This window comes from Eublepharis macularius, chromosome 1, assembly GCF_028583425.1.
Source record: "Eublepharis macularius isolate TG4126 chromosome 1, MPM_Emac_v1.0, whole genome shotgun sequence".
NCBI lineage: Eukaryota > Metazoa > Chordata > Lepidosauria > Squamata > Eublepharidae > Eublepharis > Eublepharis macularius.
The window spans coordinates 240,640,258-240,782,769 of record NC_072790.1 but is presented as its reverse complement, the minus strand read 5'-3'; the positions used below and the strand labels follow the sequence as shown (position 1 = coordinate 240,782,769).

Genomic DNA, 142,512 nt, shown 5'->3' with positions numbered 1-142,512 from the left:
CTCACTTCCCACGCTTATAACTCAGAAGCCAGACTTTCTTCCAGAGCAGAGGCAGGAGTCCCACACAAACCCATTGCTTTCTTTTGACAATACTAAACAGCGCGCCCCGCCCCCCCACAGAACAGTTTTTATTTATTTATTTACATTATTTATAATCTGCCTTTCTCACTCAAAGCTACTCAAGTTTCTCATTTATGGCGGTATGTCACCACACTTGCTTGCTTGTTCCACTGGCTTAGGGTAGGGTTGAAATTAATGAAAATTCTCCCTTTCATAAATTGCTGTTCCATTTGTGTCACTTGTTTGTACACTGAGAGCCAAGCTACAAGAGACGACTTACACGAGGAGGGGCACATGAAGGGAGTAGTAATGTTAGCTGGGTAGTTGAGTTTTAAACGAGATCAGAAGGCTTTGCCAATTTCCCTTCTCTACAGAGCCAGGGAGATCACTGCTCACTCAGGTTTATTTCCTCTTTGCCTCTTAGAAGGGGAGGTGAAACTGATAGAGCCTTGGGAGGCAAAGAGGAAATTAGCAAACTCTCTAAGCAGGGATCTTTGCTGGCTCTGTAGAGAGGGGAAATTAACGAAGCCCTCCGCTCCCTTTTAAAACTCACTCACTCCCTTCACGTGCTCCTCCTCATGTAATTTGCCTCTTTCCTCATGACTCTGAGAAACAATACCTTGTGTAATCCTTACTTTTCTCCAAACTAAGCTAGAAACCTCTTTTTGATTATCGGCTTAGGAATCCGCAACTAACAATAGGTGTATGCAATTGCACAATGTTATTGTTACATAGAGATATTCATGATTGATTACAGATATTCTTGTTTGGCATTCATGTTAAATGGCGAATGCACAGGACACATGCAGCTGCTGCCTGATACTGAATCAGACCCTTGGTCCATCAAGGTCAATATTGTCTACTGGCAGCCGCTCTCCAGGTCTCAGGCAGAGGCCTTTCGCATCACCTATTGCCTGGTCCCTATAACTGGAGATTGAACCTAGGACCTTCTGCATGTGCTCTACCACTGAACTACAGCCTGGATATGAGTTTATATGAAATATAAAAACAGTTACATGATAGAGAAATATACGTAAGGACGTTAGTTGGTATGGGAGGGAAGGCAACAATGGTATAACCCTGTCTTTCTTTCTTTCTTTCTTTCTTTCTTTCTTTCTTTCTTTCTTTCTTTCTTTCTTTCTTTCTTTCTTTCTTTCTTTCTTTCTTTCTTTCTTTCTTTCTCAAGGCAGATTACATTGTGCAAGATTAGTACAACCACATCACAGAGAACATATAATTCTGCCCTCTCAGACAGACAATATCATTCAGCTCAATACCCAAATATTTAGACCAAGCTATGGAAGCAAATGCATTCACCCAGATTTCTGCAGGTAATTTCTTTTGTTGTTATAGTTACATGGTAAATGTGTTGTTGTTTACAGGTTGTTCTAATGCATTCAGAAGGTTTTCCTCAAGGGCATGTCTCTGTGCTGCAGAAAGAGCATTTTCCCAGTATTCAATGAGCAGCTTTCGTGTCGTTATAATATTTTCTGCGGCTGGAATTATCGGGAAAGGCTCCTCTCCTCTCACTCAGACTTTCACAACTTTAAACACACGCACTCAAACACATGCAAACACCAGCTTGTTCAATGCCTTATTAAACAGAGAGAGGCTCATTTTCAAAGAGGATCTTGGACTACATGTACACCAACTTTCAGCTTTGTGTCTGTCATAGAGTTTCTCTACACAAGACATCTGACACGTTGGGAGATGCAATGTTAGCCAGGGAGGGTAGTTTAAAAAGACAGAGTCGGCGGCACAGCAAAACCTTTGCTATACACTGGAGCTGTGGGACGAGGTTGTGAAATGCCAGAAGGGAAACTTCAGCCCATTACAACCTCTCCAGGTCCAAGCCGAGCTCTGGAAGGCAGGTGCAGCCAATTTCCATTCCTCTGGTTGTGATCCCACACAGTTTTAGACTGGAGAGGTGAAACTGACAGAGCCTTTGGGGAGGCGAAGATGAAATTAACAAACCCCCTTAGGAGCAATCTCTGCCAGCTCTGTCTTTTTAAACTACGCTTCCCGGCTAACAATGCGTCTCCCTACACTTTACAAACACATGCCGAGGCGTCTCATGTAGAGAGACTCATAGAAATACCATGATATTTTGATATTGCCTTGGATCTGGAATCATAAATATGTTCCTGGCTGCCCCTCCCTTTCGTGAACTTCTTTCTATTTGCTGTGTGGGGATATTAATGCTGACCTCCTTAACAGGTCTGGGGTGAGGATTACAAGCATTTTGAACACCCAAAGCACTATATAAGTGATATGACTATACTTATTAGCAGGGATGTTTTTCAGCAGGAACGCAGTGGAACCGAGTTCCGGAACCTCTTGAAAATGGTCACATGGCTGTTGGCCCTGCCCCCTGATCTCTAGACAGAGGGGAGTTTAGATTGCCCTGGCGCGGAGGGCAATCTCAACTCCCCTCTGTCTGGAGATCAGGGGGCGGGGCCACCAGCCATGTGACCATTTTCTCCAAGGGCAACCCACCGAGTTCCACCACCACTTTTCCCAGAAAAAAAGCCCTGCTTATTAATTTCTTTTTTGTCTTAAAAATAAAGGAAGTCCGTTTCTTAGGCTCTTGAAAGCATCCTCTAGACTGGAATACCCCAATAGGCCCCCATCCAGCTCACGTTACTCATTACTATTATGACATCGATGGGACTTGGAATAGTCACATGAGATGAATGCAAACCCTGTTGCTTTCGATGGGACTTACTCATGAGTAATGTGAGCTAGATCAGGCCGAAAGAATTCAGATGGTTGCCATTGTGTTGACTTCACCACGCCTGTTGGGGGCACTCCCAGAGTTTCTCTTTCCTGCCCAGGTTGCATTCCTTCATGGGACCAAACACAAAGCAGCCCCCCTATTACCTCTTGTTGCCAACCAAGAAGTTCTTTGGATAATGTTGTCCACGTGGGACTCGGTTTCAAGGGGGAGCAACTTCAAATGCACCTCCCCAAAACACACATGTTGACAAGGGACCTAAAGGAGGTATTTTTATTTTATGTATTTAGTAAACCTATGCCACATTTTTATATTAAAAATTACACCAAAGTGGTCGTTCTCTTATGTAGTGAATGGAAGTCAAAGGGGTTTTGCACAGAGATAATTGGCAATGCAATCCAGTGTCCCCAAACCTCCATAAAAGGAGGGGCTTGTCGAAGTTCTTAGGAAGTGGATGTCAGGTTTTGGGTAATCGGTTCTCAGGAAGAGGGTCTTGATTCTTCAGGATCTGGGGAAGTTCCAAAGGACCCATCCCCCTGACCTTATAAAATTAATGTTACCCCTCCCCTTTAACTATATACTATAAATAAGTGTTCTCAGGAGCTCACCTTTAAGGTCACTCGGTCTTGCCCAACGTCATAGACTCATAGAGTTGGAAGGGACCTCTAGGGTCATCTAGTCCAACCTCCTGCACAATGCAGCAAATTCACAACTACCTCTCCCCACATCCTCAGTGCCCCCCACTCCATGCTCAGAAGATGGCAAAACCCCTCGAGGATCCCTGGCCAAACTGGCCTGGGGGAAATTGCTTCCTGACCCCAAAGTGGCCATCGGCATTACCCTGGGCGTTTAAGAAAGGGGCACGAGAACTAAGCCCTGATGTAACCCTTCCTGCCCTCCCTCTCATCCATCTACTTCAGCCCCCATCCCACATGGCTTTGATCTACCCAGGTCTCATGATCCTCGGGACAGCTTTTTTTCCGGGTGATCAAAGAGAACCTCCTCCCCCTTTTCTCATCAGCAGAACAACCGGTGGGATCCAACTGTCAGTTTGCTAACTTTCAACTACTGTTACATTGGAGGAATGCCCTCTATCTAAAAATTCGCCGCAGTGTTTCGGTTAGTGTGACTGCTCTCTGTCCATGGACAGGAGCTCTGCTGAAGAATGACAGCTGGGAGAAGGGAGGGAGTGGCGGACATAGTTGGCGATAGGAGCTGTCAAGCTCCCAATACAGAATGCTCAAGCTACTAGTTACGCTAATGGCTGACTACCTGACCCCTGGTAGTAAGTCACACCTAGGGCCGTAAAACCAGGAAGACGAAAGAGTTAAATCTCTTCCTTTAGGACAAAAAGGCCATCCCAAGGGAGGAGAGAAAGGGAAGTTTAGACTCAATGAAGAAGTCTCTCTCTTTTCCCCTCTCTCTTCCATTTTGGGTAACTCTTCAAATGTGCGTAATCCATGACGGACAAAGCTTGTTCCTATAGACTCCATCTTCCCCATGAGGCAGGGTAAGATAGAGATGAGTCCCAATCTGGAGATCTTAGATAATGAATCTCGAAACTACGGAATGTGAGTTTCCCCTGGCTTGGGGTGCTGTGTGTGTCTGTCCGTGGCCCGGGCCTCCCTCCCAAAGGCTGTCCCACAGCCTCAGAATTGGGAGTGTGGTGTGGGGTCCCGTCACCCTCAGAGCATCTCCACAACCTCCCCACGGGCTGTGCCCATCCCTCTGTCTGGTGTAAGCGCAGCGTCCTTGTCTTTTCCTCCCCAGCTGAGCTTCTGAGCCCTCTTTTGTTCCCCTGGGCCCACCGTTCTGCCCTGTCGCTACTGGGTGGGCTAGCCAGTGGTTAGAACACCACTTGGGACCAGCCCTTCTCCCAGAATGCCCTGCTCCATCCCGTGTCTGTAATGCCAGTGATGGCTGACCCTGCTAAATCTTAGCTCAACACTCTTAACTACGACTGGTTCGGCTGTGAATCAGCACTCTACTAGTTCAAATCCCACTACTGCCATGAGCTCAGTAGGTGGCCTTGGGGAAGCCACTCAGCCCCAGCTCCCCAGCTGTATTGTGAGGATAATAATAATACTAACATGTCCCAGGGCCGGTGCCAGAGTTTCTGGTGCCTGAGGCCAGGGACAGCTTCAGGGCTGTTGCTGCCCCCATGCGCACGCACCCAGACTGCATGATGATGTCACTGCGTGATGATGTCCATGATGACATTACTGCATGATGATGTCAGCTGCATACCTGGCCCACAGCTGTGTGCAGGCAGTGGCAGCATGGAGCAACTGAGCAGGAGGCTGGGAGGGTGCCCACTCAGACTGCCCCGTGATGCCGCCGCCAGCACACGCTCCTGGCCAGGCGCAACAGCTGCGGGCCAGGCATGGCAGGTGGCCAGGGTGGTGCGTGGGCAGCTTTCCAGCCCTCCCACTCAGCCGCCAGTGCTGCTACCATCAGCTCCGTGGTGTGCACCCCCACCCCTGGTGCCTCCTCCGGCACCTCAGCGCTAGAGGCAGCTGCCGGACCTGCCTCCATGGACACGCCAGCCCTGACTTGTTCCCCGCTCTGGGTGGGACACTAATCTGTCTAGAAGAGTGGTATATAAGCATTGTTGTTGTTGTTGTTGTTGTTGTTGTTGTTGTTGTTGTTGTTGCTGTTGTTGTTGTTGTTGTTGTTGAACAGCCAGCTTGCTTGAGCAAGAAGGGGGATAATCAACAGACTGAGAAAACCGTAGGGCAGCACCAGCAGACACACACACGTGGTCCTGTTAAAGCGAAGGGTGACCAGTTGCAAGGTAACAACTGAACCGCAGGCCCATTATTTCTGTTCCAGATATGCAAGACAGTGACACAAACTCGGAGCAAAGATTTTTATTTGCAACTGTTGGGCAACGAGATTTTAATTTCAGCATCATCTGCGGCCCACTTCCTTGTCCCCCCGTGACCTGGGGACTCAGCATCCTGTTTGCACCCATCTGTCTTGCCTGCACACACACACACACACACACAAACCCACACACCCTGCTCACTTCTTTTTCCCCGCTTTCTCCCTCTTGATGTCCTTGGCCAGCTCCCCAACGAGCCTCCAAAACTCGTTGAATTTCAGCTCCTCGTCGTTGTTGACATCCAAGCTCCTCATCTTCTCTTCAAGGTCCACATCCTTCAGAAAGAGCAAAGGAAAAGTCAGTTGCCACTGGGAACCTTCTTTGGCCAATGGGCTCCTTTCTCGTACAGAAGGAATATGCCTAAGAATCCCAGAGGCTGGTGGGAATACAGAGGAAGAGTTCACGCCCTGGAGGTGGCTGGCTGGAGGTTGGGCTCCATGTACCTTTGGTATGATCCAACAGGGCTATCCTCACAGATACATAGGACCAGGGCTTTTTTTCAGCTGGAACGTGGTGGAACGGAGTTCCAGAACCTCTTGAAAATAGTCGCATGGCTGGTGGCCCTGCCCCCTGATCTCCAGACAGAGGGGAGTTTAGATTGCCCTACACGCTGCCGAGCGGCAGTGCGGATGGCAATCTCAACTCCCCTCTGTCTGAAGATCAGGGGGCGGGGCCACCAGCCATGTGACCATTTTCTCCAAGGGCAACCCACTGAGTTCCACCACCTGTTTTCCCAGAAAAAAAGCCCTGCATAGGACACATACTTATACATTTTGCAGTGCCCACTAACTAGTACACAAAAAAACGATAGAATCTTAGAATCAGGCAACATTCCTATGGGACACTGGATCACCCAGACTGTCATTCGGGAACCCAGTATTGGTATATCCGAGAATCCTGAATCTGATTGGGATTTCCGGATATACCTTAAAAATACCACTACAGTAATTTTGGGGGTATATTTTCGGACTGGATATACTGAATCATCACCTCTATTTAAGAACTCACTAGCACCCTGATAATGTTCCACTTTGATAGTTAAAGAGAGCTTCCACGTTCAAAGAAAGTATATCTCCAAATACCAGATACTGCACCAGGTAAGGTCATTCTCTTCCTACTCTGTGAACTTTCCTAACTGGTGTGGTGTAATAATAAGACCGGAGAGATCCGGGTTGAAATCTACACTCAGCTACAAAGCTCTCTTGCTGACTAAACTACCTCACGGGGTGGTAGTGGTTAGCCCCCACCTGACGGAACGGCCTGCCTGAGGAGGGAAGAAAGGCTCCCACACTTTTATCATTTTGCAGAATGTGTCAAACAGAATTATTCAGCTCTCCCCTGTTGTCACCCACTCGGGAGGATGTCATAGGCATGCAATGTCATTTCCAGTCGCCACATCAGCAGTCTAAGAATTACCCCAGTCTCTATGGTCTTTAGCATAGATCGGGGGGGGGGGGGGACTCCTAGAGCATCATGCAACACAGTGAGGTCAGTTCTGGGTCTTCACCTGGAAGTGATATTACCCCCTTGCATTACACTTTCCCTCCCTATGCCTCACCCTCCAAAGCTCCTGGGATTTCCAGAGGCAAATCTCGCAACCCACACAGGAAGACGTATTCATGAAGGGAACGGGGAGGTATCAAAAGCGAATTTGACAGGAAAGGCACGTTTTATATAGGTAATGAGGCTGTAATTTTAATTCCCTATGAAAATTTTAGGCCCACATTCCTTAGCATTATACCTGTGGCCACCTGTGGTTCCCCAGCACATTTCCTAGCACCCACCAAGTCATTTTTTTAGAAAGGGAGTGGAGCCAGATGGGGCTTTGTGAGTTTTTGATCTTTATGGTATAAAATCGACAGTGGCTTGAGATAAAGTATTTTACCTATGCAAAAAGGGATATTCCGAAGACACAGCTGGACTTGATTCTGACTCAACAATACAAGATTGGGCTGCATGGCTAAAGTGTTTAATGCATCTAACTGGAATTTCTATTAACGTCATCAGATCTGAATGTATTTTAATAATTTAGGTTGAAGTTGATAACATCACTACCTCGGATTTGGTCTCTTTTCAAAATGGTTCTATCCAAATCAGACCAAAGCCTCCCTCTTTTGCTGTACACATGTGCAAGGATCCAGAGGAGTTACCATGTTAGTCTGTAGTTACAAAATAGTAAAGAGTCCAGGAGCGCCTTTAAGACTAACCAACTTTATTGTAGCGTAAGCTTTCGAGAACCACAGATGCATCTGACAAAGAGAGCTGTAGTTCTCGAAAGCTTATGCTACAAATAAGTTGGTTCATCTTAAAGGGGCTCCTGGACTCTTTACTACATGTGCAAGGAGCTCTCACCAGCTCTTCAACTCCAAATGTTGTTGTTACAAGTAATATTGCAAGTAAAAAAAAATTCTGGGCTCATGAGAGAAGGGCTCGTGTAAAAGGGGATAAGCCAGAAGGGGAAGCAGTTTTTATTCTTTTTCCTTTTGCAAAAATGTGTTCAAGCCTGAAAAATGAAGATGGATACTGCCTGATCAGGGTTTCTTAGCTAGCTCAGTGTGTATTGAGTGTGTTTGCAGGAAAATATTTTTAAAACAGTATGTTCATTTTCAAAGGCATCCTGTCAAGCAGACATTCTGCCAGAAATGTTGAAGACTGAGAGTTTCTTTATGCAAGACATCTTACACGAGGACGCTCAAGTGTAGGGAGAGGCAATGTTGGCCGGGAAGCATAGTTTAAATAGACAAAGCCAGTGGAGATCGCTCCTCAGAAGGTTTGTTAATTTCATCTTCACCTCTCCAGAGGCTCTGTCAATTTTACCTTTCCCAAAGATGAAATTAACAAACCCTCTGAGAAGCAATCTCTGCCAGCTATGTCTTTTTAAACTACTCTGGTGTAGAGAGATGAAAATGACAGAGCCTTTAGGGAAGAGAACCAAAGGGGACAAGGAGTCCACAGAGACCTAAAAGAAATATATACTTTTTATAATTTTTATACTCTATATAATTTTTAGAAAGTGCAAGTACAAAAGTGTGTAAACAAATTCAATAATACTATGCTATGCATAATATCCCCAAACCCCAAACAATCAATAATTCCAAATTGGACAATACCATAAATGTACAATTCTAACCAAACCAATGCTTGTCAATCAATAAATGTTAGAATTGTACATTTATGGCATTGTCCAATTTGGAATTATTGATTGATTGGGGTTTGGGGATATGATATGAATAGCATAGTATTATTGAATTTGTTTACACACTTTTGCACTTTCATTTTCTAAAAATTATAAAGATTATAAAAATTATTTAAAATTATATATTTCTTTTAGGTCTCTGCGGACTCCTTCTCCCCTTTGGTTCTCTTGTTTGCATGAGACCTACCCTAGGTAGTCTTTATGGCAATTGCATCATAGAGCCTTCAGGGAGGCAAAGTTGAAATTAACAAACCCTCTGAGGAGCAATCTCCACCAGCTCTGTCTTTTTAAACTACGCATCCTGGCTAACATTGCATCTCCCTACACTTGAGCGTCCCCCTGTAAGATGTCTTATGTAGAGAGACTCTTACTATCAGAGTTATGCATAAACTTACTCTCAGGCATTTTGTGGCTGGCTTCACGTCTCCTGGCAGGCATTTTGAAGTTGTGCCCACCATCCTGTGTCAGAATTCCAAAGGTGCCTGCTGTCTGAAAACGGTTGTGCCCACGCGTGCGTATGTGCCATCAAGTTGCAACCAACTTATGGTAACCCCAGCAACAGATTTTCAAGACAAATAAGAAGCTGAGGTGCTTTGCCAACACCTTCCTCTGTACTTAATGCAGGTAATTTCGGGTGTGTAGCTGTGTTGGTCTGAAGTAGAAGAGCAAGATTTGGGTCCAGTCGCACCTTAAAGACCAACTAGATTTCCACGATATTAGCTTTCGAGAGTCAGGACTTCCTTTGTCAGATAAGAGAGCTTTGACTCTCGAAAGCTCGCTCTTCTCTGAACTGTCTTCATTGGTGGTCACACATCTAAGTACTGACCCTGCTTAGTTTCCAAGATCTGACAAGATCAAGCTATACCAAGCTGCCTTCCCATCCAAAAAGGGTAGAGGACCCCTGTTTATGGCAGTTTTCCTCCTCCCCCTATACTGTCTTCACTTCAGCATTCTCTAATTATGAGACCTAGGTTATTATTCCATTGTTCTCTCATTGTGAAATCCAGTTTATATGATGCATTATACTGGTTTCCATTTCATTTTCCAATTGGCATTATCCAGTTTTATTTCATTGTTAATTGTATGCATTGTAATCTCTTCATTGCCTTGTCTTTTATAACTCTGTAATCTGCTGTGAGTTTCATCAAGAAAGCTGGACAACAAAGGATGCCAATAAATAAATAAATGCTGAGGGTTTGGGAAATCATGAACGGGTTGGCAAGAAAGGGGATTTGTCTCCTTCTCTCTAAGAATCAGCATCGCCCGATAAAAATAGAGCGGCACTTGTTCACAATAGAAAAAAGCGAGTCCTTCTTTGCACAAATCCATAACACGCTGATGCAATTCTGTACCTCAAGAGATAGTTGCGGCCGGTGTTTATATTGCATAATCCTTTGTACCACTAAGGCCTCATTCTCATGAACAGCAGAAAAAGGGGATGCTCAAGCAACTGAAGCTCCCCTAAACAAAAGTTCTTTCTCCTTAGAAAACGAGCATATTAGGGTAAAAGGGTTCTAGCCTAACTTTTTCTTCCTGATGTACTAGCTTTCTAGCTGCAGGGCTTTGTTGTCATGGAGGAGCACTAAATCACTGTAGTCTGAAGTAGCCGAGACACCAGTTGCTGTTTATTAGGCTTGGTTTACATGGGATATTTATGGGCAGGAACAACGGACGTGTGCAGCCCTTTAATAACCCAGTGTCCTATTTAAAATCAAATGCTGTGCTTGTTAGCACATGAGCACAACACCTACCCAAGTTACAGACCTCTGAGGCAGTAACACCATGCACTGAACACTTGAGACGGCAGGTACACACAACCTCACACAAGAACGCGCTTTCCCCCCAGCATTATGTTGTTTAGATCAGCATGGTGTGCTCAAGCAGCAGAAGGAGGGAGCAGAAGCCTAAGCTGGTGAAACGTTTATCCCATGTTAAACAAATGACCCTGCAAGCAGAAAGCTAGCACATCAGGATTAAGCCCAGTCCATGCTCTGCTATGCTGGTTTTCTACTTGCAAGGCACTTTTTAAACACAAAACGTTGTTACCCACCCTGAGCCTGCTTGCGGGGAGGGCGGGATATAAATATGAAATAATAAATAAATAATAATAAAAAGTAGTATCCTCCAAGTACCATCCGATTTGGTCAATTTCAATCTCATTCTGTTGCATGTGTAGAGAAGAACGTATTCGATTAGATGATTAATGGTATATAAGTTTAATAAAATAGATTTTTTAAAGAGACGTGGACATAACTATTTTCTTTTAAAAAGACACAGACTTAGACTGCTTCTAAAAGAAGAATGTTCCTGGCTGCCACCACCCTGCTGCTTAACCCACTGCCCCTACCCACCTTCATGAGGTTCGGGAGCTGCGTGGTGGCAAGTTCCTTGAATTCGTTGATCGTCAGTGTGCCCTTTTTGCCCTCGCGGCTGGCGCACATGAAGAAGGTACAGACAATTTTCTCAATGGCCACCTCCAGCTCGGTTGGTTCAACGCTGGCCATGATCCTCAAGATGTCTTCTACCTGCTGGGACTGTCGGTCAATGGATGGGGAGGAGATGTCAGGTGACACCTGCCGTGTAGGAGAGGCAGGAGATGGGGTGAAAGGTTTGCACTGTGAAAATAAGAGAGAGGGAGAGAGAGATGGAAATCAATGGGAGAGAAAGGAAAGAAGGAAGGAAAAGTTGAAAAGGAAAAGGGAGGGAATGAGATGGGAAGGAAGGAAGGAAAGAAGGAAAGAAGGAAAGAAGAATAATGAAAACCAAAGGAGTCCAAGTGCTGTAGACTCGGTGCTGTAGACTCAGAAAGGGCCCACACCCGAGAAAGCCTCAATGGATAAGTTATTTTTATCAGTATTATTGTATGGTTATTTTGCCAACAGTAGGTAAAGGTAGTCCCCTGTGCAAGCACCGAGTCATTGCTGACCCATGGGGGTACATCGCATCACAACATTTTCTTGGCAGACTTTCGTTACAGGGTGGTTTGCCATTGCCTTCCGCAGTCATCTACACTTTACCCCCAGGAAACGGGGGTACTCATTTTACCAACCTCAGAAGGATGGAAGGCTGAGTCAACCTTGAGTCTGCTATCTGAACCTGACTTCCACCAGGATCGAACTCAGGTCGTGAACAGAGCTTGGGCTGCAGTACTGCAGCTTACCACTCTGCGCCACAGGGGCCAACAGTAATGCTTAGTATTTCAGAGAAGGTGTGATGTGGCGGTTAGAGAACATGGCTAGAATCTGGGAGACCCAGGTTCAAATTCTGCAAAGGGTAACCTTAGGCAAGTCACATACTCTCAGCCTAATCTACCTCACAGGGTTGTTGTGAGGAGGAAACGAAGGAGGGAAGAACGATGGGCAGGGTATAAATGAAGTAAATGTTTTGCTAACATCTAGCAGTTAGCCACCGGGCCCCATGGTTTGTTGCTATTGCTGGATCGTGCGATATGTGTTCCGCCACTGCTATCTTTTAGAAATCGCTGCTTTTATTCATGTTTTAAGTTGGTTTTAAATTCAATTATTATGCTGTTTTATATTTGTCGTACTCCACTCCGAGCCTACTTGCAGAGAGAGTGGACTAGAAAGATAATAAATAAATAATAAATAAAATGCACTAAGCTTTAAACAGAACATATCAGCAATCCTTAAAAGACCCCTGTAAGGCGGACCAGCTTGAGCAACACCCATCCTTGTTTTGTCCCCAAGGAGACGGAGGCAATCGTAGCTTACCCCACACCGCCGGACTTGTTCATAGGACAAGGGAAGTTATAAATGGGGACTTTCTACTCACAGCCACTACTTCCAGACGCTACACTACACTACATCTTGGAAAGGGGTTAGTTAAACTTTGCCCGTGGCACACAAGCCAGCCACGCTCAGCCTTCTCTACAAAGACTGCAGTGGCCACCAGATCTGCAGCGCGAGCAAGGGCTACATCACAAGCTCTGGGTAGCAAAGAGTTTCCAGCGCAAGGCGTTGGCCATGAGCACCGTGGAAATTTTGTGGCACAAGAGGAGGCAGTGCTTGAGCTAACAGAAACAGTGTTGCGTAGCGGTTAGACCTAGTGCTATGGAGTCCTGAATTCAAATCTCATTTCAGTCGGAAAGCTCACTGTGTAACTTTGGTCTGGGTGCTCTATTTCACTCTAACCTGCCTTACCAAGCGGGTAAGGGAGAGACTGCGTATGCTTCTCTTTGAGGAAAGAGGGAATAAAAATTGTGAAATAAAAATACCTCCCCTGCATCAATTCTCTTGCAGCAAATGAAGATTGTCTTATATTGTCGAAGGCTTTCACGGCCGGAGAACGATGGTTGTCGTGGGTTTTCCGGGCTGTATCGCCGTGGTCTTGGCATTGTAGTTCCTGACGTTTCGCCAGCAGCTGTGGCTGGCATCTTCAGAGGTGTAGCACCAAAAGACAGAGATGTCTCAGTGTCACAGTGTGGAGAAGATGTTGGGCTGAGACTCATGACTCAGCCCAAACCCACCTTCCTGAGTAGATACAAATGACCTGCCAACATCTTCTCCACACTGTGACACTGAGACATCTCTGTCTTTTGGTGCTACACCTCTGAAGATGCCAGCCACAGCTGCTGGCGAAACGTCAGGAACTACAATGCCAAGACCACAGCGATACAGCCCGGAAAATCCACGACAACCATCGAAGATTCTCTTGATTTGTTTTTCTTTCAAAGCTCTCCATGAGTCACAAATACCTAAAATAGTTTGTGGGGCAAACAAGGCGGCTGCAACTTCTTATGGACAAGTAGATCCAGAGGAGTTCGCCGTGTTAGTCTGTAGTAGCAAAATAGAAAAGAGTCCAGTAGCACCTTTAAGACTAACCAACTTTACTGTAGCATAAGCTTTCGAGAACCACAGCTCTCTTCGTCAGATGCATCTGACGAAGAGAGCTGTGATTCTCGAAAGCTTATGCTTCAGTAAAGTTGGTTAGTCTTAAAGGTGCTACTGGACTCTTTTCTATTTTGAACAAGTCTCTCTTATAGAGTGGATTTTCAAGGTTGCTCTAAGTGTCATGCCATAATTTTGGGTAGGCTGAGCTTGGTACAGCAGGCAGGAGGAGTGCCCCCCCCCAGTGATCCAGAAGGAAACACCAGCTCTCTCCCACCCCATTGGCCTTTCTCCTCAAAAATCGGAGAATAATCAAACTGGCAGCCGTAACAATTATTAAAATGTTCATAAATATAAAGATAGATGCAGATCTGGGCAGCAATTTTATGCACTGCAAGGGGACTTACTTCTGAGGAAACTTGCATAGGAACAGGCTGCCTAGTTGTGTGGCTAGATCCTATGCATGCCTCCTTGGAAGTAACTCCCACGGAGTTCAAGGGAGCTTACTCCTTGGCAGGGCTCATTTCGAGAGGGAACGCGCAGGAACACAGTTCCGGCAGTTCCCCAAAGAGTTCCCCAAACAGGCCCCGCCCACCTGACTCGGCCATTTTGGGTCCGTTTCGTCCTGGATTGGGGCCAAAACGGCCCAAATCAGGCTTCTGATGGGTGGTGGATCACTCTCCTATTCAACAGTGACCCAGTCCTGACCATTTTGGGCCCCTTTTCAGCCATTTTCAGCCCCTTTTGCCATTTTGGGCCCAATTTTGGCCCTGAATGGCCAGGATTGAGTCCAAAGCAAGCCAGGATAGGTGATGTCAGGGGGTGTGGCATATGCAAATCAGTTATGCTAATGACACATTTCTGGTGATGTCAAGGGGCGTGGCATATGCGAATGAGTTATGCTAATGAGTTATGCTAACAAGTTCCTCCAGCTCTTTTTCTACGAAATGACCCCTGCTCCTTGGTAAGCATGCATAGGCTTGCATTTACAACCAGTGGAGCTGAGAATCAATGGTCCATTTAAGAGCCCTGCCGGATCAGACCAGCCAGGTGCCATTTGAGAAGCTCCCCAGCAAGTCATAAAGTACCTCATTCTTCCTGCTGTCCCCCCATGTGGAATTCACAGGTAGACTGTCCCTGATCTTGGAGGTTTTATCATAGATAGTAGCCACAATTAAATTTCTCCATGAATGTGTCCAAGTCCTTTTTTTTTTTTAAGCCAAGGCTGTCAACTACACCTCGTGACCATTTTGATTCTGGAATGTTAGGAATATGTCTAGAGGTATAGCAGTGACATTTAAAGGTAACTTTCCCTTCTAAGGCTGAGGAAGGCAATGGCAAACCACCCCGTAACAAAAAGTCTGCCAAGAAAACGTGATGCAACGTCCCCCTGTGGGTCAAAAATGACTCGGTGCTTGCACAGGGGACTACCTTTACCTTTTCACCTTCCCTTCTAAGGACAACCTATTGATGCATTTATTCGCTTGCAAGCTTTCTCACTTGTTCGTCAGCATCTCAATAGGGCATTTCTATTCTATGGGAGTTTTCAGAGACATGCGCAACTTTTATAAGCGTAGGAAAAGATTCTTTTGTCAGTTAATTGCCAGATGAATCACCACCCACAAAATCCTCTCTTTATCTCTCTTGTCTTAAAAGAGTCTTAAGAGTTCGTCCGCAAACACACAACAGCAGATAAGCCCCGAGTCACACCCTACTGCAAAGCCCAGCCTGCCCCTTTCAGAAGAGAATCCCCCACTTACCCCAAAGCTGATCTCTTGCAAGGAAAATGCAAGCAGAGGAAAGGGGCAAAGGTTTTTATACACTTCAGGGGAGCCAGAATTCGGAGGGAAGGGCAGGTCAGAAGGATCAGTGCTCCATTAGCATTAGAGCCTGCCCGAACGGTGTTTGGTTTCACTTTCCAGGCAGAGAGAGAGACTGCCCATATCCCATCCGCTGCTCCCCCCCCCTTCATAGCTCATGATGTGCACCGCTGCTTCCTTGGTTGTTGACAACAGAATGTTCCACATCTAGGCCCAGTCCGGCTGCTCACAAACAAACTTTTCTTTGCAAAGGAATCCATCCAAGCGAGGCCCCCCCACAAAAGGGGGGCCTTGTGTGCCGCAGGCTGGAAAAAACACACAAGAGGCGATTTTGTACTTTCTCCACCCAAAGCAGATGATTTTGTGCCAGTCCGATGGAAGCTGTCCAGGAAAATGGATTTCATCGGGTGACATGCACAGTTCTGGTTTCTATCAAAACATGACTGGTTGCTCATTGGGAATATATATTTTGCTAGGCCGGATCAACAGGATATGGCCAGGCAAAGACCACATGTCGAGACAACACGGCATTTAGAAAAGGCCGAGTTTTCTGAACTTAAGAAACACTCAGACAGGCTGATGAATTAAAATTGGAGGCACACGAAAACCTTAGATCCTAGAGAATTCACTTTTTAGTATATGTGTCCCCCTGTGTGCCCCATTAGCGGAATCCAGTTCCTGGGAAGGACACAAACTCACAGCTGTGACAGGCAACCTCCTAGGACAGCAAGAAACCTGTGCAAGCAGTCGCTCGTTTTCATCCTGGCTTTACTCCAAGAAGCATTCATTAGTTAGTTGGTTAGTTTTTTTCCACCAGTTGTGGAAAAAGAACTCCAGGACAGAGTGGTTGGTCGGTCGGTCGGTCAGTTAGTTAGTTAGTTCTTTGCCCTTCTCCCCAATAGAGACCCAAAATGGAATACATCATTCTCCTCTCCTCTTTTTTATCTTCACAACAACCCAGTGAGGTAGGTTAGGTGGTGAGAGTGTGACTGGATGAAGGTCACCAAGTGAGCACGGCAGAGCAAAGCTGAGGGTCCCAGATCCTGGTCTGATATTCTAACCACTACGAGCAGAACCACAAGTGACAAAAGGCACAGATTGGACACTTGTCTGCTTCCCTCAAGTTTTGATGGGAAATGTAGGCAGCTTGGCGGAATGTTGGACAAGTGACAGTTGAAAAGTCCATTGGACAGCAGTCAGACAGCCAAGCTGCAAGACCATGATGCCTACATTTCCCATCAAAACTTGAGGGAAGCTGACAAGTGTCCAATCTGTGCCTTTTGTCACTTGTGGTTCTGCTCTACATCACACTGGCTATGAAAGCATAGATGGTTTTTACCTGTTCTGTCCTTATAACAACCTGGAGAGGCAGGTTATGCTGTGAGACAGTGAACAGCCCAGCCACTGGGTTGCTTAGTGGTGTGTATCTAGGGTTGCCAATTCTTGATTGGGAAATTCCTGAAGACTTGGGTGTGGATTCTGGGGAGGCTGGGGTTTGGAGAGGGGAGAGAGATCAGTGCCATATAATGCAACACAGCTCACCCTCCAAAGCAGCTCTTTTCTCCAGGGGAACTCATCTCTATCATCTGGAGATCAGTTGTCATTCTGGGAGACCTCCAGACCCCACCTGGAGATTAGCAACCCTATAACTCCATACCGGTTGTGGAAAACTGTCTAGCTCCTTAACAGTTGCTTTGACTGGCAGTAACAGGCAGGAACGCAACAGGCACCCTTCTCTATCCTCATCAGGCTGTGCAAGGTATTTCATAGCATCGGCTACCTCTAAGATTCTGGAGATGCCACAGGTTGAGCCAGGCACTGCCTACATGCCAAGTCTGACCTTTATCACTGAGCCACATCTTCTTGTCTGGTGGAATGATCCAGTGATACCTGGAACCAGGGCTTTTTTCTGGAAAAAGAGGTGGTGGAACTCAGTGGGTTGCCAGCACAGGGGGGCAACTCCTGGTGGGAGGTGGTGCCCTGGTACCACGTGTGCATGTGCAAAGTGCGCGCACGCTTCCAGGACCGCCGCGCAATGTTGTCACTTTGGGTCAGCTGGAACAAGGGGGAGATTTTTAAAGTTTAAATTGCCCTCAGAGAAAATGGTCACAAGGCCGGTGGCCCCGCCCCTGATCTCCAGACAGAGGGGAGTTTAGATTGCCCTCCGTGCCGTGGCGCAGAGGGCAATCTAAACTCCCCTCTGTCTGGATATCAGGGGGCGGGGCCACCGGCCATGTGACCATTTTCAAGCGGTGCCAGAACCCCGTTCCACCACATTCCAGCTGAAAAAAACCCTGCCTGGAACCCATCCATAACATTAAACCATGTTGGGGTCCCTCCCGAAGCCCCGCCCAGCCCAGGCTCCACCCCCAAAATCTCCAGGAATTTCCCTGCCGAGAACTAGCAGCCCTACACTATTATGACCATTCTCTTGTTGCAGAAGAAGGAGGGGCCAAGGCCAAAATAATAATTTCTGGCCTAAGGGCATCCAGCAAGTTGACAGCAGATGCAGGACTCGAACTGGAGACAAGAGAGGCTGCTAAACTTGGAAGATGGGATCTCAAAAAGCAAACTTCCCCTACTCAGAAGGCTTGCGCCTTTTTTGGAGTCAGACACAGACATGCACACACGCACACTCACACAAACCAAATTGCAGCCCAGGTCGAAATGGACTGCAAGATGTCCAACTCATCAATTGCAGGTTTTTATGGCCTTCCATTGCGGTTCCTTCCTCCCCAGCTGTAACCATTGTTCCCCACTCCCAGATGTGGCCTCCTTCTTCTTGCCAACCTCCAGAAGAGTACAGGGACCACAATCCAACAATGAAGTTGTGCGGTGTGAAATTTAGTTCTGTACTTCTGAACATAAAACTTCATTGTTGGATTGTGGTCCCTGTGGTTTTTTTGGTTTTCATTGCTTCTGAGACCACCCCCCTCTTTGCAGTTCCTTCCTCCCCAGCTGTAACCATTGTTCCCCACTCCCAGATGTGGCCTCCTTCTTCTTGCCAACCTCCAGAAGAGTACAGGGACCACAATCCAACAATGAAGTTGTGCGGTGTGAAATTTAGTTCTGTACTTCTGAACATAAAACTTCATTGTTGGATTGTGGTCCCTGTGATTTTTTTTGGTTTTCATTGCTTCTGAGACCACCCCCCTCTTTGGATTCAACCTGCAGAAGAGGCCTGGTGGTCTCCTGGAATTACAGCTGATTGCCAGATGATAGACATAAGTCCTCCTGGAGGAAAAGGTTTCAGGTAGGCAGCCATGTTGGGCTGCAGTGGAAGAGCAGGATTTGGGAAGAATAACAAGATTGCCAGGGAGCTTTGACACTCAAAAGCTCATACCCTGATAATCTAGTTGGTCTTTAAGGTGCTACTGGACTCCAATCTTGCTCTGGCAGCTTTGGAAGGTGGACTCTACACCATGATACCCCACTGAGCTCCCTCTCCTCCACAAACCCCACCCTCTCCAGTCTCCACTGCCAAAATCTCCAGGAATTTCCCAACCGAGAGACAGCAACTCTACTGCAGCTGTGCCAAGGAGACCAGAGCACAACGTTCCCACTCTCTTTTTATTTGCTTCGGTAAGATTTAAAGGAGCCAGAGTGGGGTTGCCAACTCCAGGTTGGGAAATTCATGGAGATTTGGGGAATGGAGTCTGAGGGGGTGCAGAGTTTGGGGAGGGGAGAGTCCCCCTTCTAAAGCAGCCCTTTCCTGCCAATCAACGTCCAGATGCTGGCCATACCCCAAGGCTGAGCTTATAAAAACAAGATTCAATCAATTCATGGAAGAGAGATCCATTCATGGCTACTAGCTCAATGGTGTCTACAGGGAACCTCCATGTTTAGAAGAAGTGTATCTTACTGGGGTTCAAGTATGTATCGGGGATTTTTTTTAAAATCGAAAATAATGATGTTACAACATTATAGCATCATTATGCAAGATTTTTTTTAAAATCCCCAATACACAACAGCCATACTTCGAATAGCTGTTTTTGTTTGGGATTTACAACCCATCCCACCCACCCCCAGTCCAAACTAGAGAGCCCTACCTGGGATGACCCAGAGCTGGTAAGCAGAGGCCAGCTCCAGGGAGGCAAACCTACACAATGCAATAACAATGAAATTACAATGTTATAACATCATTAAGTTTCCTTTTTAAAAAAAGACACATCTTGGGAAAGGAGAGGGAAGAGGGGAAATAGGAGAGGGGAAGGGGGAGCCCCATAGTGCAGAGTGGTAAGATGCAGTACTGCAGTCCAAGCTCTGCTCATGACCTGAGTTTCATGCTGGTGGAACCCAGGTTCAGGTAGCCGGCTCAAGGTTGACTCAGCCTTCCATCCTTCCAAGGTTGGTAAAATGAGTACCCCGGTTTCCTGGGGATAAAGTGTAGACGACTGGGGAAGGCAATGGCCGTAACAAAAAGTCTGCCAAGAAGACATTGTGGCCAAATCCACACTTCCTTTTTGTTTCCGCGCCTTTTTCGCAAGCGGTGCGCTGTTCATGCAGATACTCACACGCTTTCCTTTTTTTTTTAAATGAATTTTTTTTATTTTCTAATTACTAACATCCAAACTACAAACAGAAAAAGGAAAAAGGAAACAAGGGGAGAGGGAAAAAACAACATAAGAACACAGACTACAACTACAAGTATTGAATTCCCTTCATAATACAATTATTTAAAGTTAAACTTTTTAATATGCTATTAGATTGGTAGATCTTATAAGATACAAACTACAGTCAGGATCAGGTCTTCTCCCCCCCCCCTCCGCGTCTTGGTCTCAGTTCTCTTTGAACAGCTACAATAGCTGCGCTCACTCCCTCCTCCCCTCTCCCCCCTTCAGATTCTGGATCTTCTTCTTGCTCGAACTCTTGATGATTAAGCACAAAATCCTTCAGCTGTACTTCCGATATTATCTTGTAGGCTTGGTCTTTATATCTAAACCAGATGCCTTCCGGAAATAACCATTTGTATTTTATATCACGCTTTCTCAGAAGAGCTGCAAACCTTTTGTATTTGAATCTTCTTTTCCGAGCTAAAAATGGAACGTCCTTCAATATCTTAACCTTGTTGCGAAGAAAGTCCAAGTCCACGTTAGTCGAATTGTATAAAATGGTGTCCCAAGTCTTCTTAGATGAAAAATCAATAATAATCTCGCGAGGCAGCTGACGCTTCATTGCATATTTTGAAGATGTCCGACGAACTTCCAGGATATCGCTTTTTAACTCTTCTTTAGTTGCCTTTGCGAATGACGCCAAAAGTTCCGACACCAAATCCTTTAAATTTTCACTTTCCTCCTCCTTCACATTCTGTAAACGCAATACCGTCTGAGCACGATCCACTTGTAGTCCTATCAATTGATTCTCCAAAAGCTTTACTTCTTTGTTTGTAGCTCTCATGAGTGTTGCATTTTCACAAGCAGATTTCTCTGCCTCGAGCGCTACATCTTTAATGGTTTTCACTTCGTTTTCAACTGAGCCAACCCTTTGTCCGATTTCATTTAGCTTATCAACAAAGGGCTTCATAGCTTCAACGACCGACCGTTTAACCACCTCTTCAAGAGTCTCTCCCTTCCCCTGCAACACAGCCGAAACCGATTTGCCCACAGCAGGGCTCTGCTTTTTCATCGCCATCTTGGGGGGGGGGGTCCGCCAACTAAGTTCCAAAACTCAATGAAGGGGAAGATATCTGAACCTTCTTAAGCTTCAACTCTCACCAATCCTTCGCATACGCTTAGAGTAACAGAAGGGATCCGCTTACTTACAGGTTTTCACCTTAAATCTGCTTGTTGCCGTTCTCCATGGCCCGGCAGCATGCGATGTGCTGCGCAAGTCTGCCGGCCTCCATAGGAGCAGATGGGCTATTTACCCCCTGGATCGACTTCAGAGGGGTCTTCCCACAGCACTCCGGACCCTGACCCCCTACCTGGGAGTCCTGGGGGTTAACCCTCGCAGGTCAACCACCCGGTCAGGCTGCTCGGCTGCTTCCTCCTGGACCTGCGGAGAGGAGCATCTGACACGGCCGGGAAAATGAAACCAAATCCCCAGATACTCACACGCTTTCCCATTCCACGTGTTCCCCGCCATCACCGCACCACAATTGTGCCTTCCTTCCAAACCATGTGATAGTGGCGGAAATCTGTTTTCTCCCCGCCTTTTTTTTTTTTGCACAGTGCAGAAAGGTCGGTATACCAGTAAACCAACTGTAGTGAGCAGCGGTTTGCGTGGGAAAAGAAACGGTCACTGGAGCATGCGCATGTCACACGGGGACCGTTTCCCTACTGTGTCCTGCCATTTTTAAGAGTGCAAGGAGCCAAGCCAAGCAATCCTGTATTTCCCACAATGATCGTCTCCAGTAAACAGCAGGTGCGGAAAACAAATATATTCCTGAAAGCTTAGGACGCAGGTGGGAGATTCTACCATGTGCGAAAAACAGAATGCATCATCTTGTGGTGTCACATGGCTGTGCTGCGAACCATGCCAACCACAATCTGAGCCATCATCACAAATATCACACTCTGAGCATCCATGTTGTTAACTACTAAAAGCAGAAAACCACTCTGAGCAGCAGAATTTCCCCTGGGGATGGGCGGTATATAAATTGAAATATAAATAAATAAATATAAATAAAATAAAGTCTAAGGCAGTACCAATCTGGCAAGTAGTATTTCCGTATTGTAATGCAATCATTTGTCCTGTTTGTTTTCCTTTATGCAAGGGACTTCGGAAATATTTCCTATTGCCTATCCAAAATGGGATGACGTTTATGGCTAAATTGCACCTTTCTGGTTTCTAAAAAAATTACTCTCAGAACGCCGGAGATCTGATGTCCCTCCATACAGACACAAGTCAGCTACTGATTTATGTATATTTTAAAAAGTGAAGCAAGACAAGGCAGCGCATTGTGACAAAATTGGAAATACTGTCTTCGATTGTTTTGTTGACCAGTCTTGTATTCCTTCCGCTCCTTTACTTATTCATTTTCTCCCAATGAACTCTTTTTGTTAATCGAGATTAATCTTTAATGACGGCTAGCAGACTGAGTGATTTATACTGGTGTAACGTGGCTGGCTGATGGCGGCAGCGTCAATGATATATGCAGATGAAAGCTCAATTAAAAATGGATTAAACTGCTTTAGTGGCTTTGCAGTGCAAAAAGGAAGCATACATTAGCCAAAAACCTCATGCACATTACATATGCCTCTCTTGCTAAAGGATGCTGTTTTGGTGGTGGAAAGTACCACTTGCTAGGTTTTTCACGGAAAGAGACTGAGGCCGGGTTTTCTTCCGAATTCCACACTCTTAACTCCCCCTTCAGATTTCAATGAGGTGTTTTCAAGGTTTCTCTGCGAATTTTCTGCTTGGACTTATTCCTCTGTGTTTCTCTTGATGTGGTTTTGAGCCAGCTTTTTCAATCGTGCAGAATTTTCCTTTGGAAAATGGAAAATTTTCCATTTGGAAAATGGAGCCAGTTTGGTGTAGCGGTTAAGAGAGCAGGACTCTAACCTGGAGAGCCGGGTTTGATTCCCCACTCCTCTGCTTGAAGCCAGCTGGGTGACCTTGGGTCAGTCACAGCTTCTAGCTCTCTCAGCCCCACTCACCTCACAGGGTGTTTTGTTGTGGGGATAATAATGACATACTTTGTAAACTGCTCTGAGTGGGTGTTGTCATCCTGAAGGCCGGTATATAAATTGAATGTTGTTGTTGTTTTTGTTGTTGTTGTTATTTCCCCCCACTCTGTCCTCTGTTCAACCCTCTCAGCCCCTGCTTACTACTGGTCTCTCTGTTCTCCTCTCAGAGCCTCCCTCCCCCTTAAAGGTAAAGGTAGTCCCTCGTGCAAACACTGAGTCATTACTGACCGATGGGGGGGACGTTGCATCACAGGCTGAATCCACACTCACTCACCATCCGCTTATCTTGCGCGGTCCTGGCATTCGGGTTCATTCCGCTACCATGCTGTGCATCGTCACATTCACCCTTCCAGTGCGTCTTCATGGTGCAATCATTTCTCCACACGCCCCTGAGTAAAGCATTACAGTGGGCAGTTCCATCCTCCGCCGTCAGAATTGACGGCGCACGTCACTTCCCCCTTCCCCCTTTACTAGATAAATGGGAAAAGGAGAGATAACTGTTCCTCTTTTGTGAGCTCAATTGCATGGCATTTCAAATCCCTTTCTGAGCATGTGGCGTCAACTATTTAAGATATTTTTTTTAAATGTTGACAATGCAATAATATTGTTTTTATAGGAGCACTGTGTAATGAAATTGTCAATACTACCTGGTGAAGGAACTCTTTGAAATGGGTGTTCCCCCTCAAACTCTTGCCCAAGTCAGCATATATGCTTGACAGGTTGTAGGAATTTTTGCCATGTTAAATATTTTCACTTTGTCACAGATGGGTAGCGAGCTTTTCTTTCCCTTCTCTGTGAACAGCAAGAGCGCAGTCACTTTTGCAAAAGAAGCAACTCCTTGCAAATGGCCATAATCGATACAATTTGCAGAATTCTGCTCCGCAGCAGGATTTGAGTTGCCGTGCCAAAGAATGCTAATCTTTGTTTTCTAGTTGCACAGATGACAATTCTCAATCGAGATGAGCAGTCTGGCCTGCGTGGGGTGCCCTTGGGCAGTTTGCTGTCTCTCTGCTGAATCTCCATTACAGGGTTATTGCTAGAATAAATGCAACAATTATCAAAAAGCACAGAAAAGTCCTTTAGAAATTACAAGCGGTCTTCTCTAATAACATCTTTTATGAGTCTGTTTCTCCTCCTCCTCTAGAACACCTTTATGTGTTTAGGAAACTTGCAAAGATGGGCACGAACCGGGAAAATACCGAACCATGTGGTTCGTGGTCTGTCGCATTTCGTGAACCATGAACCACGAACTTTTACAAACTTCCCTTCCATCTGGCATCTGGAGGAAAAATGGGATAAAACAACGTAATTAATCCACCACCAATTTTGTAGATGCTTCTGTGCCATGCCAGACCATTTGGGATGTGTCTCTAAAAATCCATTTCCCTGCTTGGTAAGGTGGAAGTATTAGCAAAAGGATCTGGATTGCGTTCTTTATAGGTGAGGGGGAAAACAGAAGGAGACCGAAAGATAGCTGGCTGTTATTTGACAATAACAGGTTATGTCATCTTTCTTGTGCTCAAAGGGAGATAATACTGGTACGCAAGCCAGCCAGCCTGACAAGAATTACCAGAAAGATTGTTTGGCATACCAATGGACACCCCTGATCCTGCAAAGAAGTAAACGGGTTTTAAAACTGAAACGTTCACAAGGGCCGACAATAAAGTGTCGTATTTGTGCCATTTGTATGCGCAAACTAGGCGTGCTGCTTTATTATGGGGAATAGATGTGGTGTTGAAGCAAATACTTTTAAAATCCTACAACAAAGGCTACAAGAGTGATTAACTTCTTCAAAATTGGGCTCCCGCCCAATGAGAGAATTGTTAGTGGATTACCCACCAGCCTTTTAACTAACTTAACCAAGTTTTTAAATACATTTCCGTAGCACCAAAACCTTTTTTTAGATCTCTTGCCAGAGATTGTAGAAAAGAACAAGAATCCAGCAGCACCTATAAGACTAACAAAATTTGTGGTAAAGTATGAACTTTCATGAGTGTGAAGAAAATCCGAAGAACAGCTGAAGAAATGAGCTGAGTCTCACAAAAACTCATACCCTACCAGAAAATTTTGTTAGTCTTATACGTGCTACTGGACTCTTGCTCTTTTCTACTTCTTCAGGCAGACTAACACAGCTACCCATCTTGATCTATTGCCTGAGATAGTAAAGGAAGTCTGAAAAACATTGTGTCGAGACAGCCAGTATGGTCTAGTGGTTAGAGAGTCAGACTAGGCTCAAATTCTCACTCAAAAATTAACCTTACTGGGTCCTCTCAGCCTACCTCACAAGGACGTTGCAGGGATAAACAGAGAATGATGAATGCTACCCTGAACACCTCGGAGGAAGGATAGCATTAAATATATGTAACTTACAATTGAACAACAAAATCTGCTCTCACCTTCCCTCACCTTGCCACATTTTTCCATCCCCGTTTCTCCCTAGATTTTGGAATTCTGAATTACCTGTTATTATAATGAAAATTGAACCAATTCATTATATATTTTCTGCCGTACTTTATTTTAGTTTCTGAACTTCACAAACAGCCTTGTGCATGCCCAGTTTGCCACATCTTCTGGTCTTCTGCGCTGATAAAACCATTAAAATGCAATCTTGATACCATTATCCGAGCATCCACCCTAAAGAAACCTTCTTTTAAAGTATCTTTTAGTGACGGTTGCGTGTTGGACTGAGTCAAACTAGTTTGTGCTGCTCATGTTTTAAATATTTATATTGTATTTATTGTGGTTTTAATCGTGGAATGTAATTTTGAAGTTTATGCTGCCGGTGCGAGGAGGGTGGAATAGAAATTGAAGATAGATAAATAAATTAAATAAATTATACGTGCAACTGAAACACAATTCTTTTTGTGCGGCAGTTTGCCGATACACAGTAAAATACCACATAAAAAGAATCTCGAAGCTATCCTGCATCTGATCACATCGAGATTTTTTTTACAATGTTTTATCTGCACGCGCATACGCAGAGGTTATGGGGGGGGGGGTGCAGACAAACTAAAAGAGTCCATACAAACATCACATGACCCAGTTACGGAATTCATTGTAGAAACATTTTGGATTAAACCAGAACTCAGGAGAAGTATAATGCAAGGGACTGTGGAAAAAGAAAAGAGAAAATCCATATGTCCATTTTGACCCTGGCTTTCTTCCAAAGCTCTCAGGGCTCTATACATAGATCTCCCCTTAATCCTCTCTATCATTTTTCCATGGAAAGGTCATGTTTAGTGTTTTACCTTTTAATTCCTTTTAACTATAACGTATCAGCCTTAACAGAGCTTTGTCGCCTTTGGGGGATGCCTTTTTAAAATAGTGAGAGATGCCAATGTTGTAATTCAGAGTTTAGTATCTTTTTCAGGATCTCTAGAAATCTCTCAGGTGTCATGGTAGATGCATCTTATCTCCAGCACACAACCCTATCAATGCTTGTGCATGGCCATTACGATGACATACCATGCACAGCCAGTCATTTTACACCCTGCAGGCGCTGTGGAAGGTTTTGAACAGTTGATAAGAGATAGCAGGACAATGGTGTTTTTCTAGTATACTTCAACCTAAAGTACAGATTATGATAACTCCATTGCAGTCGCCATGGTAGACCATTATACCAAAACAGAAGTCCAGCGGCACCTGAAAGGCTAAAAATACCAGTGTGAGCTTTTGTGAGACAGAGCTCACTTCTTCAGTGAAATATGTGGCGTATGATTTCCTCCTCATAGCATCTGAAGAAGTGAGCTCCGTCTCACAAAAGCTCAGACTAGTATAAATGTTGTTAGTCTTTCAGGGGCTGCCGGATTTCTGTTTCGATAAAGTACAAACACCTTCTTGCCTTTTAAAATCAAGCCCCAAAATATAAAATACATAAACATATATTAAAAATATAAAAACATTGAAATCACACATGTAACAGGAAAATGGAGGTGAGTGTGCTTGCCTTGCCCCCGCCAGGCTAACTGGCTCGCGAGCATGGATTCAGCGTGAAAACAGCGCATGCGCGATAACTCTAGTCCATGGTTGAAAAACCGCACCCCCTAATCATGGGGACAGAGCCTGTGCGCATGCACTATCTGTATGCATGAACTCCCTGCTCACGAGCTGGCAATTGTGTTTAGGAGGACGGCAGGGCCAGTGTGCTTGCATCTGCTCCCCCTCAACATATGACAAATGTAGTTGGTAGGGTTGCCAGATGGGGACTGGTCTAATACCGGATCCTGAGGAGAGACAGAACTTACTTTTTTTTTGTACAACGTACACACGTGCAGCATGTGTGCACTCCCGGAGCAGCATGATAACATCACTGCAGGAAGTGACATCATCATACCACCGCCTCCCCACTTCCAGATGCCACTCCTAGGTGGCACCTCCCAGTGGCAGGAGGCTGGCTGGGTGCTAGGGTTACCAGGTACCCCTCACCTCGCATCGGGAGGGTGGGGTCCCTGGCACTTACCTTGTGCGCTGCATGAGGTCCTGTTTCATGCATGTGCCCCGGAGTTGGCATGATGACGTCACTTCCAGAAGTGACATCACCATGCCACCTGTGCAAGCGCTTCCGCACTCTGCACAGGGCTGATTTGACCCATTTAGGGCTCAAATTGGCCCCAAATGAAGTGTGGGAACGCTCCCACGGGCAGCGCAATGAAATCACTTCCAGATGCAATGTCGCCATGCTGGTTGGGAGCCTCCACATCCATGGTTGCTAGGATGGTGTCATCTGGTAGGTTGTCAATGGATTGTATCGGCCAGCAGAGTCACCAGCACAGGTACCAGGCCCTGCAACAGACCCAGATGCCAGCTCTGCCCCTATATCTACCCAGGGAATACAATTACAGGACCCAATGGCATCAACTACACTGTCTCTGGCTCTTACAGCTGCTCATCCTCCAATCTGATATATGCCCTCATGTGCCAACAATGTCCTTCTGCTCTGTACATTGGACAAACCAGCCAACCTCTACGCAAAAGAATAAATGGACACAAATCTGACATTAGAAATGGAAACGTCTAGAAACCAGTGGGAGAACACTTCAATCTACCAGGACATTCCATCAAAGACTTAAAGGTCGCTGTGGTTCAACAGAAACCTTTCAAAAACAAAATCCAATGGGAGGCTGCTGAATTGGAATTCATATGCAAATTTGACTCTGTCAAGCTGGGACTGAATAGGGACTATGAATGGTTATCACATTATCACAGGTAACAGATTTCCTTTACAGAGTTGGGGTCTGGGGGAGCCCAGTGGCACCTGGTGTGGGCTTTCGGGGACCACAGTTCTCTTTGTCAGATGCATCTGACGGGAAGAGCTGTGGTTATCGAAGGCTTATACTGCATTGGAATTGGATGGTCTAGCTGTTTTGCTGCTACAAACTAACACGACAAACTCCTTTGAAGCCTCACACAAGCCAACTGACCCCCACACCAAAAGGAGATGTTTACATTTACTAGCAAAGGAATGTTTTGGTTGCACCCTCCCTCTCCCCCCCTAACTGCATCTTCTCTCTCCTCCCCTCCTCCCCCCTCCTCTTCTATATTTGACCAGTCTCTGTACCATGCATCTGACAAAGAGAACTTGATTCTCGAAAGCTTATGCTACAATAAAATTGGTTAGTCTTAAAGGTGCTACTGGGCTCTTTTTTATTTTGCTCCTGAGTGGTGAGCCTACCAGTGGTGAGCAACCTCCGGGAGCTTGCCCCCTCCCGCCATTCACTGGGTGATCAGCAAACAAGGGGGCAAATCCCCAGAAGTTTGCCCACCACCAGTAGGCACGTGGGAACCCTACTGGGTGCCCAGACTGGCCGGCCTCTCCTGGGTGGCGCGATGCAGCCATAGGAGGGGAGAGGAGAAGGGGAAAGGGAAGGGACCAGGTCTCTGATTTTTGGTGGACATTTTCCCAGACAGTCCCACAAAATACCAGACTGTCCGGGTTAAAACCGGATTCCTGGCAACCTTAGCAGGGGTATAATGTTGTCCGTAGAGGGCTAATGTGTTGTAGAAGGCAGCCTATGGGTCTTGTGAAGTGATCTTTCAAACGAATATATGGCTGCTGCGCATCTGAATTTTCATCTCAGAAGTGTGTGCTGGTCTAAGACAGTATTAATGAAGATGGATTAATTGGTTGATTGATCATCTCAGAAACACTTGAGCATCGGCACACCAGCAATCCAAATGAATCCTCAATGAGTAATCAACTGATATCTCAGTTGATTAATTTATTAATTAAATCAATTGAACGTGCCGCTGCAATAAAAAATGATGCCAGAGTTCGAATCATCCTCACAATCACGCCGAATTACCTCAGAGCCCTATCCTATGACCTCAGGTGCATTAGTGAGTGAGTGGTACTCTGAACGTGCTCAGGAACACACTTTTGTTCATTATTCTCGAATCCACAGAGCCACATGGCTCTGTTCTTGGCAATTCGCTGGGATCACTTTCCAACATTTCATGTTTTACAGCTTCTTTACTTTGTCATGACTTCTTCACAACACACCAGCCTAGGGGCTAGAGGAATGTTGGTTTATGAAAATATATTTATTTCCTTCTTTCACACTTCAGCCTTTCACCCTAGTTTGGGGTCTCACGTCATTCTCCTCGCCTCAATTTTATCCTCACAACAGCAACTCTCTGAGGTAAATTAGGCCTAGTGCATATGACTGGCCCAAGGTCTCCCAATAGGGTTGCCAGCCTCCAGGTAGTGGAGGTAGTTACAACTGGTCTCCAGGCCACAGAGATCCGTTCACCTGGAGAAAATGGCTACTTTGGTGGGTAGACTATGGAATTATGCCATGCCAAGGGCCTTTCCCTCCCCCAAACCCCACTTTCTCCAGGTTTCTCCAGGTTTCACCCCCCAGAGCTCCAGAAATTTCCCAACTTGGAGCTGGCAACCCTATCTCCCAACAAGCTACCATGGCAACAGCGGGATTAGAACTTGGGCCTCCCAAGTCCTCATCCAACACTCTAACCACCACACTGGTAATACTGTTTATTTATTAAATGCATTTATTAAAATGCATTCATTCCTTCAGGAGCAGCTTCTAACAACAACCACAAGGCGTTTTGCAAGCCAAGTCTGTGAGTCCTGGCAACTTCCTTTGGAGATAAGCACCAACCTGTCCAAGTCACCTGGTATTCTGGGAATACACAAGGCACAATACAGGCCCAGCCTGTTTGCGTGCCCACACACAAATGCCTTTCATTCACTGATATGCTAATTCCTTCTTCGACACAAAGCACTGGGCCAGTTTTACTCCATGCCAAAGGCAGATGAGCTTCCGGAAAGCACGGACCGTCATATTTTCTTTTCTCCGACTGTTGGCTGCTGAAACTAAGTCACATGAGAACCTTGGAATGGACTTAGAATGTGAGCATCTATGAATAAGCGAACAGCTTCCCAATGAGTAACTTCCAATTGGTTGGAATGCTCCCCTCTCCCATTGCTCGAAATACAGCAAAGGGGGAGTCAGTGAGCTGTCTAGATAAGCAGGAAGTGACATCATAAACAAAACAATGTCTTTATGTCACATCTCAATCTGAACCCCGGGGTGTTTCACCAATACACATCCCAAAGAGAATATCCTCATTTTTCAACAGGATTCAGTAGAAAAGGGGGGGGGCATCTTTTATTCCTCAGTGGAATAGCCTTCCTCTGGAGGTGGTGGGCTCTCCTTCCTTGGAGGTATTTAAGAAGAGGATAGATGGCCGCCTGACAGCAATAATGATTCTATGACTCTGTAACGAAATGGTTTCCAGGGGTGAAATGAGTGCCAGTTGCTGTTATTCTGTCTTTAAAGAAAGGGGAGGAAATGTTCCCCGTGAGGTCTGATGGGCTGTGGGGCCAGGGAGAGGCCTGCAGGAGTCTTGGTGTGGGACGCACTTCTTCCTGGACTACAACTCCCAGCTGCCCCGGGCCAAGAAAGTGCGGGAAAAATAAGGGGTGGAGCCTGAATTGAGGGACTCAGCTGATCCTGAGGGGGGGAAAGGCAGTTAGTCACCTTCTTGGTTGAAGGAGGAGAGGCTCCTGCTGCTGGGTGAAACCCGGGTGCCTAGGCTCTAAATGTGGAGGGCCTGGGAGGCAGCAGAAAGGAAGTAAAGGGTGAACTTTCCTTCAGACCACCAGCCCCTTAAGGTAGAGTAGGGAACAGTGTGGTAGGGAAAGCAGACAGTGGTTCTCTTCAGTTTGATTTTCTGCCCTATGAGTTCTGAACAGGGGGGTCTGCCCCTGTGTGTGGTGCCTTTACCTGCTTTGTATATAGTGCTCTATACATAGTTATTAAATTATAGTTTTTTGGAATATAAAGAACCTTATGGTGCTCTGACTACGTAAGCTCCCCCACTTGGCACGCTACAGGAAGGGAGGGAGCCCAGGAGAACTGATCAGGCCAGACCTTGGTGGGTTGCCAATTCTCCAGGGCCCACCCAAAGATTGGGGGATTCACTTCCCAGTAGGGAACTTCAGCCAGAGGGGTCTCACTGCCCCTCAGTCAGGCGGTGTACAAATCAGTGAGTGGTGGCAGCGACAAAGAGGGTGAGCCACGCCCACCAAGGATGGTGGGAGGCAGATAGCGGGGCTAGCAGGCCATTGACGGCGGCTCAGTTGCCTGGACAGAGCCAGCGCCCGTTCCGCCACAACTCCATACAAATGTACGCAGATCAAGAGAGGGAGGGCATGAAGGGATTAGCTGGGGCTAGGCTCAAATGGCTCTTCCTTATATGCCCAGGGTAATGCCAACTACTACCACTTTGGGGTCAGGAAGGACTTTTTCTCCAGGCTAGATTGGCAGGGAATCCTGGAGGTTTTTTTGCTTTCTTCTGAGCATAGAGAAGGGATCACTTAGGGAGGTAAAGAGGGGAGGCAGCTGTGAACTTCCTGCATTGTTCAGGGGGCTGGACTATATGACCATTGGGGTACCTTCCAGTTCTATGTTTCTATGTAAGATACCACTGGACATAAACCGTACCTCTCCAGGAATCGCTGGAAACTCAATGGTAACACCAACAATTCCTAGAGAGGCATGACATCACTTCCAGGTTTTTCCTGTAATACCATCACCCTACAGTGCCCCCCATTCCTGTATACATCCCAACTCCTGCTGGTTGCCAGCCACTGGGTGGTCCGGGATTAGTTCTTCATGTTGTGATATCTCAGAGTGCTTGCTTTCCCTATTCCCTAGCAACTCGAACTATACCTGCCATCCCTTATTATGTCATAACCAGTTCAAAGTCCTAATGAAAATTAAACCACCAATCCCTCAAAGAATGCAGAACTGATGGGAAAAGGCTTCCTTCCATGCCGATTCAAAAGAAACCCAAAAAAATGTTACTGGACCCCTGTTAGGTAACCAGTTATTCCTAGACTATTCTATAAGAAGAGCAATTTGCAGCAAAAGTCAGCAATGGCAAGTGTGGGGGGGGGGTCAACTTACATCTAATGAGGGATAAAAAAAATTAAATCAAATGAGGTAGTCTAGGGTTGCCAGTCTCCAGGTGGGGCTTGGAGAGCTCCAGGAATTACAATGGATCTCCAGATTACACAGATCAGTTCCTTGGAGAAAATGGCAGCTTTGAAGGATGGACTCTATGGCATCACATCGCCGCCCCAAACTCCTCCCTCCATTGGCTCCACCCCAAATCTCGAGGAAGTTCCCAACCCAGAATCGGCAAGCCTAATTAATGGTCCAGTTTGCAGCCACATGCAGTCTCGTGCCTGGTTGAGAATAAGAACCATCCCAAGGCTGTTCTCAACTTGATGAACAAGGAACGAGATTATCAGACTTTTTTTGGCCTCTGATAATGATTACCTGCCAGTTAGAGGTTTTCCTGGCGGCAGCTATAAAATGAGTGGTTGACAAACCTATTTATGTAATACTTATTAATCCTAATCAGCAATTATGATGCACTTTTCAAGTGTGAAAAGAGAAATGCCTTATCTAGTTGTAATCTAGGCAAGACAATATCCCTGTTATATCCCAATATCCTAAGCGGGCCACGCGGAACCAGTAAGGAGCCACACAAGTGAAACAAATCCAAGGGTTTGCTGTATGGCCCAATGATCAAAATGCCAGGGATTTAACCAAAATATGCCAATCAAATGAAAGACAGATTTAAAAGGAATGTTCAAGTCTTAGGACATGAAGGGGAAATTGTGGTCTTTTGATAGTTGTTAAGGGGGAGATAGAACTTAAAGTTAAAAGGGGGTATATTTTACTGTAATTTATTGGATTAGTATAGAGTTATAGTATTATAGTATTATAAAGTTAAGAGTAAGATAGTGTATTCATATGGGAAGTAATAAGGTTGAATAATAAGGTTGAATAGGTAATAGGGAATATATATAATATTTTTGTGATGTATTAGAAGTAATAGATTTATAATATAGATAATAGGTATTTAAGGATTAGTATATTATATAGTTAGTTAGTTAGTTAGTTAGTTAGTATATGTACCTATTATATACTTATATATTTTGTATACTCTTAAGTTAGATAAGTATTATATTGATATAGTTAATACAATTAAATAGACTAGATTAGTATGTATTATATATATATATATATATATATATATATATATATATATTATACATATTATTATAGATTTTAAGAATTTATAGTATATATTCTTTAGGTTAAGTTGGGTATGGAAAACTGTTGGGAGTCAATAGATAAGGGAGGGGGAAGGATGGGGAAAATGTAATGGGGTGGAAAATGATAATGATTATCATGTTTATGTTTGTTAACCCATCCAATAAAAAATTTTGGGGGAAAAAAAGGAATGTTCAAGTCTTGCATTAAAACTGGAAGCATTCAAAGCAATATGCAGACCCTGGAGTGAGAAACTGAATGCAGCACAAAGTTGTTAGAAAAAAACCAACAAAACTCAATTGTAAAATAAGAGCAGCAAAATACAATAATGCTAAATGGTGTGTGTTATGTGCTGTCAAGTTGTCTCCGACCTATGGTGACCCTATGAATGAAAGACCTCCAAAACATCCTATCTTTAACAGACTTGCTCAGATCGGGCAAACTGGAGGGCGTGGCTTCTTTTACTGAGCCCAGCCATCTCGTTTTAGGTCTTCCACTTTTCCTACTGCCTTCTACTTTTCCTAGCATTATTTACTTTTCCAGAGAATCTTGTCTTCTCATGATGTGACCAAAGTACGACAGCCTTAGTCTTGTCGTTTTAGCTTCTAAGGAGAATTCAGGCTTGGTTTGATCTAGTACCCACTTATTTGTCTTTTTAGCTATCCATGGTATCCGCAAAACTCTCCTCCAGCACCACATTTCAAATGAATCAATTTTCTTCCTTTCAGCTTTCTTTACTGTCCAACTTTCACATCCATACATGGCAATGGGGAATACCATAGTTTCAATTATCTTGATCTTGGTTCCCAGAGAGACATCTTTAAGGATCTTCTCTAGCTCCCTCAAAGCTGCTCTTCCGAGTCTCAGTCTTCTGATTTCTTCCTTGCAGTCTCCCTGTTGGTTGATGATTGAGCCAAAGGAATAAAAAATCTTGAACATTTCAGTTTCCTTATTGTCAACTTTAAAATTGTGTAATTGGTAGTCATTACTTTTGTTTTCTTGATGTTCAGTTGCAATTAGACATGGGCATGAACAGCATTACGAACAGAAAAAACCCACAAACAGCCTAATCTGTTCTCAAACAAGCTGTTTGTGAGGCCCCATCCTAAACGAACATTGCAAGCCTCGTTTGTTACCTTGCCCTTCATCAAGCCAGACAGTCTGGCACCTGCTGCAATCAATCCCCTTGGCAACCGGAGGCAGCGAGGGACTGAACTCTGTCTGAACTCCTTCTGGCTTTCCTTCTGGCTTTAACCCTTTGAAGTACTTCCAGCAGAGAGTCCCGTTTTTGCCACTGTGAAGAGAAAATGACAGCCAATGGGGAGACCTGTGGATCATGCCTTTCCTGGGGTGCAATCTCTCTGAAACTTGGGGGGTCTTCAGAGGACAGTGAGGACTTTGTCCCCTGCAAATTTGGTGGGTATTGGACATTGGGAAGGTCAGTTTGTGGGGTGTTTAAAGGGCCCTGCCCCTTGCACATGGCAGGAAACGGCCCTATAAACTATCAGCTGGCAGGCGGTGGGGGGAATCCCCCCTGCCGCCTGCCAGCTGATAGTTTAAAGGGATCTTTAAAGGGCCACTTAAGTGGGTTTGAATGGAGAGGGGCTAAGTGGGGTGGGGTGGGGTGGGTTCTGGCCCCCACGAACAACGAACAATGAACATGTCCGGGAACAGTTCATGTTCGTCCATGTTCATTGTTCATTGTTCGTGGATGGCACCGAACGACGAACAGGGTGTTCGGGGGGGGGGGGTCCGTTCATGCCCATGTCTAGTTGTAATCCTGCTTTGGTGCTTTCTCTTTTAACCTTCATCAGTAGTTGTTTCAAGTCTTCGCTATTTTCTGCTAGTAATGTGGTGTCTTCTGCATGCAACCAAATTTACTACTTCTATTCCTAAAACACCAACAAGCTTCCATGGCATAGTAGGGAATTGAACCAAGATCTTCCAGGCACTAATGCAGTACTCTAACTGCTACACTATGCAAGCTGGGCAATAACATGTTGGTTTTAATGGTTTTTAAGATGAGATTTTAATATGTCTGCTTGAATTTGGTAGCCACTTTGTTGGCTTCTTGGAAGAGCGACGATTTCAACCTGGGTTTCCCAGGTCCCAGCCCAAAGCACTAACCAGGACATTATGCGGGCAAGAAGGAACATTTGCTCATCCCTGACAAAGAGGCTGAAAGAGAGTGGCTTGCCTAGGGCCACCTATTCATGGCCGAGAGAAGAGCTGAACCAGGAACTTTGTGACTTGTCATGCAGCTGCTTCTTTGAACAGCTTCCCTCAAGCAATGCAGCCTTCCTCAAACAGTGAGGCATTCTGGTTAGGGATCCAGTTCCCCCAGTGGGGGCGGAGGATCCCCGGCTTTCACTCTCCACCTACTACCACCACTCACCTGGCCAGCACGGGAACAGGCCTCCTGGGCATGCTCCAGGGGCCACAAAGTGACATCACACCCGGGCTTCGCTGCAGGCCAATTTTGGCTCTAAAAGGAGTGGGAGAAGGGTCATCGGAAGGCCAGAAAGGTAAGTAGAAAGACAGTGTTGTAGGAAGGGGTCTCAGATGCTTCGCTAATGAGTTAAGGACCACAGACTTCACCACTATGTTGCCTTACGTACTATCTGTTGCTTTAAATATGTGCTTCATGTTGTCTAATGTCAGTCCTAAAATTGATTATATTCCGTTTCTTCAACTCTGTATTGGATCCTTGCTAATGCTATGTCTTTGTAAATTTGTATTTATTTATCCTATGGCATTGTTTAAGGAAATGTCCTTGAGACTGTATGGAAATGTCCTTGCTACTGATTGTACTAATCTCACACTATGTAATCTGCCTCAAGTCTCAGTGAGAAAGGTGGACTATAAATGACATACATAAATAAATAAATAAATAAATAAATAAATAAATAAATAAATAAATAAATGAATAAATAAATAAATAAATAAATAAATACCAGGTCCCCTGCCTCCCACTAGGAGGCTAGGGAGACCTCGTAACCCTAAAGGGAGCCAGTTTGGTGCAGTGGTTAAGAGCGCGGGACTCTAATCTGGCGAATCGAGCTTGATTCCTGGTGACCTTGGGTCAGTCACAATTTCTAGGAGCTCTCTCAGCCCCACTCACCTCACAGGGTGTTTTATTGTGGGGATAATAATAACATACTTTGTAAACTGCTCTGAGTGGGCATTAAGTTGTTCTGAAGGGTGGTATATAAATTGAATGTTATTATTATGTTATTATAATGCTGGTGAATTAGCAGGTTGGGGCCAGGTAGGGGAGGTCTTCGTTATTCTGGAGCCTTGGCCAAAAGTCCAGCATGGGTCAAAACAGGGGTGGCTGTCGCCCCAGTGAGGTGGGTGGGAGCAACCATTGACACTGGAAACCCCAGACACAGCAAGTGCAGATAGTAACAACAGCCCGGTGTTGTTCATCTTTCCCCTGCTACTAAGGGGGCAGGGCTATGGGAAAGTGCCTCCCTTCAAGAACAGGGCCCAGGGCAGCTGCCCCTATTGCCTATTAGCTAAGGCCGCCCTTGGAGTCACAAAAGAAAAGGTGGCCAATTGCAACCCAGTTTTGTTTTTTATGTCCCATGCCTATAACTCCGCAGTCTGATTTAAATAGACTAGCGGGCAAGGAAAACTAAGGTTGTCACCTGCAGGGTGGCATAAAGTTGCCAGTTCCCTGCTTGGGGGATCCCCCACCCCCAGCTGCTGCCAGCCACTGCCCATCACCACTGCTCACCTGGCCAAAAGGTGAGGAGAACTGGCCGACCCGGTGCACTCTATCCAGCCCTTGGCATGATATGGCACTTTTATGTCTCACCAGAAAGGATATTATTTTGAGCCAGTTTGGTGTAGTGGTTAAGAGTGCAGGACTCTAATCTGGAGAGCCAGGTTTGATTCCCCACTCCTCCACTTGAAGCCAGCTGGGTGACCTTGGGCTAGTCACAGCTCTCTCAGAGCTCTCTCAGCCCCACCCACCTCGCAGGTTGATTGTTGTGGAGATAATAATAACATACTTTGTAAACCACTCTGAGTGGGCATTAAGTTGTCCTGAAGGGCGGTATATAAATTGAATGTTGTTGTTGTTGTTGTTGTTGTCGTCGTCGTCCTCCTCCTCCTCCTCCAAAACAGCCACTTTCACCTGGGGAACTGATCGCTGTCATATCAAGAATAATTGTAATTCCAAGAGATCTCCAGGCCCCACCTGGAGGTTGGTAACCCTAAGGAGAACATACCCACATGACCTTGCACATGCCCAGCATCTGGTTTAAACTGAGCAGCTACCCGTACAAAGCAGCGGCCCGTGCAACTGCAGCAGGCCAGCACAGCCGCCCCCCAAGCTACAGATCTCTGGCATTTGAAAATTGCATGTTTGGCAAGCGTCGTCGCCCTATTTAACTGGGCACATGAACCATTGTATGGGTCGGCTCTTCCTGCAGGCTCACATCACAATTAAATCAGGCTCAATGCCCACACAGGCACACCAACTACACAAGAGAATCCCAGAGGAGCTTTTCAGTGGCCAGTTTGTTGCAGCGGTTAATGAGCTGAGCAATGAAGAGGGGACACCTGGGCTGATTCCACATGGAGAATTTCCCTGTTTCAGCCACTGCCGTTTCAGAACGAGCAGCCAATGAGAACAGCTACCTGCACCACCTCAAAGAGGCTCAAGGCAGCTGCAGGCCTCCTCCTTAGAGGGCTGAATAAGCTCACTGTTGATAGCCGTTCTTGCCTCATTTGCAAAAATTCAGCTAATAGAAGGTATTTGAAAGGGTTGCAATTTTGGCTGTTCCTATGTAGCTCTACAGACATGCCTCACAATTATTTTTAAAAGTTGACGGAGAATAGGATGTCTTCCCAACTCCTGATTTATGATGCAGGAGGAATACTTTTTTAAGGGAACCATGCTGGCAGCACTACATCACTTTTGGTAAATATCCAGAAGTATGCAACGCTCTAGGATTTGGGCCAAACTCTACGATTTTACCATAGAGTTTTGCCCAAATCCTAGAACATCACCTTGATGTCACACCGCCAACATGACATCACTTCTGATATCTGTTGGGAATTTGCCAACAGTGCCATTTCTTCCATTCCTTTGTGAGTCCGTTGCCATATGAACGATCACACTTGAACAGTATGGGGGAAAACGCTCATGTAGAAGCAGCCCTGGATTCAAATCCCCCTCTGCCTTGAAGTTCACTATATGACCTTGGGCAAGTTATTTACAACTGTGTTGAGCCAAAAAAAAGAAATCCAAAAAGCCCAAAACACCATCCATGTAATACCTTTCTGAAGACCAACTCAATGACAGTGCACAAGGTTTCAAGTTCCTCAGAACTCATCGAGCCAGATGATACAAAATTTTTAAAAGGGAGGGAGCAGATATTTCAGGTCATTGTGCTCTTAGGACCCTCTCCTGTCAGGATATGGTGGAACTTCTGATAGGCAAAGAAAACTGGGTTTCAAGTTGCTGGCCCTTTGGGTCGATTCATTCTTTCTCCACCTAACTCTCCTCACAGGATCGCTGTTAGAAGAAATTTAGGCGAAAAACCACATACGCCAACCTGAACTCCTTGGGGCAAAGGTGTAGGGGGAAATGTTTTTAATTTGGGAGTTGAAGTTCCAATCTTGGCTGGACCTTACAGAGTCCTGGTTCTGGTGGTCCACCAAAGGAGGCCTCTTAGAAGGAAAACGTGACCATGCAGGCAGGTTCCATTGATTTTCACAGGCCTCAAAAAGATAAGAAACTTTCGGCAGGAACTCATTAATAAATCTTAAGAGTCGGGGGCCGGCTCATTCAGAAGGATATGCTTTAGGCATTTAAAAGATGGAGCTACGGGGGAGTAGTTATTCCAGAACAATGAGCATGGAGGACAAGTACATGATCTATTGCATCATGCGCAATTAGGATTGCCGGATCAGCTGCTATAGCAGATTTCCTGCCAGCAGCCCTTCAGACCCTGTCATTGCTTGGTAAGCAGGCGGAGAGGAAATGAGTAAAAATGGCTGTTGCATCCCCAGCACGTCATCATTCCCACTGTCAACCTGGAAGTATGGTCACGATGCTCTAGAATTCAATGGAAACTCTATGGTTTTACCATAGAGTCTCTGCTGAATCCTAGAGGGGCGTTACCTCACTTCCAGATGGGAACTCACTTCTGGGTTCACCGTCAAAATGCCATCACGGCATTGGTGTGACAGCACCCGCCCACCCCACATTGTCACCCTCTCAGTCTCCCACTGGCTGGCAAACTACATTCTGTAAACCCATTCCAGAGTGGCTGCAGGCAGTTAGTGACTTTATCAGTGAAGTGAGTTTGGAACCACCCAGGAAATTCCAACGAGGGTTGCTGTTTATTAACTGCTGTTACGTAATGCTGTGAATGGTGGGAAGGTGGCATGGCATAACCTGATCTCATCAGAGCTCAGAAGCTAAGCAGAGGCAGCACTTTGATGGGGAACCGCCAAGGAAGACTCTGCAGAGGAAGGCAAAGGCAAACCATCTCCAACTTGATGTGACATACATATGTAATGGTAAATAGCAAAGATGCATCTGATGAAGAGAGCTGTGGTTCTCGAAAGCTTATGCTACAATAAAGTTGGTTAGTCTTAAAGGTGCTATTGGACTCTTTACTGTTTTGCAACTACAGACTAATACGGCTAACTCCTTTGGATATGTGATGGTGTGAGCCAAGCCAGCCTCCATGGTCTTGAATGCTGTGCCAATAGAGTTCTGCCCCTCAGAATATCCTCTAGGTGGTCTTCAGAAAGAGAGAAGGTAAATCTTCCAAGGCCAAACTCTAGGAGCAGTTTAAGCAGGATAGAAGTAACATGAATGCGCTGGCCAATCTTTTGGGTGGTGCACATTTCTCCAGTTGCCATTCCACAGTTGGCTGGGTATCGAGTAGGAAATGATTCAACTGCACTTCCCATTTGGAAATTTCTTTGACAATTGAATGCGACTAATAGAGTCCAACTCTTTCCTCCAGCATCTTTTGATAGTTTCTCATCATGATTCCAATGGCATCTATGACCACACGGGTATAATTTTCTTTCAGCACCATTCCCTGATTCTACAGATACAACACTGCAATCTGTTGGACGACTAGAGCATAACACTTTTGATATTTTTTATGAATGAGAACTACCAGTTGATTGATCGTCAGTCTATAGGAGTTCCTGAATGAATAGGTATTGAAACAGCATCCCATCAGATAGAAACCACGGCCATTTCCATACTACTCACCTTCATCCGGAACACTGTGGAACATCGCGAAAAAAACCCAGAAGATAGCATCTTCTCACACGAGTTGTGCGCGACATCACGCAAAACTCGCATGAGAAGACACTTATCTTCCATGTTTTTTTCGCGACGTTCCGCAGCGTTCCAGATGAAAATGAGTAGTGTGGAAACGGCCCATGTGTCTGTTACGATCAGTTTGGTGGATATATTCCAGAAAGTGCATGGTGTTCCATACCTACCATGAATTTTCTTTCACCATTTATTTTCTGTTATTGTTGCACGTGATTCTGCATTCTGCTTCCTATGACGCTATGAATAGGTATGATAAGGCATTTAGATAACCCATTAAATTTGCATATCTTTTCAGATAATGCATCCATGTGTCCTTGAAGCCATAACCATAGAAGAGATAGAGGGAGCTCATGACCTTTTGCTGCCACAAGCAAACCACCCATCTCTGGTCCAAGCTGAGCCCCTGCGGTGCCAACAGTGCCAAAGGACCCAGGAAGAGACAATAAATATAGGCAAAATGTAATATTTCCTCTTGTGCCACCATGGATAATGGCCTGGCTCTGGGAAATGGCAACAGGAACAAACCCCACTGTCCCCTCCCTCCCACACTGCCACTGTGTCAGCACTGTGACCAAATTGTGACACCCCAAGTGGCTGTGTGTGTCTCTGGGCAGCAAGGGCCAAACGAGACGTTACGATGTCCACAGGTCTAACCCAAAACCACTTTAAAATGCTGCCGGAGCTAGGGCTTTTTTTCAGTGGGAATGTGGTGGAATGGAGTTCCGTCACCTCTTGAAAATACTTGGCAATAGCGCGTGAAAATAATGTTGTTTCAAAGAATCCCATGTGTTTCTTCCTCATTCCCCTCTTGAGAGTTCCACCACCTCTTTCCCAGAAAAAAAGTCCTGGCCAGAGCCCTAGCCAGAAACAGCCGGGGGAGTGGCGTTTGAAAAGTGGGGGGACAAGATTGCATGGTCCCACTGCACTCACGGCATTTTTAAATGGCCAAGTTCAGATCTAAAATGTCATCGGCATCCACGGGTTGGACCCTTAGATGCCTTAACGTCTAGTTTGGCCTTGAGCCAGGCCTGTGGTGACGTGTTCCCTCTTGTGTGACAGAGAAGAAGGCGTGCCGCTTCAGAGATGGTTTTGGTAAATCCTTGTGTTAAAAGAATTTTTTTTAAAAAAAAGTCTTAGGAGTACCTTTTTAACTGATCAGCCCATTTGTTATAGAATAATGTCATTCATTAAATGCTGCAGGTTTAATATGTGAATAGATCTGCAATTTGCTCAATTCCTGGTCAATAACCAAGCATTTAAAACGAACACACTGCATTTTTCCTCCTCTTTGTTTCAGGATGTAACTATTTTTTGGTTCTGTCCTTCCTCCAAAGAGCTTGGGGTGGCATAGCTCTCTTCTCCTCCATGTTATGCTCACAACAACTCTGTGAAGTAGGTCAGACTGAGAACAAGTGAATGGCCCAAAGGCACCCATCAAGCTTCAGGCCAGAGTAGCAGTTTGAACCTGGATCTCCCAGATCCTACTGTGATCCTCTAACCACTACACAAGTCCCAAGCATTCCCCCCACCCACCCACGCCGCTTCTTGTTTTATTTTGTTTCCAGGCTCTTCCATTCCTCTTGGCTGTTCCTTTTCATGCAGCAGTGAAAACATGTTAAAAGTTTGTCCATTGGCACTTGAGTAAACATTGGTGAACACCCATTTCTACCTTAAAGATGGCCATGGGGTTACCAACTCTGGCTTGGAAAATCCCTGGAGATTTGGGGGCAGAGCCTGGGAAAGGCGTAGTTTAGGAAAGGAACAGAGGCCAGCAGGGATGCGAAGTCACAGACTCCACCCTCCAAAGCTGCCATGTCCTACAGAAAACTGATCTCTGTAAGTCTGGAGTTCTCTGTAATTGTAGTTGTCATTCCGGGAGAATTCAAGGCCCTACCTGAAGGTTGGGAACCCTAGACGGCCACCTTTCAGTAATGCGGTAAAGAAAGCATGATGAAACAGTACAACATTGTTTGCACCAAGGTATGTTCTGACCTGATCGGAGGGAGAGGCGTTGCATCAGCCTCAAGCAATATCCTTCAATATCCAACTGGCATCCAGACTCGGACACGTGCGCAACGTCTCGGGAATTTAGGCCAAAGAGAAAGAAGGCTTGTAAGATGAGGTTGCGATTTTATTTGGTGACGCCAGAGAGAGAGAGAGAGACAGATGCTGAAAATAAGGCCGGGCCAGTTGTTGGCACAGGATAGGCATGCTGGGCTCTTTGCCAACACAGCTTGGCAGCCACTGAAGACGAGCCTCGGGCGATGCCAGCTACAGGCATTGCTGAACTTGCCTTTCTGTCTCAGTGAGCTTTTCGCAAGAGATGAATTCTGAGATCTCTGGTCTCTCTCGCAGTCCGATGCGCTTTTTGCTTATGCTCCCCTTTCCCAGGGTGGAACTAAAGATATTTTGCTTCTCTGTCCAAAAGGCAGACTCTCCGGGAGTCCTCAGAGAGCTGCTGAGCCACAAGCAGAGCTGCGCATGATTTCAGAGCTTCAAGGATCTTGGGGCACACCTCTTGCATCATCCATTGCCCTTAAAAAATATTAGGCCTCGAGCAACGGGGTTGCTTGTCTACTCAGTTGGGCTGGCCCAGCTAATTGTGGCCACTGACCCATTCTTTCCATGCTTGGATCAGGCAACAGAGCCATGGTTCATTCACTTTTCTCCCAGAATCCTTCCTTTCAGGGTTCCCAGCATTCTTTGCAACAAGAATATCCTTCGTTTAAAAACCTCACTATACCTAGGGTTGCCAGCTCCAAGTTGGGAAATTCCTGGAGATGGAGGGGGTGGAGTCTAGAGAGGTTGGGTTTGGAGGAGGAGAGGGACCTCAACAGGGTATAATTTCGGGTAGCCAGGTCCAGGTTTTGAAATTCCTGGAGATTTTGCTGGTGGAGCCTGGAGAGGGTGGGCTTTGGGAAAGGGAGAGGCCTCAGTGGGATATAATGCCATAGAGTTGAACCTTCAGAGCAGCCATTTTCTCCAAGGGGACTGCTCTCTGTTGCCTGGAGAGCAGTTGTAATTCTGGGACATCTCCAGCTACCATCTGGAGGCTGGAAAAACCACGGGCGGCCCTGGAACAATTGTTGCGAAGAAACCACACAATACCAGGACACCACTATAACGAATGTACATATATTCCTGTCCACATGTAAAAGTGCAAAGTGCAAAGTGCGATGTGTTCAAATATATACAATACAAAAATACACAGTATAATCATATACAGCACATATAATGCCATAGAGTTGAACCTTCAGAGCAGCCATTTTCTCCAAGGGGACTGCTCTCCAAGGGGACTGTGTATATAACTCAATTTGGGGCCGAATCAAATTGGCAACTTGGGCTGCAAGTTGTTTCATGACTCAGTACCCTCCAGCTGGCTCTAGTTAGTACATTGATTGATTCGGCCCCAAATTGAATTATATACACAGTTGCTGTTTATTCAATCATGAGTCCGTTAACACCACCTTCTTCTCAAGCCCTCAGAGAATGAGTTTGGTTCTTGCAATTTTCTGTAAGTAAAAAGTCATTGTAGTGTGTATATATTGCTAATTGTGATTTATTTTGGCTGTGTAATTCATTTTATTTTACACTTACAGTGTATCCAGTCTGAATTTTTGTATGCCCAAGATGAAGTGAGTTCTCTCACGAAACGGGTTAATGACAATTGCCTGCACATCCCCGTCGGCGTTGTTGGACTTCCAACATGGGCTTCCATATAAAAAAATTTTTGCATGTTGCACTTTAAATGAAAGCAAGGAACTATACGGACTGTAAAGACTTGTTTGAATAACATATGTGCTGTATATGATTATACTGTGTATTTTTGTATTGTATATATTTGAACACATCGCACTTTGCACTTTGCACTTTTACATGTGGACAGGAATATATGTACATTCGTTATAGTGGTGTCCTGGTATTGTGTGGTTTCTTTGCACCATCTGGAGGCTGGCAACCCTGGTATAATTCCATAGAGTCCACCCTCCAAAGCTGATATTTTCTCCAAGAGAAATTATCTCTGTGGCCATGGGATCAGTTGGAATTCCAGGAGATCTCCAGCCACCACCTGGAGTTTGGCAACTCTAACTATATCTGACGTCTATGTCAGTCATGAATGGGGCAAAGCTAGGCTACCCTCAGGCAAAGTGAGGGTCTTTACCTACTCAGGGCCACCCCCCACGAAGGTAAACAAAAAAATGTAATTTGTAAATTAACATAAAAGACAGAATAAATTACTGCAAAAGATGGATGTACTCCAGGAGGCGCACCACATTGAGAGAAGCTGAGAATGAGTTAAAGGGAGGGAGAGAATTTAGGAAGGGGAGATTTCCAGATTGTTTCTCCCACACACACACACACACACACACACACACACAATTCTGCACAAACTCCCAGTTTGTTGTATTGTCGAAGGCTTTCACGGCCAGAGAACGATGGTTGTTGTGGATTTTCCAGGCTGTATCGCCGTGGTCTTGGCATTGTAGTTCCTGATGTTTCACTAGCAGCTGTGACTGGCATCTTCAGAGGTGTAGCACCGAAAGACAGAGATCTCTCAGTGTCACAGTGTGGAGAAGATGTTGGCAGGTAATTTATATCTACTCAGGAAGGTGGGTTTGGGCTGAGTCATGAGTCTCAGCCCAACATCTTCTCCTCCACACTGTGACACTGAGAGATCTCTGTCTTTTGGTGCTACACCTCTGAAGATGCCAGTCACAGCTGCTGGCGAAACGTCAGGAACTACAATGCCAAGACCACGGCTATACAGCCCGGAAAATCCACAACAACCATCCCAGTTTGTTACTTGTGTAGTAAGTCACCAACAAGAATGGGAAATTCCTGGAGATTTGGGAGTGTTGCATAGGGAAGGTACAGCTTGGGAAGTAGAATAGGGTTGCCAATCATGGGCTAGCAACCAGTTGCAGAGGGAGGGGGAGAGATGGGGCACAACGTCACTTCCAGAGAATACCCAAAAGTGACATCACTGCACTCATGTGATGCTTTAGGATTTACTCCAAAGTTTACAATGAAATCATAGAGTTTCAGGCGAATCCTACGTCATGTCGGCCCGGTGATGTCACTTCCAGGTGTTTGCTGGAAGTGACAACGCTGATTTTCCTGGCCATTTTCCCAGTGACAGACAGAGTCCATAGAAGGGAGGGAGTTTAGCAGGGTTGTGTGTGAAGCCTTAGAGTTCACCCTACGAAGGTGCCATTTCCTCCAGGGGAACTGATTTCTACAGTCTGGAGATCAGTTGTTATTTCAGGAGAACTCCAGGCACCACCAGGTGGGAGTGAAGGTTTCTATATTTTCAGGTGACTCCCCGATTATGCAGAAAAGTGACCCAATAAATTAACCAAAATGAGAAGAAAAAATGTCACGGGGTTTTAAACTACACTTCCTGACTACCATTGTGTCTCCCTATACATGAGTGTCCCCGTGTAAGATGTCTTGTGTAGAGAGACTCCAAGAGGCACAGGATGCCGAGAGCAGTTAAGAGTCAGTTAAAGGGGGAAAGTGATGAGGGGAAAATATTCTGCTCAAGCCACTGAAACCATATTTCTCCAGGTTCTCCGCATCGAATCCTGAAGGAGGACATTGGGGTGTGGAGGGATTTTCTCCCTCCTCCCCACCCCACAATTCTTCACACACCTCCAGCTTGTAGAATTTTAGCATCCGGCATTTCACAGAGACGGACTTGTAACACTCCTATTGTCGCACCAAGGATGCCTGCCTGAGTGCTTCCCACACCCACTTACACATCGAGTAAGGTTCTGCTCCACCTACCGCATGCAGCATTCCTTTGCTTTGTCAAAGCCTCTCTTCGGTGGATTTCAAAGCAAAAGGGTGTTTCTTCTTTTGGCTACAGGTGTGCTAGAAAAATGCCATTGTCCTACAACATATTGTCAACAGTTGATGCATACCTGAGCAGCTGCAGTGCAGTGCAGGAAATGGGAGGCTGCACGCCGCATGGCACCTGAGTGCTCCTGCACATGCATTGACATTCATGCGCTCCAGATATGTGATATATCCAGGGCTTTTTTCCAGCTGGAACGCGGTGGAACGGAGTTCCGGAACCTCTTGAAAATGGTCACATGGCTGGTGGCCCCGCCCCCTGATCTCCAGACAGAGGGGAGGGCAATCTAAGCTCCCCTCTGTCTGGAGATCAGGGGGCGGGGCCACCAGCCATGTGACCATTTTCTCCAAGGGCAACCCACTGAGTTCCACCACCTCTTTTCCCAGAAAAAAAAAGCCCTGGATACATCTACCCACTCACTCAAAGATTCGACTTTCAGAAACACTGCAGAGGGAGGCGAGTCCTGATGGCTGGCAATGTTACCACCTCACACTTAGAAAATTGTAAGGTATCCTCAGAAGGCAAAAATTGGGATGATGATTAAGCAAGGATGAGATGCAAGAAATTAGGCTGTCCTTCAGGGACAGGGACAGACTGACCATCCCAGCCCTACAGAGAACTAGGGAACAGAAAGTCTCACAGTGTCCTGTATTTTGAAAAAAATAAAATTAGGTAGGGCGGATCTGTTTACCGTATTCAAGGCAGAGCTCGTCCTCCCTAAGCCTCAGGACTTAAAAGTTTCAGAGGGAGTCTGCAGTGAGGTGCTGAGATGGAATTCACGTGCAGACTTCTTACTGTCACCAGGGACGTAGGGGATGGTAACCTCCATTAAAAGGTAATTGTTCTTCCTGACACTGTTTCTATACACTATTGAGATGTCTCAAGTATTGGGAGTGGTCTCCACCCAGTTTGAGTTGATCATTTACTCTATTGTTATTATTACTGTTGTTGTTATTATTAACAACAACATTCGACTTATATACTGCCCTTCAGGACAACTTAATACCCACTCAGAGCGGTTCGTAAACCCCACAACAATCACCCTGTGAGGAGGGTGCGGCTGAGAGAGCTCTGAGAGAGCTGTGACTGACCCAAGGTCACCCAGCTGGCTTCAAGTGGAGGAGTGGGGAATCAAACCCCATTCTCCAGATCAGAGCCCGTGCTCTTATTCACTACACCAAACTGGCTTGTTATTTACTTTATTTATACCCCACCCTTCTGCCCAGTGAGAACTCCTTCATAGCCTTCATAGTTCTCATCGTTTCCATTTTATCCCCACAACAACTCTGTGAGGTAGCCTAGGCTGAGAGCGTGTGACTGGCCCAAAGTCACCCAGTAAGCTTCCTTGGTAGAATGGGGATTCAGACCTGGGTCTCCCGGATCTAAGGTTGCCAACCTCCAGATGGGGACTGAAGATCTCCTAGACTACAGAGATCAGTTCCCTTGGAGAAAATGGCTGCTTTGGAGCATGGGATGTATGTGGGGTTGCCGGGTCCCCCCCCGCCCAGCTACTAGCAGGTGGCAAGGGAGAGACTGGTCAAGGGTAGGGAGGCTCATCGGTGATGTTGTGATGCTGCTAGCAATGCCTTGACATCACTTCCAGAAGTGATGTCATCATGTTACCACGGCTACCGGAACCACTCTGCTATTTGGCCGAAGCTGACAAGTGGCAGGAAGCACAATCTGGGGGCAGGACAATCCTAGGCATTATACTCCACTAAAGACCCTGCCCTCCCTACCTGGCAACCCTACTTATATCCTAGTCCAGCACTCTTACTCCACACTGGGCCTCACACTAGCTGTTGACTGGCTTCTTCTTTTCTGCACTCTAAAGTCACACCTTTTATCTTGGGAAACTGGGCCTCCTGACCGCTCTTTACAACTATGTCTTTCCCCTGCCTTTCTACTCTTTGTATTGTTGAGTACACACCTCTCTGCCAACTGAGTATAACAATTCGTGCATCAGAGGAAGTGGGCTATGGCTCGCAAAAGTTAGTTATAGCATAGTAAACATATTTGCTTTAACATGACCCAAGACTCTTCATTTTGGCTGGTGCAGATTGCCTTGGCTACAAAAGCAGGCCTCTGTCTAGGATGGCCAACCTCCAGGTGGTGGCTAGAGACCTCCCGGAATGACAACTGAACTCCAGGCCACAGGGATCCTGGGGAAAATGGCAGCTTTGTAATGGGTCCCTCTCTTCCCCAAACTTCACCCTATTCAGGCTCCACCCCCAAATCTCCAGAAATTTCACAACCTGGAGCTGGCTTGTCTATCAGTCATCTCCTCTATCAGTCATCCCCAGAGCAACCCTGCGAAGTAGGTCACCATTATTCCCATTATACGAGCAGCGGTAAGCCGTGTGGAAACGGCCTGTGTAAGGCGTTACTTGTAGCTTGGCTCTGAGTAGAAAGGTCACCTCCAAGGAGAAAAATGTCAAACAAGCAAATGCTCGGCTTCTGCATACAGATGGTGTTTATTTTTGTTATTTTAAGAACAACCGTGAATAAGTACATTTTTTCATGCCACGTCAATCATCTGCTTTGAGATCCTATTTTGCACTCTTTATATGAATGCAGAAGAGAGACATTTGTTATGCAAATGAGCATCCTGTTTCCTGACCTATACAGTATTTGTCTTTTATTCATATTACATAGTGGCTATAGCAAAAGCCACTTTAAACCTCGTGGGCAAATGTGTCCGAGAATCTCTGCGTTCCTGCTAGGGTTGCAGGCGCTACCTGGAGACAAGATGTCCGGTCCCTTTAATGAATACTTGACAGAATGTTTACCAGATGATATATCGTTTTCCTCTGTGCCAGGAAGACCTTCACCTGCCCATTTGCACACATCAAGTCACTCTTAAACGGACAGGACTTTGGCATTCCCTCTTTCCAAAGAACACTGGGAACTGTGGTCCTGTGAGACGGGTGTTTATCTAATGAAGAAAGTGTTTCCCCAAAGTTGCAGTTTCCGAGAGCCAAGCTACAAGTGACGCCTGACACAGGTTGGACACTTGTCAGCTTCCCTCGAGTTTTGCTGGGAAATGTAGGCATCCTGGTCTTGCAGCTGTAACGGAGAGACAAGCTGTAAAACCAGGATGCCTACATTTCCCATCAAAACTTGAGGGAAGCTGACAAGTGTCCAACCTGTGTCAGGCATCACTTGTAGCTTGGTGCTCTGTTCTGTATTGGTTAACGAACAGAACAGTTTTCTTGCTGGAACAGACCAATGTACGTTCTAGGATTGCTAGCTCTGGCCTGGGAAATTCCTGGAGATTGGAGCAAGGGAGCTGCGGACAAGAGAGTCTGGAGAAGGATTTCACCTAGTACCTATGAGAAACCATAGGGTTTGCCCTCTCTGAAGCATCCATTTTCTCCAGGAGAACTGATCTCTGTAATCTGCAGATCAGTTGTAATTCCACAAGAACTCCAGGCCCTACCTGGAGATTGGCAAGCCGTAGCGCATTTTTTTTGCACCTAATACCTTCTGTAATCTCACAAGCCAGGTACTGCCAGGGCTATGTTTTTAGCCCCCAAGTTTAAAATGGGTTGATGTTTGTTCACCATGAGAATGGAACCCAAACAAAGACATATAGGCAGGCATGACTGAACATTACTTACCGTCCATTTGAAGTCGTTTATGAATCAGTCAGATTCTCTTTCTTCAGTTTCAGCTTCACAATAGACTTTTTATAGACTGTGGACATTCATTTCTCCAACTTGCCAGTTGTTTGGGAGTCTCCAATGTGAAACAAGAACAAGGAATATACACCCTTATAAGATTTTCAAGGCAACTATTGAGAGAGACTCTTAAAGGGACACGGTTAACTATATGTAATCCTTGTTGTATTCATTGTGAGTTTATTGTTAAATGTAAAATTATCTTCATAGTTTTGCACTGAGCACTTTAATATAGAGGAAAATTTTGTATTATATTGTTTCACTGCATGATTCATTTTTCTTTCCCAAGTGTTGTCTTGTATTTGGTCATTTGTTTCAAAGGCTTGTAAAGATTGTGGTATCCGTCCATCAATCAACAGTTGGGGAAATTTCCCAGTCAGCAATTTACTACTCTTCAAAGTCAGCAGACCTATATTTGGCTTTGAGTTCCAGATCTAAGTACAATCTTTAAGCCTCCTCCCACTATTTGATGAATGGCATTTATTTAATAGGCTGACAATGGTCAAATCCACATTACTCATTCTAAGTCGCATGTTTCCCGCATTCCCCACGCAATCCCGAGTGCCGGTCACATTACCTCATTAAACAGACACATTTCATTCGCATTTCTCCTGAATATGTGATCACAGGTTTTCAACGGGAGTTTCACGGTGGCCGTGAACGGGCCAATGCGCAATTTACACGGTTTTTTTAAAAACCACCCCCCTTCCTGTCTCTCTGGCCGTTCCGAGAGTTCCTATTGGCTGATTCAACTTGCAAGTGCTCCGTAGTCTGCAAAAGACTGTTTTTGACTTCATAGCATTGGATTTATTGATTATGCTGTTTCTGAATCAAATCTGGTAGTTTGAAAAATCATTTTGGGGTGAATCCATCCTCAGAACGGACTCGCAAAACTTCCTTTTTAACTGTTTTTTATTTTTTTTATTTTATATTACTGTAATATCGAAATTACGAAATATCGAAATAATGACACTCCAAGGGAGTGAAACTTCAGTAAAATTCAGGCACTGAACTGTCCTGCATAGGAAATGCCCACGAAAGCTTCCCACATGCTTCCAAATTTCCAAAAAAGAAACGGGAGAGAGCCATCAGTGCTGTCAGTGGGGGAAAGAGAGGCATCATTATCTTCAATGATGTTTCTTTATAAGGCAAGATCGAAATAACGGAAAAGTGCGCTCAAAAAAATAAAAAAAAAATGGGCGGGAAAAAAGGTCCCGCCCAAAAAAGCGGTTTTCGAGCGGCCGTGTGACCGGAGGGACGCGCGAGAAAGACGGATTGGAAGCAGGAATGTGAACGAAGAGGGAAAAATCGCGGATTGGAGGCAAACGGAAGAGCCAGTTTGGTGTAGTGGTTAGGAGCACGGGACTCTAATCTGGAGAGCCGGGTTTGATTCCCCACTCCTCCACAAAGCCAGCTGGGTGACCTTGGGCGAGTCACAGTTCTCTTGAGCTCTCTTAGCCCCACCCACCTCACAGGGTGATTGTTGTGGGGTAATAATAACACTTTGTAAACTGCTCTGAGTGGGCATTAAGTTGTCCTGAAGGGCGGTATATAAATCGAATGTTATTATTATTATTATTAAGATATCCGATAAACATGCGGGTAATGGGTCTATGTGGATTTGACCAATGTGTTTATTTATTTATATGCTGGGTTACCAACTTTTAAGTGGGGTCTGGGGTTATCTCAAAATCACCACAGATCTCCAGGCAACAGAGATCAGTTCCCCAGGAGAAGGGGGCAGCTTCAGAGGGTGGGCTCTGTGGCATCACATTCCCAAGAGATCCCCTCCCCTCCCCAAACACTTCTCTCTCCAGGCTCCACCACCCAAATCTCCAGGAATCTCCTAAACCAGAGGAGGCAACCCGTGTTTAAATACGTTTCCTCCCAAAATAGCTCAGAATGGTTTACGATTAAATACAGTTCGACACAAATAACAAAAAGGCAATTAAAATAAAATGGGACATCACAGAATTAGAGCAAAAACTAACGGCCAGATTATTAGGTTAAATTAGTTTGGTTTCTTAACCGCTTTTCTACCAAACTGATGCTCTTTTCCTTTTTGGAAAAGAGAAAGTTTAGCAGAAAAGCTAATTATATCAGCTCTTCAGGAAGGAGTCGGGGGCCTATTTATGTAAAAGCTCTACTTCTAACTTCCTTTGCTTGTTGTTTCGTTTGTATTTTCAGTTTCCGAGTTCGCTTTTTTCATATAATGAATAGTGTTTTCTGCCATTTCTGCTTCTCCCTTCCAGGTCACCTTCAGTCCCTTAGCTCTGTCCCAGCTCCGCCCCTTGACTCTACTGGCTCCACCCCTTGCCAGATTTGTGCCTTCTAAAAGCCGTCAACCCTATTTCCAATGCCTGCCCCAGGGCACCTTATAACAATAACGTGAAAAACAGGTCCATACAAAACTACCAATTTACATAGCAGAGATTACACAGAAATTGCCCTAGAGCTAAAATAAATTTCTCCCTCTTTCAGTTCAGCAGAAATCTGAAAACCAGAAAGCATCGATGCTTACAAAAGTCCTTTAAACGCCCTTCTACAAGGCTTGAACACCAAGTAGATTGAAAATGCTTTAAATAAACAACGTTGAGGCTTCAGACAGAGAATTCCAGAGAAGGGGAACATCAGCGAAGAAAGTTTGATTTCTAAGTTGATGCTGAACAAGGTGGCCTGGCAGACAGAAAACACGTGTTGGGACACTCAAACGCATGTATGGTTGTCAACCTCCAGGTGCGGCCTGGAGACGTCCTGGAATTACAAGTGATTTCTAGATGATAGGCATCAATTCCCCAAAGAAAATGGCCACTCTGGAGAGTGGACACTGTGAGGCCTTTCCCCGCCCCAAACCCCGCCTTACCCAGGCTCAACCTTCACATCATCAGAAATTCCTGAACCTGGAGTTGGCAACCCTAGCTACAAGGGATACGAACATAAAACCTATTTTGCTAGGTCAGGCCCGTGATCCGTCTGTTCCGGCATCTCGCTTCCCACAGCAACCAACTTAATGCCCCAGAAGCCCTCCTCAGCACTGATATCCAATGAGTTACTGCCTCTGAACATAATAATAATAATATTTGATTTATATACCGCCCTTCAGGACAACGTATCGCCCACTCAGAGTGGTTTACAAAGTATGTTATTATTATCCCCACAACAATCACCCTGTGAGGTAGGTGGGGCTGAAAGAGCTCTGAAAGAACTGTGACTGACCCAAGGGAATCAAACCTGGTTCTCCAGATTAGAGTCCCGCACTCTTAACCACTACCCCAAACATGAGCATGGCAGTTCCACTCAGTCATTGTGGCTAATAGCAATTGGTGGGCCTGCCCTCAGTGAATTTATCCAGTCCTCAGACTTGCGGGAAATGTCCAAGAGCAGCGCACCCTGGCTCCTGCGGGGCTCCCAGGGCGGCGGGCACTTTGGTCATGCCCCGTTGCCTGGGCTCCACTGCGGCCTACAGGCGCATTGCTCGTCCTGCGCCGGCCTCCCCCTCCAGCTGGGCTTCGTCGTCCGGCGGGTGGGCAGGTGGGCAGCAGAGGGCCGGGCAGCCTCGCCCAGCCATCAACCGCCAGCAGCGCCCTCTGGAGGCCAGAACCAACCACTCACTTTTTATCCTGGTGCTCACGCAGGTGCACCAGTATAAATGTGAGTCGTCAGAAAGACGCTAAGGGAATTATATAGTAGGATGTTTATTTTAAACTAGCGAGCTTCAATTTCACCTGCAGTAAGAGGCATATTCAGGCAGCAGTGGGGTAGGAGCCGAATAGGGGATATTAGAAAATCTACTTTCCAAAAAACCAGTTAACATCGTTAAACCTCAAGAGAGGAAAAAGCTCTTCTTTGTACCAAGGAACAAGCCAGTTTGTTTGAACAATCCAAGCCAGTTTGCTGTAGTGGTTAAGAGCGCGGGACTCTGATATGAAGAACCGGGTTTGATTCCCCACTCCTCCACTTGAAGCCAGCTGGGTGACCTTGGGCTAGTCACAGTTCTCTGGAGCTCTCTCAGCCCCACCCACCTCACAGGGTGATTGTTGTGGGGATAATAATAATACACTTTGTAAGCCGCTCTGAGTGGGTGTTAAGTAATCCTGAAGGGTGGTATATAAATCGAATGTTGTTGTTGTTGTGAATTCTCCAGTCAGTATTGGTATTAAAACAGAGCATACTATGGAGGGCCCGTGGCAGTTCCGTGGCAACCCACCAAAACTATATTAGGATGGATGGCAACATCCAAAACTCATGATTTTAAAGGCTGATTTAGCCAGACCTAGATCTGTCTTCAGAGTTAGGGCCTGGGAAAATCCACGGCATTGCAGCATTCAAAATAGATTTGGAAATCAAGTCATCTAATACATCAAAGGGGAAGAATTGATTCCATTTTATTTTTCACGCACTGTGCAAGCAGCCCTGCCTGCCAGGCTAATGAAATGCTTCACACGTGGAACACTAGTTGGGCCAAGAAAGGTCAGGCTTTGCTCTCCGGAAAGAGCCAGTCAGCATCTGTTTTTGCTTGGCAAGGAATTGCTAGAACCAAAATAGAGAAGGGAAGAGGGGAAAGGAGAAGCAAAACCCCCCAAAATGAAAACGAAATGATACTTCAAGCGGACTGTTTTAGCTGCTTAGTCCCCGAAAGATCAACAGTAAAATCCTAAGCAGAGTTACTCTAGTCTATACCCATTGATTTCAATGAGCTTAGAGTGGAGTAACTCTCCTTAGGATTTCACTGCAAGACTCCTTTGCTCCCCCAGAAGACCAGCTTTCGAAACACACTGAGCATATGAGAATTCATTTTCACTTCCAAGCACCAGGCTCGGTTGGTTTCTCCTCTTGCCTTTTGTCAGGATCTCAATTGTTTTGTGGTTTACTTGTGTGCGTCTTTTCCTTTTCCATCTACCGATCCCCAAAAGGGCCTTTTTGTTCAGAGAAGGATTCTAAAAAGAGAGGGTGGGGTGGGGACAACTGGCAGCAATTGGGTGACACAGCTCTCAAACACCACGCTTTGGCCCTGGCAGCAAGAGTGACAGGTCTATCTGGATCCCTGGCTGCTCAAAAGCAAAACATTGGCTTGCAGAGACAAAGAGATCTTTGCATGAATCAGGTGCGTTCCCTTCTCCAGGCAACTCTGTGCTCAGAGCCAAGCTACAAGCGATGCCTGACACAGGTTGGACACTTGTCAGCTTCCCTCAAGTTTTGATGGGAAATGTAGGCAGCTTGGTTTTACAGCTTGGCTCTCCATTACAGCTGCAAGACCAGGATGCCTACATTTCCCATCAAAACTTGAGGGAAGCTGACAAGTGTCCAACCTGTGTCAGGTGTCACTTGTAGCTTGGCTCTCAGTCTTCATTCTTGGGGTTGTGTAAGTCCTAGCCTGTCAGTAGCAGTTTAGATGCCTGGCCGTTCCTTGGGTGGGGGGGACAAGTGCATTTGGCAGAGCAACCCCAAGATGGAGAGGGATAAGTCTAGACCTCTCCTCACTGTCAGAAGGTGTTCCCTCAACGGGATTTTTTTAACCTGCATGAACTATGCCTCCCAGTTACCAGCTGTGTTCAGGGAATTTCTACCCCAGTTTCCCACACAACCCCACTCATGAGGAATTGAGAAACTGGAGGAAACCATAGAGATTGTTTGACGGTTCTGGCCAGCTCCCCAGCAGGATATTTTCACCCCCTGTCTAGACAAACAGCACGTGAGAGAGAAGATGAAATGCAGCTGGGACAGAAGTCATTCCTTTGGTCGCCTGCTCTCCCCATGAAGTGGGGTTCTAAGATTCCTCTTGGGTAGGATGCCACCACATCTTGCTTCTCTATGACTTCCCCTGCTCCTGGTTGCTGCCCAAAAGTACGACTGAGGGGGTCTGGTTTCATAGCATTAGCAAGCAGCCAAGGCCTTGGTTCCTGTCAAGGCAACACATTTTTACTAAAACAACTGTGTGAGTGTTTGTGTGTGTGTTATGTGCCATCAAGTCGCTCTGACAACTCTGTGTGTGTGTTATGTGCCATCAAGTCGCCTCTGACCTATGGTGACCCTATGAAGGAAAGATGCAGAGGAGTTAGCCGTGTTAGTCTGTGGTAGCAAAATCAAAAAGAGTCCAGTAGCACCTTTAAGACTAACCAATTTTATTGTAGCATAAGCTTTCGAGAATCAAGTTCTCTTCGTCAGATGCATGGTACAGAGATCAGGCATCTGACGAAGAGAACTTGATTCTCGAAAGCTTATGCTACAATAAAATTGGTTAGTCTTAAAGGTGCTACTGGACTCTTTTTGATTATGAAGGAAAGATTTCCAAAACGTCCTATCATTAACCAGGGCCGGATCTAGGGTTGCCGGCACCCGGTGCAACCCTTGCTCTGGCCTCTACGCATGCGCGCAGCACGCACGTGCTCCCAGTGCTGCATGATGATGTCACTTCTGTGATGTCAGCACGCAGGGGCGGGAGGTGTGCTGCCCACATGGCAAGCCCACCGCCCAAGCGCCCGGTGTGCCGCGGAGCTGGCAGCAGCGGCGGCGGCAGCACATGCGTGTGTGCGCTGGGGCGGCCGGCTTGCTGTGCAGGCAGCTGAGCGCAGGGCTAAGAGGCCTTCTGCATGGTTTGCCTGCCCTGCTGCCCCATGCCGGCCGCCCCAGCGCGCAGTGCGCCATGGAGCTGGCGGCAGCGGCAGTGCAGGTGTGTACTGGGGCGGCTGGCTTGCCGCGCGGGTGGCTGAGCACAGGGCTGGGAGGTCCTGCACGCGTGGCAAGCCAGCTGCCCCATCAGCAGGGCAGGCGAGGGCCTCCCAACCCTGTGCTCGGCCTCCCCTGTGGGAAACCGCAGCGCGCTCCCGGCAGCTGGCAGCCACACCCGGCACCCCCTCTTTGGCAGCGCCAGGGGCAGGCTACCCCCCCTGCCTCCCCTTGATCTGGCCCTGTCATTAACAGACTTGCTCGGATCCTGCAAACTGGAGGACATGGCTTCTTTTATTGAGTCCAGCCATCTCGTTTTAGGTCTTCCTCTTTTCCTACTGCCTTCCACTTTTCCTAGCATTATTGACTTTCCCAGAGAATCTTGTCTTCTCATGATGTGACCAAAGTACGATAGCCTTAGTTCTGTCATTTTAGCTTCTAGGGAGAATTCAGGCTTGATTTGATCTAATACCCACTTATTTGTCTTTTTGGCCGTCCATGGTGTATCCGAGTTACTACAGCGCATAAGTCAAAAGGACAGTTCCAGGATCGAACCTGGGAATCTTTGTACCAGGTGGGTCCCCTGAGCACATAAAGTTGCCTTACTCCAAATCAGACCCGTCTGTCATGATCAATATTGCCCACCCAGACTGGCAGGAGCTCTCCAGGGTCTTTCACATCACCCGCTGCCTGGTCCTTTTAACTGGAGAAGCTGGGGATTGAACCTGGAGCCTTCCGCATGCCAAGCTGTTGCTCTACCACCGAGTTATTGCCCCTCCATTCCACTCAGCATTCTCTGGCAGTGTCTTTTAGGGGTCTGCCATGGGGAATGGTCTTTCCTGCTATCTGGCAATGTTGAGGATTGAACCTGGAGCCTTCTGCACGCAGGGCAGCTGCTCTGCCACACCGCCGTAACATCCCCTCCCGTCCTTTTCTCGTTTTTATTGCTTGAATTCTTCTTTAACTGTTACCCAGGATTCCCAGAACTGCACTGTCTTTCTTGTTTCTTGTCTGTGTCGATCTTGTTTGTAATGCTTATTTGCTAAGCTTGTGCCTTGTAGATCAGAGAACGGAGCCACACCCAGCTCAGCACAGGAGAAGGTAGAGGCACCTTTAAGCTCTTGCAGCCGTGAGGTGGCACATGTGCAGTTGTTGGAATGGTGTCTGGCCAGGGGAAACTCCCAAACCAACTTGCTTGGGAAAGTAATGAGATGTTATTGCAGCCAAATTCTCGATAAAGAGTGGCCAGGGCAGGAGGTCAATGATGGTATCAATTGTATCTGCTAGAGTTAAAACAAGCATTGTATCTACCTGTATTGCTCTACAGAAAAATTCTGCAGACACTCTAACACCTTTTATTTAATTTAATTTATTCAATTTATACTCCGCCCTCCCCACACCAGCGGGCTCAGGGCGGATCACAGCAAGGCTTAAAACACATTGCACAATTCAACCATTATTACCATTAAAAGCATAAAATACTACATACCACCATTTAAAATACTACATCTATATAAATATAAAAACAAGAAACATAGCAGCACATAATTTAGACGCTCACCTTTTCACCATCTCTACAGCATTTTTACCAGAAAAATATGTGGGAGATGGAAGGTGACATTGGATGGGAGGGCATACAGTTTATTTTTTTTGTCCCCGACTAGGGGGGGCAGCAACAACCATATAAGGCACAAAACAAAACAAAAAGCAAGCCTGGCTCCCTCGTAAGAGAAGTGGAGGGTTACCTGTCAAAAAGAAAGACGACGGATAGTCCACACACTGAGTCTCCAGGCATTACTCCTTCTTAGCCAAGGCCTCTGAGGTCTCCCACAACGGGCCCGTTGGCAAAGTGTCACAATGATCGACCCACATACCCTTGCCCCATCTTGTTTTGGGCCTGGATCCCTCCCAAAGCCATTGCTGGGATCTTCAAGATACTCAGGGTCACTGGCAAGGCCTGCCATAGAGAATCACAGAATGATCGCCACCTGAACCCCCATATTTGGACATGGTTCCTGGAATTGACTACTAAGAGAAGATACATGCAGATGCCATGCGAATTCTTAGAATCATAGGACTGGAAGGGACCTCCAGGGTCATCTAGTCCAACCCCCTGCACAATGCAGGAAATTCACAACTACCTTCCCCCCAACACACACCCTCAGGGACCCCTGCTCCATGCACAGAAGATGGCAAAACACCATCAGGAATCAGGATCCCTAGCCAGAATGGCCTGGGGAAAATTGCTTCCTGACCCCAAAGCAGCGATCGGTCTTACCCTGGCCGTGTAAGAAGGGGGCCGCAAAAACTAAGCCCTGATGTAACCCTTCCTGCCCTCCCTCTCTTGATCTGCCTGGGTTCACAGAAGCAGCATGGCTGTCAGATGGCCATCTAGCCTCTGTTTAAAAACCTCCAAAGAAGGACCATCTTGGCACATCTTGTGCCATCGAGTCACAACTGATTTATGGTGACCCCGGCAAAGGGATTTCAAGGCAAGTGGCAAGCAGAGGAGGTTTTCGATTGCCTTCCTCTGCACAGGCTTCCTTGGTGGTCTCCAATCCAAGGGCCGACCCTGCTTAGCTTCCGGGATCTGATGAGATCGGGTTATCCCATGCTGCCTGCTCTCCCCCCATTCCAACCCCCCCCCAAATACTTTCAAAAATCCCAGACCACACCTCCCCATCACTTACTTATCACATATTATGTTGTCTATTAAAGCTGCCTCTCGGCTCCTGTTGAAATGAACGTTCGCAAATCACATCTCAGTCTCAGTTGACAAAGTAATTAAACACAGAGGTGCAAAGACTGAAGAAAAACCTAACAGTTTCCCCACGGGTGAGAGACCCCTCCTGATACAGTCCAGCCACTCCATTTATACCTTTCCAATTGAAGGGAAAAATTTGTTTTATTAATAGCCCATATAACAGATAAGTCTCTCCACCTGCAAACCTTTCTTTCTCTTCTCCTGTCCAGGCTTGGCATACACTGCAAACTTGATTTTTTGGCAGACCCTTGCTGAAGGGATTTGTTTACTGAAAATTAACAATTAGCTGAACATCGGGCAGTGCAATCCTAAGGGGGGGGCGGGGAAAGTGAATAGGAACTGAACTAAGGCTTGTGACGGTGGAACTGGCTCCTACATGGGCGTAAATGCCCTTCCGTCGGCATCGGCACAAGGCATACCACCGCTGCCCAGCCGGCACCACCGTGAGCGAGAAGTGGCCAGGCAGAGGCGGAGAAGTGGCATAGGGCCCTGCGCCGGTGCAGGAGAGGGCGGGGCCAGAGTTAGTTTGCTCCCTAAGCCCATCCAGAAGCAGGAATGCCCACAGTGGCACAAAAGAGCTACGCCATGAAAAAACAAGGCATAGCCCATAGGCGCCCATTGAACAGCAAAAACTCGGCAGCGGCCAGCCCCACCCCCATGGCCTGAAGGAGCATAGGATGGAAACTATCATGGGGGCCAATCCGCGTGCGCTTCCAGCATGGATGAGCCCCCCTCCTTGCACCCAATCACCTGCAGACGCACTCTACAAAACATCCAGCCGTGCTGCCCACACCCTCAGGTAAGTGAGCACACGACTGAAAGCTCTGTCTGTTTGCGTCCTGCCGCGGGCACTTTGAACACGAGGCGGGAGAGAGGGTGCCCACGGTGGCAGACACGGAGTGTACTTTGGGGACTTTGCGAGAAAAGTGGGAGAACTTTGCACTCGCTGAAGGGAAGAGGAGCAAAGTCCAGACTGTCTGGCTAACTAACAATAGCCACTCATGTTTCCTTGCAGGTTATTTGACTCTGAAGTTCCATCTCAGTAAGGAGCGAGGTAGCACTTACTTGCAAGAAGGAGATGGGGCGGTGGCTAAGCCGGCTGGCTGATTTGTGCTGGCCACCCCATCACCTGAACTCGCCTGACTGCTAGCCGTGGCGGGGGAGAGGATGGTGGCAGCAGCCCCTGCTTGCCCCAGAGGCAGTTGCCCAGAAAACTACTCTTGACCAGGTGTTTGTAACTACCTGCTTGTTTTCTCCCTTAAAGGTAAAAGCACCCCGAGGCAGAGCGCATCCTCGCCAGAGGGCCTCGCATCAGCCAGTTGCTACCGCTGCTGCTCTCTACTATGTGCATCTTCTCAGATGTTGGAGTGCAGGCACATCATGACCCATCTGGGAGATGACCGACCAAGCATGTCTGCTTCCTCCCCCCGCCCCCCGCCCTCCCTGGTAATCCTCTGCGAGTGACATTCGGATCCAGCCCAGGAAGCAATATCTCACAGCAGTCCACATCTCAGCCTCACCCCTGGGAGCACAGAAGGAGAGCTGTGCGAAATGCCTTGGCTCCCTTTCCAGCCTAGAAACAATGGCACTTTTTCCAGTTTAATAAAACGAGTTGAAAAACAACAAACTTCTGTGTTTGCATGCCTCACTGACATTGTCATTAGCCCCTCCCTCAAAATCCTGTCACACATTTCCACTCACGCATCCCCACAAATGTATCAAGCAGACTCCGTTCAGCCTCCCCGCCCCCTTCCTCCCCCCAATGTAATGTCAGGCAGAGGGGTGGGAATTGAACTGTGGCCCATGAATGTCTGCGAGGAGGGGGGAGGCACTGAGGACTTTCATTCTCTGATAGGCTGAGTGGCTGGCATCTGATAAGCCAGGAAGATGGGGTGCAGGTAGAAAGCTGCTGCCAGGGGGTGGGGGTTGTGTTTGCGGAAGAAGGGATGGGCTTGGCATGGGGAGGGTCTCTCAGTTCACTCTGGGGGGGCATCTCCCCAGTACAGGGACATGGCTGTCAAGGTCCGGCCCCCGCTCTCGCTTTGTAGAGATGCAGTGATGTGTTCACGTCGCACGGCAGCAAGTCTGAGCGCGCTTCTCATTCCTCTCATTTCCAAACGGCCTCCCAGCCTCCCACATGGTTCCCAATGGGCATTCCTGTCACTCATTGCTGGCCCTGCAGCCCTAATTAGTCTCCAGGTGATGGAGAAGCAGGTGGGGGGGCACCTGCTTCTCCAGAACCTGAAGACTAATTAGGGTTGCCAGTCTCCAGGTGGTAGCTGGAGATCTCCCAAAATTACAACTGCTCTCCAGGTAACAGAGATCAGCTCCCTGCTGTCTGGCCCTACTTTTCAAGGGGGGTGAAGCTTTTTCTTTCGGTGGTGGCAGCGACAGCGGGTATGTGCAGGCGCACTGAGCTGCAACCACCGGCCAGGCCGTCATCGGAAATGGGGGCTGGACGGGCGAGGGGGGGTGTTCAATATGGACCTTCACTGTCACCTCTGCCCCCCTCCCTGGGAGGGATGCCTGCCCCCTGATGGGGGCCTATTGGTGGTGGTGGGGATCGCGGCCTCCCCATTGGCTGCGCCACAGCTTTTGCCTCACCTGGAGGGAAAGCTGCTTTTGGGCCTGCTTTGAGCCCGATCGGGGCCAAAAACGGCTGGGATCAGGTCAGTGCCAGGCAAAGGAGGCTTCCCCAGCCAGGCATCAACCCAATCCCAGCAGTTTTGGCCCTGATCCCGGCCAAAACAGGCCCCAAATGGCCAAAAATTGCTGTTTGGACCCAGATCGGGGCTGAAACAGCCTGGACCAGGTTGTTGCCAAGCAGGGGAGGGTTCCCCTCCCAGCACCAACCCAATCTTGGCTGTTTCACCCCCAATCTGGGCATTTCAGCCCCAATCCAGGCCGAAACAGGCCCAAAATAATTTTGGGCCTGTTTGGGCCTGAATTGGGGCCGAAACGGCTGGGACTGGGTTGGTGCCTGGTGGGGGAACCTTCACCTGCCCAGCACCGACCTGATCCTGGCTGTTTCAGCACCAACCCCGGTGGAAACGGGCCCAAAGCGTCCAAAATTGGCTATTTTGGGCTCTTTTGGGTCCAGCTTGGGGCTGAAATGGCCTGGATCGGGTCAGTGCCAGGTGGAGGCCTGCCCAGAACCAACCTGATCCGGGCTGTTTTGGCCGCAATCCCAGCCAAAAAGAGCTCGAAATGGCCAAAAGTGGCCATTTTGGGCCCGGATTTGGACCAAAATGGCAGGGACCGGGTCAGTGCCGGGCAGGGGAGGGTTCCCCCACCCAACACCAACCTGATCTGGCCATTTCAGCCCCAATCCAGGCCGAAACAGGCCCAGAATGGCCCAAAATCAGGTGGGTGTGGCCACCAGACAAGTGACCTCTTTGGAGAACTGCTGGAACTGTCTTCCGACGCGTTCCCCCTCGAAATGAACCCTGCTTACAGGAGATGTATAATATTTAATGGATGTGTTTATTGTTATAGGAATTGTTGATTGTTTCCTGTGGACTCTGTATTGTACCACACAGTGGATATTAGGATTGTTCCTTTGTTTTGATGACTATTATACACTAGTTGAGTACTTTCAGCATGTTTGCACTTTATAAAAATCCTAAAAATTGATTTATGTTTAGTACTTTTTGTAAATTTTTCCACCCCCGGGTGATTGCTCTCTTTGGTTAGCAGATGCAGAGGAGTTAGCCGTGTTAGTCTGTGGTAGCAAAATCAAAAAGAGTCCAGTAGCACCTTTAAGACTAAGCAATTTTATTGTAGCATAAGCTTTCGAGAATCAAGTTCTCCTCGTCAGATGCATGGTACAGAGACTGGTCAAATATAGAAGAGGAGGGGGGAGGAGGGGAGGAGAGAGAAGATGCAATTAGGGGGGGAGATGGAGTGTGCAACCAAAACATTCCTTTGCTAGTAAATGTAACCATCTCCTTTTGTAATCAAAGGAGATCGATAATCGAAGGCTTATACTGCATTGGAATTGGATGGTCTAGCTGTTTTGCTGCTACAAACTAACACAGCAAACTCCTTTGAAGCCAACTTATCCCGACACCAAAAGAAGATGTTTACATTTACTAGCAAAGGAATGTTTTGGTTGCACCCTCCCTCTCCCCCCCAACTGCATCTTCTCTCTCCTCCCCTCCTCCCCCCTCCTCTTCTATATTTGACCAGTCTCTGTACCATGCATCTGACGAAGAGAACTTGATTCTCGAAAGCTTATGCTACAATAAAATTGGTTAGTCTTAAAGGTGCTACTGGACTCTTTTTGATTTGGTTAGCAGCTATGCTGTAACCGGTGGAGCCCTCTTGTATCCTGGTTTACCACTTGAAGGTTGACAACGCAAGCTGTAGGAAAGAGTTGGGGGTTCTTGGGAAAGGTAATGAGGGGTGGAGAAATCTGGACCCATCTGGTCAGAGCAAGCCTCTGAAATGGGAGGAACGGGAGTAACAAACATGGAGACGTGTTAAGATTTCTTTCAGCTCGGCAGCGGAAATTGCTGACACAGGCATGAAGCATGTTCAGTTTCAAGTTTTTCTTTTATAGTATAGAGGAAGCACCTAAAGTCTACAAAGCCATTTGAGAACAGATACTGAAAGGAACTCTTATGGGAACCTGGGCTGCTGTTTTTACTGATTTGTGCTGACTGCTGCTATTAAGTGCTGATTAGGATAGTATCGAAATATACCTGTTGCTAAAAACAGGCATGCGCTGATTTGGCTGCAGAGCGACACCAATCATATTAGAGACTGGACAGGAGTAGGGTATAAAAGGAAAGCGCAAAGAAGTAGGACTCAACTCAGTTGGGGGGACCCCAGGCGGAGAGGGCAAGCCATCTGAGATCGAGACAACAGGAGGCAAACTTGGTGAGAGTCCAGGTTTCTTTGAAATTCTTTATATCCTCTGCGTGCTTAGTAAAATGTTTCCAAAGCAGCTGCTTTAAAAACAATTACAATAAATTAAAATAACTGTTTTAAAGAGATCGTTTCAAGTGGGATTGTTGTGTTGCTCTGCAGCAGAAGAACGAGATTCGAGTCCAGTAGCACCTGAGAGCCAAGCTACAAGTGACACCTGACACAGGTTGGACACTTGTCAGCTTCCCTCAAGTTTTGATGGGGAATGTAGGTGTTCTGGTCTTGTAGCTTGGCTCTCCATTTAATTGAAGTTTACAGAGCAGCAGTCTATGGGAGGAGGAACATGCGGTCGGGAGGGGAGAACAGGCATTGAGCTCGCACCAGGAGCCCCCCTTCCCATCCGCTGGGTGTGTGTCGGGGGGATTCTGTAAACTTCAATTAAATGGAGAGCCAAGCTGCAAGACCAGGATGCCTACATTTCCCATCAAAACTTGAGGGAAGCTGACAAGTGTCCAACCTGCGTCAGGCATCACTTGTAGCTTGGCTCTCAAAGACCAAGATTTCCAGGGGGTGAGCTTTCGAGAGTCAAAGCTGACAGAGGGAACTTTGACTCTCAAAATCTTATAACCCGGGAATCTTGTTGGTCCTTACATGGACTCAGATATTATTTATTTTTAAAGCAGCATAAAAAATCACGAAGGGCAGCAGACATAATGACCAGCAATAACCAGTGTTGTGTGGCGGGCGACAGGTTGGACTGCCATTGCAGAGATTTGGGTTCAAAATTAGGGTTGCCAGCTCTGCGTTGGGAAATACCTGGAGATTTGGGGGTGGCAGAGCTAAGGTTGCCAGGGCCAGGTTGGGAAATTCCTGGAGATTTGGGGGGGCAGAGCCTGAAGAAGGTGGGGTTTGTGGAGGGGAGGGGCCTCAGTGGGGTATAATTCCATAGAATTCACCCTTCAAAGCAGCCATTTTCTCCAGGGTAACTAATCTCTGTTGCCTGGAGATCAGTTGTAATTCCGGGAGATCTCCAGCTATCACCTGGAGGCTGGCAAGCCTAGGCAGAGCCTGGGAAAAGCAGGGTTTAGAGAGGGGCTGGAGCTCAGCCGTTTATAATGCCACAGAATCCCCCCTCCAAAGCAGCCATTTTCTCCATTTGCTCTCTGTCATCTGGATATCAATTGTAAGGAGAACTCCAGGCCCTACCTGGAGGCTGGAAACTCTATTTCTAATCCTTGCTGCACAAAGCTCATAGCCCACTCACTCTCTCTCAGCCACACAGTGTTGCAAGGAGGGAGAACCGTGCCTGCCAATTTGAGATTTTTACAATACAATCCTAAACAGATTTACTCCAGTCTAACCCCATTGAAATCAATGGGCTTAAACTGGAGTAACTCTGTTTAGGACAATCAAAAAGAGTCCAGTAGCACCTTTAAGACTAACCAATTTTATTGTAGCACTGGACTCTTTTTGATTTTGCTACCACAGACTAACACGGCTAACTCCTCTGCATCTGTTTAGGACTGCATTGTTAGAGTAGCCGTAAACATCAGTGCAGAGTAGATTAGGTAACACACCAGTGCAGTAAAAGAAGAGATCAGAAGGCATTAAAAACATAAACCGCAATAAAGCCATTAAAAGAGTAACAAAGAATGGATTAAAAAACTGATAAAAAGTAACATCTCATGAAATCCTTGATTGATGGAGTGGGTGGTGGTGAATGATCTTTTTGTATTTGGTTTGTGTAGTACAGATGGAAAACACACATTAATCAGATTTAATAATGGTTGTAATCTCCATTTCAATACTGACAAATCTTGATAAAGGTTATGCTTTTTGTGCTCTGTATTTTAATAACCCTTGTAGCGCATAGTTTTTTTTAGCTCTCTTGACCTTACTACTCCCTCCCCTCCTTTTTTCTCTTCTGTACTCCTCTTTGTTTTGATAAAATAAAATAAAACTTATACAAAAAGAGCTCTGGAAAGCTCACACCCTGAAAACCTAGTTGGCCTTTAAGGTGCTACTGGACCTGAATTTTGCTCTACAAAAAGGGCAATATGAGCTGGTGTTCAGACATGAAAAGACACAGCAAATTGTTTTTCACAATTCCTCTTGGAAGGCGTTCAGTCGAGTCTCTTTTGCCTCGGCACAAGATCGTATTTTCAAAATAGGCCGAACGGAGATTAGAATAAATTTTCATTTCCGAGCACCGGGCTGGAGTTTAGTTTCTTCTTTTGTCTTTTGTTTGGATCTGTGTTTGCTTTGTGTGTGCATGCGTGTGCGTGCATGTGCGTGTGCATGCACGCATGTGCATGTGCAGGCATGCCTCTCCATTTTTTTCCAGCAGATCCAAAACAGGGCCTTTTTTGTTCATCTTTTTTAGAGGAGAGGCAAAATCCAGCATTTCAGGGACAGCGAGGACTTTATTGCTCTGACAGCCAGCCCTGGCAGTGGCAGCAAGAGACGGAGGGGTCACAGCTCAGTAACAGAGCATCTCCTTAGTATGCAGAAGGTCCCAGGTTCAATCCCCAGCATCTCCAATTAAAAGCACCTGGCAGTAGCTGATGTGAAAGACCCCTACCTGAGACCCTGTAGAGCTGCTGCCTATCTGAGTAGACAGTACTGATCTCGGAGCTGCACATGTTACGAGGGTTAGAAGGCTGCAGCTGCTCCAAAACAATAGAAAACAAAATCAGCTTGGAAAAATCTTTGCCCAAACCAGGTTACAAGGTAGCTTCCCCTCCCCGGATAACTTTGCCGCATTCACAGACCTTTCTTGGGTTGTGCACCTAGGATTGCCATCCTTTGGGTAGGTTGTGCACTTGGCAGAAGAATGCAAACTTTTGCCAAGATGGTGATTGTTGGGAACCCTGGAGACAGACACAGAGTCCGGATGATTCGAGAATGCTGTGTGTTGTCCGAAACTGGCAAAATGCATGCCACGATGACATACGGGGGAAATCCTCTGCAATGCTTCTCTGCATGCAAAGACGCACTGCGCCTTCTCCTCTGAGATCCTTTCCCAGGTATCTTTGCAACATGATTGTTGCATTGATGTCCCACTTGTTTTCCACCACGGAGCTCAAAGTAGCTGAGAAAGATTTCTCAGGAGGTCTTAGGGTTCCCAGGTCTCCTGACCCTCCCGGCAAGAGTGGGGGGAGGGTACCCAGCGCTTACCTTTTCAGCGGGGGAGGGAGCACACGCTTCGTTGCGGGTCAATTTGGGCCCCAAGCAGACCATTCAGCCCATTGGGGGCCCAAATTGGTCCTCTGCGAAATGCGGGGACACTCTTGGAGTGGTGCAATGACGTCAGTGACGTCGTCACTCTGGCCCTGGGAAGGCGCCGGGGAGGCCCGTTCCCCGCCTCTGGCAGCCAGGTAAGCAGTGGCGGGGGACAAAAGGTGGGAGTGGGGGATCTCCTGCCCCAACCAGGGGAATGGGATCCCTAGGAGTTCTTCTAGCTTGGTACTGGCCACATCCAGATGTACTTAGCTCCAATAACCCCATCCAAGAGATGCGGTACTTTTTCCCAGAGGAGCACACGTCAGCCATTTGCTTATATGGAGGAAAAATAAACAGACTTTTTTGGTAGATACCATTGAGCTGGGCCTACACCTTTTATTTACTTCATTGATACCCTGTTTTTCTCCTCAGTGAGGACCTGAAGGGTTTACATCACGCTCTGAATCTCCTCCATTTTATCCTCACAATAACCTCATGGGGTAGGCTAAGCTGAAAGCATGTGACTGGCCTAGGGTTGCCAGCCTCCAGGTAGTGGCTGGAGATCTCCCGGAATTAAAACTGGTCTCCAGGCCACAGAGATCAGTTCACCTGGAGAAAATAGCTACTTTTGGGGGGGTGGAGTCTATGGAATTATGCCATGCCAAGGTCCTTTCCCTCCCCAAACCCCACTTTCTCCAGGTTTCTCCAGGTTTCACCCCCCAGATCTCCAGGAATTTCTCAACTTGGAGCTGGCAACCCTAGACTGGCCCAAGGTCACCAAGCATTTCACAGAGAAAAAGTATTTGCAGCACCATATCCAATTCTCTACAAAATGCTATTGAAGAGTTCAGATTATGTAATCCGCCTTGAGTCTCAGTGGGAAAGCATCGCTTATGGAAATGTCCTTGACACTGTACGGAAACGTCCTTGACACTGTACGGAAACGTCCTTGCTACTGATTGTACTGATCTCACACCATGTAATCCGCCTTGAGTCTCAGTGAGAAAGGCAGACTATAAACGATACAACATAAATAAATAAGTAAATAAATAACAGCTCATCTTTGCAATCATGCAGCGGTTATTTGCGTGACCGATCCAGATCTCAGCCGTGGCAATATGCGGGGTCCCCTAGGCGCAGGGTTGATCGTTACGCATGTTTCATTGGTGCAAAGGACAGCCAGCCCTGCCCAGTTTGAAGCTGCAGCGTCTGAGCTTTAGAGGGCTTCTTGTTCTCATTTTATGATTCAGGAGCCGAGAGGTAGGGGCGTGACAGCAGAGTGCCTTTGGAGAGAGGGGTACAAGCATCCTTTGTTGCATTCGCGGCTGCTCCAGCCAGACCATAGAAGGCTAAACAAACAGACTCCTGTCCTGTGCTTTCTGTCCAATCCGCCTGCTCCCTTCATTGGTGCACTTAGGTGGGGTGGGTCTGGAGGGAGGATCCGTCCCCTGGTACTAGGCAAGATCCCTCCAGCAGGGCACCCCCAGTCCGGCTGCTTCTTGCACACCCTTCGCCTTTAACTCCGTAAGTAATTTTAATTTAAGGAAATCTGGCGGTGTTCATGATGTTGGGTACAAACATTTCTCGCCCATATTTTCTAACTGCATGTTTGGGAGGGCATTCTACTTATTTGTCTGATGTGGGTTTTTCAGAAGGTGGGTGCAAAGTGTAGCAGGCAGATCGGCAGCTGGTTAAAAAAAAGACGAAAGAAATGATCTGGAGTCAGATCACTTTCCTAGCACCGAGAAAGCCACGACTGAGGCGTACAAAGTTATAAACAGAAAGTTTAGATAAGGAGGAATTTTTCCCTCTTCCTTCCTGGTAACATTAGAACTCGGGGTCATGCAGTGAAATTGACTGGGGTGATAAGCGAGAGGACTGGTTCAGTTTGTAACCAAGCTGTGGAACTCACCACCACAAGATATGCTGATGGGCACAAGCCCAGAAAACTTTAAAGAAGGATTTGGAGGGGGAAATAAAAGGACATAATCTGTGAGTGGATAAATGATTTCTCAATGGAACCTCCATGTTCAGAGGCAACTTACCTCTGAAGACCAGATGTTTCCCAAAGGCATCCAGCTGGCTTTTGGAAGCAGGGCGCTCAGTGAGAGAGATTTGGGGAGAGGGGCAATTTTACCATGCAATTACGTGCAAGAGACTGGAAAGGAGATAGGATTAAATTTCAGAAGAAAGACGATTCAGCCTTATTAAAGGGCGGGTTGCATGAACAAAGGGAAATGACTTTGTCTTTAAAACTTCCTCTCTCTTGGATGTGGGTGGAGGGGACATGCCTGCTCCCATTAACAGATGAAGAACAGAGGCTGAGATTTACTGACTCACATATGAAATCTGAGGCTGACTAAGGATTTAAATTCCTGTGCTTAATTTCCAAACATTTGGGTTCCCACAGTTCCAACCTGAGTCTGTGCCTCGCCCTTGATGCCACTGAATGGAGGGGTGGTAGCTAGCTACTCTGCGTGTGCTCAGAGGCCCTCTGACACTTCTTAAGAGTTATCTTAGGGTACAGAATAGTAAAGAGTCCATTTGGACGGCGAAACCAGCTGGGAATGATGCATTGACTTTTGAATTGGAAAATGGAAACTTGACATTGCACATTATAAAGGCTTGTGAAGAAGCGAGGTACAGCGAAACAGGGTACCATCGAGGCCGGGATACCCGTTGCCATCCTCCTGCCAGGAGCCTCCTGGGGGAGCAGCCCGGCGGCTAGAAACATCGTTTGCCACATGTAAGCGTCTTTGCGGTTATGAATGTTCTGTGTCTCTGGAAAAGGAAAAAGAAAATAGCGTAAATGCTGTAACTTTGGGTGGATCAGATTCTTAAAATGTACACCAACTGTTTAATGAAATGTGTATGACTGTGAAAAATAAGTACTATATGGTCTTTTTGGACTGGTTGTCCTTTCTTGGTATTGTCAATTGAAGACCATTCCCTCATATAGTTGTTCTGCACCTTTAAGACTAGCCAACTTTATTGTAGGGAAAGCTTTCGAGAACCACAGCTCTCTTCATGAGATGCATCTGACGAAGAGAGCTGTGGTTCTCGAAAGCTTATGCTACAATAAAGTTGGCTAGTCTTAAAGGTGCTACTGGACTCTTTACTGTTTTGCAACCACAGACTAACTCAGCTAACCCCTCTGGATCTAGGGTACAAAGTATCCTAGAGAGACAAACCCCACTGGAAAAGACAGTAGTGCTAAGAAAAGTTGAAGGCAGTAGGAAAAGAGGAAGACCCAAAATGAGATGACTTGACTCAGTAAGGGAAGCCACAGCCTCCAATTTGCAAGGCTGTTAAAGATAGGATGTTTTGGAGGGCATTCATTCATAGGGTCACCACAAGCTTGCTGGAGACCAGAACTTTGCTAAGCAGAACCTCCATGTTCAGAGGCAGTGTACCTCAGACTACCAGTTATCAGGAATCAAACGGTGGGGAAAGTCTGTGAGGAGAGGAAAACTCTCCCCCCAAATTTAACTCAGCTGTTCTGTCACCAGTAGAGCAGAATTTCTAAGGCTGTTTTTTGTGCTACAAAATCCGTTTTCTCCACCACCTAAGAAGTGTTTTCTCTCAACTTGAATCCTTCCGCTCCGCCCCTCCTCTTCCCTCCCCATTCACCTTTCCAAAATCCCAAGGGTAGAGGGGTGGGGCTATGCATCACTCCCACCACTGGACGAGGAACTGAATAAGTTCTCTGTCTTACCAGCTGCCGGCAGCCTTCTCCTCCCTCCCCTCCTTGGTCAGCCAGAGAACAAGAGAAGAATGAACTGTACAGAAGGAATATTTATGGAGAATGGGTGGATTCAGTCTGAGCTGGATCGCAGTATTTGTGTACATGATGCTTAAATCAGAGCAAGCCTCATAAATCCCCATGGCTGTGGCAACCTTGCTGACGGGACTCATGTCTGGCTCTGGTCTGTACCTCTGCGGCCTGCCCCAGTTTTCTGGAATATCAAACCACTACATTGCTCCTCGGTGTGCATTTTAAACACTGCTTACATGAGCGGCTATCTGCCATTCTTCAACTCGCTCCGCACGTCTCTAGCAGCTAACTCTTCGAGTAGAGCAGCCGGATAACTGCATCTGCTCTGCAGGACACACGTACATCACTGTGAGCGCATGAAAAGTAAGGTGTCGTGCAGCGCATAGCCAGTCATTTCCCTTGCCATAGGTGCCGAGGACTGGTTATGAAATTAAACGAGGACAAGCCTTTATCCTGAGTGATGGGTTCTGGGGAGGCAGTCGCTTTTGCCGCCATCTCACAGTTAACCCTTTACACAGTTTGCCAGCCATCTTTATCAACACCATGTATCAAGCTGCACATGCCCAATAGGGCTTCTTGAACTCGTGCAAGAGTTCAGGAAGCCCTACTGGGCATGCATGGTCTGCCATGCCATGTTGAAAGACCCCTGGCAAACAAGGCAGGGAGGAGGGACAGCTGCTCTGGCTCCTGGGTGGCGTGGTGCCATGCGGAGCACATCAATAGGAAGCCGTCCCAGAGGGGGAAGTAGTTAAAGCCCACTTTCCTAAGATTTCCATGGCAAAAGTCTTGAACCTTAACACATTTGTTATTGATCCAGAGGAGTTGGCCATGTTAGATTGTAGTAGCAAAATAGTAAAGAGTCCAGTAGCACCTTTAAGACTAACCAACTTTATTGTAAGCATCTGATGCAGGGCTCATTTTGAGGGGGAACGCGCTGGAACGCAGTTCCGGCAGTTCCCCAAAGAGGTCACATGTCAGGTGGCCCCGCCCTCCTGACTCTCAGCCATTTTGGGCCCGTTTTGTCCTGGATTGGGGCCAAAACAGCCCGGATTGGGCCTCTGACGGGTGGTGGATCACTCTCCTGTTCAGCAGCGGCCCAATCCCGACCTTTTTGGGCCCCTTTTCGGCCATTTTCAGCCCCTTTTGCCATTTTGGGCCCAATTTCAGTCCTGAATGGCTAGGATTGGGTCCAAAACAGCCAGGATAGGTGATGTCAGGGGGGTGGCATATGCAAACCAGTTATGCTAATGACACATTTCCAGTGATGGCAATAGACGTGACATATGCTAATGAGTTATGCTAATGAGTTCCTCCAGCTTTTTCTACAAAATGACCCCTGATCTGATGCATCTGACGAAGAGAGCTGTGGCTCTCGAAAGCTTATGCTACTATGAAGTTGGTTAGTCTTCAAGATGCTACTGGACTCTTTATATTTGTTATTGCAAACTGTCACTTTTCTAGAAAACCTACAGCTTTTATTTTTTTCATTCATAACTGATTCACACAATATATGATAGGTTTTTTTAATGGAGGAGCAAAAAGGTGTAATTAAACTGAAAAATTATAGTACATAAGAAGAACCATGTTAGATCAGGCTCAAAGTCCATCTAGGTCAGCATCCTGTTTCCCAAAGTGGCCAGACATATGCCTCTAGAAAGTCCACAAGAAGGGCATGAAAGAAACAGCCTTCCCCTACAGCGTCCTGAGTCCCCACACAGCTACTGGTACTCAAAGATACACTGCCTTGGAACATGGAGGATGCATATAACTATCCAGACTGACAGCCATTGAACTTCCTCCTCCATAAATTTGTCTAATTCTTTTTGGGACCAATTTAAACTAGTGGCCATCACTAAATTTTGTGGCAGTGAGTTCCTAATGGTCATAATTGGTGGCAGCGCCACAATATGAAAAGAAAACCCACAACTAGTTGGTCCCACACAAAAATACCATAGTATAATACAATATTTTATTATTTTGTGAGGAATTACAATAAAATTCCAGTCAGAAATGGCACTAAGGAAAGACCAGGGCTTTTTTTCAGGGGGAACGCGGGGGAACGGAGTTCCGGAACCTCTTGAAAATGGTCACATGGCTGGTGGCCCCGCCCCCTGATCTCCAGACAGAGGGGAGTTGAGATTGCCCTCTGCGCCGCTCAGCAGCATGGAGGGCAATCTCAACTCCCCTCTGTCTGGAGATCAGGTGGCGGGGCCACCAGCCATGTTACCATTTTCTCCGAGGGCAACCCACTGAGTTCCACCACCTCTTTTCCCAGAAAAAAAGTCCTGGGAAAGACTTTCTATTATCTGTCCAGAACGTATGGCTCAGTGGGTGAGCCTGAATTGTAATAATATGGGGAAATGGAAGAGGGAAAGGTCAGTAGACATTTTCTCCCTACTATGCATAATTTTATAATTATCTGCTCAACCTTTTTCTTAACTGAAAAGCCCCAAACTCTTTAGCCTGAGTACTTCCCAAAAGGCCAGATTTGGCCCAAGGACATCCGCTGCCGATCCCTACGTTAGCGTGCCTGGCAGGTGTGCCTTGATAAGAAATGATAAATCAATACCACAGAAATGACGGTGGTAAATAAAAACAATTTACTTATTTCATTGAATATGCATAAAGGGCCAGGCACAAGGCTGGGCAGCATTCCAGAAGGTCATTCCATTCTGGAAAAACGACAGGCCATTCCACAAGCACGCAGCACAATTGCACAACTGTTTGGAGAAGGATGCAAAGGAAGAATTCAGACGGAGGTGGAATTCAGAGAAATGGAATGCAGGCATGTCCCAAGTCACGAGTTCACATCTAGGTTCTTGCAAAAATCATTGTGGAGCGATCAGGAACCAGGCAGAAATTCTCATAGAGGGTTTTTTTTAAAAATGCAGCTGATATTGCAGCTCACATCCCCCACTAGTGGCCGATGGCTAGTACTTCACATTTATTTTAGCATGCCCCTTATGCCTGATGCTGCGTGGAACACCAATGTGGTATAGCAGTCTTTCAAGTAAAACCCACAAAAATGTTTATTACTCCTTCCACCCTCACCCACTATGTGAATATTTAAATGTATGGTTTAAATTGTAGGGTGTCTTTGCCTGGTTACCTGGAGGCAATTTTGACTTACCACAGGTGACTACACAATTCAGATGTGCCCAGAAAGACTTGTTCTCAGCAAAATGGGCCTGATATTTTTTTAAAAAATAGGTGGATAAGGAAATTCTAGTAGTAAGGATGAAACAAAGTACTAAGAAAATTATCAATGCTTGAGGACAAAAGTCTAGAAATTGCACCCTGTAACCAAACCATCTACACAATTAATCCAGCATTACTGTTATTAACATAGCAACCACTTTATCTAGAAGCTGGCATAATTAACTGATATTATTATTAATATTATTATTTCACATTGGCAGACTATTGGACTATTGCATTTGCAAACTAAATAAAATAATAACAATTAATAATAATAATAAATTAAACATTCAGGCAATAGCAGCATAGACAGGGTAACAATTGGACAGTTTCAAACAGTTGCAGTATTGGAAAAATGCACATACTACGGCAATATCTCACTAACTCTTAGATTTGGTTTAAATCCGAGTCAGTGAAGGACCAAAAAGTTCCAGCCCAAACATCTGGTGGACTGTAATAACATCAAATAACAACAACAACATTTTTAAAAATAACAATAATAATATAGCATCACTGGTGTGCATGTCTCTGCCCTGAAGCACTTACAATCTAATTACAATCTTTTTTTTAATTAAACATTTTATTAATAAAAAGCATACAATAAATTACAAGATAGCCTAGATTAACAAGTAACAATTGCTAACTAAAACACAACCAATAACCAAATAACAATACTATATACAATGTAAAGTAACAGTGAAAAGGCTTAAATTCTAAGAACTACATTATAGCAATTCAAAAACAGATTTGTGAAACTTTGATACAGCCCAGATATTATTGTTTTCCAGATATTCAAAGAATGGAGACCATTTCTCCTGAAAATTAGTGCTTTTGGGAAAGTGCTCGGCTTGATAAATTTTGTCACTCAATTTTTCCGTAATGAAATGATCCCAGGGCCGTTTCCAGACGGCTTACCTTCTGTCGCTCCATGCTGCAATGTCGTGGCTCGTGCTGGAGAAAACGCGAAATAGCGTGTTTTCTCGCACGAGTTTTGCGCAACATCGCGCAAAACTCGCACGAGAAAACGCGATATTTCGCGTTCGCCACAGCACGAGCCGCGGCGTTGCGGCATGGAGCGGCAGAAGGTAAGCTGTCTGGAAACAACCCAGATCTTGTTACAATCTTTTAAAGAGAATAAAGGAAAAAGGAAGGGGAAATCTTACATCCCAAAAGTTGGGGCAACCACAACAGATTGTTCCCAGTGCTTAAAAGGCAGCAGAGAAGGAACTAGAGCGGATCTCCCTCGGGAGAGAATTCCAGAAACGCAACGCCACCAAAGGCCCTTTTCCTAGTCACCATCCAATAGGCCTCAGGTGAGGATACTTGAAGAAGGCCCTCCAGAGTAGATATCAGCAGGAAGGCAGGGTCACATGTTTGGAAAATGGACCTTCTGGCCCCAGGGTCTGCAAAAGGATGTGCGGAGCCTGTTAGGGTTGCTCAGACAGTCATCTTACAAACTGCTCCGAGGCCCACTCTGTCCTTTATTTTCATCTTGCGTCTCTGGGAAGGGAGGCTTTGTGTTAAAAGTAGGTTCCAGGTAGGGAAAGCTGTACCGATTGAATTTCTGTCTGCCAGAGTGACCAGTTACAAGCAATACTACTGCCAACTGAAAAAGATTTCATCAGCTACTGACCTGGCCTTGATTTGCCACAAGCAAGTCAGCACATAATGGCTTCTAAACATGACTGCGCAGGCAGGACGCATGTGTCCATAACACCCCACGTCTCCTATATCCCAGCCGCCAACAGTTGCTAACCATTAGGCATTTTACCTATTAGGGTGGTCAAACTGCAGGTATGGGTTGGAGTTCTCCCAGAATTAAAACTAATCTCCAGATCAACAGAAATCAGCCCCCCTTGAGAAAATGGCAGCTTAGGAGGGTAGACTATGGCATCACATCTTCGCTGAGCTCCCATTCTTCCATAGGGTTGAAACATCCAGGAAGTGCCTGGAGTTCTTCCAGGATCACAACTGATTTCCAGACTACCCAGATCAGTTGTTCCCCCAGAGAAAATGGCCGCTTCAAAGGATCGACTCGCATCCCTACCCATATTCTGCCCTTCCCTTGTACTGCCCTCCAATCTCCAGGAATTTCCCAAGCTGGAGTTAGCAACCCTATTGATTGCTATTTTTACTTCAGGTTCAAGTGTGTTTTTTTAATAAATAACTTCAGTTATTTGGGAAGTTACAATTGTTTGTTTCTTGGCCTCCAAATCCTGATCTATAAGGCCCCGATATACAAAAATCCAACAGGCCCTTGTCCTCAAATAGGGTTCCCAACTCTGGGTTGGGAAATTCCTGGAGATCTGGGGGCGGAGCCTGGGGAAGGATATCAGCGGAATATAACGTCCCCTTCCAATGCAGCCATTTTCTCCAGGGGGACTGATCTCTGCAGTCTGGAGATCAGTTGTAATTCGAGGAGCTCTCCAGGGCCCACCTGGAGGTTGGCATGCCTACCCTCAAACCACCAGGGTTCAACCCCTGACATGCCAAAGAACTAAGGTTGCCAGTTCCCCAAATGGGCCCAATTTGGAAGCACTTCGGAAGCAATTCGGAAGCAATTCGGGAGGGCCCTGGAGAGCTCCTGTGCTTTACAGTAGGCCAATTTAGGCCCCAAATGAGCCGAATTCGGCCCCACAAGAACACTCCCAGGGGAAACACGAGGCCCTGAACGATGACATCACTTCCCAGAAGTGACATCATCGCATGCCACCATCCAAAAAGGCGAGTGCTAGGCCTCCCGCCCGGAGGGTGAGGGGACCTTGCAACCCTACAAAGAACTCCCCGGGTTCTATCCCCAGACCATTCAAAATGACACTCTGGTTTTAATTTCTTGATTTGGCACGTTTAAAATCACCATGGCAGCCTCACCCACTTGTTAATCAACTGCCCACGAGATTCAGGGTTTGGTCTTGACTCAATGGAAGAGTGACAACTAATCACAAGCCGAACCACACCCCAGGGTTTCCTCTGACGTTTTCCATGCGCAGGGATGGGGAGGCCCCGGCCTGACTGACGTGGGCCGACTCCAGCTTTGTGCCACGAAGGGCATTAAACGGCATGACTTTACGCCTTCCGGTGATGCAAACCCGACCCAGGGAAGCACAATGACAAAACATAATTCATTACCTCCCCCTGTGCAAGATTAATGCAGAGGACAGTTTATTCTTCCCCCCAGCGCCAAGCCTGTAACAAGACCCAAGGTAGGTTTATCGGACCTGCTTGTCCCGTCTCCAGGCCCGGAATCCGGTTTCGCAGCTCCTCCGTTTCCACAGCAACCATTGAGGAAGGAATGTTTTCATTCGACAAGGGACCTTTTTATACCCATGTCACCTCCAGTCAGGTGGGCCTCAGATGCGTTACCTGAGAAGTCTCCGCTGACAGCTCCCATTGCGTGAGTGGAGCCAGCAAAGATACATGATAGCGGGTCTCTTATCAGAAGGATAAGGTTCTCTTGCCAGTCACTGCAGAAATCATTCTCAAGGTATTAATAGCCCATACGCTGACATAGGCCCTGGGGAATAACACCTGTCTGGCACACCACCGCTGAGATTTTGCAAACTACTTCCATTTCCAGAGGCAATGTTTCATCTGGGATCCCTGTTTACCAGGGACGGCCCTATCTTCGGGTTCCGGTCTCTGGTAAAATCACTGCTCCTATTTTCCTACACTTGGGAAAAATAGGAAGAGACTCTTAAAAACAACGTGTTTTTTATTTATGCGTCAGTTTAATTTTAAATATTTGATCTCACTTCTCACAGAGAAAGGGAGAGAGCAGAGTCATACTGATAAAATGAGGCAATATTAAGCATAATAACAATAATTAACACCCATAGGAAACCCAGGGGAATAAAATATTCAGTTCATCCACAGAAAGAAAGCTTTATCAGATGTGTAATCCTAAGCATGTGTATTCAGAAGTCTTACTGAGCTGAATGAGACTTACTCTCTAGTAAATTGTGTTTAGGACTGCAAAGCAATTTTCTCCAGGCTAGTTTGGCCAGGGATCCCGGGAGTTTCTTGCCATCTTCTGGACATGGAGCAGAGGTCGCTGGGGATGTGGAGAGGGAGGTAGTTGTGAATTTCCTGCATTGTGCGGGGGGGTTGGACTAGATGACCCTGGAGATGCCATCCAACTCTATGAAAGCCGTGTGATGAGACTGTAATCTGGAGAACCGGGTTTGATTCCCCACTCCTTCGCTTGAAACCAGCTGGGTGACCTTGGGTCAGTCACAGCTCTCCGGAGCTCTCTCAGCCCCACCCACCTCACAGGTAGGGTTGCCAGCCTCCAGGTAGTGGCTGGAGATCTCCCGAAATTACAACTGGTCTCCAGGCCACAGAGATCAGTTCACTTGGAGAAAATGGCTACTTTTGGGGGTGGACTCTATGGAATTATGCCATGCCAAGGTCCTTTCCCTCCCCAAACACCACTTTCTCCAGGTTTCACTCCCCAGATCTCCAGGAATTTCCCAACTTGGAGCTGGCAGCCCTATCACAGGGTAAATGTTGTGGGGATAATAATAACATACTTTGTAAACCACTCTGAGTGGGTATTATCCTGAAGGGTGGTATATAAATCAAATGTTGTTGTTGTTAGTCTATGAAAAATACACACAAAGTAAGCAAGCTCTGTGCCTAACATCTAGGGTTGCCAACTTCAGCCTGGGAAATTCTGGGAGATTTGGAGGAGAGAATTTGGGGAGAAATTTCCCCTAGAATTTATGTTATACCCATAAGCTGCTGTTTTCTCCCTGGGAACTGATCTTGATAGTCTGGAGATCAGCTGTAATTCTGGGAGGACTCTAGGCCCCACCTTGGCAACCCTCTTGCCATCTTAAACAAAATTTAACTCGGCTTAGGATGGCACAGTAAGCCTAGCAAATTTCATAACTGCTACCTATTTGACTTGAAAATCCTCATTTTGGAGTCAATTGACATATTGATTAAAATATGTCATACATAATAAGGAGCCTCCAGGGCCCACAAATATCGTGTAATATCTACGGTAGAAATGACCCTCTGACAGGATAACTTTTACATGTCCTATGCAAAACCGAATTATTCAAGAGAGCTTTTTGCACAGGTCACAGGATTGGTGCTCTAAGGGAATGGTTTTGGTCAGGGCTCATTTCGAGGGGGAACGCACAGGACGGCAGTTCCGCCAGTTCCCCAAAGAGGTCACATGACTGGTGGCCCCACCCACCTGACTCTCAGCCATTTTGGGCCTGTTTCGGCCTGGATTGGTCCCGAAACGGCCTGGATCGGGCCTCTTATGGGTGCTGGATCACTCTCCTACTCAGCAGCAGCCCAATCCTGACCATTTTGGGCCCCTTTTCAGCCAGAATGGCAATGGGTGTGGCATATGCTAATGAGTTATGCTAATGAGTTCCTCCTGCTCTTTTTCTACAAAATGACCCCTGGTTTTGGTAAAGCGATGGGCGTGGTAGACTATGTCATGTTAAATTGCTTATGTCTTCTTTCGGCATTGTTTTGGCTACGTATCGGATTTTTGTTTCCCCTAGACATTGATCGTATTGACTTACACTGTGCGATCTGTCCTGAGTCTCAGCGAGAAAGGCAACCTATAAATAATGTAAATAAATAAATAAATAAAGCAAAAGTGTCGTCTGCACCTCTTTGGTTAGAGTTATTGCCCCATCCCTGAAAATGCCCTCGCCCAAGCTAAAGGGGAGTGGACTAACTTGAGACAGAGCACAGTGAAACAAAAATTCTCCCTGATGTAAATTGAACCCACGAGTCTGCATTTTCACACCAATTTCTATTTATATGGGGGGGGGGATTTTCCCTGTTAAATGTGTGTGCAACTTACAACACCATCCTAAGCAATCAACGGGCTTAAAAGGTTGTAATTCTGCTTCGAATGGCACTGTTAAACACTCTTCTTGTACTGGACACATACTGATGATACAGAAATAGCATCCAATGTAAAACTGGTGAGGAAAACGATGTGAAGACGGCACAAAAAGAAACAAACGAGTTGGGAACCCCAACAACAAAAATGTATGAGATGGAAAAGGGATGGTGTGACACCAACAGCATATGAAATGTTAAAAAAAGAAAGGGAGCTGATTTGTATATCCCAGCTAAAGTTAAACAGGCCACCCCCCACACGTGGTGCAGAGGGAATCCCAATGCCTGGGAAAGCCCCTGTCTTTGAGAAATGTGCAAGCACGCACCAAAGGTGGGTTTTACAGAGAAGGTCTTTAGCATCAGATATTAACTGTCAGGAAGCTGGAGTTGCAATTATTCAGATTTAAGCCCAGGCAACCCTTTTTGGCCTGATTTCCAGAAAACACAAATCTAAAACTGTAAAGGTGTTGGTATGCCAACAAGGGGAGGGGGCAGGGGAAGAGTTATACTTGGCCAGAAACGGTGGAATGAAGCCATGCCTCCGTGCTGCTGCCAGTACAACATAGTCTGGTTGCCAGTACGACATAACGCCTGCCTCTATTTTAGCCCTTTGTCTCCAAGAAATAAATCTCTGAGTGGATGGTGGATGCCTCTTTGCATACATGCATGTAAACACAATCGCATACACACTACAGTGCCACACAGTGTTCAGTCAGACACGTCACAGCTGGTAAAGATAATGTCCAGACATGGGTTTCTAGTTCAGCAGACAGTAGGCCTAAGAGAGATTGCATACAGTTGCGTGCTTCTTTGATTTGTACCGATTGCTGAATCCAACTTTCCTTCTAAGAACAGATCACGCCCTGCCCTGATGAGCCTTTGTGTCCAACAGGGAGCATGAGTTCTGTGTATGTCTGTGTGATATATTCAACAGGGTGTGTGTGAGGAGGTCTCCGTTCGCAACACGTCAAAAAAATTCCGCTGTATGCATAGCCTCACCCTGAGATTAGCAGGTACACATTCGAAAAAATCCCAAAAATCCATCCACACAGACTTCTCCCCACATCTCTGTCCCTTTAAATTCGGACACTTCCTGCCCAGTTTGTTCTTTGAGACTGTCCGGCTGCTAGTATCGGATTCTTCCACGAGACGAGAAAGGGGAGGGAGCTCAGATCTTATTTAAAGCCACTGACCAACTATTTTGGGCTTACTTTGTCAGAGACTGAGGCAAGGCAGCTGGCGATACAAACAAGACGATCCAGGAATAAGAGGGCAGGTGAGAAAAGAGGGACTGGAAACCCATCCAGGTGGGGGGGGGGGGCAGATGAACAAGAGTGGTGACGGAACTGTGGAGGTCTGGAGAGGATGGCAAGTGAGTGCAAGGGACTTGAAGGATGTAACAGTTGACTTCAAGGGCTAGGTGGTTATGTTACCAAAGACAGAAAACAGAGGCCTGTATGAATTATACAGTGGCTGCACAGTCTTTCTCCCTTGCTGCTTGGAACTCCTTGGCATTCTCCCTCACTGCCCTTCATTCCTGCAACACTCCGCCATGCTTCCTCACTGCCCCTCATGTCTGGAATTCCATTCTCCCTCACTGGCTCTTATGCCTGGAATTCCATGGCATTCTCCCTCACTGCAACTCCCTTCCATTCTCCCTCACTGGCCCTTATGCCTGGAACTCCTTGGCATTCTCCCTCACTGCCCTTCCTTCCTGGAACTCCCTGCCATTTTCCCTCACTACCCCTTATGCTTGAAACTCTCTCAGAATACCTGCATGGTGCCTACCTCTCTCTCTTCTGTCATACCTGTCCTCAAACTGTAACTAAGCTTTAGTGCAAGTATTTGTGTTTGTAGAGTGCTTTGGGGTGGGTGGTGATTTGTTTCTTTTTATACCACCATTCTTCCAAATAGCAGCAGCAGCTTTCTATTTATACACCACCCTTCAGGACAACTTAATGCCCACTCAGGTTTACAAAGTGTGTTGTTATTATTATCCTCATGACAATCACCCTGTGAGGTGGGTGGGGCAGAGAGAACTGTGACTGGCCCAAGGTCACCCAGCTGGCTTCAAGCAGAAGAATCAAACCCGGTTCTCCAGATTAGAGTCCTGCCACTCTTAACCACTACACCAAACCCCTCCAAGAGGTTCAGGGCAATATACACATGGGCTCCTCTTCTCCATATTTATTTTCACAACAACTCTGTGAGGTAATTTAAGCTGAGAGATGGTAACTGGTCCAAAGATTATCCCATGAGTCTCCATGGCTAAGTAAGGACAGAAGAGGTTGTAGTCCAATTATCCACTACAGCACACTGTCTGGTTTAAAGATATTTAGTGAAGCAAGCAAGAGCACTGGGCGGTTCTCACCTTGTGGTGGCTTGTCCCTGTTATACAGTTCTGTACATACAGAGGACCCTCTCTCAGTAATCTCCATTCATCTGCAGGTCCAGTTCCTTCGGTGGGCTACTCTTTCCTCAGCAATGGCATCACAACTGGAAAGCGCAGTGGAAGGACTCATTGCCGTCTTCCACAACTACTCGGGCAAGGAGGGTGACAAGTACAAGCTGAACAAAAAGGAGCTGAAGGAGCTACTGCAAACCGAGCTTGGTACTCTTCTGGAGGTACGGAGAGGAACCCGGCGCCTTCCGCATACTCTCGCAAGCCCCAAACACTACCCTGGGCCCCCTAAGTTCCAATCCGGAGACTTTCAACTTGGCAGTCTAAAAGAAAGCGAGATCCAGTGGGCAATTTGCGGGCCCCTCAACAAGATAAGGGAGACCAGCTCCTACTTTTGAACACGCCCCATGTCAGGAGTTGGCATCAGGCAGGGCTGGGCCTACTTGGCACCCTAGCAACTGCCCAGACGTGCCAGCCACTGACAGTGGATCTGCTCCAAATTGGAGGCTACCCAACCCCTCATGCTGAGGAAGAGTATCAGTAGCTGCTGGCCCCAGCCAGTGGGGATAGCTGAACCGCTGGTGGTTCACTTCTCCAGCCGCTCAGGACATCGCAACTTTGAGTGGAGAGACCCCCTGCATGGTGTTCTGACGAGGGCCCCCCATCAAATCACAGAGCCAGTTTTGAAACCATTCCGTTTTGGGATTGATGCCTGGTGCCCCCCCCCCCCGCCAACCCACCAATGCTCATGTCTCAGCTTCCTTTTCAACTGAGGGTTGCCAACTCCACGTTGGGAAATTCCCACCCTCCAAAGCTGTCTTTTTCTCCTGGGCAACCGAGTTCTGCAGCCAGGAGATCCGTTGTAATTCTGGGAGATCACACCTTGAGGTTGGCAACCACAATTGTAATGCATTCTGCACAGCACAGTGCCTTCCTCACTCACACACACACACACGAGCACACGTGCATTCCCTACCCAGTTCTCTGGGATCGAGGGCTAGGAGGACCCAGAAGGCCACTGCTCTCCGTCCCAGATCTCTCCAATCAGGACATGAGAGAGATTCCCCGGAAGGCCTCTGTAGGATCAAAGGGCAGCCTGTCTCCCATTTCCCACTGGAAACAGGCCAAATATCCAGCAGGTGCTTACCTGGCTTATCTCGGATGCCAGCCCCGGATTGGCCCATGGTAGAGTTGCCAACTCCAGCTTGGGAAATCCCTGGAGATTTGGAAGCAGAGCCTAGGAAGGGCAGTTTGGGGCAGGGGAGGGAGCTCATCGGGTGTGTGATCCCCTAGATTCTGGCCTTTGAAGCAGCCATTTTTCTCCAGAGGAACTGATCTCCGCAATCTGGAGATCAGTTGTAATCCCAGAAGAATTCCAGGTCCCACCATGATGATAGCAACCCTACCATCGATGAGTCTCTCTACAAGAGGCATCTTACACGAGGAAGCTCAAGTGTAGGGAGACGCAATGTTAGATGGGAACCGTAGTTTAAAAAGATTTCATCGCTCTGCACAGAGCCAGCAGAGATTGCTCTTCAGAGGGTATATTAATTTCATCTTCCCCGCCCTGAAGGTTCTGTCAATTTCACCTCCCCTTTGGCTCTGACTTTTTAAACTATGCTTCCCAGCTAACATTGCATTACTTCTATACTTGAGCTTCCTTGTGTAAGATGCCTCGTGTAGAGAGACTCATTCTTTCATTTGGGGGGGGGGGTTTGAGAGAGAGCAAGCAAAAGACAAAGTTGAGGAAATGAGCAGATTTAAAGCGGGGCAATTTATTTCTCATTGGAACAAGACTAAAGAAGGCCTTTTTTCAAATGTGCTCCAACATTTCATATGCATGTTTTAAAAACTTTCATGCCAAGAATCACTTTGCGAGCCTCGGCTGCTGGCAGCCTTACCCTGAGCTGACAGTCTCAGCCCCCTGCTGTCTTCATTTCCTCTGCAATAGATCTCTTCCTTTCTTTTAAAAGCCAAGAGAGTTTGGCTCCTTAGATAATGAATATGCTAGATAAGCTATCCATTTTTATCTCTCCCCCTCCCCACATTGCTGTTATGTCTTCACAACATCCTTGTGGGGTAGCTGAGAAGGAGACTGAGCCCTACGAGGAAAGGCTGAGGGCCTTGGGAAAGTTTAGTTTGGAGGAGATTGAGGGGGGACATGATTGCTCTCTTTAAATATCTGAAAGGCTGTCATTTGGAGAAGGGCAAGGAGCTGTTCCAGTTGGCAGCAGAGGATAGAACTTGAAGCAACGGGCTTAAATTACATGCAGAAAGGTACCGGCTGGATATTTTCACGGTCATAGTAGTTCAGAGGTGGTCTCAGCTGCCTAGGGAGGTGGTGAGCTCCCCTTCACGGACAGTTTTCAAGAAGAGGCTGGATGAATCTTTGTTAGGGATGCTTTAGACTCATCCTGCATTGGGCAGGGGGTTGGACTAGAAGGTCTGTACGGCCCCTTCCAACTCTGCGATTCTGTGATTCTGAGAATTATTCGGCCAGGGTCACCCAGCGAGTAGCATGTTCGAGTAGGGATTTGATCCCAGATCTCTCAGGGCCTAGTCTACACTCTAACCACTATATCTCGCTGCTTCTCCTATGATAGATGACTACCAGTGGAAAATGTACTTCAGCAGCCTACAGGTGTTAAATGGCATCTTAGTGCTGACGCACTCGCATTGACATCAACAGCAAGACGCTTCCGCTCAGAGATTTAACTTCCCAACAAAGCGGGATTAACCCTGAAGAACGACAACACTAGTAACTCATGCTCAGAAAATGATGGCATTCCCCCAGGGGGAAGAAAATAGGGCCAACGCTTGACCAGGTCCAGAAAGCAAGGACTGCCTCTGGTCTGTGGAGAAACGGTTAGAGAGTTGGACTAGGATTGGGAGACCTGGGTTCGAATTCCCACAGAGTCCTTAAGATTAACAGAGAATCTTCATCCACCCTCTCCCCCTTTCCCTCTCTCTCTCTTGCCAGACCTTCCTCACAGGGCTGATAAGAATGGAAAACCCGTGCATAGTCTTTAAAAGGATAGAATTTTAAAAGTGTATGATCACCCTAAAGACAGGGGGGTGGGGGATGAAATCAAATTAAGCGGCTTCTTTGCTGCCGTCTGAGTAAAGGCGGGCCCGGGGTCTGAGAAGGCTCTCGATCGGTCACGCCAGAACCCCTCTCACTGTGTGTTCTGCATTACAGAACCCGAAGGACACGAGCGCCGTAGACAACATCATGCATGACCTGGATGAGAACGGTGACGGAGAGGTGGACTTCCAGGAGTTTGTGGTCATGGTGGCGGCCCTGACCGTGGCTTGCAATGAATTTTTCTGCGAGGACACCTGAGGAATTCGAGGAAGGCCACCAGCAGGCCCGATCTGGGAGTGGCTGAGTCACAGAGCCCCACATGTACCCCGCCCTCTCCCACCCAGGCCCTCTGCTAGCCCTGCAGCTTTCCCCTCCAGTTCGGCGTAAAGCAAGTACCATGTTATCAACCGTTGTGACGGCAATGCTTATTAAAGCCACTCTGCCTGCACTTGGCCTGTCCTCTTTTCTCTGGGGGTGCGACGAGGAACCTGGAGAAGGAGAGGGATGGCGGGGGGGGAGGTTAGGAAAGAGACTTTGTGGAGAACATTTCATTGATGAAAATAAAGGGCACGTTTCTAACACAGGGATCCCTACCCCTCCACACACACTATTTCACATCAGCAAAGCCCCCTTCTTTAATCTTGCATTCATTGGCTTCTGAGGCTGATAGCAGCGGCCCTGTGAGAAGGTCCCGGATTCTATCCCTGGCAATGCCCAGCTGAAAGGATCTCAGAAAACACAAACCTGGAAGGTCAGGTGACTAGGGTTGCCAGGGCTGGAAATTCCTGGAGATATGGGGGGCTGGAAAGGGCAGGGTTTAGGGGGAGGAGAGACCTCAGTGGTGTATAAGGCCATAGCATCCACTCTCCAAAGCAGCTTTTTTCTCCAGGGGAATTGATCTCTATGGCCTGGAGATGAGTTGTAATTCCAGGAGATCTCCAGATCCCACCTGGAGGCTGGCAACCCTTCTCCACTGACTGGAAATGGCCTCATTCAATAGAAAGCTTCAGCCCTTTTTTCCACTGGTTTCAAAGCAGAGATAATCTTTGGGGTTCAAGGATAACTGCATTGTCCTGCCAGAAGTTATCAGCTGTTCAAAACTGGCCTGCAGTACACGGCTGTGCAATGCACAAGGATATACGTTCTTTTGTGCATTCACTGGCATGCATTTCTATCGCATTTTTATCCCACCACAGAACTTGGGGTGACGTCCCTGGTTCCCACCCTCTCAATTTTACCTACACGCTAACCCTGTTAGGTAGGTCAGGCTGAAAGCAAGTGAGTGGCCCACCAGTTCCAAGCCCATCCTGACCTAGGTAGCCCAGGCAAGCCCGATCTTGTCAGATAACAGAAGCTAAGCAAGGTCGGCCTTGGTGATTAATTGGAGGAGGGACCTCCAACAAAGACCAGGGTTGCAGAGGCAGGCAATGGCAAACCACCTCTGTTAGTCTCTTGCCATGAAAACCCAGCCAGGGGTCAGCTATGACTTGACAGCACTCTCCACCAGTTCCAGTGCTCTAACCACTACACAACACTGGCTCTTAATTGTGTGCACTATAGACTTATATACACTTGTTCCCCACTCTGAGATTTGACTTCTAGAGACTTCAGGGACACAGCTGGCCTCTACTGAAAGGCCACATTAGCAACTTTATATTTTAAAAATTCAGTTTCTTCAAAAGGCAAAAATAGGGAGAGAAAATTACCAGGAGCAAGTGACAGAAAATAGGGTCTGTCCCTGTAAATAATGACAGCATGGGAGAAGCAGCAGACATCTGCATGGTGTCATGACATTTTTAAGACAGCCAAGTTTTTCTTAGTGTTAGAATCCCAGAGCTGAACTTTCCAGAGAAGTCATTTATAAATGTCAATTTTTATTATTAATAAAAAGAATAAACAAGGTGTTCGCTATCTTGGATTTGGCACACTCCTGTATTTCAAAATATATTTATTTGTTTACTTTAGACTTTTATTCCGCCCTCCCCGCGGCGGGCTCAAAGCGGATTACGGCAAATTAAAAACACATCATATAATTTATACACCATCAGACAGTAAAAACATTTTAAAACATCCAACAGCACAACATACAAAACAGTACAATAACTAGATGGCAGCAGTCAATATATGCTAATTAAAAATGCCAGACGACGGATAGCCCTAATAGAGAGGATTCACTTTCAGGGCTCATTTCGAGGGGGAACGCACAGGAACGCAGTTTCGGTAGTGCCCCAAAGAGGTCACATGTCAGGTGGCCCCGCCCACCTGACTCTCAGCCATTTTGCGCCTGTTTCGTCCTGGATTGGGGCCGAAACGCCCCAGATCGAGCGTGGTGGATCACTCTCCTGTTCAGCAGCAGCCCGATCCTGACCATTTTGGGCCCCTTTTTGGCCATTTTCGGTCCCTTTTTGCCATTTTGGGCCCACTTTCGGCCCTGAATGGCCAGGATTGGGTCCAAAGCGGCCAGGATAGGTGATGTCAGAGGGTGTGGCATATGCAAATCAATTATGCTAATGACACATTTCTGGTGATGTCAAGGGGCGTGGCACAGGCAAATGAGTTCCTCCAGCTCTTTTTCTATGAAATGACCCCTGGTAAGGCTTATTCACACTTTCTTAGAAAGAAACCCCAATTTAATTAAGATGGACTTACTTCTGAGTAAATGCATCGGCTTAAGGACTATTTGCCCCTGGATTGAATGCTTGTAGGGATTTTTTTTCCCTGCTTCCCCAGAGCATCAAAAGGCGTTCACGGCACCTCCCAGGGTTTCCCTGGCCGTTTTCACGTCTTTAAAACAGCACAAGACTGACCGGACGCTGGCAGCTTTGTAGCATGCTTTCTGATGTCACCTGGATGCAGGCAGTTACGAGGGCACCACGAAAACGGAATCATGACAGGGTGACGTCAGAAATCACGCAACGAAGCTGCCAGCATTCAGTGAGTCTTGCGCTATTTTAAAGACGTGTGAAAAACAGCCCTGGCTTTTCTCCTGTCTTTTTCAAACCTGCTTTGCTATAAAGTTTTGAGGGAAATCTAGGGTTGCCAGCTTCAAGTTGGGAAATTCCTGGAGATCTTGGGGGTGAAACCTGGAGAAAGTCGATGTTGGGGAGGGAAAGGACCTTGGCATGGCATAATTCCATAAAGTCCACCCCAAGAGTAGCCATTTTCTCCAGGTGAACTGATCTCTGTGGCCTGGAGACCAGTTGTAATTCCAGGAGATCTTCAGCCACTACCTGGAGGCTGCTAACCCTAGAAAGATTGCAGTAAACCCTGGATGGCTGCTGTGGAAGTGGGAACGTTCAGATTTTCCCACCGACATGGCAGCCATTTTCCATGGCCCTGCCCTAGATTTGCCAGCACCTAGCTGGCAATCTCAGGCAGCAAAATCCACAGAACTTGAAACACAGATTGCAATATCGTTACATAATACAATGCTATTTAATTGTTGATTTTTTAAAAAAATCAAAAAGGGCCCCCTGGTTCTTGGAGGAGAGATTGCCACTGCCAGGAAACTACAGGGAAACTTGCCATGTACCATATCAGCAGGAAACCACACAAGCCGGTCTCCATGGGGGAACCACCGGGGTTTCAAGGGAACAAACTGGCTTTTTGAAAAAGCTCTGCCGGGCCTTATTTGATGATCATGGAGACGGCTGCCACCCTGTGGGCAACCTTGGCACAGCTCATATGGAAGATAAATGTAAATACTACCTTAGAACACTGTGACCATATCCTACACATACACATCCCAGTGAAATTCAGTGGCTTTTCCCATGACTAAGCACACATCATATCCATATATTCATATGATTGCCTGCAGAGAACTACTTCTGTATAATAAATTATCAGACCATTCAGGAGTTCCTAATGCACTCCAGCCACAGAAATTATTAAGCCACGTTCAGGTTTCAAGGATAGCCAAGACTTTTTTTTCTGGTGACGGGCACTAGTACACAAAACTGGCACCTCTTTCTGCAGTGTGGTGGCGTAGAGTGCCTTCAAGTCATAGCTGACTTATGGCAACCCCTGGCGTGGTTTTCATGGCAAGAGACTGGTGGTTTGGCATTGCCCGCCTCTGCAACCCTGGTTTTCGCTGGAGGTCTCCCATCCAATTACTAACCAAAGCCAACCCTGCTTAGCTTCTGAGATCTGATGAGATCAGGCCCACCTGGGCTATCTAGGTCAGGGTCCTTCTGCAGTACCGCACCTGTTTTAGCCAGTGTGCTTGGACCCCCAAGGCAGAGAAAATCATGAGTAGAGATGGGCACGAACCGAAATACGAACCAAAATTCATGACGAGCCAGGCCGGTTCATGGTTCATGAACCAGCGGTTCGTCAGATCGCATTTCCGATGAACCGTCAAAAACTTTAGGCTGGTTTGTTTGGTTCATTTTTCAGTTCATCACTGCAGACAGCCTGGTGCCGATCAATCAGTTTCCTAGGCAACAGGGGATGGACTTCCTGCAAACCTTCTGCTGACCCGGAAGTGACCTTCTGCTGACATTTTCACAAACCAAAATGAGCCGATTCCGTGAACCGGGACAGGTTCGTGAAAGTTCATGGTTCGTGAAACGTGACGTACCACAAACCACATGGTCCGGTTTTTTCCTGGTTCGTGCCCATCTCTAATCATGAGTAATAGCCCCACTTTTAAAGAAAAAAAGCACTGAGCATGTGTTCATGATATATGTTACAGCTAACTAGGTGTGGGATGGGGAGGGAGGATACACAAGAATGCTTCTCCCTTCCCTGAGACCCAGAAAAGCAAATATTTCTGTGGAAGAGACTGTTCTATTGCTACTTTTTTTTTTTTTTGCTCTGTCTACTGCCTCAAGCAGAGAAAAGTTCCCAAGGACAATAGAGTTTAGTTTCCTTTGTACATGAGAGCACTAGAGATTGATGAGCCCTTTGTAACCACCTGCTTTATTTACAAATATAACAAGGAATCAAGTAGCAGTGCTGTTTCTTTGCTCCTTCCCCTCTCTTGCAGAGGGGTCACCTTTGCCAAGCAAGCTCTGAATGTTCCTGCTGACCTTTATTTATTTATTTACATTATTTGTAATTATTATTTTGTTTATTAACATGACATCTTTAGCAACATTGGATTACCCAGTAGGTGCATATCTACATCAGCCTAGTCTACAGTCCCCGGCCCTTACCAAGTTCTCTCTTACAGCTATATCTTATGAGACAGCCTTATAATCTGTGCAGAAAACCCTCCTGAATAATTCAGTCTTGTATAGGTTGCAGAAAGCAGGAGCTCTCCTGACCTCCTCAGACAGGCCATTCCAGGAGCTGGGGGCTACACAGCACACGTCAATACGATCAATGACTGGGACATTCAATAAACAATATAATAGGGTCAGGATCGCAGAAATTTGAAAACAAACAAATTCGAATACAGAGCCGAAACAAAACATACCATATTAAACAACACAGAAACTATCTGCTAGGAGCATATTTACATCAACAGTAAGTACACTGCAGCATGGTCTACAGTCCCTGTCTTTTTATCAAAACATCTCTCTGAGCCATTTCCTTACAGCACAGCCCTATTGCCTGAATTTAAAAAATCCCTCTTGAATAATTCAGTTCTGCAGTTTGCGGAAGTTTTCCTGATGTCTTCAGACCAGCCATTTCATAAGGTGGGGGCCACCACAGAGAATGTGTGTGTACGGACAGCTGATTTTGCCCTACTGCCAGGGGGTATCTGCAGAATACGACCCTGCAGATATGAGGGGTCAAGGCCACAAAGGGCTATGTAATAGCCAAACCCTTGAACTGAGCCTGACAACTGAAGGGCAGCCAACTGAGTGACTGCAGAATAGGAGCAATATGTATGCTCCACTTAGCTCCTACCAATAATTGAGCTGCTGCATGCTGCAACAGCTGGATTCTGAGTTGACTTACATATAGAACATTATAGTCGTTCAGTCTTGATGTTACAGTGGCATGAATCCAAGTGGCTAGATTGAGGGGGGGAGGCATCTTCCAAGCCAGTTTGAGGCAAGCCATACACTGTCAGTCCTCTATCTGGGCATTGAACATAATAATGACCTACCTTACAGGTCCAGAGGAGTTAGCCGCGTTCGTTGGTAGTTGCAAAATAGTAAAGAGTCCAGCAGCACCTTTAAGACTAACCAACTTTATTGTAGCATAAGCTTTCGAGAACCACAGCTCTCAGTTGCATCTGACGAAGAATGCTGTGGTTCTCAAAAGCTTATGCTACAATAAAGTTGGTTAGTCTTAAAGGTGCTACTGGACTCTTTACTACCTTACAGGGCCAATGTTAGTTACAAGATGGTGCTACTGGACTCTTTACTAACTTACTGGGCTTTCTTATTTACAGGATATGAAAGTCTTTGTACCCCAAACGTAATATATAAATGCAAGCATTAACCAATAAATCATTCATAGAATTACCGAAACAGAGTTGGAAGGGGTCTTTCAGACACTCTAATCCCCTAGCCAATGCAGAAACAGCTTAAAACATCCCCAACAAGTATTTGTCCCGCCGCTCCTTGAAGACTACAAACTGCAAAAAGAATTTTTTGTTAGTTCCATGGGATTCTCAGTGTACAGTGTTAGTATTCTATTGCCTATGGATTTTTTGTGATGAATGCATTTAAGAGATACATAGTATTTTAATAGTAACTCTGTGTTTATTTGCACTTAATACACATAAAACATTTTTGCAGTCTCTGAGTATATTAATGTTCATTTAGTAAGTTTTCACAGTAGCTTTTTTTCATAGTTAGCGGCTTTCATTGTGTGATTCTCTCATCGGACACTGACAACATGCTCCTCTAAGAGTGGCAATGAGAGGGAACCCACCACAACCCTAAAGGAGTCCAGTAGCACCTTTAAGACTGACCAATTTTATTGTAGCATACGCTTTCGAGAATCAAGTTCTCTTCATCAGATGCCTGATACAGACCAGTCTCTGTATCAGGCATCTGATGAAGAGAACGTGATTCTCGAAAGCTTATGCTACAATAAAATTGGTTAGTCTTAAAGGTGCTACTGGACTCTTTTTGATTTTGCTACCACAAACTAACACGGCTAACTCCTCTGCATCTATCACCACAACCCTAGGCAGCCAATTCCACATTATTCACAAAAAAAGTTAACCAGGTTCCAAGTTTATCAGCTGCAAATTTGCACTGGCCTAAGGGCACCCTTTTTTCATTCATCCTGGAGTCAAACCACAGTTGCAAATTTAAAAAATTTAAATGAGGGGTTTTTTTAAAAAAAATCTACCTTTAAAATAAAATGCTAGAAAAGCACAAAAGTTTCACAATTTAAGTCTCCCGAGAAGCAAACCACGCCCACTGTCGCTAACCCCGCCCAATCGCCAGGCCCCTCCCAGCCAGGCTCCCAACATTTCCAGAGCTAGCCTAGCTCCGCCCATTCCCATAGAAACCCCGCCCCCTCAGAACGCACGCCGCTCGGGTAGAGCCGTTCCACTCGGCGAACACAGGGCCGTCAATCACACCAAAGCCCGCCTTCCGTGTTGGAACGGCTGGCAGCGAAACCCAGCGGCTCCGCCTCTCTTTAAGCTCACGTGACTACCACACACGAGAGCCCGCCTCTTTTCTGCGCCTGCGCGACGGAGCTTCTTTTCCTCTCCGCCTATTCGCGTCGGCGCAGGCGCAACGCGGGACGAGGTGCGTGGCGCCATTTTGCCGGCCTTCTCTGAGGGGGGATTCAGACGCCGAGGGGAGGCCGAAGGAGCCGAGCTCGGTGCCGCCGTCCGGCTTTGGGGAACGAGACCGCCACCATCCCGCTCTTTCCCTTCAGGGCGCCTGAGGGCGGAGGCCAGCCCGAGCCGAGCCTCCCGCCGCCGCCCCCGACGGAGCAGAGCCAGACCCGCCCCCGACGGTGAGCCGAGCAAATGAAGCGAGAGGAGGCGAGGCCAGGCCTCGGCATGAAAGGCTCCACTGGGGGAGGGGGAAAGCCCCGGATTGCTGGGGGCGTGGCTAGCCACTGCGGGGAGGGGCCTGATGGTTGCGGGCGGGGCTTAACTAGAGTGGGTGGGACTTGGTTCTCTAATAGAATGGGGGGGATTCTCTTTCTTGGGGAGCAGCCAGGATCTGCTCTTGTACCTCCACCAGCACATTCACACGTGCTCTCTCTCTTATCTCAATTCTCCCCCCCCCCAGGCTACAGTCTTGTTTTGCTCTTTGTCCCCTATCTCGCTGCCTTGCTCTCTAATGATTTCTCCATCTCCCTTATGTTGTTTTTTTTTTACTTTATACCAGGATTTGACTCCAGTGGCACCATAGAGACCAAACAAGGTTTTTAGGTATTGGCTTTCAAGAGTCAGAGCTTCTCTTATCAGGTACTGAAGGGAGCTCAGATTCTTGAAAGCTTCTGCCCTGAAAACCTCATTGGTCTCTAAGGTGCCACTGGTCTCAAATCCTGCAGACCAACATGGCTGCCCACCTGACACAATGTCTTAATGGCACCTTAAAGACCATCAAGGTTTGAAGAATATAGGCTTTCAAGAATGAAAGCTCCCTTCTTCAGAGCTTTGACTCTAGAAACCTCATACTCCAAAATCTTGCTGGTCTCTGGTGTCACTGGTCTCAAATCCTGCTGTTCTACTGCAGACCAGTGTGGCTACCCGCCTCAGCCTGTCTTTCTTTTTTCTCTCTGTTCATTGCTGCCTCTCACCACCAATGTTTGGCTTCATTTTTTCTGCCCATCACTGACTGCTTAATTCTCCTCCCTAAGACTCCAGTATTCTGTTAGTTCTCTTCTTATTTTTTTACCCAAAATCACATAGGAGGTGGGGGCAGGGCCAGGGCCAAGAGAAGCCGATTTCCTAGGTTTGGTGAATTTTAGCCTTTACAAATCAAGCCTGCTCCATCATCTCTGTGTCCCCAGCGGGTGCTGTGCTTTGGCGTCACTGCTTTTTGACAGCATTGCAAAGTGATGTTTCTCTAGATTGAGGAGAAGTCCATATTTTTCTCTGTAGTTCAAGTTTCAGATGGTTTGTTAAATGAGTACGACGTCGTCGCACCGCTCTGCTAGGGAAGCTCGGTAGATGACCTTGGGCTAGGCAGGCATACCCCGTCTAACCTAACTCACAAGCTCGCCTTAGGATGGAAGGGAGGATGGCGTTAATTTGCATCCCCATTGGGAAGAAAAGGAAAGTTATCAACAGAGCCCACGATTGGGATTGGCTGGTAGAGTGGCGAGGAACTTGGCATGTGGAAGGTCCCTGATTCAGTCCTTGGTAGCTCCAGTTGAAAGAATCAGGTATCAAGTGATGTGAAAGGCCTAAGATCCTGGGGAGCTGCTCTGAGTTTGAGTGAACAAGGCCGGCCTTGATGGAGCAGTGGTCTGTTTCAGTTTAAGGCAGAGAGATCGAATCAGCCCTGGTTTTCAAAGGCTGGGATCACCAGGGGCTGTGAAAACGTTTTGGTTGCTTCCCCGATTGTTTCTTCGGGCACATCTCTTGGCTATCTCCATGGAAAAGGAACAGTTTTTTTCCTCTAGAGTGGAGAGCAAGTGCTCTATTTAGGCATGCTGTTCTGACAGAAGGCCTCCCTGGTTGAGGCATGGAGGGCTTGACCCACTAGAGTTTAACACAGAGCTTTAAGTTGCCACAAGGTTCCTTTTTTGATTTTGCTGCAACAAGCAACTTTAGCCTTTGTACCCATTTTGATGCTGGCAACAATCACTTTATGGATGCACTAGCAAGAAGGCCCGTTGTGGGGGAAAATACAATAGGCTCTAGAAACCTGGGGCTGGGGAGGGCTGTCAGACGGGAGGGGGCATGGAAGGTCTGGCAGGCAGAGGGAGCATGAAAGGGCTGGCAGGCAGAGGGGCGTGAAAGGGCTGGCAGGAGGGCTCCCCTTTCCTCCCCTTTCCCTGACTCAAATGGGGCTTCAGAGGGCAGCAGGCGGCTCGCCCTTCCGCAGCTCAGTTGTGGCCGCGGATCAGCCGGCAAGGAGAAAGCCTTCTCCCTACCCACCTGCAGGGGGGGACGGGCGGGTGCTCCACTGCTAGGCCGGGCAGCCCCACACCTCAGCAGAAGGCTCCTTCAGGCCATCTCACTGCGCTTCTCCATTGGCCTTCCAGCCCCTGACCGGGCAGCTGCCCAACAGCTATCCATTTCAGCCCCATGTGGGCTGGATCGGCTGCAGAAGGCAGTGAGCGCTGCTGGGAGTGACTCTCCCTTATCCCCACTAGGGGCGCACTAACGTGCCTGCGCCTTGGGATCCTAGTGAGTCGTCAGAAACCCGTTTACAGAATTATATAGTAGGATCTGTTCTCAATTGTGATTATTCATCCTAATTTAGGCAGCTTTTTAAAAAAAATTGTACAATCCTTTAAAAAAAGTTGCCGTGCATCTCTGTCAGCATGTGCTAGTGAACTTTAACGTGTCTGTTGGGGAAGCATTTGGCCTTTGAGGATTAGATGCCGGGAACAAACTGCAACAGATGGCTGCTACTTTCCTGACAAGGGGAGTGACTGCATTAGACACTCTCACGTGATCCTTTTTTTAAAGTTCATCAAACCTTATGTGATGACACCCAGACACCCAGGACTGCTCTAGAGATGCCCTGCAGTTAACCCCCACAAATGCAAAGCCTCACAGTATGTCATAGGTAGAAAACTGCAAAAATATAAAAATCCCAGGTCAGTTCCTGTGGAGTAGGCAGCACCAGATGCCTAAACCAAGTCCAGAAGTGTGCCAAGTCTTAGTTAGCTCTGGCTAGGAACCCAAGAGGTTTGTCAAGTATTCGAAGGAGAGATTTCACTGTGATCCCTGCAGAACACTTGTTTGTTCCTTGAAAAAGGATGAGGTACAAATTTTAAATGTCTCCTTTCCGAATCTTCCCCTCGTTCCTCGCAGGTTCCGGGGACCTGAGATGGCAGCGCAGTCAGCGCCGAAAGTTGTGCTTAAGAGCACCACCAAGATGTCCCTCAACGAGCGGTGAGGAACCCAACGGCCAACTACAGCTCATAAGATTTTTTTTTCCTCTGCTTAATTGTCCCTGTGTTCAGTATCAAGAACCGGCATGGTCCTTGCCCTGGTTTTAATCTGCCCAGATGCAAACAAGCAGGCAGCAGTTCGATCCTGCCTGAAATCCCACAACAAACGATGGTACACGAGGTTAAAAGGGCAAAATTGTTTGTCTGATAGTCAACTGAAACGTTAATGTGGTGGGATGTGTCTGATTAAACCAAAAAAAAAAAAAAAGGAAACTTCATACTTTCCTTTTCTTCCACATGTGTTCACGTTATATAGGCGACCCTGCAGTGTGGTAGCATGTTACCTAAGCTGTGGGAGGCCTGCTGCTGTGTCCAAGGCAGACACACCCCTGTGTGGTCCGGCCTGTAAGAGGCAGGCAAGCAGGCCGCTGTGATCAGCCCGAAGGCTCCTTGGCACCCGCCTTGGACCTTGTAAGAGGCAAGCGCTCCGCTTCATCCAGAGTCTGCTTCCTTTCCTTTGCGCACCCTCTCTTTCCCTCAGTCCTTTCCTCTTCCTATGCGTTTGTGAAAGCATGCGTTACGCTAATGAGCAAAGCTTCCAGTGCGTTCTTCTTCTGCACAAAATCCCCCTCTCTGATCAATACGGTTGGTAGTCTTTAAAAAGTCACCAGTTCTGCCTTCACCTGCTGCTTGTAACGGGCACCGGAGGCAGGCTTGGAGGGGAGCGTTAATATAGCAGTGGCTACCAGATGTAAATCTCTGGTGCCGCGCTATTGGCGGGCTCATGGGGTTAGTTACTGGCACATGGGGGTGCTCTGTTTGCACCATAGGATGCAGTCAAATAGCCCAGTTTCATATTTTGTATCTCAGGTATGTAAAGAGACTTGGCTGAGAAGGTGTCACATTTTAGGGCTTGCCCTGTCTTAAAGATCATTTTATATTAGTACTGCTTGGTATTCATGGTCTTGTCACCATTCTGGGCACAGGAGGGACAATACGCTGTTTACCCAGAGGAAGCCTTACTGGGGTGGGGGTGCTCTCCCTGCACATACATTCATAATAGTGTTGCCCATAATTCATTAATGGACTCCTTCCACACATGCACCAGTCACTTTATGCAGTCCCCTTTTTAATGTTTCCCACAGGACGCTAATCTAAATCTGTATTAGGTCTTGGTGGCTCTCAGCCTCAGTTGGACAGCAGGCTTTGTTGGAGCTTCTGCCGCTACAGCTTGTAGATTTAGCTGGGCCTCTTTTGGTTTTTCAGCCTCCGTTCTTGTGACCACAAAGTGGAGAGGCGGAAGGGAGGTTTGGAGGCAGGGGGGTGTTTCTCAGGCAGCAGATGCGGTCCTGAAAGAAACAGGCAGCACATTGCCCAAGTTCTTTCAGCTCACCCATTCATAGAGCTCGATCCCAGTCTCTCTCCACCACCATCCTGAACAGAAAATGCTTTCCTGTGCACCCACAGAAGGGGCCATTTTTCCATCTGGCAGCAGCCTCTAGCGGCCAGTGCAGTTCTCCATCCAAGAACCTCTGGCTTCTTGAGGGTTGAGGAGGTAAAATGGAAGATGGTAACATACGCCCCAACAGCTTGTATTTTGCAAAAGGTGTTAATTCTCAGTTGTAACCTGGGAACTATAGTTCTGCAAGATCCCTGAACTAATCCTTTTCCAACCTAGTCTGCTAGGGTTGTATGAGGCCCAGTCTTTCAGACTTAGAATATCACAGCCTTGTAATTCGAAACTATTTGATTTAGCATTTCCCCCCTTAAATGCCCTGTCCTGGATGCTTGCTGTATGTTCTTCAATTGGTGTTGTCCTCCTCTTCTACATCTCCTCTCCCCAGTCTCTTGTCTCCATCTCTGCTTAACGCTTCATGTTTTCATCTCTGCCTTTTCAAAACCATAAAACCTTTTTATAAAAGATTTTCACGTCTGGTTTTAATATACTGTGCTAATCCACACCTTCTGAGTGTCTTGTCCTTGCACGTTTCCTGGAAAACGAGGAGAATACATAACTCGTTACCGTGATACTAAACGTGTACCACATTGTTGCGTAAAGTCCATGGGCTGCGGCTACCCGCTCTCTAAGGGCCGTGAAATGCCGATTGAAATGCTTTGTAATGAACCTTTTTTATTTAAACACCCCGTTTTGTTCGACCTTGAAGCTTCACTAACATGCTGAAGAACAAACAGCCGATCCCCGTCAACATTCGAGCCACTATGCAGCAGCAGCAGCTAGCCAGTGCCCGCAACAGGAGGCTGGCCCAGCAGATGGAGAACAGACCTTCTGTGCAGGCTGCCTTAAAGCTCAAGCAGGTGAGAGCGGGGCAGAGAACGACCAGCGCCTGAGCAGCGGGGTGGGGGAACTGGCGTGAAGGACTAACACGGCACTTAACCTCGTCCGTGGAGGGTCGGGTGCTTGCCAACTACTGTGCAGAACCTCCTGGTTGAAAGGCAGCGTACCGTTTTGTGAGAGCGTTGGCAGAAGGGAGAGCTTCTTGCATGTAGAATCTTGGAGCTAGGGCAGCAGAGCATCTGGTCGGATGCTGGTCCGGACAGAAGGATCTTTGGTATGATCCTGCAGTGCTATCGCTGTGGTAGTTACGGGAGAGGACCAGCTGAAGAAACAACATTGTTTGAGGATCACTCAAAGGGGGAGAGGCTGTGGTTCGTGTCCCAGGCTCAGTCGCAAGCATCCCCAGTTAAAAATTAATCCGATAGTAGGTGATGTGAAAGACCTTCTGCTGCCAGAGTAATACTGACTTCGATGGGCCAGTTGTCTGATTCGGTATAAGGCAGCTTTGTGCATTCATCGATTGTGAATTACTTTCGGGGAGGCAGGGTGGAACTTCACCGTAACTTGTGGTTAATGTAAATAAGTGGGTCTGAACTGTGGTAGTCCATATTACACCCAGCGGTCTCAGCACATTGCGTCCTAAGCCAACCGTCCTTATGGTTTATTAAATGATTTTTAAGATTTCAATCCTTCCAAGCCCTCGCGACTAATACCTTTAGTCCCTTTCTGCTCTTTTTGCAGCCTTCGGCTGCAGATGATGCCTGCAGAGATGTTCCTGAAAGGAAACCAGCTCATGGAAATGGGTTTTCATAAAGCCCTTGTAAATCTACATTTGTGTAGATCGCTGTGTTAGGCAGTTTCTCCCTTCCTACACTAAGTATCTTAAAATGAGAGGACAGGAAACTGATTGTGGTCTAGTAACACACTACTTTTCCGGTGGATAAAGTGGTGCACTACTAGTTTGCTAGTAGTCTTGCAAAGGACACTGGGTACAATGGGTGCATCTTGGTCTAATGCAGCAAGGTGATGTTCGTGAACAAAGGTTGCATCCTCCGAGTCGCTCCTTACAGAACAGTTACGAGTTGTACAGAGACAGTAGCAAGGCCCGAACACGGGCTGTTGAAAGCAGGGCTTTTAAATCTGTGGTCCCAACGTTCTGGAATGACCTCCCTTTAACACTGAGGAATTGTTCCTCCTTACTTGCCTTTTTAAAAGGGGCTATAAAACCTTCCTGTTTCTCCTAAGGGATTTCTCTTTAGAGGGCTGTTTGTTTTGTATACAATTATTTTGCTTCCTCTCCTTTTGCTTTATTGTAAACTACTTAGAACACCTGTTGCCCAAGCAGCAGATGGATGGATAGATAGATAAAGATGTATTAAATGAAGTTTAAAATAGAAGAGTAGCTTCTCTTGAACTCTGAGCTGGGGGGAAATCTCTGTTCTAGAAAAGATTCTTATTAAGCTTCATGTTGGTTGTGAATAAAGAGATCTGCCTGACTCACATACAGCCATAGTTAAATATAGCACCCTGCACCAATCCTCTGGCATGTGGCGTGGAAACCCAGAAGAAGTTTGCTGAATGGCTGGAATTCATATTACCAGCTTTGACTGCTTAGACAGCTGTGTGACTTCACTAGACCCAGAGAGCTTTATGAAGGCAGACAAGCATGCCTTTTGGCCTTTGTGCAAAGCCTCTATTTATGTGGGGTTTCAGCATCAGTTGAAATGCAAGCTGCAGAATGGTTTTGTCAGTGGGAAGTTAGCTGCCAAAAGGAAGTGATGCATGCAGAGTGTGGTTGTATACCACCGGAAGGGCATCTTCTTTCGTAGGGCGCCTGCCTTCCTCGTTGTCTGTAGAGCCGAGAGAAATGAGAGTAGTTTGTTGTTTAAAGAAGTGGGCCTTGGTAGGAAAAGCTGTGCCTGGCCAGTCCTGGGGGCTGTCTCCTGGGTGGCCAGACTGGCCTGTCATCTCTTTAAAATGTATCATGTAATGATATCAGCACATGTAGCATTTAATGGTTAATGGAGAAGGCAGATTGCTCTTCAAAGAATGTAATGAAGAATACTTCAGCTTCATAGCAGACTATAGAAGCTTTAAAAGGGGTGCCTAATTTTGTTTTTTGTGTGCACTTTAATAATGTGAGTGTTAGCAGAGGACCATTTACACACACACATACACGAGGCTATTGATGAATGTGAGTGCTTCCACTGACATACCTGTCCGTTCAGGAAGTGTTGACTCGATTCTTTGTGTGGCTTCAAGTCTCTTGCGGTAGAGTCTTCCATTGTTTCTCATCAGATGCCTCTTGGCGCTGTTGCATTGTGCATGCACTGAGCTAGCATTTCATGGGCCTACTTGACTCCTGCTGTGATTGCAAGAATCATCCAGTGATGTAATTAACTGTGTGTGAGTTACTTGGTTGTCAACACGGAGGCCGGTGTGTGTTGAAACATACTGGGCGTGGCTCCAGTTTCCATTAATTGGCATGCTGACCTCCATTTATCCAAACCCAATATTCTGACTTCTCTCCTTCCTCCCTTAGGCCTCAAAGGATTTAACAGATTGCTGCCATGGTCTTTCTTCCTTTCCTATCCCCCATCTCAGAGGTGTCTGCACATCTCTCTGTGCCAGCAGGTTTGTGTAGGACTTCCCCCTGTTTAACACTCTCTTCTTCCAGAAGAGCTTGAAACAACGCCTGGGGAAGAGCAACATCCAAGCACGCTTAGGCCGACCGGCAGGACCCCTGTCTCGTGGGACATTAGGGGGGCGAGGGCTGCCTATGGGTCAGAGAGGTTTGCCCCGAGGAGCCATACGTGGTGGGCGTGGAGCGAGAGCATTGCTACGAGGAGGAATTCCCCTCAGAGGTGAGTACACGTAATGTAAAAGTAGTCGGCACATCCCACTTGAGGTGGTACATTTGCCAGAGCTGGCTGTTTCCTGTGATTGCCGTGCACAGAGTCCCAGTTTCTCCCTGCTAATTTGATGAATCACCTGTTCTTAATTGGCATGGTTTCAGTACCGTGGTTTTTTTCTATTTCCATGTTTCCCAAAGAGTTTCCCTAACATTTTAATTTTAGAAATGTTTGGGAAACTCTGAGGGACACGGAATATATGTGGGTGGGGAGCAGTGGGTGGAAGGGTAAGAGCGAAATCAAATGATTGGGCATCTCTCATTTAGTCCATAAAATGCAGATTGCAGCCTTGTAGAGCCTCAGTTTACCTTGAAGCTATGTGTGGAAGGAGAGGAGGTTTTAACCCTTCAGCCTCTGTGGCGAAAAGCACAGAGGAGGCTTCTAGTCTTTGTGGTTACAGAGAGAAGCTCCAGAGCCTGTGAAGAAGCTAAGGATTCAAAAGAGAATTTTCAGAGACGGGATCAGGGACACAAATCTCATTACTTTTTCCGAGAACCCAGTATTCAGCCCTTTAGAACCTCGTGTTAAGCAGAAACCGCCCAGTTTGATTCTCATAATCGGTCCCATCAGAGTTCGGCAACGTCCTTTTTCTCTCTCATCCTATTAAAGGACAAAGTTTGCTTCGGGGTGGGCGTGGCATCTCTCCTAGGATAGGCCTGAGAAGAGGAGGCCTCAGAGGACGTGGGGGGCCTGGCAGAGGCGGACTCAGCAGAGGACCCATGGGGCGTGGCGGAATGGGAGGCAGAGGTGAGTGGAATGAGCTCGAGGGATGAACTGCCCTGTAACTTGCCGCTGAAAAAGTCTGACCCATTTACGGGTTTAGTGAATATTCCTTAATTGGGGGGGGGGGTAGTTTCCCATTGTAATTGGGGAGAGTATCTTGCCAGTACTTGCTCAGTATAGCCCGCACCAATCTTCTACCTTGGAAGTGCAAGATTCGGGTCCAGTAGCACATTAAAGATCAACTAGATTTCAAGAGTTAAAGCTCCCTTTGTGTCGAAAGCTCATAGCCTGGAAATCTAGTTGGTCTTTAAGGTGCTACCACCCCTGTATCTACCCTGGAAGTGTATGACTTTATTTCAGACTTGGGCAGCCTGACTAATGGGTCATGTGTATCTTGTAATACAGGAGGGGGATCTGCCCAGAGGGAGAGACTTTAGAGACAGCTTTGATCTTAATACTCCAGTTTGCCTATGCAAAAAGGGCCATGTGCCTGCTACCAGCAGGCCACGTTACAGCGAGGGATTTGTTTTGTTCCTGCACATACAAAACTACTTTATGCAAAGTCAGGCCAGCAATCCATCTAGCCCAATGTCCGCTCCTTTGACTGGTGGCAGCTGCCCAGGGTCTGGGGCAAAGGTCTGTCCCAGCCCTAACTGGAAATGCCAGGGATTGAACATGGCACCTTCTGCCCACAAAGCGAGTGCTCTGCCATCTGTGGCTCAGTCTGTGGTCACTCAATAACTCCCATGTGCACTTAGGAAGACAGGAACTGCCCCTGTTGAAAATTACTGTGTTTGAAGAGACAACTTTGGATTTATGGCTGGTGTTTGCCTCATCGAGCCCCCCCCCCCCTTCACACAATTGATGTGACAGGACAGAGTCCAGATTTGTATTGCAACATTAATGAAGCATCTTTGCAGCAGGCTCTGGAGATCTGGTTTGACTTAGTTCGTGGGTTTCGGAACGCTGACCGCATGCAGTCCAGTCCAGTTTCTGCCACTGCCTTGGGAAAATGACAACACTGAAAGTGTGGCAGAGGTGGGAGGGAAGCAGGGAACGCTGGGGAAGTGGCTTGATAGTGAGGCAGGGTCCTGGGTTCACCCAGCCCCAAATCCATTCTGATCCAGGGGGGTGCTTTCCAATGTCGTCTTGCCAGCTGGAATTTAACTGGAGAGCCAAGCGATTGACCTGGAACCTTGGTTGCCGTTATGCTTTATCCTGGAACTCCCCAGGCACATGGCCAAACACAAGAAAGGCCAATAACAGCTCAGACACTTGCACAAGGAGGGGGGAACGATTAAAAATCCAACCTCCTGTCAGGCCAGCACAGTGTAATGCCCCATTCTTGTTCCCTTCGGGCCAGGTCGTGGCATGGCAGGCCGGGGCAGAGGCGGCTTTGGCGGTCGTGGGCGAGGCAGAGGGCGAGGCAGAGGTTCCACCCGCCCCGCGTTGACCAAGGAGCAGCTGGACAACCAGCTGGATGCCTACATGTCCAAAACGAAAGGGCACCTGGACGCCGAGCTGGACGCCTACATGGCCCAGACAGACCCAGAAACCAACGACTGATGCCCGCTCGCTGTAGACAGTTGCTGTGATTGTCTTGTGTGGGTCCCTACCCCCCCCCCCCACACACACACACACACCACCCCCTCCAAGTGAAGGACAGCCACAGCTGATCATGCAAGGGAGGAAAGGACCTTGCTAGCCTGGGGGGTGGGGAGGGGCAGGCGCTACAACTTTAATGTGTTCCTTTTACATTTTGATACTCTTGTGTTGAACGAATAGTTGGGGGGGGGTGTTTTTTATATATATATATATTTCTTAAAACCGTTGGAAATATGAATGTGACTGACCTGCCATCCCCAGGGGATGCCCAGTGTGCTAGTGGAGGCAGAACATTGAGCTGTACTCACCACCCCCTTTTCTCCGCTCCTACAAAGCAGGGGAAGCCTTGCATGTGCCCCTCCCCTTTTTTCCCCCTCCCCCCACCCAAACAAATGCGCCATACTGCAAACTGGAGGACTCCAGTGCTATTAAACTGTGACCTTGAAGAGATGCAGCTGCTGTACCTGTTGGATTTCAAGGTGGCAGCTCTTGCCACGTCATAAATAAATTTCAGGCTCTCCTGGCATCGGCTGTCTTGTCTTTTCTGCCCACCGTGCTTTTAAGAGGCTAGCAGTAGCCATGGTACCTTTTCCTCTCCACCCCCACCCCCCACTGATTTTATTTTTTTTAGTTTAGTTCCCAAACCATGATGTGGCCAAAGCAATCTCCGCTTGCAGTTAAACTCTCTTTTGTGTGTGTTGATACTCTTGTTTCGGGCCTACCAGCTACTTTTTGTGTTTAGGACACTGAGCAGATGATTGTTTCCTCTTTCTGCTACGAGGAATCTTGTGCGTTTGACTGTCCTGTTCGATTAGAGTGGCATCCTGTATTTTCTGGTTCATTGTAAAACAACTGAAAAACAAATTGTGGCTTTGTGTGTGCTACTTCTTTATTAGGCTACTGTAGCCAAGGCCTGAGGGCTTAAGATAAACATGGGTTTCACATTCTAGATACATATATGCAGGGCTCATTTTGAGAGGGAACGTGCTGGAATGCAGTTCCCCAAAGAGGTCACGTCAGTGGCCCCACCCACCTGACTCTTGCCATTTTGGGCCCGTTTCCGCCTGGATTGGGGGCGAAACAGCCCGGATTGGGCCTCTGACGGGTGGTGGATTACTCTCCCACTCAGCAGCAGCCCGATCCTAACCATTTTGGGCCCTTTTTTGGCCATTTTCAGCCTGTTTTTGCCATTTTGGGCTCAATTTTGGCCCTGAATGGCCAGGATTGGGTCCAAAACAGCCAGGATAGGTGATGTCAGGGTGTGTGTGGCATATGCAAATCAGTTATGCTAATAACACTTCTGGTGACGTCAAGGGGCGTGGCATATGCTAATCAGTTATGCTAATGAGTTCCTCCCGCTCTTTTTCTACAAAATGACCCCTGCATGTATTTGTGTACAGGGTTTGGTTTATAACTTAAGCGGACTCTAACAGAATCTTCTCCCTGCCTACAAAGGCCTTCAGGGCACCTCACTGTACTCTGTGATCCCCCCCTCTTGTCATTCTTTTATTGCTTCATGACTGCTCCTCACTTCACCACGTCTTCTTCATTTGCGTTGTCTGGTACAAGAAGGCTGCCCAAAGCTCTGTTGGTCTACAAGCAAGTTCCAAAACCAAAAGTCATATCACGCCTTTTCTTAAGATCACGCAACGATGCAAGTTTTTGAGTTCTCTCAGCGGTCCCCTGTGGTTAGCAGGGAAGGCGAAATGCTTCTTGTGTCTTGAGCTCCATAGCTTGTGAGATCCATGGTGGCTAATTTAAATATTTTTAACGTACTACATGACACAGCTATGCAGCCCAAGTGTCTTCCCCACTACCAAGGTTCCCCGAGGGAGGAGTGGAAACCTATGGTTTCTGTCCTGGGATAGGGAACTGTACAGCAAGCTTGTTTCTAGTGCTGAGCTAAATGCAATAAATGGAAATCCAGATTGTGCCCACCTGAGGGACAGCAAACGCCCCTTATCCATGCAACAGCTGCAACTGATCTCTCTTTTAGGGACTGTTGAAACTTGAGTCTTCAATTCTGGAACACAAACTGACATTGGGAACCTGTTCAGCTCCAGGGGGGACACACAACTCACAAAACCAGGTTTCCAGAGGCAGGGGAAAGCTACCCCAGGTATGTGCACACCCTTATTTCCTCTGTGGTGGTTACCGTCTGAATGGCAGAAGCGTCCACCAGCATTTCAAAGCCGGCCCTTTTGCCTGGAAGGCCTCGCCCTTCAAAGCATTACCCAGAACAGCAAGTGTGTATCGTGCAGAGTGGGGGAGCAGGTGGTTTGTTCAAAGCCTTTCTAAAATTGCTCCTAGAAGTATTTTAGCAACACATTTTAGACCAGTTGCCCATCTGTTCAGAAGCACTGGGGGGCTGATACACGTGAACCTGCTTGAAGTTAATATAACTCCTGCACCCAAAAGTTGAGCCTTCAGGTGAGATTTCCCCCTGCCCTATATGTATAAAAGCATATTGGGGATTTTGGACCACACACACACAAGGGAGATGGACTTTGAGGTATGCTCAGAAGCATTCTGTTAATCCTCCCCATACTTGGGTGGGGAGGAACGTTCCCTCCATCTCATCTCTAATCCCTACAATATTTGTGCAAAAACGAGTCTTTGGTTAGGGATCCATTCCAAGAATGGATAAGTTGTGGAGGGGGCCTGGAGGTTATTGTGGGGTGCAGAACTGTTTACTGACAAGTGGGGTCTGACCAGAGAACAAGGAACTATCTTCAACCTCACCTTCCAGAAGTAAAGATCAGTTGATAAACTCAGTAGAATCAAGAGCGAGCTTGGAGTCCAATAGCACCTTAAAAGACCAACAAGATTTCCAGCTGTAATGATTTTAAATGTGTGTCCTTAAATGCTTGGTGTGGTATAGATGAAGGGGGGGGAGAGGGGTGAGTGAGTGATATGATTGGCTGATGTCTGAGTGTGGGCAGAGTGAACTGTTTCAGGAGAAAAAAGATGGTTTTAGCAGGCAAGCTGTGTGCAGCTGAGCAAGTCTAAGCATTTCTGAGAGAGATACTGAGTCTGGTTTTGACAGGCAAGCTATGTGCAGCCTGAAAAGGTCTGTGAATTTCTAAAAGCAATGTAACCTGTGCGGAAATCTGAACTCTCCTGTGCCCGAGAGAAAACAATTATATCTAAAGCAAGCAAACTCTCTACAACCTGAGAAAGTTTATGAAGATCTGAGTGACTGTGCCTAGGAAAAGAAACTTTTAAGAACAGATAACGCTTTTTGAAATCATCAAGCTCAAGAAATAATATGAAACCAATATGCTGATTGTAAAAATAAAAGTTTATTTTTTTTCCAACCCCGAGTATCTGTTATTCCCATATCCCATTCCTGTCCTCAGGGCCACATAGTCCCGTGAAGGAGCCTGATGCTTGGGCACGTTATTAAAGGGGAAGTTTAAGTTATTTTGGAATATAATTCCTGGTGGCAGCAATCTACCCAGAGGGGGCAAGAAGAAAAGGCTTAAAGACCAAATCTACCCAAGAGAAAGAGGGAAGGGTCGTAACACCAGCATATAAGCTTTCCACAGTCAAGCTATCTTGGACAGTAGCCTGTAAGCCTCCCTCACATGTCCAGAGGAGTTAGCCATGTTAAGTCTGTAGTTGCCAAACAGTAAAGAGTCCAGTAGCACCTTTAAGACTGACCAACTTAATTGTAGCGTAAGATTCGAGAACCACAGCTCCGTACATCTGACGAAGAGAGCTGTGCTTCTCGAAAGCTTGTGCAACAATAAAGTTGTTCCGTCTTAAAGATACTACTGGACTCTACTATTTTCTCTCAAGTGTATACGGTTTGGGGCAGGGACTTGCATCTTTGAACGTTCCCAAAAGTCACCCTGTCAGTAGCATGATTTGAGTCCAGTGGCACCTTAGAGACCAACAAGATTTTCAAGGTATACGTTTTTGAGGAGTCAAATTTCCCTTTAGAGGTTTGACGCCAAAGCTGGACTCCCTTGCTGGACTCAAATCCCCCTGTTCTGCCGCTGACCAACGGAGCTACCTCCCTGAAACTAGTAGAAAGCTAATAACCTCAGCTTAACGTCCTCCGTGCAGGGTCGATTTGTTCAACTATCAACTTTCGGGTGCACATTTTCGGTACGGAATTGCCACGGGCCGAGGAGACCTTCGCAAGCGGAGTTTTCCGTTCACCGTTGCAAGTCAATTGCAGCGGAGTCGCCGCGCCCAGCACCCCGAGCCTGCTGGCCCGGGCCATCTGATTGGTGAGACGCACCGGGGCCGCCTGTGCCGACGCTTCTGGTTGGCTGGCGGCCTTGCGCTTTCAAGCGTCCCGCAGCCTGTGCGCTTTTAGTATTGTTGCAAACTCGTTGCAAAGGGGAGCGTCGCTGAGACCGCAGCGCTTCTCACGGCCCCATTGGGTGCAATCACATGGACCTAGACGCCCCCCTCCCAACTCTATCAAGCCAATTACAGTATTTTTACACCTTATTATACCCCTTATTTTAAATACCTCTCCCACCTGGGTAAAATCCTACATACTTCCAGTTCTCGATGTTATGTGAAGAACAGCTTTGAAGCTGGAAAATCCAGAGCTTGGAATTCTTGTTGGTCTTTAACGCGCTCCTAGAATCTCGCTCTTCGACTGACGATCGACAGGGTTACCCACCTGAAACGATCCTCACACAAACGATTCCCACCCCACTCAAATGGTGACTGCAAAAAGAAAAGGCCATTTGCCCTGCCCTTTCCCCGGCTTCTGCACGCATCCTGCCCTCCGGTCCACGCCCGCACGCATTTACCAGCATCTCCAAAACTCAGCCTCCGAAGCCCTGCCCAGCACACACTCCTCCGGCTCAGCTGCGAGGGGCCGCCTTCCTTTCCACTCCCCTCAACCAATCCTTGCAAAGGAGACTGCGAGAGGACAACCCCGCCCCAGCTCCAAAATCAGCCTGCCTCCATGCGCAGGCGCGCACAGAGTGGCCGATGGCTCCTTTACTGCACCGTCTACTTTATTGATTTAGTTCTTGGTAGCTTTTTTTATTCTCACTTTTCTCCCAAGGAACTCGGGGTGGCAGTGCACAAACGGTTTTCTGCTTCTCCTTTTTAATCTCTGGCTGGTTAGGTTAAATACAGTTGTCAACTCTGGCCTGGGAAATTCCTGGAGGTTTGAGGGCAGTGCCTGTGGAGGGGAAATTTAGGGAGGGGTTTCGTCTAGAATCTATGGTATATTATAGAATCATAGGGTTGGAAGGGACCTTGAGGGTCATCTAGTTCAGGAAATGCACAACTACCCCCCCCCCCACACACACACACAGTGACCTTTACTCCATGCCCAGAAGATGGCAAAACTCGATCAGGATCCCTAGCCAAACTGGCCTGGGGAAAATTGCTACCTGACCTTAAGGTGGTGATCGGCCTTACCCTGGGCATATAAGAAGGCGCCATGAGAACTGAGCCCTGATGTAGCCCTTCCTGCCCTCCCTCTCATCATCTGCCCAGGTTCACAGAATCAGCATTGCTGTCAGATGGCCATCTAGCCTCTGCTTAAAAATCTCCAAAGGAGAGCCCACCACCTCCTGAGGAAGCCTGTTATACCATAGATGTTGTCATCTGATGCTGCCATTTTATTCAGAGGAACTGATCTCGGCAGTCTGGAGGTCAGGTGTAATTTTGGGAGTACTCCAGTCCCCACCTGGAGGTTGGCATCCCAAAATGCAATTCACCAGAGATCAACCAAATTAGCTTCATTGCTGAGCAGGGATTTAAACTTCAATCTCCCCAGACCTGGTCTGGCATGTTGGCGCTCAGATTGAAAACAGCCTGTTTCCACATCTGTGAATGCCGTCAATTGAAAATATCAAACTGCATCCCCCACTCACAACTATGAAAATGTTCCTCTGTAAAAAGTGGGTGCTTCCCCCTATCTAGGTATGACAGCCTTCGCAAGTGAAACTCTTCCTAAAAGAAAGTGTATTTCTCTTTTTTTGCCTCTTGAGTCCAAATCGAGGATTAACTGTGTGATGTGCCACGGTTTGCAGCTGGCAGCAGAATGGTGAGAACCGAAATGATGGGAAAGAACGTCAGGAGGAACTCTTCAGTGGGCATCAGTATGGCAAATGAGGTTCACTGCAAACGGTGGACATTGGGTCAAAAATATCCTAACTTTAAATGTATGCCAATGAAGGTCTGGTGACTGAGCCAGGAAAATAGTCTCGGAACTATCCATTTAAGGCAGTTCTTTGGATGCCTTTCCCGAAAGCATCTGCTCCAGCCTGGGTAACTGTCCCAATTTTGGGTGGTGAAAATCAACACAAAGAATTCATTCAGCTCCTTTGCAACCTTGGTGTAGTGGTTAAGAGCATGGGACTCTAATCTGGAGAGCCGGGTTTGATTCCCCACTCCTCCACGAAGCCAGCTGGGTGACCTCAGGCGAGTCACAGTTCTCTGGAGCTCTCTCAGCCCCACCCACCTCACAGGGTGATTGTTGTGGGGTAATAATAACACTTTGTAAACCGCTCTGAGTGGGCATTAAGTTGTCCTGAAGGGCGGTATATAAATCGAATATTATTATTATTATTATTATTATTGGTGGGCAACAGCCTAGCAGTACAGCATCTCCTTTGTGCTCAGAAGGTCCCAGGTTCAGTCCTGAGGATCTCCAGGAGCAGGTCAATTGGTGAGGTGAAAGATCAGCACCTGAAACCCTGGAAAGCCACTTTCAGAGGAGACAATATTGACTTTGATAGAACAATGGGCTGACTTGGTCAAAGGCAGCTTTCGTGTGTATTCAGTCTCCCTGTCTTCCTTTAGCAATCCTTTTACTCTTTGTCATCCAAGCCCTTTACCACCTTCCTGGTCCTATTATACATCACTTTCTTCCCATTGACCCTCTTCTGCAACGTTGTCTCCCCTTAGCCAGTTTGGAGAGTTCCTTTAGGAGCACCTCAAAATCTGCGTCAGTTCTCTCCATCCTGAGTAATTGGGTGATATCTCCATACTTGGACACCTCACTTCCACCACCACCCCCATTCCAGATCATTTATGAACACATGAAATACTACAGGTTCCAATACTGATCTTTGTGGAAACTGCACGCTGCTGAGAGAACCATCTATTTATGCCTGCTCTCTGCTTCCTTTCGTTTAGCCAGTTTCTAACCCACAAGAATACCCGTCCTCTTATCCCATGAGCACTGATCACTTTGTTGAGAGACTTTATAAAAAGCTATTTTTTTTCTTTAATAAGTCTCCACCATTTTACCAAGAAAGACTAGGCAAACTGATTTATAATTTCCCAGATCTCCTTTGGATCCCTTTTTTTAAAATTAGTGTCACATTGACTACCTTCCAGTTCTTTGGAAGAGAGGTCAGTTTTAATAACCAGTTGCATTTTTTTAGGAGAGTACCTGGACTCAGTTTTACATTTGAGGTCCTTAAGAATCCTTAACTCTCTGTTGCCTGGACTCGGCTTCATCGGGGTGTCTGGCAGTGGCAAAAAGGACAAACGCCATGCTAGAAATTATTAGGAAAGGGACTGAAAACAGAAAAGGCAGATTTATCATCTCCCCTTTGTATGGATCTGTGGTGGAGCCACATTTGAAATGTGTGTAGTTGTGGTCTCCGTATCTCAAAAAGAACGTTGCACTGAAAAAGCAAAAAGAGTCCAGTAGCACCTTTAAGACTAACCAATTTTATTGTAGTATAAGCTTTCGAGAATCACGTTCTCTTCGTCAGATGCCTGATCAAAACTGGGCAGATACAGAAGAGGAGGGGGGAAGAGAGAGAGAGAGGAAAGAAGGGGACATAAATCACAAGGGGACAGAATGCAATTAGCGTGGAGGCAATCAAAACATTTCTTTGCTTGGAAATGTAAACATCTCCTTTTGGTGTGCAGTCAGTTTGCCGTATTAGTTTGTAGCAGTGGAAGTATCCAATTCCTATGTAGTATAAGCCTTCGATAACCCCAGCTCTCCCTGCCAGCTGCATCTGACAAAGAGAACTGTGGTCCCCGAAAGCCCACATCAGGTGTCACTGGGCTCCCCCAGATCACGCCTCTGTAAAGAGAATCTGTTACCTGTGATAATGTGATAACCATTCATAGTCTCTATTCAGTCCCAGCTTGACAGAGTCAAATTTGCATATGAATTCCAATTCAGCAGCCTCCCGTTGGATTTTGTTTTTGAAAGGTTTCTGTTGAACCACAGCGACCTTTAAGTCTTTGGTGGAATGTCCTGGTAGAAAAAGGACACCTGAAATGATCAAGCAGTGGTTATACATCTTCCCTGCAAGGAAAACTGAAGAGTTTTGAGTTTGGGGAGTTCACTACCAGTTGACATAGCAATGGCCATCAGCATAAATGGCTTTAAAGGGATTTAAACATTTTTATGGAATATAGGTCCATGCTGTCTAGATGGAACCTCCATGTTCAGAGGCAGCATACCTCGAAATAACATCGCTAGTGGGGCAATGAAGGGAGAGTCTCTTTCCTAACTTGCATGTTTTCTGGAGGCTTCTGATGGGACTAGATGGACCGTGGGTCTAATCCAGCACAGTTGCTTTTATGCTCTTCTGTATGGAAGCGTAATACAGGGTGTATTGTCATAGTTGTATTCAGTCTCTATTTTTGAAAAAAAAATCAAAATTGCATCTTGCTTGTGCAGTTTCTCCACATCTAAATAAGTTGAGCTGTCTGCCTAATTATACTAATTAAGTGTTTTTGCATACATTTATTTAACATATTCTGGTCACTGGGAGGGTTTTGCAAATCCTTGTCTTTCGTAACTGGAATTAGAATCACAGAATCATAGAGTTGGAAGGGGCCGTACAGACCATCTAGTCCAACCCCCTGCCTAGTGCAGGATCAGCCTAAAGCATCTCTGACAAGTATTCATCCAGCCTCTTCTTGAAAACTGCCAGTGAGGGGTAGCTCACCACCTCCCTAGGCAGCCGATTCCACTTTTGAACTACTCTGACCGTGAAAAAGTTCTTCTTAATATCTAGCCAGTACCTTTGTGCGTGTAATTTAAGCCCATTGCTTCGGGTCCTGCCCTCTGCTGCCAACTGGAACAGCTCCCTGCCCTCCTCCAAATGACAGCCTTTCAAATACTTAAAGAGAGCAATCATGTCCCCCCTCAATTTCCTCTTCTCCAAACTAAACCTTCCCAAGGCTCTCAGCCTTTCCTCGTAGGGCTCAGTCTCCAGACCCCTGATCATCCTCGTCGCTCTCCTCTGCACCCTCTTGATTTTGTCTACATCCTTTTTGAAGTGAGGCCTCCAGAACTGCACACAATACTCCAGGCGCGGCCTGACCAAGGCAGTATAGAGAGGGGCTATGACCTCCTGCGATTTCGACGCTATGGCCCCTTTGATACAACCCAGGATTGAATTCGGTCTCACCATTTTGGGTCGATGCCAGACTTTGCCCGTATCACCAGTGAAACCTTCTGAAGTGCTAGAAGCTTTCAGCAGAAACAAATTTAATTTTTGTTTCTTCGTTTCAGGATTGAAGACAACACCGCATCCAGTTGTGAGAACGACGTCACAGATTGCGAATCATTTAATAACATATTCCGTCCTAATATTTTCTTTTGTTTAAAATGCTTGTTTTTATTTTATTCTTTGGATAAAGGACATAGTAAGAGGGTCAGAGAAGGAGATGCTGTGAGCCAGACACTGTGAGAGCGGCGGAACCGTTCTAAGAGTACAAATGTTCTCTTCGTCCCTGTGGACTGAATTTTTTCCCCTTGTTGAGTCTGCTGAATCACCAAGGATCTTCCCAGCAGCCTGCCGTGCCTGCTGTCTCTCCCGCCTGTGACTCAGAGATGGGCTGGGCCAGACAAGGGCCAACATAACAAAAACATAAGGAGGGAGAAGACCGACTTACACGCAGCTTGTCACATGTACCGAGACAGCAGCTCTTGCTCAGCGAAGGCAGAGCCTCAGAGAACATCTGTGCCTCTGCTGAAAGAAACTGGATTAAAAAAAAAATCATCCTAAAGATTTCAGCGGCTTTGCAGGGGGACTAGGTATATCCTAGAAGAGAAGATTGTCAAATCGCTTTTAAGCCGTGATTGCAAAATGGAACCTCCAGGTACAGAGGCAGTCTGCCTTTGAATGGTAGTTGCTGGAGCAGGGGGGGGCAGTTGGGGAGCTCAGTTGTCTTCCTGCCCCACCTTGTAGGCCTTCCAGAGACATCTGGAAAAAGGGTGTTGAACTGGATGATCCTTGGGTCTGACCCAGCCCTGGGACATGAGCGTTCTTTTTCCAGACTCCTGATAGCATCTTTGTTTTCTGAATTAAACAGGAGACACGTGTCCCTTTTGTTTGGTTTTTATATTAAGTGTTATGAGTTAGCAGCAGCTAGAGAAGCTCGACCCCTGTCTTCCTGCGCAAGTCACTGTTCCCAGTTGGAAGACAGCAGCCTCACAGCAGTGACAGGGGCCCAACGGAGAGCCTCCTTAAAGGGCCAGCTATTCCACTGTCTCGCTCCGTCGGGAGCCACTGGGCCACTGAGTAGCCCCTGAGCCTGTGGCAACATTACTTGCCCCCAACCAAAGCTGAATGGGAAGGCCAAAGAGGTGAAGCATGCAGAGCTGCAGTGGGCAGCCTCCTTTTTTCAGCAGAGCTCCTTTAATGCATTTTTTATTCCATGTTAATCTGCTCTTCACACTCACTCCAGAAATTGCTAGTAACAGATGCTGCAACCCAGTCAACGTCCTTTCCTTTTGGACTTCTTTACCTGCCAGCCAGAAATCCAACAGGGTTTTTGTCCCCCTCCCTGGTGATGCTTGTTAAATAACCCCCCTTTTCCTCTCCCTCCCTTTTCCCTCCTTCCTTGGCAACGCTGAGCCTTGAGTCTGTCTACACAAGACATCTTACACTGGGATGCTCAAGATCTTTCCCTTGTTCTCCCTTTGTGAATGCACATGCACTGCTAGGGAGACAGAGTACACTTGAATACAAGACCACACAGAAAGGAAGTTACTTGAGCATCCCCATGTAAAATGTTCTTGTATGGAGAGACTCTTCGGCAGTCTGCCTGGCCAGAAGAAATCTGCAGCCGGACCTGAAGGGGAGCTGCACTTGTTGAATTTCAGCCTGCCTGCTCTGCCCAGGCTCCAAGAGCAATTCATCCTGGCTCTGGCAGGTGCGATGGTAGAGTTGCCGATCTCCAGGTGGTGGCTGGAAATCTCCCAGAATTACAAGTGATTTCCAGGTGACAGAGATCAGTTCCCCTGGAGATAGTGGCTTCTTTAGGGGGTGGATTCTACGGCATTAAACCCTTCTCTCCCCAAACTTTGCCCTCCCCAGACTCCACCCCCCCCCACCCCAAATCTCCAGGAATTTCCCAACTCAGAGTTGGCAGCCCTGTGAGACGGACGCAGTTGCCTGACAGGCCAAGCAACCTGGATATCCTCCTTTCCTTTCTAGGTCCTTTTGTGCTCCCCCAAGCGATGCGGTTGGGAGCATAACTAGCAGGCAGGCGATTGTCTGGCTGGGCTGTGTTTAGTCTGCTCCGCCGCCGCCGCCTCCTCCTCCTCCTCCTCTCCGATTGCACAAGGCAGCGGGGGGGGGGAGCCTGCCTGCCTGCCGACTGCTCCATACACACCCGGCTGTGCCTCCCTCTGCCTCCCCAGGGGTCTGCGCGGGATGGGCGTCCCGCTGCCTTAAGGAGGAGATGCACCCCTCGACTTGGCACACCTAGGAGGGGAGGTCGATCCAGGTGAGTGGGGGCTGCATTTCGGACCCCCGTCCTTTCTCCACTTTGCTCTGCAGGACCGTTGCCGTTTGGGGAAGAACAGCCGGGTTTGAGTCCACTGGCACCTTAGGGACCCCCAAGGTTTTCTACAAGCAGCGCTCCCTTCTACAGACAGGAGAATCTCCACATTCGAAAGCTTAGACTCGGGAAATCTAGTGGGTCTCCCAGGTGCCGCTGGATTCAAACCCTGCGGATCAACACAGCTACCCACCGAAAACTATCTTCAGGTTTGGGGAGAGTTTCTCTCCTGTCTCTTGGGATCAGCACACGCCCACCCACCCCCTCCCTCCCCGTGACCCACTTCCTTCTTCCTACCCCCCAATCCCTGGATCAAGATTTGCACCCAAACCATGTTGCTGCTTTCTGGTTTGGGGCTCAGTCCCGGCTCCCCACCGGGCATGGCCCACATTGGGCCCAGAAGGAGAGCCTGAGTCTGGGGGGGGGGGGCTCCTACTGCCACCCCCACCCCCCCCCCACATAACACACACTCTGTTCCCTCTCCTTCCTTAACTCCCTCCCTACTTCCCACCAAGCTCCAAGTGCTAGACTGACACTTCCTCAGCTTGGGAGATGGAACCCAGGAGTCCAGCCCATGCCCACCTGAAATGTGTGTCCCCCTCCCAGCTGATGCCCCAAAGCCCTTCCCTCCCTGCCATCGTTCCCCCCCCCCTTGATTGCTGGCCATGTCCATGAAACGGAAGCTCTGAGCCCTTTTCCACCCCCTTGTTTTCCTAGGAAAACTCTTTCACTGTTCCGTCCAGGCTTGTAAACATTGCTCCTAACCTTTACCTGGCCTCACCTGCCCTCTAGCAGGTTCTAAGCAACACATCTGCTAGGCTTCCCTTCCCCTTCCAAGGTGAACCACAACAGCCTGCTTTCCTTCTTCCCAGCCCCCTGGAGGGGGGAAGATAACAGCCCTTCCCTGATTGTCCCACCCAACAGTCTCTCCTCCTTCACTCCATTCCCTATTCTCCTCCTTTAGAGGTTTTTAAGAAGAGGCTAGATGGCCATCTGACAGCAATGCTGTGAACCCAGGCAGATCATGAGAGGGAGGGCAGGAAGGGTTACATCAGGGCTTAGTTCTCACAGCCCCTTCTAACATGCCCAGGGTAAGGCTGATCACCACCTTGGGGTCAGGTAGCACTTTTCCCCAGGCCAGTTTGGCTAGGGATCCTGATGGTGTTTGGCCATCTTCTAGGCATGGAGTACGAGTTACTGGGGAGGGGAGAGGTATTTGTGAATGTCCTGCATTGTGCAGGGGGCTGGACTAAATGACCTTAGAGGTCCCTTCCAACTCTATGATTCTATGATTCTCTAGATCTTGGCTCATATTTCCAGAGTTCCTTAGCCTTCATTGCTGGAGTATACTGCAAGTCCTGCAGAATCCAGCATCTTCAAAACCTCTGTGTGTGTTTTTAAAAGTGAATAAGCAGTTTTCTAACCCTTATGGGTGCAAAGATACGTTGCAAAGTATGTAAGCATTGCCTGACCAGATCTCAATACGATTTCTGGCATTTGGGGGGGGGAGGGGTGTGTGTGTGTGTGAGAGAGAGAGAGAGAGAGGTGATGTGTCTTTCTTGTGTTTTGCTCCTTTCAATGGTAAAAAAAAATAATAAAGCAATAAATAAAAATACTGGGTGCATTTTGCAAAATCAGTGAGGTCGTGCAAATATGCATGATATGTGTAGGCTGCACTATCACTCGGAACGGAATTTGGGTGTATGTGTTTTCTCTTGGGAACTGCCACTCCCCCTGTGGTGATGACATTCCGAAGTCCCTGAAGCTTTGGGTAGTCGACCAGCACGAACCCAGATCACTTCTGACTCCTCCGAGACATAAAAATGTAACAAGAACCCTAATGGATCAGGTCAGATTCGTCTCCAGTCCTGTTGCCAGCTGTAGCTTAGCCTGAAGCTAAGCAAAGCATGAAAGCAACAGCCGTTTCCTGAAATGGAAGCCAAAGATATACCGTCTCTGAACCGGGAGGTTCCATATAGCTGCCGTCAGAGCAGCTTCCACATGCGATTGCAACAAGCAGAGGCTAGATGGCCATCTGACAGCAGTGCTGATTCTGTGAACCCAGGCAGGTCATGAGAGGAAGGGTTACATCAGGGCTTAGTTCTCGTGGCGCCTTCTTACATGCTCGAGGTAATGCCGATCACCAGTTTGGGACAATTTTCCCTAGGCCAGTTTGGCTAAAGATCCTGACTGTGTGTTGCCATCTTCTGGGCATGGAGCAAGGGTCTGTGGGGGGCGGGGGGAGGGTAGTTGTGAATTTCCTGATTTCCTGCATTGTGCAGGGGGTTGGACTAGATGACCCCAGAGGTCCCTTCCAACCCTATGATTTTATGAACAAAGGTCTCACCGACCTGGGATCACCTTCAGCCACCTGTGAACGTACATTGGCCACTTCCCCATCCTTCTCCTCACTATATGAGGGATCCAAAAAATGGTAGGGGAAAGAGAGACCCTTCTGTGCTGGGCTTACCAGCCACTTCTCAAGGCACATCAATTCAGACGTTCCCCCCTCAACCAAAGCCATGTGCACTGCACACCTCTCTGAAGAATTCAGTATCTAGCTCAGCCTTCTGCATCCAAAGGGCACCTGCTTTCATTTTTTAAAAAAATAATCAATTTCCTAGTCCTCGAGGATCTGGAGATATATCTTATGTTATGCTTGGTCTCCTCTGTTCCCCTGCCACCACCACCACAAGGGAACTGCTGCTGTCGCCATGTCCCTGAACCAGCCCAGCAGCAGTGACGCCTGCTTGAGCATCGTGCACAGCCTGATGTGCCACCGGCAAGGCGGCGAGAACGAATCCTTCGCCAAGCGCGCCATTGAGAGCCTGGTGAAGAAGCTGAAGGAGAAGAAGGACGAGCTGGACTCGCTCATCACAGCCATCACCACCAACGGCGCCCATCCCAGCAAGTGCGTCACCATCCAGCGCACTCTCGACGGCCGTCTCCAGGTAAGCAGCAGCAGCACCTGGCACCTCAGGGGGCCCGGAAAGGCCACACTCTTTCTCGGAGCCATGTTGAGAAGTCCAGGCCCAAATCCCATCCCGGCCAGACTTGGTGATCTCTGACTGGGGGTTCATTGGCAGAACATCTGCATTGGAGGCAGAAAGTCCCAGGTTCAAAAGAGAGCCTGCATAGTCTAAAGGTAAGGATGTTGGACTAGAACTGGATACAAATTCTTACTTGCCTTGAAACTTTTTGGGTGGTCATTCTCAACTGCACCTACCTTGCTGGGCTGTTGTGAGGAGAAACTAGAGGAAGGGAGAACTATGAATGCCACCCTGAGCTCCTTAGGGGAAGGGTGAGATAAAAATGCACTAAACTAAAGGATATAATTCGGTGCCGCTGGAGCTCCAGCCAGAATCGACAGTAAGGAATGATAAGGGTCAGGGTTTGGCTCAGTAGTAAAGTAGAAGCTCTGTGTGCGAAAGGTCCCAGGCTCGATGTCTGAATGAAGGAGAGGGAGAACTTTCTCCGCCTGAGACCCCGAAGAGCTGATGCCAGTCAGAGCGGACAGCATTGGGCTAAACCAACCAAAAGTCTGAGCCTGGTCACATCATATCAGGAAAGGGCCCCGAGCTCAGTGGCAGAGTGCCTGCTTTGCATGCCAAAGGTCCAGGGTTGGATCTCTGGGGTTTAGGAAGGACCTGAGCCTTGTGGAAAGCAGCTGCCAGTCAGAGCAAGCAATGCTAAGCATTGCTGACTCTGTCCAAGACAGCTTCATGAGTCATGGAAGGACCGGCGTGTCTTTTTTGTGGACTGAGCCAGCCCAGAGAGACGCTGCGAAAGGCAGCTTCATGCATTGGCATCTAGTTGGGATTGGTTATCTCAGCATTTTTTTTAAAGCATAGAGTTTACAATTTTGATCCATCCCAAAATTGATCAACAAAGATTAATGTCCTCCAACCAGCCCTCTTGTCCGTCAAGACGATTTGCCTCTAGAATGATTGGCAGCAGGCTGAGTTTCTGAGACACATCTCTGAGGAGTCCAGTAGCACTTTTAAAACTAACCAACTTTATTGTAGCATAAGCTTTCGAGAACCACAGCTCTCTTCATCAGATGCATCTGATGAAGAGAGCTGTGGTTCGCAAAAGCTTATGCTACATTAAATTTGGTTAGTCTTAAAGATGCTACTGGACTCTTGACTGACAAAGAGAGCTGTGGTTCTCAAAAGCTTATGCTACAATAAAGTTGATTAGTCTTAAAGGTGCTACTGGACTCTACTATTTTGCAGCTACAGACTAACAGGCTAACTCCTCTGGATCTCTGAGGAGAATCTCCTTTTCTGACAAAGGGAGCTGGACTTTCAAAAGCTTATACCCAGGACATCTAGTTAGTCTTTAAGGTGCACCTGGACTCAAATCTTGCTCTTCTACTACAGACCAACACAGCTACCCACCTGAAACTTGCTCCTTATCTGATTTTTTTTTAGTCAGTCTGAAGAAATATGAAATACTTACCAATTTTAGATAGTTTCAGGTGGATAATCGTATTGGACTGTAGTAGAAGAGCAAGATTCAAGTCCAGTTGTAGGTGGTGAATAAGGAGTGAAATGCACTGAAGCTGAAACAGGATAGTGGTGTGATCATTGTCAGTTAATTTTGAGACTGGGGACTGAAGAAAATTTTGCACAAACAAAGCGTTTTTACACCAAGTTCCATAGAGGCAGTTCTAACCATTTTAAGCTGACTTACAGGTTTATTTTAATGTTATCCTACTCTTCACCTGAAAAACTAAAGGCAGGTTTTCCTCTTGCAAGGTGGGTTAAGCTGAAAGAAAATGGCTGGCCCATGGTTACCCTTAGCCAGCAAGTTTGTGGCTGAGTGAGGATTTGAACTCGCATCTCTGTCATAGTCTAACGATTACACTACACTGAACAAATGATCACAGTAGGATTTTTTCCTTGGAAATGCTATTTCTTGTCTGGAACAGTCGCAGTTCGTCAGGGTTTTTTGCGTGTCCTGTGAGTGAGGTATTGATTATCTGGAGATACCGATTAGCTGGACTGTCACAAGAGCTGATACCAGTTATCAGCTGGTTTGGTGTCGTGATTAAGAGTGGCAGGACTCTAATCCGGAGAGCCAGGTTTGATTCCCCACTCCTCCACTTGAAGCCAGCTGGGTGTTCTTGCGTCAGTCCCAGCTCTCTCAAAGCTTTCTCAGCCCCACCCACCTCCCAAGGTTATTGTTGTGAGGATAATAATAACACAGTTTGTAAACTGCTCTGAGTGGGTGGTATATAAATTGAATGTTGTTGTTGTTGTTATCATGACAAGGTTTCAGTTTTTCTGCTGTCTCAGGCTCAATAATTTTGCAACATGAAGCCCCTGACTGTGGCCTGTTTCTCACATGCATGCCTGTCGCTCGGTTCAAAAATGTCTAGCTCTGGTTTAAACATGAAAACAGTGAGGCAGAAAAACTTGTCTCTGCAACTTTGCATGGGCCCAGCATCTGTGCAAAGCAGGTATGTGTCCAGTCAGAGTTTAGGCCTTACCCCATCTTCAAATCCATACAGGAGAGAAATCATATAAATGCTGACGAAGACAGCTTGGACTCTAGAAATTTAATTGGCCTTTCAGATGCTATAGGACCCAAATCTTGCTCTCCTACTATAGACCAACACGGCTACCCACCTGAAAATAAAAATGCTAGGAGTGTGGAAGAAACTTACATCTAAAAAGTCCTTTCCTTTCCATTCCTTTAATCTGATTAAAGCTTCTTGACTAAAAGTCCAAACATGTCTGTTGTACCATCACCCGGACACAACACTAAACCAATGGAAAAATCTCACAACAGCGAGGGTAAAATTTGGAGATCTATCAGATAAAAGGAGTAAAACTAGATTATGATAGGGATGAAAAATTATCTAGGTAGTGTGTTAAAAACCTATTTCTGAGGCTACCGAAAAGAGGACACTTTTGTCATTTCGGTATTAAAGAATTCACACACAGGAGAGAAAACAGAAAAGGGCTTTTGAGGAGGTGTGCAGGTGTCTTTTTACGGGGGAGGGGGGGAGATTTTATATTGGTTTTCATTTGGAAATTTTTAAATCATTTTGTAAGCCGCCTTGAGATATGTGGAAAAGCAGGGTATAAATGCTTAAATAAATAGATAGATAAATAAATAAATAACTACTCCAGCACAACACCTCCTTCTGGCTACAGATCTTTGGCATTCGGACATTGCACATGTAGGTGCTTCCCACAGGGATTGGCCTTCTTTAAGGGAGGCGCCGGGTGCTTACAAAATAGTCCTTGGTAAAGACTTCTGACCCACCATCATCATCTTTAAATTGGACCCCATCTTCACATGCAGTGCAATGAGAGAGTGAATCCGAAGAATGCACAGACGTGAGGAATGTAATTTAATTGGAACATTCCCCATGTGTAAAGAAATGTCCCTGCAAGCAGAGAGCTATCACGTCAGGGAGAAAGACTCTAGCCGAGGATGCTGTGTTTTGCACTAGTTTTCTACTTGGAGAGGGTGGAGACTGCCCTCAAGTCATAGCTGACTTATGGTGACCCCTGGTGGGGTTTTCAGGGCAAGAGGCTAACAGAGGTGGTTTGCCATTGCCTGCCTCTGCAGCCTTGGTCTCCGTTGGAGGCCTCCCATCCAATTTCTACTTGGAGAAAGTTTTTTAACGGCAAGGGAGGCTTGAAAAATGATTCATCTGCTACACTGCCTGAAACAATGCAATCCATTCTACCACTTCCGAACTCTTCCACGTCTGTCTATCTAGGATATTTTTATCCTTCCCATCCTCCACGGATCTCGGGAGAGCGTATGCGACTCTCCACTCCTCCACCTTATCTTCTCAGCAGCAGCCCTTTCAAGTAGCAGTGACAGACCCACAAAACTCCTGCGGTAAGAATTTAAGGTATTTAAAGTACACCATGCAAATAAGCCATTTCAACATATGAGATAAACTCTACGTACAAGTCAATCGAGTACAAGGTGAACAATGCAATAAATCTTACATAAAGTGCAAATGCAAGATGCATGAACAATTCTTACAAGGCGCAACCCGACAAGGAAAAGTTCCTTCCACACTATTGCAATTCCAAAATATATAATATGTAAGGTACACTTAAGAGAAGAGAGTAGGGAGTGTCCTTCCACTACCCTACTCTTACATATTTTGGAATTGCAATAGTGTGGAAGGAACTTTTCATTGTATGGTTGCACCTTGTAAGAACTGTTCGTGCATCTTGCATTTGCACTTTATGTAAGATTTATTGCATTGTTTACCTTGTACTCGATTGAATTGTAAGCAGAGTTTATCTCATACGTTGAAATGGCTTATTTGTACGGTGTACTTTAAATCCCTTAAATTCTTACCGCAGGAGTTTTGTGTCCTCCTCCTCCTGATTTGGTACTCTGCGGCATCCCTCCTTTTCATAGTACTACCCAGTGAGCATCATGGTAGAGCTGAAATTTCCACTCAGGTCTCCGAGATCCTAGTCTGGCGCTCTAACCACTCTCCCACACTGTCTTGCAATCTGCTACATGGGCAGACTAGATGAATGGGCTGCTTCATCCCTAGATGAAGGCCATGTTCTCTGACAGCTCGCATGTGTGAATGAGCTGATACGGATTTACTACCAAAGGTAGTATGTCTGCATCGCCACATGCAATTAGGAACTGGCATCTTCTGAAGATACCAGCCCTGAAGAAGAGTTCTGTGTGGCCCAGAACTTTGCACGTCTTTATCATTGGTTGCTCCAGAAACACTCGTGTGTGTAATATCCCTTCTGCTATTCCTGTGATGAAAAATGATCCCCTTACCTGTCTGTGAACTATGGACTCCCTTTACCCATTGCCTTGATGTCAATCTTTTTAATATGCAAGCAAACTGGAGGTTGAAATGCATTTACTTACTTACTTACTTTGTTTATACCCTTCCTTTCTTGCCTGTGGGGACCCAAAGCAGTTTACGTGGTTCTCCTCTCCTCTGTTTGGTCCTCACAACAACCCTGAGAGGTAGGTTAGACTGAGAGTGTGTGACTGGCCCAAGGTCACCACTGAGCCTCCACAGCAGAGCGGGGATTCGAACCTGGGTCTCCCAGATCCGACGCTCTAACCACTACACCATACTGGCTATCCCATGATATGTAACTCCCCCTACACCTGTTGTGTCTTCCTCACTGCAGATGTCTCCCCCAAGAAGGACAATTGCATACAAGCATTCTTCCCCCTATTTTTGCAGAAATCCCATTGCATAATGGCAGTGGGGGGCGAAGTAATGTCTGACCACATCATTCTTTAGATCTTGTTTTTGAGGATTTGATCAGGCCAAAAAAATCCAAGAAAAAGTAGGAGAGCTATGTATCTTTCTTAAAGGCCTTGAAAAGCTGCAATGGTGGAGGGGGGGCAAGCTTTGCAAAGGGGGGTCAGTTTTTATTCCCCCTCCCCTTGTTTAAGTTTGGAGGTCAAGCCAGGTTATGCTATGAAGTCATTAACCCATCCCCCCCTCCCTTGCACTAATATCCCCTATTTTTCATCAGCTCCCCCCCCCTCAACGCCCAGAGGATGAGTCACTGTCTGGTTCTTGGAGCCGCCGCAGGGAGGGGGAGCTGTTGTTATGTCTGGAGTCAGCAGCAGCCAGAAGCCTTAGGGAAAAAATGAGTGCAACCTCTATCCCCACCGCTACCGCCACTGTGGGAGAGGGAGGGAGGGGGATATTTTGTCCTCATTGCATGGGGGGCGTGATTCATTTGTCTGGTGCAAGGGGGAGGCAGATGGGGGCATACACCCCCCCCCCCGAGAAGTTGCAGCTTGTTCAAGAGGGGCCAGACTAATGGAGTTGGGGGGGGTGCTGCTCCATAAAACTGCAGAGTAGGGGGTCCTGAGCTATTGGCGAAATTAGGCAGAATTTAGAAGGAGAGGGGACCGTCCAGTCTCTGCCAGGTTGTTTTTGCTTTGTGTTTTCTGCAGATGCTGGCAGGTTTTGGTAAGAAGGGGGCAATGGTTCGCTGTTCTTCTCTGCCCAGTCCCTTGAGATTGAAGGGTGGATGGGTTTGGTAATGGAAGTCTAGAAGAGGTTTCATCCTTTCCAGGCCATTTCCTCAGCAAGAAACAGGCCAGAAGGGCAATATGTGGGTCATCCCATGGGTACCCCAGGGAAGAGGAAAATCCCGGTTTTCCCACACAGTACCCTCCCTCAGGACTGTTTCTGGCTGGCAAAACAGTGCAGGCGGGAAGGCCATGATCCTGAATTTAAATGTACACTGTGCATGGAGGAATTGAGGGGATCCCACAACTCACATGTGATTGTGTTACGTCTGAACAGGTGAAGAGGTGAACTCCCCCCCCCCAAATTGAGGCCAACCTTCTTTCTTTTCTCCCTCTGCCTTAATTTCTTTCCAGGTTTCTGTTTATTCATTCTCTGCAGTAGGCAAGATGCTTACATTTTCAACCCCCTCATATTTAGGTGGATCGTTTTAGGAGGGTAGTTTTGGGTGGGTGGCCGTGTCGGTCTACAGTAGAACAGCAGGATTTGAGTCCGGTGGCACCTTAGAGACCAACTAGATTTTCAGGGTGTAAGTTTTCGAGAGTCCCTTCTTCAAACATGAGACTCATAAGTTTCCGACACGAGACTCGTAAGTTTTTGAGAGTCAGAGCTCCCTTCTTCAGACACGACTCATGTCTGAAGAAGAGGGCTGACTCTCGAAAATTTATGCCTTGAAAATCTTGTTGGTCTCTAAGGTGCCACTGGACACAAATCCTGCTATCATGTTTAAATAGTTACGTACATGGGACTGAGCAATGTTGGAGTTGTAGGAACACGTCACACAAGTACACACTTTACACCTTTGGCATTTGTGGGGTGAAATACTGGATTTTTGTGTTGCGTTGAAAAGTTGCAGCAGTGATCTGTTTTGATTATCTCCAGCAACAGAGAAGTTAATTGGGGGTGGACTATATCCCATGTTACTGTAGTGGCATTTACTGTTGTTACTACACATTGTTACTATGCATTGTTGTAGCATTTTAATGTCACGCACCTTGCCTGGCTGACCCACAGAGTCATGCCCGTGAGTTTACTACTTCCATTGAGGTCTGCAGTTACTTATCGTTCCTCCCAATTCGTGCTAGCTGCAAGCTCCTCCATCTTTCTCCCCCCACCCATCCTGCAGGTGGCGGGGCGTAAGGGTTTCCCCCACGTGATCTACGCACGTCTGTGGCGCTGGCCGGATTTGCACAAGAACGAACTCAAGCACGTCAAGTTCTGCCAATTTGCCTTTGACCTGAAGTACGACAGTGTCTGCGTGAACCCCTACCACTACGAGCGAGTGGTGTCACCAGGCATCGGTGAGCAGATTTGGTGGGAGGGAGAGGACTGAGACCTAGTCATCCCCAAAGGGTAATCTTGGGTCACTCTTTCACTCTTTGTCTCTCAGCCTAACCTACCTTGCAGGGTTGTTGTGAGGATAAAATAGAAGACCAGAGAGCCATGTAACCCTCTCTGAATGCCTCCGAGGAAAGCCAGGATTTTTTTTTGTGTTAGATTTTTCCTCTGACTCTCTTCTTACACCCTCTGGGTAGATTACTGCCACCAGAAATTATATTCCAAAATAGTTAATTTAAATTTCCCCTTTAATAACATGCCCAAACATCAGGCTCCTTCATGGGTCTATGTGGCCCTGAGGAAAGGACTGGGATATAGGAATAAAATATACCCTGGGATTTAAAAAAACCTTTTATTTTTATGAGAAGTGTATTGGTTTTACACTATTATTTAAGTTTGATGGTTTCAAAGATAGTTCTCAGTTCTTAAAGTTTCTTTTCGTAGGCACTGTCATACAGATACATATATAACTTTCTCTTTCAGGCGCACACACAGTTGCCTGCTTTAGACAGAATGAATGTTCTCTCACAGACACACACAGTTCAGGCTTCCACACAGGTTGCCTAACTGAACTAGAATGAAAATCCCCTCAGGCTTCCACACAGGTTGCCTAGCTGAACTAGAATGTGAATCCCCTCAGGCTTCCACACAGGTTGCCTAGCTGAACTAGAATGTGAATCCCCTCAGGCTTCCACACAGGTTGCCTAACTGAACCAAAAAGAGAATCCCCTCAGGCTTCCACACAGGTTGCCTAACTGAACCAAAAAGAGAATCCCCTCAGGCTTCCACACAGGTTGCCTAACTGAACCAAAAAGAGAATCCCCTCAGGCTTCCACACAGGTTGCCTAACTGAACTAGAATGAGAATCCTCTCAGGCTTCCACACAGGCTGCCTAACTGAACCAGAATGAGAATCCCCTCAGGCTTCCACACAGGTTGCCTACTTTTCCCAGACTGAATTTTCTCTCTTCTCAATAACTAAAAACAGCAGTTCACTCCACCCACTCTCAGATATCAACCGATCATCTCACTCCCTCATTCCTCTCTTTCACCCCCTACTCACTCTTAATCTGTAGCACACCAAGCATTTAAAAACACACAGACACTTAAAATTATTGTGGAAGGGTTATATCTCACTATCTGTTTTTCCGATCTGTTTCTGTTTTGTGAATATCATTCTAAGCTGTTGGATGTTTTGTGTTGTTTTCATGTCCCAGAGGGCTCTTGGCTTGTATTTGTACTGGTGTTTATTCTCTGTGGATTCCAAGTTTTGTTTTGTTTTGTTTAATCTTGCAAGCTTCTTAAAAGGAGTTCTTAATAAACAGGCAGTGTATTTCAAAGCTCCAATTCCATTCCCTCTTTCTTTCTTTTTACAGGACTGAATATCCAGAATACAGGTGAGAGGTGATTTCTGGATTAGAGGTGAACAGAAGGGCCAAAAAGGGTCTGGCAGGGGCGGGAAACTTCAGGAAACCCTTCTGAATATCATGGCGACCCTCCTTCTCCAGCACAGAGCTCCTGTTCAAAGCAGGCAGAAATTCAGCAGGTGTGCCTCAGGGATGAAAAAAGGCTCCAGAAATAGGGGGCGAGGGCAGGTGCGCATCCTTACCTTTGCTGGCTGCACAGCTAACTGACGGAACTCATTGCCACTGAAGTGGTGGTACTAGCTTGGAGCCAAACTAGATGCTGTGGTTCCCATGAGTGCACCCTGTGGCTGCTGATGCCATTTTAGAGGAGAATTTAGTGGGTTAAAAACTGCCACAAAGCAAATGCCTGGGCTTCGGCTTGCCCTGCAGCTCCTTCATTGAACTTGAAAATGATGACATTTTCTGGCACAGCAGGGGAGGGTAAATAACTCACTGCCTCCCAGCTCCCTGGAGCCCCAGGCAGCCCTAACCTTGCGGCAATTTTTAAACAGCTAAATCATCCTCTAAAATGGTATCAGCAGTTACAGGTTGTAGCTGTGGCCATCATAACATCCAGTTTGGCCCTCAGGTGATAATAATAATAATAACATTCGATTTATATACCGCCCTTCAGGATAACTTAACACCCACTCAGAGCAGTTTACAAAGTATGTTGTTGTTATCCCCACAACAACAATCACCCTGGGAGGTGGGTGGAGCTGAGAGAGCTGTGACTGACCCAAGGTCACCCAGCTGGCTTCAAGCGGAGGAGCGGGGAATCAAACCTGGCTCTCCAGATTAGATTCCTGCCACTCTTAACCACTGCACCAAACTGGCTCTCCAGTTTGGAGAGCTCTCCAGATGGCTTAAGATGGCATCTTAAAGAGCCAGTTTGGGGAGCTCTCCAGTTTGGAGAGCTCTTAAAGATGGCTTTAAGAAGGGGGTTGGAGCATTTCATAGAGGAGGAAGGGCTCTATCAATGGCTTGTCTCTAAGATCATTAAACGGAAACTCCAGATCTAGCCTCTGAATAGCAGATTCCGGAGAACAGTTTGGCAAGCGATCCTGCCTTCCCGGCCTTGCTTGCGGGCATGCCAAAAGCGCTGCTCTGACCATTCTCGGAAACAGAAAACTGGACTGGATAGATTTCTGGTGCAGTCTAGGATACAAAATAAAGCATCAGGTGCTGAATTAGACCACTGCTGCTCTTTCATCTCCCACCCCATAGAATGTTTGATGAGGGCTGCGGAATATGGGCCGCCGTCTAGAATTGTTTGATTACTGAAGTATATATTTATTTATGGTCTTAATGCAAATTTTATTGTAATTTTAAAATTGATGTTATCTGCTCTGAGCCCGTTCACAGGGAGAGCAGGTTATAAATCCAATACATCGATCAATTTATTTTATTTTATTTTATTTATTTAATTTCTATTCCGCCCTCCCCGCACCAACAGGCTCAGGGCGGATTACATTAATAAAACTTTAAAATTACATTCCGCAATTAAAACCACTATAAATACAATATAAATATTTAAGACATAGCAGCACAAACTAGTTTGACTCAGTCCAACATGCAACCATCACTAAAAGATACTTTAAAAGAGATTTCTTCGGGTTGGATGCTCAGATAGGGAGGGCCCCGTTCTTTTCAAATTCAAATTCAGCCGGTGGGGGCCCTGCCCTGCCCAGCATCAACCGTACACCTGGCGGAACAGCTCCGTCTTACAGGCCCGGCGGAAGGATAACAAATCCTGCCGGGCCCTGGTCTCACGAGACAGAGCGTTCCACCAGGTTGGAGCCAGGACTGAAATCAAATCAATCAGTCGGGACACAGCCTTTCCAGATGGTTGGATTTAGAATGCTAGCCTGTGGCCCTGTGAATCTGAACAGCTGCATAGAACCTCCATATTCAGAGGCAGCGTACCTCTCGTTATACCACTGCCCAACCGGTATGGTCTTCCCTCCTCCAGCCCCTCCCGCCCGGCTGGTGAAAGAGGAATTCATCCCCGACTGTATCCACATGGAGATCCAGGCTCCGCCGCCTGCTGACTGCCTGGGTCCCGGGAGCAAGTCCAGTCACCCTCCGGGAGAACCTTTTCAGCCTCTGTCACCCCTTCAGATCTCTGAATCGCCCCATGCTATGGCTGGCACCTACCCTGCTCTGCCCTTGTCTCCCCCAGGTAAGATCGGGAGGGGCATGAAGGGAAGACAAGGGGACATCTTCCCCCTGCACCCTCCGAAGGCAGTGATTCCCTGAAACAAACCCTTTTATTTTTCTTCTGCCAGGGCCTCCCGGGGGCCCCCTGCTCCCCCTTTTGCACGGCGAGGGTCTTCTACAGATCTCCACCTCCTCACACCCCCCAGCCCCTTCTCCGGCTCCCCCAGGATCGCAGCAAAACGGCTCTGCCCCAAAACTGCCCTACCCAAGTAAGTATCCTAGTTGGGGGAGGGGATTCATGGGTACTGATCCATTACCACCACCACTCTGTTTTCCTAGCCTGCAAATGTCTGAGAGGCAGTGGGGGGATCTGCTTGTGTGTGTCAAACCCTGCCCTTCCCTTGCTCGCAGTGCTTTGAGGCCCCGTAGCTGGAGGAGTCAGTATTGAGTTAGATGGACCAATGAGCTGATGGTGTAAGGCGGCTTCATAGAATCAGGTTCATCGCCAGGGCTTTTTTTCTGGGGAAAGAGGTGGTGGAACTCAGTGGGTTGCCCTCGGAGAAAATGGTCACATGGCTGGTGGCCCCGCCTCCTGATCTCCAGACAGAGGGGAGTTTAGATTGCCCTCTGCGCCGTGCCACAACTCCCCTCTGTCTGGAGATCAGGGGGCGGGGCCACCAGCCATGTGACCATTTTCAAGAGGTTCCGGGACTCCGTTCCACCACATTCCTGCTGAAAAAAAGCCCAGTTCATCGCGCAGTAGAGCAGCAGGTGCTTTGAAAGCAGACATCTCTCCAGCTCAGAGGACATCTTCAGTACAAGGGTCTGTAGTATCAAATGTTTGGAAAGACCTCGCTCTGCCTCCTTGAGGAGCTACTGCTCATCACCAGAGGAGGCCGTACTGAATTAGATGTTCCGGGGGGGGGGGGGGCTGACTCAGAAAAAAAATACAGCTTCCAATCCTCCATTCCTCTTGTTTCTGTTGCAATAATTTAGATTAAAGCACATTGCAGTAAGCAGTATAAAGAAGTACACTTGTATTCTAAGTGAAGTTCTAAACTTTGCATGAACTGTGTCTGTCTGTGTGTTTTCCCCCAGAATGTTAGGTAACTAACAGTGCAATCCTAAGGAGAGTTACTCCAGTCTAAACCCATTGAAATCAGTGGGGTTAGACTGGTGTAACTCTTCTTAGGATTGCACTGAAAAGCAGGTGTTGTTTTCATCTTTGACAGCCAATTAAAAATAGTGGATTCTGTCTAGATTAACGTTCCTCTATCGGAGAATAGACCAATAGTGATCTACCAACTTAACTCTGTCATTTCTCACAGATTTATAGTTTTGTTTTGTAAGTTGGGTATAATGTCATTTTTGGGTAATTACGAGGACATACATTAGAAATTATGAACCTTTAATGAAGCATCAAACCATTCATAGTTTGTTTATGCTGTTACGTGAAAAGATCTTAGATATTTGCATAAGATAACCTATAAAACATGCAAATTCGGATAGTGTATTAGAGTTCTGATTGGAAGAATCAAAGATAAATCTTTCTTTTGCGATAGTAGGATCTTTAATAAGGTGCGGATAAGAGAGTCCCTTACATTTCATTCCTCCCTGGATTTTTGCAAGACTCCGCAACCAGCTGGAGCAGGACCGGGAGCCCCACGAGCTACACTTCAGGAGGAAGGGGACAGAAGCCCACCCCTCCGCCTCTCCCCACGCCACAACAGCAGCAGAACGGACGGAGCCACCCACAGCCTCCTCTCCACCACCCAAGCCATTACTGTATGTCCAGGCAAGCAAAAAGCAGGAGGGGTAATGAGGGGTGAAAAGTGGGGAGGAGAGATCAGACTTGGTTTCCAAAAAAATGCAAGGTTTAGGGGTGTGCAATTTTTTTTTACTCCCATCTCAAGAAAGGTCTCCTCGCTATAACAAAGAACTGCTTCTTTGTTATAGCTAGGAGACCCTTTCTTGAGATGGGAGAAATAGCCAGAATGATAGCTTCAGGTGGGTAGCCGTCTTGGTCTGTGGGCGCTTGGACTCTCGAAAGTTCATACCCAGGAAATCTAGTTGGTCTCGAAGGTGCAGCTGGACTTGAACCAGAATGATTTAAGGATTTGGTGCACTTTTCTCAAAGATGAACACAATTGGGGTTGTTTAATTTAGAAAAGAGACAATGAGAGAACATAAATTTATAAATGGCAAAAATGGCCCCTGATGTGGATAGCTCAGGCAAGCCTGATCTCGTTGGATCTCTGAAGCTAAGCAGGGTTGGTCTTGGATAGGAACTGGATGGGAGACCTCCAATGAAGACCAGGCTTGTAGAGCCAGACAATGGCCAACCACCTCTGTTAGTCTCTTGCCGTGAAAACCCCACCAGGGACCACCATAAATCAGCTATGACTTAAGGGTGCTCTCCACCGTCAAGTAGAAAGGGGTATTATAAATTTTCTTCAATAAATACAACTAGCAGTTGGGGTTGTGACAACAGAGGTACATTCTCACGGTCAAGGCGGAGCAGATCTATAAGAAGATTCAGTACAGGCATAAAGGATGTACTTATGCAACGTGTAATTGGCAAGTGGAACTCACTGCCACATTAACGTGAAAGACTTCTCGAAGCAGGTTTGGGTGGGCGTATTTTCAGCAATGCGCTTGCCCTGAGACTCTAGATTTTTGTTCAATGTGATCTACTTTTGTGAACCACCTTGGGAGCTTGGTTGTTAAAATATGCTTGTAGGTGTGGCAAAATCGCAGAAGCAGAGCGGTCGTTAGGATCTCGTACAGCTCCTCAAAACCGGTGTTGATGTAGTTGTTAAGACACTGTGACTGGGGAGAAATCCCCATTTGGTCTCAAGCTCACTGGGAGGCCTTGGGCCGGTCACTCACTCGCAGCCTAACCTCCCTCACAGGGTTGTTGTATTAAAAAGGGGAAGGGGAGACTTCTGTGTGGGGAGACTTCTGTGTGTTGACCTATGCTGTTCGGAGGAAGGGGAGGATATCAGTGAGATAATCAGGTAATCGCCCCAGATCGTGCCTAGAAGATAAAATGTTTGCAAAATAGAGATTACTGCACATTTACATTAATTCTGCAAAAAAGTGAAAGTATTTTGCTTGCGAAACTGAGGATGACAGCCACTAGCTTAGGTGACCAGTCGATGGAGGGACATGAATCTTTCCCCATCTCCCGGTAGAGATAGCTAAATGGAGCCTCCACATGCAGTGGCAGTCTACCCCTGGATTCCAGATGTTGCAGGCAAACAACCATCTGACTTCACCACCTTCGTGCTATGATTGCCAGTGGTCCCATAAACTACCGCTGTTGAAGCCACAATGCTCACCTAGATGGACCCTCAGTCTAGCATTTAGTTTTTCTGAGTTGGGAGGGAATCACTATCTGTTGGTTAATAGGAGGTTGGTGGTCTGGATGTCCTTTGTTCTGGAAGGGAACTGAACTCTTATGGATGGAAGGAACAGAACAATATGAGCTTTAAGGGCCTTGCCCCCCAGTTGTGTTGCTGTGCCCCCCGTGCCCCATACGAGCATCCCCTTGACCCCTATGTCTTATCTTTGGTATTCAGGGCCCACACACCACAGCTCAACTCCCTACCAGCAACCGGTCTCCAGCCACCCCGGTAAGCGATGCCTCCGTCACTTGCCCTCTTTCCCCCTTGACAACCATGCCAGCTTGAATTTTTAACTCTCGCATCCCCGCAGGCCCCGAGTTCTGGTGTTCCATTGCCTACTTTGAGATGGACGTGCAGGTGGGCGAGATCTTCAAGGTACCGTCCAACTGCCCCGTGGTGACCGTGGACGGCTACGTGGATCCATCCGGGGGTGACCGTTTCTGCCTGGGGCAGCTTTCCAATGTCCACCGCACAGATGCCAGCGAGCGTGCCAGGTTAGGAGTGTGTCTGGCAGTGTATGTGTGTGCACACGCCATGCTCTATAACTTTACGACCAATTTCCCATCCGTTTATTCCAACTAAAAAATTGCGGGAGCTGTCGTTCCAGAGAGAGGCTACAGTTCTCTGGAAGGCATTCTGAACATACAGTCCCTTCCCTCACAAGACTGTTTATTTATTTTCTATTATTTATTTAGGATATTGCTGTGCTTCTAGACTCCTTCTCAAAGGGGCTTACAATTAAAACTATGTCACAGTATTAAAAACGGGCCATTGGACATAAACAGCATCAAACTGTCTATAAAACAGATCATTAGAAAGCTGGTAAGATAAAACCCCTAATTTAAAGTCGGGGTAAAAAAAGATGTGTTTTGGATTACACTACCCACAGTTCTTTACAGTGGAAGCCATGACAGTTCCATTTCAGATTTCAAAACGCTTTAAACATCTCAGTCTGTTGCTTCTTCCCTTTGGTCAGATTGCCACCAGTTGCCCTGTCCCTTAGCTTCATTTCTGGCTGTTACCTCTTCCCCGATCGTGCCTTGCCTCACAAACCCTAGTAACTATGAGTCTCTCTACACAAGACATCTGACACGTGAAGAACAGAAGGGTAGTTTAAAAAGACAGAGCCGGCAGCAGGGCAAAGGCTTGGCTATACACTGGAGATGTGTGAAGGGGCTGTGAAATGCCAGAAGGGAAACTTCAGCCCATTATAACCTCTCCAGGTCCAAGCCCGACTCTCGAAGGCAGCTCCAGCCCATTTCCATTCCTCTCTGCCCTCTGGTTGCCATCCCACACAGTTTTAGGCTGGAGAGGTGAAGATAAAATTAACAAACTTTGTGAGGACCAATTTCCACTCCTCTGTCTTTTTAAACTATACTTCCTGGCTAACATTGCATCTCCCTGCATTTGACAAACGTGCGCCAAGATGTCTCGTTTAGAGAGACTCTATGAGAGTTCATCCTAGCCAAACTGACAGCTGTCCCTTTTCTCACACAAGCTGGCTTGCAAACCTTCTGGTAGCGTTAATTCCTTCAGTTCCATTAACACTGTATGTTTTCATTTTTAGTATTTTGAAACGTATAACATGATTGAGCAAGAGGTTGTATTTTATGGCCATTTCTCAGATTATGCCAAGGCTAGTCCAATTTGCCACTGTCTCTTCTCCCAGGTTACCTTGTTCCTGCTCCTCCTCCTCCCATTTGGCCTCATGAGAGTCTCAACCCATTTTTCAGTCTTGGCCCATAGTTTAAAAACTACTGGGTTTGAGTGTTGGCTGTGGATCTAGAAGACCCAGGTTCAAATTCCCGCTCTATCTTGGGCCAGTCACGCTCTCAGCTTAGCCTACCTCACAGGGCCATTGTGAAACTAAAATGAAAGAGAGGAAAACCACATATTCCACCCTGTGCTCCTTGGAGAAAAGGTGGTAGGAAATGTGCTAAATAGACAGATAGGGGTAGCTGGGTTAGTGTTTCACAACACAAAGAAAGAGGAATTTGGGGGCGCATGGTTATTTTCTGGACTAAGCCCACTTAGTCCTCCAGGGACAGCTGTACATTCCACAGCTGTGGAGAGTGAAACTGGAAGCAGCCAGGTCTAAATATATGGAAGTGTCAGAAATACAGAGTTTCGAATTGATCAAGAGATTCTGGTTGCCTTTCCCAAAGACTGAATCAAGACCAGGGATTTCTCAGCAATGACATTTCTCACCCACAACCAACCTAGGGAGAGGGAATTATCACCTGTTACTACCACTGGGAAAGATCCTTGTACTTTTCTTGACTACATTTTAATTTAACATCATAAAGTCCCACCCTGATCTTCTTGCAGTTTGTGGCATTTAAACCCAGCTGTTTCAGTCTTCAGGGAGCCACGAGATTCCTGTTTATTTTACTGCGAGGCACTGTGCGTGTTTGGAGGGGGAGAAACATTGCATAGGTCCTCCAGACCTTTGCTCCCAGCTCTTGCCATCTTTCAGACTGCACATCGGGAAGGGAGTCCAGCTCCAGTGCCGTGGCGAAGGGGACGTCTGGATGCGGTGCCTGAGTGACCACGCAGTCTTCGTGCAGAGCTACTACCTGGACCGGGAAGCTGGGCGTGCTCCAGGGGACGCCGTACATAAGATTTACCCGGGCGCTTACATCAAGGTGAGAGTTTTGACTTTTCAGTGCTTCTGGAAATCGCCACCTGCAACAGAAAGGCACACCTGGTGGGACTATCCAGTCCAATGCCCTGTCCTCTTGCATGCGCATGCATGCAGCCATGACCGGCCCGGAAGAGTCTCCAAGCCCAGTGCACTGCAGGAAAAATTGTCCACAGTGCAAACTGCTTTCAGAAAGCAGTCTCGAGAAAGTGAGCCAAGCTACGTGTCCGGTAGGTGCATTCATTTCCTGTCACTCCCTGACCAGTCAGATTGTATGGGATTTCATGGTGCTTTGGAAACTTGGGAAATCTGCCTGGCCAGCAGGAAATGAATTGTTATCCAGCAAAAACAAAGATGCCTGTCTCCTGACACCTTCAGCTCTTGCGGGGGTTGGGGGGACATTATTTTTGTTCACATCTGAAGGATAAAAACAGATGCAGGCACACATGCCTGGGAGCAGGTGTTAATTTTTCTGCCACAGAGCTGTTCCACTTCCCTTCTCCCTCGCTCTTCTTCTTGGCTGTGACTCTGGCATGGTTTTATCCCCCTTGTCCACTGCTTCAGACAAGCTTTTGCCTGTTTTTACATTTCCCCTCCTCCTAGGCCCCAGGCATCTTTAGCCATTTAAATCTGTATTCAGCAACCTTTTTTTAAAAAAAAGCTATTCTGTGTTTTTAAAAATCTGCAAGCATTGCTTTGGGTAAAGGTGGCTTCTTGATTGCCACAAAGGCTGGCCAATCAGCACTTGGTGCAACTTGATGAGGGGAGTGAGATGAATTCCTGATTGTTGCAAGCACCAGCCAATCAGCACTCTGCCCAGCCAGGTGCAGGATAGAATGGATTCGTGTTGTTGCAAGGGTCAACCAATCACCAATCTACCCAGCCAGGTGAGGAGGTGGGATGAATTTGATATTGCCGCAAGGGACAGCCAATCAGCGATTGACACAGTTGGCTTCTGGAAACCAGAGGACTTGATTGTTCCCGGGCTGTTCCATTTGATAGTTTGTACATCCGTCATAAAGGGGGAATGCAGATCCACGGTGGGGGCCCAACGCTTGAAATATGTGCGCTGACTCTAATCACCTCCATCCTTTCTTTCCCCTCCTTGGGGTATTTCACTGGCCAACTTGCAAATGGGCTTCTTTGCAGTCCTAGAGGTGAACCCCCAGCCAATGTGGATGAGTGGAAAATCTTTGTTGTTTCCATCCAGGTGTTTGACCTGCGTCAGTGTCACCGCCAGATGCACCAGCAGGCAGCCACGGCACAGGCGGCGGCGGCGGCACAGGCGGCAGCAGTGTCCGGGAACATCCCTGGGCCTGGCTCGGTGGGAGGCATTGCTCCAGCTGTTGGTAGGTGTCAGGGGGTGGCGGACATGACCCCGCTAGGATATGATTGTAGAGAAATGAGCTATGGGCTAGCACAGACAGTTGCTTCCAGTGCTGGATCTAAAGAGGATGCTACCCCACATCTCTGGCTCTGGAGGCAGCTCTGGGCACCCCTGTCTGCCAGATGGAGAGGTGGGGCTGATTTGTGATTGTCGCCAGGACCGTACAATCAGCACTCAACACACCCAGATGGGGAGGTGGGGTGAATTTGAGATTGCCACAAGGAACAGCCAATCAGCAATCTCTGCTTTCTGGGTGCCTCTGATCTCTGGCTCCAGGGTCACCTCTGATCTCCCTGGTTGCAATCTCGGGCTCTAGGCTGCCTCCAGCATTCCTGAGGTGTGGCTTTTCTGAATGAGCAGCAAGGCATTGCCCTATCATCCAAACTGTTTGAGGAGGCCTATTCTGGCACTTTGCTCATGCTCAGAGTAAAACTGAACATTTGTGCTGTCAAAATAACCATCAAGTTTGATCCTTCCACTAATTACAGAAACAAATTTAATCAACGCTTATTGTATAACAATGACATTTAATTTTTTTTAAAAAAATTAATGAATTATTATAACATCGATCCATGTTTGGAAGGGTTTCGGTAAATGTGAACGATCACCCAGTCCACTTCTTCTCTTCAGCTTTTATCTCACAACTCCTGGGGTCGGCTTACAGTTCTGAACCTTAACTGAAATAAAGCAGCATTCTTACTTGCAGGTTTTTTGATTTAACTGGGAGCCAGTTTGGTGTAGAGGATAAGAGCGGCAGGACTCTAATCTGGAGAGCCAAGTTTGAGTCCCCACTCCTCTGCTGGAAGCCAGCTAGGTGACCTTGGGTCAGTCACAGCTCTCTCAGAGCTCTCTCAGCCCTACCCAACCCCTCAGGGTGATTATGAACAACATACTTTGTAAACCGCTCTGAGTGGGTGTTAAATTGTCCTGAAGGGCGATATATGAATTGAATGTTAAAAAAAAATTTAAAGGGGTTCAGTCCCCTGATTCCGTTCCTCCAACACAAGAAGCTTTCCCACCCTGCAGAACTCCCCTCTTCCACGGGCACACGGCTACTTGCCTTGGGGGAATTCTTCACCATTCGCGGAACAGAATCACAGCATCCTACCCAGTATTTGTTTGGGAAGCCGGCCGGGGTACTGAGCTTACCCAAGAGGTATTTTGGGGTCTGACAGCCAAGCACTGCACCCATCATGAGTTGCCTTTTCCCGCCTTCGTCCTCTCCAGGCCTCTCCGCTGCAGCCGGAATCGGGGTCGATGACCTCCGCCGCCTCTGCATCTTGCGGCTCAGCTTTGTCAAGGGCTGGGGGCCGGACTATCCAAGGCAAAGCATCAAGCACACCCCCTGCTGGATCGAAGTGCATTTGCACCGGGCGCTGCAGCTCCTGGACGAGGTCCTCCACACCATGCCACTCGCCGACCCGGGTCCTGTCAACTAGAGCAGGCGCAATGGAGCAGTGAGGCCTCGTGCTCTTTGTGGCCGTAACCTCTGCAGGCTCTGTGGGGCCATCAGCACTGTGAAAGAGACTCTTGATATGCCCCACTCCTGTGGAAAGGGGGTAGGGACAGATTTCTGCAGTCCTCAAAGGGCCGGAGACCCTGTTGGCCGCCATGGGAGATGCGACTTGTCCGGTCCTGAGACTGCCAATGAAGCAGACAGTCTAGGAGGTCCCTCCCTTCTCAGATCGTCAAGCCACGATGGACCAGTTTTGACTCCCTTGACATTTGGCAGCCACATTCCAAAGTGGCCAAGGACCATCTGGGCGTTACCTGGTGAATGACCCGTCTCCCGCACCCTCATCTTTAGTGACCCTCATCGTAGGATCTGCTTTAAAAATCAATCAGCAGCCAAATAATTGAAAATGCCAAAAAAAAAACCCCAACCCTCCCATCGTATCTGCCATTGGAGGGCTGAACCTCTGTCTTTGGTGACTGGCAGTTGGTGGCCTGTAGCCCACACATCCAGCCCACGCATACATAGCAGTTCTCTGTTCCCCTTTCGGCACTGGCACGTGGGGTGCCCTGATCCCTTAGAAGAGTGCCAAACATGGGTGTAGAATTTGACTTCCCGGAGCTTTTGCGGTTTTGTTTTGGGGGTGGCAGTCATGTTGTCTAGCCCTTAACCTTTCGGAAGCTCGGATGTTGAAATCTGAGAGCCAAAAGAGCAGTTAATGAGATTGACAGTTGTATAGGGCTTGGCTTTTCTTTGCTTTGTGCAGCTCCGTTATGTCTCCCCTCTACGGTTGCCATGTCCAGGTTGGGAAATTCCTGGAGATTTGGGGGGTGGAGCCTGGAGAGGGTGGAGTTTGGGAAGGGGAGCGACCTCTGTGGGGTATAATGCCATAGAGGTCACCCTTCAGAGCAGCCATTTTCTCCAGGGGAACTGATCTCTGTTGCCGGGAGATCAGTTGTAATTCCGGGAGATCTCCAGCCACCCCCTGGAGGCTGGCAAGCCAACTTCCCTCTCCCAAATGACTGGCAGATACCAGAGTAAATCAAGCAAAGAGAATTGGTGCTCATTTGCCTAATTTACAGTTGCAAACTCTCAACTGTCTACATATTTGGCTTTGGGAGAATGAAATAGTAAAAAATGTCACGGGTACTGTTCTTCTTAGATAGGGTTGTCAATAGGCCTGAAGAGAAATGTTCTGAACAGAGGCTTAATGTCTGTTAATGAGCAGCTGATGTAAATAACCTGAGGTAAATAAGGTCACATTTAGCCTCTGTTACAAAGGCAGAACAATTTTTAAGGTCTATGGACCCAAAGCTAGTCTTGGCCCTTAGCTTCCTCATTCTCCTGGTAGAACATGGTGAGGAGGCTTTATGCCTAGGAGAAGCCAGTAGGCCGCCACGAGTTCTAGCCAGAGACCCTTTCCCTCTCTCAGAAGAACTCTTTTAACAGCTGTGTAACAGACAAAGATTCAACAGGTGCAGCCTTTTCCTCAGGACAAGGGAGATCTCATCTCCTTCCATAAAGTTTTACTTGTCCTGCAGCTGCAAAACAGAGCAAGGTGAATTAGGATTACTTCCTTTCATTTACTTTAACAGGTGTGCAAAAAAGTCAGCAGGGTTAGACTGGCCAGGGGGAAGGGCCTTCCCCCAGCCCTTCGCACTATCCAAAGAAGGAAGAGCCAGCCTGCCTGCCCGCCCAGTGGGCCAGGCATGGCTTCCCCCTTCCTGGGTAAGGATTGGCAGACGCCATCCTAGGGTTGCCAGCCTCCATGTGGTAGCTGGAGATCTCCCAGGATTACAACGGATCTCCAGCCGACAGAGATCAGTTCCCCTAGAGAAAATGGCTGCCGTGGAAAGTGGCCACTGGACTTACCCAGCCCAGGTGTAGGGTTGCCAGCTCCAAGTTGGGAAATTCTTGGAGATTTTGTGAGTGGAGGCTGGAAAGGACAAGATTTGGGAAGGGGAAGGACCTCAGTGGGGTCTAATTCCATACAATCCACCCTCCAAATCAGCCATTTTCTCCAGGGGAACTGATCTGTGTCGCCTGGAGATCTGTGTCGCCTGTGTCGCCTGAGAGCCAGTTTGGTGTAGTGGTTAAGAGCACGGGACTCTAATCTGGAGAGCCGGGTTTGATTCCCCACTCCTCCACAAAGCCAGCTGGGTGACCTTGGGCGAGTCACAGTTCTCTTGAGCTCTCTTAGCCCCACCCACCTCACAGGGTGATTGTTGTGGGGTAATAATAACACTTTGTAAACCGCTCTGAGTGGGCATTAAGTTGTCCTGAAGGGCGGTATATAAATCGAATGTTATTATTATTATTTGTAATTCTGGGAGATCTCCAGGCACCCCCTGGAGACTGGCAACCCTATGGGGGACTGGCTCACTGAGAAAAGTCCCAGTGGCTGCCATAATGACCAGTCTATTCCTGAGGGGAAGGTTTTTGCCATCTTAGCTCATTGAGAACGAGGGGTGAAGGGAGCCGCTATTGCTTTTGCACCTGTGGCTTAGCCCAGAAAATATGAGAAACCAAAAATGGGAACATCATCAAATAATCTGTAAACACAAGAGATGAAGAGGCCCGACTCCTGACACGAAAGTAATCGAGACCAAAAATAATTTTAACTTACAGAATATACAAAAAAAGTAAAACTTACAGCGCAATCCTATGGCCGGCCCCAACGCCGACGCGGCTGCACTGGTGGTGTGGCGGCGGCGCCGGGCCGGATCCTGTGCCAGCAAAGTGTGGCCGCAGCGGCGCCCGCAGCGGCGCAGAGATGCAATTTTGGAGAACCAGAAAGTGTTGTGGGCGGGTCTGATCCACGGCCGCCGCCAGGCGCAGCCAAAGGGCGCTGTTCCTGACAAGCGTCAGGGGGAGGGGCCAGGAAAGGCGCAGCCTATGGGCAGCACGCGATCCCGGCCAGGCCCCAGAGCAGCAGGCAAACCGCGCCCATGCTGGCAGACTGCCTCGGCTCGTGTGTCGGGCGGGGCTCGCAGTCGGGAAGGAGAGGGGTGGGCGT

The 142,512-nt window shown here is 47.1% G+C and overlaps 4 protein-coding genes across 8 annotated transcripts; 3 read left to right on the top strand and 1 right to left on the bottom strand.

The window, feature by feature from the left end:
• Positions 1–5,649: 5,649 nt before the first annotated feature.
• S100A13 (S100 calcium binding protein A13) lies at positions 5,650–15,660 on the bottom strand. 2 transcript variants are annotated; one of them, XM_054987732.1, is made up of 3 exons: positions 15,482–15,660; positions 11,226–11,489; positions 5,650–5,953 (listed from the first exon to the last, which is right to left on the bottom strand). In XM_054987732.1, exons 2-3 carry the CDS (start codon positions 11,376–11,378, stop codon positions 5,819–5,821), a joined length of 288 nt encoding a protein of 95 aa, XP_054843707.1. In that variant the 5' UTR covers positions 11,379–11,489; positions 15,482–15,660; the 3' UTR covers positions 5,650–5,818. The 2 variants fall into 2 exon arrangements, with proteins under 2 accessions (XP_054843707.1, XP_054843714.1); XM_054987739.1 differs by having other exon boundaries at positions 11,226–11,447.
• A 49,139-nt stretch (positions 15,661–64,799) lies between these two features.
• Positions 64,800–86,912, top strand: S100A1 (S100 calcium binding protein A1). 3 transcript variants are annotated; one of them, XM_054995121.1, is made up of 4 exons: positions 64,820–64,924; positions 82,198–82,254; positions 83,427–83,603; positions 86,579–86,912. In XM_054995121.1, the coding sequence occupies exons 3-4, from the start codon at positions 83,463–83,465 to the stop codon at positions 86,720–86,722; spliced, it is 285 nt and encodes a 94-aa protein (XP_054851096.1). In that variant the 5' UTR covers positions 64,820–64,924; positions 82,198–82,254; positions 83,427–83,462; the 3' UTR covers positions 86,723–86,912. The 3 variants fall into 3 exon arrangements, with proteins under 3 accessions (XP_054851105.1, XP_054851096.1, XP_054851114.1); XM_054995130.1 differs by lacking the exon at positions 82,198–82,254 and having other exon boundaries at positions 64,800–64,924; XM_054995139.1 differs by lacking the exons at positions 64,820–64,924; positions 82,198–82,254 and adding an exon at positions 69,636–69,658.
• A 7,190-nt stretch (positions 86,913–94,102) lies between these two features.
• On the top strand, positions 94,103–105,470 carry CHTOP (chromatin target of PRMT1). 2 transcript variants are annotated; one of them, XM_054995108.1, is made up of 6 exons: positions 94,103–94,342; positions 97,329–97,409; positions 99,574–99,724; positions 102,385–102,568; positions 103,226–103,363; positions 104,703–105,470. In XM_054995108.1, the coding sequence occupies exons 2-6, from the start codon at positions 97,345–97,347 to the stop codon at positions 104,903–104,905; spliced, it is 741 nt and encodes a 246-aa protein (XP_054851083.1). In that variant the 5' UTR covers positions 94,103–94,342; positions 97,329–97,344; the 3' UTR covers positions 104,906–105,470. The 2 variants fall into 2 exon arrangements, with proteins under 2 accessions (XP_054851083.1, XP_054851073.1); XM_054995098.1 differs by having other exon boundaries at positions 102,382–102,568.
• An 11,057-nt stretch (positions 105,471–116,527) lies between these two features.
• LOC129341987 (mothers against decapentaplegic homolog 4-like) lies at positions 116,528–142,145 on the top strand. Its single transcript, XM_054997370.1, has 12 exons — positions 116,528–116,641; positions 119,392–119,646; positions 126,832–127,006; positions 128,419–128,439; positions 130,421–130,630; positions 130,737–130,877; positions 132,238–132,393; positions 134,190–134,243; positions 134,326–134,509; positions 136,492–136,660; positions 137,867–138,005; positions 139,271–142,145. The coding sequence occupies exons 2-12, from the start codon at positions 119,410–119,412 to the stop codon at positions 139,480–139,482; spliced, it is 1,698 nt and encodes a 565-aa protein (XP_054853345.1). The 5' UTR covers positions 116,528–116,641; positions 119,392–119,409; the 3' UTR covers positions 139,483–142,145.
• Positions 142,146–142,512: the final 367 nt, after the last annotated feature.

Coding starts and splice junctions, on each gene's coding strand:
- S100A13 (XM_054987732.1), bottom strand. CDS start 11,378: ATGGCCAGCGTTGAACCAACCGAGCTGGAGGTGGCCATTGAGAAAATT. Junction 5,954..11,225: donor AGCTCCCGAACCTCATGAAG/GTGGGTAGGGGC, acceptor CTCTTTCTGAAG/GATGTGGACCTTGAAGAGAA.
- CHTOP (XM_054995098.1), top strand. CDS start 97,345: ATGGCAGCGCAGTCAGCGCCGAAAGTTGTGCTTAAGAGCACCACCAAG. Junction 99,725..102,381: donor CTGCCTTAAAGCTCAAGCAG/GTGAGAGCGGGG, acceptor CTCTTCTTCCAG/AAGAGCTTGAAACAACGCCT. Junction 102,569..103,225: donor AGGAGGAATTCCCCTCAGAG/GTGAGTACACGT, acceptor ATCCTATTAAAG/GACAAAGTTTGCTTCGGGGT.
- LOC129341987 (XM_054997370.1), top strand. CDS start 119,410: ATGTCCCTGAACCAGCCCAGCAGCAGTGACGCCTGCTTGAGCATCGTG. Junction 119,647..126,831: donor CTCTCGACGGCCGTCTCCAG/GTAAGCAGCAGC, acceptor CCCATCCTGCAG/GTGGCGGGGCGTAAGGGTTT. Junction 127,007..128,418: donor AGTGGTGTCACCAGGCATCG/GTGAGCAGATTT, acceptor TTCTTTTTACAG/GACTGAATATCCAGAATACA.
- S100A1 (XM_054995130.1), top strand. CDS start 83,463: ATGGCATCACAACTGGAAAGCGCAGTGGAAGGACTCATTGCCGTCTTC. Junction 83,604..86,578: donor AGCTTGGTACTCTTCTGGAG/GTACGGAGAGGA, acceptor TCTGCATTACAG/AACCCGAAGGACACGAGCGC.